General features: G+C 43.3%; 2 protein-coding genes and 1 long non-coding RNA gene across 8 annotated transcripts; 1 reads left to right on the forward strand and 2 right to left on the reverse strand.

Annotated features, from left to right (window-relative positions):
• Window positions 1-13,531: 13,531 nt before the first annotated feature.
• LOC125323541 lies at window positions 13,532-57,555 on the reverse strand. Its single transcript, XR_007202552.1, has 3 exons — window positions 57,105-57,555; window positions 56,619-56,737; window positions 13,532-13,844 (listed from the first exon to the last, which is right to left on the reverse strand). It is a non-coding gene; the product is annotated as an uncharacterized LOC125323541 (long non-coding RNA).
• A 5,440-nt stretch (window positions 57,556-62,995) lies between these two features.
• SUPT7L (SPT7 like, STAGA complex subunit gamma) lies at window positions 62,996-80,813 on the reverse strand. 3 transcript variants are annotated; one of them, XM_048296124.1, is made up of 5 exons: window positions 80,757-80,813; window positions 79,655-80,315; window positions 72,516-72,840; window positions 70,823-71,060; window positions 62,996-67,911 (listed from the first exon to the last, which is right to left on the reverse strand). In XM_048296124.1, the coding sequence occupies exons 2-5, from the start codon at window positions 80,065-80,067 to the stop codon at window positions 67,649-67,651; spliced, it is 1,239 nt and encodes a 412-aa protein (XP_048152081.1). In that variant the 5' UTR covers window positions 80,068-80,315; window positions 80,757-80,813; the 3' UTR covers window positions 62,996-67,648. The 3 variants fall into 3 exon arrangements, with proteins under 3 accessions (XP_048152081.1, XP_048152080.1, XP_048152079.1); XM_048296123.1 differs by lacking the exon at window positions 80,757-80,813 and adding an exon at window positions 80,538-80,604; XM_048296122.1 differs by lacking the exon at window positions 80,757-80,813 and having other exon boundaries at window positions 79,655-80,497.
• On the forward strand, window positions 80,807-104,344 carry LOC125322424 (solute carrier family 4 member 1 adaptor protein). Of its 4 annotated transcripts, none has more exons than XM_048296119.1 (14): window positions 80,807-81,325; window positions 81,991-82,174; window positions 82,880-83,002; window positions 83,851-83,911; window positions 84,777-84,916; window positions 85,042-85,202; window positions 85,766-85,835; window positions 89,527-89,716; window positions 90,536-90,647; window positions 91,222-91,465; window positions 92,228-92,302; window positions 93,329-93,399; window positions 95,558-95,630; window positions 99,860-104,344. In XM_048296119.1, the coding sequence occupies exons 1-14, from the start codon at window positions 80,822-80,824 to the stop codon at window positions 99,868-99,870; spliced, it is 2,019 nt and encodes a 672-aa protein (XP_048152076.1). In that variant the 5' UTR covers window positions 80,807-80,821; the 3' UTR covers window positions 99,871-104,344. The 4 variants fall into 4 exon arrangements, with proteins under 4 accessions (XP_048152076.1, XP_048152075.1, XP_048152078.1 ...); XM_048296118.1 differs by lacking the exon at window positions 99,860-104,344 and adding an exon at window positions 96,810-97,257; XM_048296121.1 differs by lacking the exon at window positions 93,329-93,399.
• The last annotated feature ends 17,552 nt before the right edge of the window (window positions 104,345-121,896 follow it).

Here is a 121,896-nt window from a genome sequence, read left to right on the forward strand (position 1 = left end):
GACAGAACCACCCTGGCTCAAATCAGGACACACCATCCCTGCACCTGCTGCCTCTGAAAGCAGCAGCAATTCCAGCGTGCATTTGACCAAGAGTAGCAGTGTCTGTTAGCCATCAGCTACTGAGCTCATGCCTCGATCTCCACAATCCCATTTTGTCTCAGTTCCAGCATGGCTCTGCTGGAATAGTAACCAACCACGTCACCTGAAGCAGGAGGAACTTTAGAGCATTTATCTTCCTCTGACATCTGAAATAAAACAGGCCCAAAGGCATATATTAATGAATGTCCTCACTGCATCTGTCTGGAAATGCTTCAGTGCAATCGGCTTTTCAGTGGAAAACACTGGTTTGATAAAACCATTACTCTGCTTGGGACAAGCTTGAATTCAGCAAAGTACTGGGCTGGAAACATTTTTGAAATCTGGAATTACAGAGTCTCGGAGATGAAGAGAAGGAAGGATGGAGAAGGCACAATTATCATCCTATTGGCTTCATGTGGCCAGCTCTATTCTGTGGATGAAAGTCTTTGCCCTGGGATACTGCTAGGCCTCATTGGGGGGACAGTGGCAGTGCTGATGATGGTATTAGAACATTCTGAAAAGAGAATTCAGCCTCCAGCTCTGCCAACACGCTCTTTGAGCATTAAATTCATGCACACACCAGGAAGGAGTTAGAGCAACATATTTACTCACAGACTCTTATTAAAAATGCCACACAGGGCTTAAATAACACATTTCTTTTGGCAATATTACCCCACAGCTGCAGCAAATCTGGTTTTCTACAGCATTCTAGGGCCAAATTCTGCAGTAGGTTGCACCCAGATGCATCTGCAGGGTGTTTCATTCAGCTCAAGCCAGTATTTACAGTGACACAAAGCAGAGCAGACTATGCCCTTAAGGTTCACCAGATATCCTTTCTCTCCCACAGTTTTTCTATTTAGCTTGTCAGTAACAGAGGAAAACAATAAAAGTCTCATATTGCTCCAGCCAGATGGTGATTCCATTTCCTCCTGTCTAGCTGGCTGCGTGGTGAGCTGAACTCGTGCCTGAATGAGTCTGTAGCTGTGTCTTTTCTTCTCTATCTTCTACCACGCTCCTTTCTGCCCTATGTACTCTGGTACAGACAAGTGGTTTTGAAGAGGGATTCTGGAAGCTGTAGGCACAGTGGGGCCAATCCTCTTCCCAGGGGCACGATTCGCTGGGAGCACAGGAGGATCATGACTTGACATCTAATATTTTTAAGTTTTCTCACTGAGATACCCAGCTGGGACAGATCTCTGCTTCTTTAGCTCCTTGATCTGGTCTGCCTGGAGGACCAACAGGAATTCCGGAAGGGAAAAAAGGGATGCTAGGGAGAGAAAACAAGATGCAGGTTGATCATTTTATCCACGTTGTCTGGGTACCATCAGAATACATTAACTCCTTCATTTATCACAGCACTATCATTAGAAATCTCAATTATTTGTGAATGCCACACAGGCAAAATGTTTAATTAGCTACTTTGTTGCATTTATCACTTCTCAGAAGCAAGGAAGGACTAGAGGCACCCATGCAGGGCCCCATTATTTTTTATAGAAATGTGTGGAGAGTGAGAGAATCTGTGATAAATGTCCCCATCATTGCACAGAGATAAAGGTCAGACACCCCCACAGCATTCATATATCTTATGGCTTTCATAGGTAGCACATGCCTGCCAACTGCAGCCTTCTGTGCTAGTGACAGGAGAACATTATGTGATGCCTCGGGACCAACGTGCAGAAACAGATCAGGCATTTTCCATCTCCCCTCAGGGGCTGATGCTGGTCCAGCATGACAGGATAAGTAAGTGGGGCTGGAAAGCAGTTCAGAAGTTACCATCAGAAACCTTTTACAGACAGGTTCTCTCAGCCTTTCAGGAAATCTGTCTGACACTGCAGGTGCCATTTTACTTTACATTATAAAAATCAGTTGTGCATGGGCTGGATGATATTAGGAGTGAAAAGAGCTGTGTTTCCCTTTTGCCTTGAAGTCACACAACCTACTGCTGTAAAGCCAGTAGCCATGGATGAGCCTGACCAACATTCCCATGTGACCCAGAACAGGCGCAGCAAGGAAGACAACACGCGGATGCCACACCAGCTCCTGCAGAGGCACAGCACCATGATGCACCATGATGAGAGACAGGTTTGCTTCAATTCCAGAGCCTTTCCCCTGCTTTCCATCCAGAGGCAGCAGGCATTGCAAGCAGAAGGGATTTGTCTAACCATTTATATTACACCTGTCTGTTGAGAATAAGACACAAGGTCACTTCTCATCATGGAAACACATGTCTCTGGCTGGACTGAAGTTATCATCTCATATAAATTACAGCCATTGAGTGACTTCAGATTATGACAGATTACCTCAGGGCGAGACCAGCTGGACTACAACCCACTTTGGGTAGATATTTGGCATTCAAGGCTCAGTGAGAAGCACAGGCAACATTCTTTCCAACACTTAAAATCAATCAGCATGCTCATTTTGGATCACCAGAGCTTCCTAGTGGTCTAATTGCATGAGTTCCCTGGAGTGCCACATCCAAGGCTAGCAGGTACCAAATAGTTGTTTGGATTCCCCCAGGGACCCAATTCATCAAGTGTCCTTCTCTCCAACATGCAGAGAGAGGAGAGAGGGACAGAGTTCATGTTCTATTTCTGAGACACTTCCCTACCAAGGGGGCCTTCCAAGTGTCAGACCCTTCCCCAGCACTGTTCATGCATTAATTCAAACTGGTTTTAATTAAAAAATGAATATGTCTAAGGTGATGGCATTAGAAATTCAGCTGTGGTTATTTAAGAACTGCTTAGGTTTTTCTTAAGCACTGGTCACCCACACACATCTCTGAGGTGTTTGTAAATGACTCACATTCATGTAGCACCCAAAGGCCTTTGTGGTGCCAGCAATCCTGTTTCCACTGAGGCACTGAAGTCTAACAGCCAGGGAAAGGATTTCTGCATAGCAATGATATGCCCTGCTCAGGATGCTGCTGGGTATCTGAGAAGACTTTCTACAATGTGCTTCGCTGCCAGTCGTCCTGGCTGGTTGCTTTTATAAAGTTCTGGCATTCATAAATCTGTGTAGTATCTTCATTTCAGGAGTGGCTTTCATAAAAGTTTGCAGAGAAGAAAGGAGAGAGCTGAGGTAGTTGAGCTGAGAACACACAAAAAATAAGAAGCATTTAACGATTGTTTCAGATGGAAAAATTAGTGCAAAGCATTACAAGAACATACACAGGGCAAAATGGGTTACATTTTGACTTATCAGTCATTCCTACATTTCTTTCTTTTTCACCCTTTTTAAACCACACACAGCCTCAGAGCAAAGCCATCAAAAGCATGTGATTTCTGTAACAATCATATTAAATGGAGGGAGATGTTCTGGCTCACAAACCCCAATTACTTCTAATATTAGACCGCCCATAAAACATACAGTCTCCCTTGCTTTCCCCAACCGATAAACATTATCAGACAGGGCTATAAATATAACTCATTAGTTTGTTGACACTCAATGGCTAATCTATATATGTAATGCCATCCTGCCATTATTGGCATTTTGTTAACGGCACAGTATCATTAAGCAGTAATGTTTTACTTCTATTAATATCATTTGGGCTGGTTCTTAATAACTATGCCAGAGCGACTGCAGCATCATCTGTAGGCTATAGATCAGCACACAATATATTCCTCACCATATTTTCGGCATCCTCCATGGGCAAAATTCTTCCAACTCCAGCTGTCGCTTTAGGAGACAAACCTACCCCAAAACTTGCCTCTTTGTTTCCCAAAACCCATGATGCCAAAATCCAAATGTAGTGACAGGTTACCTCTGTTCAGTGGCTTGGTGATGTGCTGTACCACAGTCAGATGCATGCAGGAAATAGCTGAATGGCTGGACACGGTGCCACTGTACAGAGGATTTTTCACTATCGCATGGGAACAGGGCAGGAGTTCACCATTTCTCCAAGGGTATCTTGGCTGCAACATTCTTAGTCTCTTGGTGGCCTCTGAAAAGTTTCATCAGTTTTTCCCTGACTCCTCTTTCCTGTTTGTCTCTTGGTGAATTCACATTTTCTTTTGAAATATCCCTCATTTAGGAAATCTGGGTTTTGCCCCATGTTGCGTTAATGCTCAACAAAAGTCAAAAAGGTGGGCTGGCAACATACTTTGCTCCTGTCACAAGTCAGATTGCAGAAGATCAACTTCTAAGTACAAGACACCTTCCTCTCTTTAAGTGGTCCAACCCTTTATTTTCTTTGCTCCAATCCCATTATTTGTCAGCTCGGTCAGGGTAAATTTGGAGATTGCTGCAAAGGCCTGAGGAAAGTATACTTGATTGTGAATCCTCCACTAAATGCAGGAGCTGATGAAACATCCACCTGGGTTTGAACTTTCAGGAGCAAATCATAGAATCATAGAATCATAAAATCATAAAACGGTTTGGGTTGGAAGGGACACTTCGCACTAGACCTGTTTGCTCAAAGTTCCATCCAAATTTACCAAGAGGCTACTTACTGCAGCCCCTGGCCTCAGGCTCATCTGTGCCCAAGTGCTGTGCCAGGGCTGTGCAGGAGCTGGGATCAGGGACAGCACAGCCAGGAAGCCCACTCTGCTGCAAACAGAGCAGTCATTTGAGATCCTTTCTCAATGTCCAGCAGGAATATCAAATAAAAGGCTGAGAGCAAAAGAGAATCACCCCCACAGTAACCCTGCAAATTATGGGAACACAGATTAAATGCAATTGCCTGCTAACCATCAGCTCTTTAATTACATGTGCTGGGTAGGGTACAAAATGCTGATATCAGTTATCACACTGAGCCCAGTGAGTAATTCCTGACCTATACCAGCCTAAATTGAACAAATTTCAGGCTTATTTTGCTTTTTTCCCTGGGGAAGAAACAGGCACCAAAAAGGAACAAATGCTTTTTTGGGCACATGAGCTTGATCAGAAAAGACTCCAGGCAGCATCTTCTCACAATGCCCATCCCTAGCCAAGTGGGGGAGAGAGAGAGAACCAAGCACTGACCACCTGACAGTGCCTGTGGGTGCTGTGGGTTTAACATCTCAGGCCCCAGCTCCAGGGATGATACTTTACTATCTCTGCCTGTCTCATGGTGACTGTTAAACCCACCAGCTCTAATGACTTTGTCAAATCTAACACATAACTGCAGTTACTGCAGCCAGTAATTACATAGTGTTCTCCAGTAATTCCCTCGCAGCAGTTCTGTAGAGGAGTAGGTTTGCATAGTATTTGTGCTCAGCAGCTGAAAAAGACATTATCCAGTCATTTAGGTCTACTTTTTCTCAATGCTGTGTGTGTGGGAGATTATAAAATAGCTTTTGTTTTTTAAAAAAGCTTCTTTTTAATCAAAATGTCATAGCTTTGTATGCCAAGCTGAAGGAATAACTCTTCGGCTCAAGCTGTAGAAAGTTGTGCTTTGGGATTTGCTTTAAAGCCCTTTGCTCTGCAAGACAGAATGGGATGCCATAAAGAAATAATTTTCTGTGCCTGAAAGCCAGATATTCTATCTGACATGAAGCAAAAACTGCAAGAATTAAATAAAATGGCCAAAAAGCAGAGATGGTATTTTCAAAATTGGTGGCTTTTCCCACAGGAAAACATAATCCTGATGGAGACAGACCATACACAACAACAGGTTCAGTGAAGTCTAGAGTGCATCAGAAGACCCTAAAACAGTCCAGTCTGTCTATGGAAAAAAAAGATTGCCTGAAGTTGGAGGGGGTATTGTCATACAGCTCCAGCCACTGAACCTGCACAGGCTTCCTGTGAGAGCAGGGAGTGTTCTGGAGGTTTCTTCTCCAGTCTAAGACGGTCTACTCTTACTTGCCCCTCTTCCTCTGAAACAGGTCTGAAAACCTCTCTCTATAGGCAGAACAGCTGATCCTGATTATGGGAAGATCAGACATTTCTCTTCTCTGCTTTATCTCTTCAGAGCCTTTTATAAACATTAAGCAGGGAAATGAAGTGGCCAAACTAGCCAACAAAAAGAGCAGTCATTATCTTTGCAGGTGTCCAAGGTGGCACAGCCCTGAAATGATTGAATGGTTAATGACATTTCTGGACTCAGTGGTTTTCTTCTCACCAATGCAAAAGCAAATGGCTTTATAGCACCCAAACACTCATTTGCATGATGCAGAGGACTTAGGAGCTCCTTTTCCTTCAGCTGGCATTGCTGCCATCTGATTGGCACACCACATCATTTATTTACTTTACTGATAGAACTTCATTAGGTATAATTGCTGAAGCATCTTAAATAATTCTAAATACAGGAATTGATTTGGGGATTAAATGGAATATGATAATTGTGTAATTGAACAAAGTAGCTGGAGTCCTCACCCAGCTAAGTGGATTTCGTGATTGTGGCTGATTGCATCAGAATATAAATCAGTCTGATTTGCATGGCTGACATCAGCTCCCCTCCTCCTCTCTAGAGCTGGCTTTAAGTAGGTCACATCCTGCAGATCAGAGAAAGGGAGCAGAGAGCTTGGAGAGAAACCCCTTGGATTTGGTGCTAGATGATGGATCACTCCATGGTCTCTGCTCAGGGGAAACTATGTTCCTCTTGAGGGTGGGTGCTTTTCCTAGGGGTTTTGGGTGTTCTGTCACCAGCCAGGAGCTGTTCAAGTCCTGATTGGTTCTGGGGGAATTTCTGATGCTGCTTCTTTAATTCTTAAATCCCCCAGTAGTTTTGGCCATGGTTTCCTGGGAGATCTCTCTCAAGATAACCCTATCAAGGGTAATTTTCAGCAGAAGTGATGAAATTTAAGCAACTTCACCCCAAGGGAAATTGAGCAGTTATTTAAACACTTGGTGAAAGAATCTCTGTCTCTAGGATGTGCTTCTAGCCCCAGCTGAATTAATCCTCAGCTTGGATCTGTCACCCTCCTTGTTTTGTTGGAGGATTCCAATTTTCCAGTGGGAGTTGTCCAAAACAGCTGGCTGTGGCTGGAGGAGGGCTCTTCAGGAGGATTAGTTCTGTGGCCATACGCCAGTGTAATTAGGAAGGCTGGAAAGTGTGCAGTCCTTACAAGTAGCTCTACATGAGCTACAGGTGCCCTGTGGATTTTTTTTAAATTAAGAAAAAACATATGTGGTTCTAAAACGGGAGCTTTACATTGTCAACATCACGATTCTTATTTTATAAATAATAGCACATGCACATCAACATTTAGAAAAGCATCATTCACAAAAGTTTTCTTTTTCATTTCATCTGTGTGTTTGTGTGTGTCTATGTGTGCAATTTAAGCTCCAGCTATTGGTTCACTACCTTTTCGTGAGAGTTTATAACATTCCACATAAATGTTTATAACCACATTACTTCGTGACTGCGTTGGCTGTTAATTGTTTGTTAACATTATAAAATCAGTTATATCAGTTGTGTACCTGCATTAGAAGTACCATGAGGAATAGAATGTCACCTCTATAAATAAGTTGTTTCTAATATTGAGAATGGCACTAAATTCTACTAACATTATTAATTATGTGCATGTATATCACTTTGTTGCCAATGAAGCAAAACATTTAGAGAAAGATGGAAGTTTCTTGTGTTTGATCAATCAATCTGAACATATCATCACTCATTCCTAAGTCTTTTTGAAGGGAATATTGTCCTTCTTTCCCACCCAAAGTGGCCTGATTGACAGTGATTGCTCCAGTGCAATGAAAATGCTAATCAAAGGAAATGAAAAGAAGTCTGAGGCTTTGACATGCTCGTCTCTCCTTGAAACATTTCTGCTTCTCTTTGCATTCACACTTGTTTGCTGTCCTGCACATGCCAAAGTTGCACTAGCAGAATGAAGACACCCTCCTGAGAACACTAGACCTGGTTTCAAATTAAAGGAAGGACCTGTTGTCCTTCAGACTGAGGCGTCTTTCTCTACACAAGGAAGGATGTTAAGTTCCCTGGGCTGCTCCCTGGCATTTGAAGCTGGAAGTAGGCAAAAGTTCAAAAATATACTCCTGCAAAACTAATAAATTACAAAATTTCAATCAGGCTGAAAACAGGGAAGTGTGTATGTGTGTAAATTAGAAAAGAAAAAAAAATCCTTATTTTGGGGCATCTAATAGCTATTTCACTTTTTTAGGCTACACTGTATTTTCGACTTTGAAACAAAAAGAAGAGGAAATGATAGCTAATTGGAGATGTCCTGCTGAGCCAGAAGAAGGATTCGTATCAGCAGGGATTCTCACCATGTTTACCTCTGGCATGGGCACGGGTAACCTACCCATATTTACAGCATAAGCAGAGAATGAGCTTTGTGATAGGTACACAAAAAGAAAGTTGGAGTAGCTGAGGCCTCACCTTGCACTTCACAACCTGCTTACCTTCAGTGGGGATTTCTGTCAGCAAGGAGCATCAATTTACACTTAGTGAAGGCACCAGTCATTTGTTTCCAGACATCACTAAGCTTAGAAACCATTTTGAAATTTAGGGAAAGTTTCTTCCTGCTAGGCAGGCCACCTCTCAGTGCTTCTTAACATCTTGGAACATATATATATATATGCAATAGCCTGTAATGTTCCTATAGCACATTTTTATTCACATGCTGAATTCCACAGATAACCTTCTTGACTTGAAGTCTATCAAAACTAGTTTTTTTGATTATTTGTTTTGAGGGATAAAATTTAATGTCAAGAAGATCAGTATATTTAGTCCATATATTTTAGTATATTCACTGAAGGTACCATTTCTAGGTTGGTCAAGGATGAACATTTGGAAGGGAAGGCAGAACGGTAAATAAACGCAGAAACATACATCCATTGTCATATTTTCTGTGGTACCTACCCAATTAACTCCAAACATGATTTATTACCCATTTTATGTGTTGTGGGACACTGTAGAGCAGCTAGTATCACCTGTATCATACTTTCAACTCATACTGGTATGAGTGCTCACATAAAGGTATAGCAAAATAAGGTTTAAAGGCATTCCAGATTTCTCATGTCAGTCTGTGGTACACAGAACCATTGTGAGAAAAAGCTTAAGGACTGGTGAAGTTCAGCTGACTGTATACTGATGCTGATGTTATATCCAAGCCTTTGGTTACTGTAAATTCTGCAGTTTGAAAATAAAAGGACAACTACTCTGGCTTACTGACAGATCTCCATGATTCCACTGGATGAGGATGAATATTTGTATCTGAAGGGCCTAACTGACCATTTGCAATTTTTGCGACATTTTCTAGGCTAAGGACCTGGACCAAAATGAGGAGTTCAGTTTCATGCTGCATTTTCTTTAGAATATGCACCAAGAATAAGGGATGATGTTTAAAAAGGCTAAAAGACCAAATGGACTTTGTTATTGTTCTCTGCCTTCAAGTAAAACTTAAATCTAATTTCCACCTTCACTTAAAACATATTGGTGGTCAGATGTTTAATATGGGCAAACCTTAGAAGTCCCTTGATGGATTAAATGCCCTATATTTAAGGCTGTTGGACTTGAAGATCCAGCAAGAAATTAGCATTTTTAACCTTTTACTTTCAAAGCCTCAGCACTAAGTCACATAGCCAAAAGAGCATTAGCAAAATGAAGATCAGTGTAGGTCCCTTCCTATCTGCTCACAGGAGCAGTTCCTGTATAGCCCTGGTAAAGGCTTTGCTAATGCATTAGACACTAGAGGCAGTATAGAAGCTTTAATGATGGTTGAACTGTTGACACCAGCCTAAATGACCTAATGATAAAATAAAACAGAGTTTAAACACCCAAATCAGGAGGCAGGTAAAACACCAAGATGCAGGAAGATTGAAACTGCATACAGAAGGTTGTACTAACTTTTCTGAAAGACATAACTTGCTTTGGTCATTTAGGGAAAGAGCAAGAAATCGTGCAGCTTTCTGTTGATCCATGGGATGTAGCTTTGAGCTAACGCCTTAATGCAGCCATTCATGTGCTACATCTCAAAAAAGCAAGCATTCTCATACCATGCCAGCTGTCATTATCGAGGTCTGTGAGCCTACAGCATGCATTCAGATTAAGGCTTTAGCCAACTGGAGTTTAAAAGGCTGGTTTATGATCACAGTCAGGTTACTGATGCAACTAGAGTACTGAAAATAAATGGCTAAAGATGTATTGTTGCTCCACCTACAAAGATCCCTGGGCTACTTTGAAGGCAGCTGAGATGTGGGCACATCTCAGAAATACACAGCAACTCCTTTCATGCTTACATATTTCCAAGGCAGCCCCATGCCACTGTTTGAGCCATTTTTAGTCTGAGAAAATGTTGTAAACAATCTATTTACGGTTCTACAACAATGGGTATAACCTCTTATGCATGAAATGTGGTACAGCAGGTCCCAAGAGGTCACGGGACATTTCTAGGCACTGGACTTTGACAGTATCTCCCAGACACAATCACTGTTGGAGAGATACCTGCTTTTTCCAAACAGAGGTGGGCCTTATAGTTTTAAGAATTACTTTTGGTAATTCTTTGGTAAGGAGGTCTTGACAGTGAAGACACCACTCCCATCTTCAATGATGACCAAAAACCTCATGTTATATGCCCACTGCATATTCAAAGGAATTGTTTAACAATGTGTTTTCTCTGTGCACATAAAGACTCAGGCAGACATTGTCTATATGTAAATAAAGTGGACATTCATTCGTGGTATTGTCTTTTTGCTTGATGGTTTTATATCACTCATTTCGTGCCCTAAAGAATATTTGGAGGCTGCAGAACCTAGAATGGATGCCTCACTTTCGCCACTCAGTAGAAACATATCTCTAAATTCCAGCAGGGCCAAGAATTGGAAGTATGCAGATTGCCACTGGAGTAGCCTCAGTGAGAACACGCTCATTCTGCATCAATGTCTGTTCTCATTAAAACTCCCCTAAGTCTCAGGCTGAGAGGGGCTCTTAATGAGATGAGATTAGGTCTTAAGATTTTGTGACAACTCATTTTCTTGGCAAAGACAGCAACAAAAACCAAGAATGACACAGCCTTAATCTCTTTCTCTGACAACTTTAAGGCTGTAATGAGAGCAGACAACTGCAGAAAATTTTTCCCTTTGCTTCTGGAACTGGAGTAATGTGTCCCTGCTATGGAGCACTGGTAGCAAGCAAAAATGACAATAATATTAATGCCAAAACAGCCACTGGCTTAGGCCCCTCATGAAGAGTGCACTGGAGCTTCTTCATTATGTGCAGCCTCCAGCACAGGTTTAGTACTCAGTAAAGCTACAGTCCCTGCCTTCAACTGCCTTCAATTCCCAGCATCTCAGCTGATCCATGAATATCGTTCTGCCAGGAGTACTTGCCAGGTCAGAGAAGGAGCCACAAGAGGCTGCATCAGCAGAGCTACAATCCAATATTGCTTGCAGTATTGTGGCCTGTGAACATAAAATTAAGAGAGAGAGAGGCCTACAAAAAGCACACTGAAGTAGACAAGTTAATTATCTACAGCAGATGGTGCCACGCAGAATAATAAAAAGCCAAAGAACCCAAAACATTTGTTAAAATGTTCAGCAGACAGGCCAACATTCTTCCTGTGTGGAAAGAACTGTGCAGGTTAATGTCCTTATTTGGAAGCATACTTAGCCCTTGAAAAGAAGAGAGGATTCAAGAGGAAAGATTCAGTCTGGAAGGAGAAGGCTGAGATGATGTGTTGTAAGAGCACATGCACAAAGGGACTCACTGTAACAGAGCGCTTGCCTAGGATTTTTGCAGCGCACGTTTTGCAGAAGGCTTCTCCTTGGCAGATCTTCAGGGTAAGGCAGTTTGCACAGCTACACAAGCAAAAGGGACTCTACACACATATGCACAGATGAACACCTACTTATATATATTTAGATATATGTACACACATAGTATATAATAGATAATTCAATGTGACTTTCTGAAAGCCTTTTATGTAGAGTGCAGACATTTTTCCAAGCCATCCAAGGCAGCAAACAATGGGTCAAGCAGACCTCTGAAAATCAGGCAGCCTAACCTTTCTGTAGGCTGCACAAAGAGAACCTATAACGAGAGCCCTAGCACAGGATAATGAGGTACTTGTGCATGTTTACATGAAATCCTCCAAAATGTGAAGAATAACATGGGGAAAAAAACTTACTGAGTACCTTTGCCAGCAAAAGATACAGAAGAGACTATCCTCGAGGGCTGATCAGAGGCAAGGTGAAAATTCTCACCTTGAAAGAGGAGACAAGGTCATGCTTGGTAGAAGAGAGAAGGGGAGTACCATTGCTGCCCCGCCATTCTCTGGTGATTTCTGCTGTCTGGACCCTGCTTTTTTCTCTTGTTTTACACTCAGAGTTACACTTTTTTCAGGTTTGATCTTTGCTCTTGCTGTTTTTCAGGGCTGTGATCTGTGAGCAGGTTTTCTTGTACTTCTGATGATTTTAACTTATTATTATTGCCCATTTTCCCAGATCAGACTCTGGGTTTCACCCTGCACATATGTAGACGTGATGCCATGCTGAAGGAAAGCACAGAGGCAATAAAAACAGTGCATTCTATTAAGCCTGAAGTTGCTATCTCTCCAGCATTCATGGGAATTTAATTCATGTCAGATCCCAAAATACTGAAGGAAATAGTTCCCCAGCCTCCTCCACTTTTCTCTGCAAACATGTTCAGACTCCTGCATCATTTATTAGTACTATTTGCTGTTTGCTGATCCACATAGTTTTGGCCATGTGAATTTGGGTGATTGCTGAGGTTCACTTTGAGGTTTGGGGTCTTTCCATAGGAACTGGCAGAACAAGGATGCATTTGGACTGAAAGCTTCACCCAAAAGTAATCTAAGCTGGCCTCTGATTTACCTTCAGCCAGAGGACTTCTTCAGATTCACTGTTCTTTGCATAGAGTTCCCACTGAAAGTTAAAATGCCTGGCTAGATTTTCCAATCTACAATGAGGCAGAGCTTATCATACACCTTTTACAACATTCATTGTAATAAACCTACTTTATATTTCCAGTATAAACCAGACCAGTTTTAATTCCCAGTCCTTGACTCTTTTTGTCTTGTTGACTTTAAACCTGATTGAAGATGGATCAGACCACAGATCTTCATATGCTTCAGTCACCTTTATGGTCAGGATGAGAAATAGGCCTGTCTTCAGTGTGGTTTAGCTGTGTTCAGAGACAGACACCTGTGGGGACATTTGTACTGCAGAGTCTGTAAATTAAATTAATTCCATGATCAGACTACTAAAGCCAAACTTAAACTTCTTTTTAAAAATGTAACAGTTTAAGCTCCCAGAGGAGCTCATCTCTAATCATCCCATTAGCTCTTCTCAGAAAACTTTGCCATCTTTTATCCCTGGGTTATATTAATGTCATTCTTACAAAACACATTGATCACAGAATGCATGCTCTCAAATTTTATGCAGCCTGGTTCCTTTCCTTCTCAGCAACATAGACAGTTCACTAAGAGACAGCTTTTAAAGTTAAGGCGAACAGAAAATAGTATTGCTGTAGCAAAGTCAACTGTGGTGAGAGGTCTTGGCATGGATGAAGAAATAACATGGAAGCCAGCAAGGAACCTGAACCAGGCCCCATGTGCTCAGAGCAACTTACTGTTTTATTCTACATGATACATTCTGCATCAACAGATTTTTATTCAAAACAAATGAACAAACAAATAAAAAATCCAACAACACAAAAACAACCACCCAAAACACAATCAAACAAAAAAAAAACCTAAAGCAATAAGTGCTGATAAGGTTAGAAAGACAAAATCCTTCTCGCTTTTTGCAACAAGGCCACTAAGGAGACCACCTGTCCATAAAATATACATAATGGGAAAAGCAGGGTTCAGCTTTCCTTCCAACTCTCCTGCCTCCTCTTCTGTGCTCCTTTCAGCACCATGGTCCCACTGCAAACAAAAAGAATCAAGGTAGTGAAGATCAAAGGGAAACAGACAGACTTCAAATATTGAGTTTTGCAGAGATAACAAAATTATTCTTTCATTTAAAGAAGTAAAATGTCACATCACCGAAAGCACCATGCAGATGCCCCAGAGGCCCCCTCATCTGCTTCACTGGAAGAGCACAGGAAGAGCACTGGCCTCAGCAGCAGGGGTGAAGGATGGAGCATCAGCCATCTGGAGAGCTCCCCTGGGATCTAGCTGGTATCAGGTAATTATACAATGTAGCAGGTTTCCTCCACAAAGTATTTTACAAATACTCATTAATTAGCCCACATGGCTTCCTCTTTAGGGACAGAACTGGTTCTGTATCTGTATGTACAGAGGGGAGGAGCAGATGTAGATTAGATGATTTTCTCAAGACCTTCTGAGGAGTAGTAACAGGGCATATGTTTGCTACAGTCCTGCATTTGCTCATGTTTTAAAAGTGCCCTCAACACCACCTGTTATAATCCCTACCCTGTAATAAAAGGGACAGGCATGTTTTGCACTGCTGGCTCAGAAAACATTGTGGTTACCCCGAATCTGACTTTGCACTACAAGCAGAGCAACAGCAACAAACCTCCATGTGCACTAGCATACATTCTTTTAGTTAACAAAGCAGGAATAGTGCCACTTGCTTCACAGAGAAGTGAGCCTCATGTCCTAAAGACATCTCTTAATGTGTGTTATCATGTTGTTTCCACACAAGGAGCCCCACAGGTTGAAGTAACTGACCTGGCCAGCGTATCAGTAAGAATCCTCTGAGTGCCCTGGCTGGCAGAATGAGTCTCTATTTTGTTTATATTCTACTTAGCAGTAACAGAGAAGAGTCATTCACCAGTGAGAGTATCTCTGAGGAGGGAGCAAGACCTTGCAGGAACCTGGAAAGACATGAATTTGGGGCTTGAAAAGAAAACCTGTTAGCCTGAGGCCTTTGGAGGCAATTTAATGGCTGGAGATCAGAGTCTCTGGGAAGGCAAATCATATTGCACCAGCTCTTGTTAACTGACAATTTTTCTATGTGTATATGTAAGAATCCTATATTTGCATTAAAATGCAGCTTCCTCAGTGTCTTTACAAGAACACCTCTATTCACTGGCACATTTTAAGAGGAAGAACTTCGGACAACATTTGTGTTTGAAACTATAGAGGGAAATTTAAGTAAGAAGACAAATTTATTAATCTGCTTGCAGCTTAAAAATATCCTGAGTTATGTACAATATTAATAAAAAATGAAATTTTGCACTCACCTAGTCACAGCTTCATTTTGCTATCGCACTTATGAGATGGCAACACCAGTGCCACAGCAGTTTTTTCCTCCCTGAGTGTGGATACAAAAATGCTGCTAGCAAGGATTTTCTTGCTACTTTCTAAGCCCGTGAGTCTCTCACAGAAGAGGTAGCAGAGTTATGTAAACAGCCAAACACCTGCAGCCTTGAAAAGTCTTGTTTATAGTACAGTAGAAAAATATTTTGACAATGAATGTTTTAGGATTTTGGCCAATCACCCCAAGGGGTGGCTGATCCCTTGTCCAATTAGACTATGAAGAAAAAAGTCTATAAAAGAGTTTGAAAAATAATTAAATAAATCAATCTTGCTGCACAATTCCTGCCTGCTGGATCTTCTCTCCTCTTCCTCTACAGCTGCGGGACACAGTGATATACCCTAGGGCCTAGGGCCGTGGTAATACCTGAGAAGATCATCAAACTTTGCAACCACTCCTGAATCCTACAACCAGCCTGGGATAGCTTTTATTTGTGAACTCACCCTGTGCCTCCTTCAGTTCATAGCACTAGTGGGACTGTCACTCTGACAGCAGTGCACATGTAGCAGAGGTTCCCCCTCTTCCCCTTGCTCCTTTGAGAGCATCTTTGTGCCTACAACTCTCTTGTTCCCAAGGTTAACTTTAAAAACCCTTTTTTCTCAAGGCTTGTCCTGTGTATGCCACTACTGTTGTAGCTAGGGACTCCCTTTTTTATTAAACCTTAGTTTTCAAGTGAAATGTCACAGGCAATTTGCAGGGTAAAAGAAGCAGCAATATCATTATGATGTTTCCAGAACCGTGACTGTCCTCTCAATTGAACCCCCCCTTGCCCTGAATTGTGAACAGTGAGGTTGTATTGTACCTGAAAGAGAAGAAAAGGTATTTCACTGACACACAAGACAGTGTTGGCTCTGAAGCACTCAGACAAAATGACTGAGTGCCATTTTTTCTGTAATTCAGAATAAAGCACTGGGCCCTCATCCTCCCAAGATATTTTGAACTTACACAGCACTAATAGCCTATTGTTACTAGAAGTCTGATCTACTGAACTATCCATCAGATTAAATTGGTCAAAATATACAATAGAACTGGATTTATCTTTGCCATCCAGACTCCTATTTTTTTTGCACTGGTATTATTAAGGAAAGAAAAATCAGAATTTCTTTGTCTCCTTTGTTCAAACAGAGTTGCAATCTAGTAAATATCACAGATAGTATTTAGATGTAAATAGCACATATCTGTGCTTGAATTAAATTTTTAATTATATTGAGTTTTAAAGTCCATTTGAAATCTCTCCCCACACAACATCTTTTTCAGAGGCACCTGCAAATGTTACCTCAAGAAATGTCCTAAAAGAAATTTCAGACTCACTCAATTATTGCATGTACAAACAAAAATAGCAGTGTTTACCAGTCCAGTGATGAAAGACTAACTCATGCAGACACTGTTCAGGACTGTACTTCTAATCTTAAGAAGAAAACCTCACACTCAGATGTCTTCCAAGAATCTCGAATGACAAGGTCAGATAATAACATTCTACTCTGAAATATCAATGACACTGCAGAGAACTCCCCACTTACTCCACAAACATGCTATACACACAAGTCAGTGAAAGGCAGCTTTTCAGACAATAAATACCCTCAGCCTGCAGATGAATTGCATTCTGGTAATCCTTTCAAAGTCCTTGGAAGAAGGAAAGGCAGAGGTGCCCCTTGCTGGGATCTCTGAACTGCTTGAATAGCTGGAGTACCCCCTTCAATTAAGTGTGGGTCTGCTTCCCCTTTCCCTTACACCACTTTCATGCACCTGGTATTGAAATCACTGCAACAGTTAGTAAATTAAAATTTACATATTCAAGTTAATGCTTTGCTGCTTGTGGATCTTGACATGATATGCCTAAAACTTGAACAACCATTGCCTGGAGTTGTTTTCATTTTAAAATAATGTTTTACATTTTATTTTACATTTTCCATTCAATTTTGTTTTCACTTCAGCTGACAAGTATTTTTGCTTAATTTAATACCAAGAATACTAAGTGATCACTTGACGTCACTTCCCTCCCAAGTCTTCCTCTACTAGAAATAGTTGTTATTATCACACCTGTTTCAAAAATCTTTCTCCCAGTCACATGTACAGGTGGTCATAATTTCTCCACAAGCCACTGTTGTGTGAATGGACATCATCAAATAAATACAAACACACTGGCACAGGTTCCAGTGTTTGCCACTAAGTGAAATGGTTTATTCCCAGTCATAAAGAGTGCCAGCAAGGCTTCAGCTAAAACAATGACATCTTTATGGAGCTTGCTTTGTGCCATTTTAGCCTTGCACGGTTCATGCCCTCAATAAAATTACTCCTGGTTTACACCTATATAAGCTATAGTGGAATCAAGTGTAAAATGCTTGGATTGATGTTTATTGGGAAATCTTTGAAGTGTAAATCACTTGTACCTGTTTCTTCAGCCCTGATGCCACACTCGGGTTTTCTGCAATTAACTGCAAATGTTTGCACAAAAAGCTGCTACCTTAATACAACCTTTTGCAAAATCATAGCCAGAGTTTAACCTTGAAGTGTGCCACTTTTGAAAATATATAGGTGCTATTACTAGGTGAAAAGCCAGCTTTCATGAAATATCAGGTTTAATAACCACTGCTTGTAATAGAATTTCTTTGGTCATTGCAAAGTAGAGAAAAGACTGAGTGTAGTGAGGGCCAAGAATAGGTGTCTCGGCTGGCACAAATCAAATTATCATGCCTGAGTTTGGTTTGGAGATGAGCTAATTTGTATCTGAGGTGTTCTTCTTGGGTTATGTGAGCGTGGCTTGTTTTTTGTTGGTTCTGTTGGGGTTTTTGAGGTTTTTTCCTCACCCTGTAAGAAGGTAGAAGTTGCTACGTTTGCAATGCAAAAACAACTTTCATGGAGCTCCTGGGTTAAAAAGTGAAATGGAGACTTTGTGGTTAAGACTTGGACTGGTATCTCCTATTCCTTTTTGCTTTGCCTAATGTGCTTTTGCAGAGGAATTTAGCAGCCTAGCTTGGAAGAGCACCATGACCAAAGGCTGAATAAATCTTGAGGGTGCCAGTTTCAGGAGCACAACAAATTGTAAATCAAATACCCAAGAATCACAATTGTAAAAACAATTAATTGATTACTTGAATTGATGAATTGAATTAACTTATGAATTGATGATGGTCTTCTTTTGTCTCCCTTCTGAACTGTGAGAATTAGCACATGGCTATATCAGACTTTCCAGATTACTGCTGCCACCTGAGAATTTCAAACCTCAATTTTCATTTTATTTTATCTTTGCGGAGAACAAAGACTCTCATGTAATGGCTTGTCTACAGGAGCTCTGGAGCTGCAGCTTGGAGAGGCACCTTGCTGATCACAAGACTTTAAATAAGGTCACCAGTGAGCTCCAGGGAGCAATACAGTTCCCAGATGTGATGATTAACCTTGGCTGGACACCAGGTGCCCACCAAGCCCCTCCACCAGTCCCTTTTCTCTGCAGATCAAGGGGGAGAAAATAAGATGAAAAAACTCTTATGGGCCAAGATAAAAGCACTTTAATACAGCAACGGCGAGGGTCACACACAGAAGCAAAGGCAAATAAAAGATTTATTCTCTCCATCCCATCATCAGGCAATGTATAGCCACCTCCCAGTTTCTCTGAAAGATAAAAATTATAGAAAAAAAATCCCCCTCTCCTACTCCTTTCTCTTAGCCTTTATTAGTAAGCAGATATCAATACAGTATGGAATATTCCTCTGGTCAGTTTGGATAGCTGTTCTGGCTGCGTGCCCTCCCAGGATCTTGCCCACCCCCTGCTTACTGGTGAGGTGGGGGAATGCAGGAGAGAGAGTCTTGATCCTGTGCAAGCACTGCTCAGCAGCGGCCAAAACACTGCTTTTGTAGAAAACACCTTGCTAGGTACCAACACATAACATAGTACTTTGAGGGCTGCCATGGGGAAAATCAACTCTGTCCCAGCCAGACTCAATACACTGGACAACTATCATTAATTAATTAGAAACCAGGTGGTGAGTTCTAAGGGGTTTATTAATTTAAGCTAGAAATTAGAAATAAAAATGAAGAGTCAAAATAACTACAAATCCAGAAGAGGTGTTTCCATTAATCCTTTCAGTTCAATACTATAGAAGATTAATGAGTTCAGCTCAATCTGAGATAGGCATCCCGTACAAAGCCTTTCAAAATGTGTATTTCAGAGCTAGGCTGGAGAGAAACAGTTAACAGCAAAAGGGGAAAAACTTCAATTCAAACCAAAAGAAAAAAAAATTAGACCAATGCATCTTCAAATGCGCACCTGCATTTTCATGTGCATATTCAGTGATTAGCATTAAAATCACAGAAAGTGAATTCTCCTCCCCAGGACTCATCATCTTTGTGGATTATGTATACATGGAGGAAACTCTTGGGAAGTGTTCCCCAAAGTACATCCATAGAATCCTCCCTTTTCTCTGATTTCTTGGCCTTGGTCTGTTTTATCACCAAAAGGTGAAATTTATCTACACATAAGGGCTCCTTGAGAATTTTTTCAAGTAGTAATACTTTAAAGAAATGGCAGTTGACTTAAATATGTGTACGAAAATACAGTCTTTTCCTCCTTTACTTTAAATGCGTCCCAAACAGCTCACTGTGATTCATAAAGCAAAATGTTCTTTGTCCACAGTTCACCAGCTTTGTCAGATCTAGGATATAACACACAGCTTCTGCAAGACCCACTTGTTCAAGTGGGTTCACAAATTCAATGCAGCACAAAGAAATGAAACTTCATTTATGCTAGAGGTTCAAAAATTGGCAGTCATCACAAAAATTCATATATTATAGCAGTACAGTGGCACTCAGAGAACCTCAGCTAGACATGTGGCAAGCCACAGCTTGCCTCGCCACTTTCTTGAAGCCAGGGTAAGCTCAGCAGCCAGCTGTGGTGGTCAGGTTTGTCATAAATCCCAAAGGAGGCTCTGGATGCTCTTTCCAACCAAACTTCAAAACACTCTAGCTGGAAATGAGCAAACCTGACAATTCTATTGAGGTTCAAGGTCTTCCGTTTTGTGATCCTATCCATTAGTGACAGCACAGAGTTCCTCTTCCTCCTGCTTGTTCAGGCTGCCCATAGGGCAGCCAAGAGAGGTGACATTTTATAGGACACAAAGTCACTGTGCAAAACACTACATGATTCCAAAGGGCTTATGGTGGCTCCCTTGGAAAAAAATCTCACTGCAGCTTTGGTTTCCATGGTGGACATGTTTCCAAGAAACAAAAGATACATAGTGAGATTCATAGAATAAGAAGTAATTTACGTCTGAATCAGCTGAGACAAAGTGAAGATGGAGTAAACAGAAAGACAAAGCCGGGTATGTTTCAATGAAGTCAGGCGTTCACAAGAAGAACTTAGGTGACTTCAGGCAAAAAAATACCTGAGAGACCATCATACAAGAGGAAGATGATTTATTTGATACCATGCAGCAAACCTCTTGGCATCAAACCACACTGTATTTGTTCCCATAGACAATACAGTTTTTCATAAAGAAGTCAGATAAAGAGCCCTTGATTGCAATTCTACTCAAGGCTCCTGCCATGTACTATCTCCATCCTTACCTTTCATACTTATTCAAGATTTGGTCATGTACACTTCTTGCACCTGCCCCTTGTTCTTTTTTCCTCACCTCCATATGTTTTCTACGCAGCAGCTCTCTTCAAGGACAACTGTGCTCCTTCAGAGATACCTCGTGGAAGTCAGTGTTCCTACAGGAGCCAGCAGGATGGTCCTCTGAAAGACAATGTGACCAGAAAGTCCCACTGCTTGTGCCCTTTTCTTCCTTCAGTTTTTTGTTCTTCCTTCCATGTCTCCATCTCCATAACTAGAATTTCAGCTCCAATTGCTGTTATTACTGTGCAGAACTTAGAGTAGCTTCCAGCCTCTGATAATAATAGCAAATAATAACTGAGACACGCAAAGAGGACAGGAGAAAGAAAATAGAGTGATTCCAAAACTGTCCCCTGGGAGACAGACTTCTACTCTTCCTTTGGAAATATCTAACACCCATGGAAACCATTTAGCACACTGATCATAACACAGGCTAGACAGAGTCTGGCAACTTCTGTTTTAGCTGATGAACAGATAAGTGTGTTTGAAAAGCTCACTCACAAACACTTAATTGCTGAAGATGCCTGAATGTTTTCATCAAGATGCAGGACTCTGCCCCCATTCTCTAGCAAGGACTGAAAAGCAGAATGGGAATCACAAGTTTTCAGACTCTCCTTGCATTATAATATACTCTTCAGTGGATTCACCAGTTGACTGTCAGGTATTCTCTGAAATAAGTTAAACAAAAACTTTCTAAATCAATTCCACATATAATACATCAGCTTCAGGTACAATTTTACTTAGGGGTCACTGTATGTTTTCCTGTGTAAACTTCAAAAATATATCAATCTACCCCGGGATTTCTGGTCATTAGTGCAGTTTAATGAGCCTCTTCTTTATATAAAACCAACATAGTATGTTTTTGACAAATATTCAGCAACTGCCACTCAGAGAATAAGGAAGATGAAATGACAGACCCCTTGCCACATTCAGCTGCACTTAGAAAATTCCTGTTGAACTCTTATGTATTTTCTGTCTTTCCTATAATTTTTTTTTTGTTGTTCTTCTTTCCTTTCTCCTTCCAAGGTAGATGAAGCAGATCTAACAAATTCAGTAATTCAGTCCTTCACTGGCAAAAGAGTTTGCTCCCAGCAGAACACCCAGCCCTTAGAACCTAGATGCCCGTGATCCCAACTGTTACCCATCTTCTGCTGAAGGGAAGGATCTGTGAATAGGTGTTAGCAGAGTGGGTGTCTCTTCTCCCTCTACAGAAAATCACAAATTTGTTTGTTACGGAAGATTACTAATGATGACAACCTCCTGCTACTGTCAGACACTCCTTTAACTCAGGGGCAGAGGTCTACAGCTGTGCAACTGAAATGTTCCAAACCTTATTATAGTTCATACACAGTCATCTGTAGCTACATGATGGAAAACTTGTTTTGAGCAACTTTTTTTTTTAATTTAGGACACTGCACACATACATTCAGGCACACATGCACACCCACTTGCAAAGAACCTTCTTGTGGCTTCAAATTCAGCAAAAGCAAGCAAAATACATAAATTTTAGAATTGAAGATGCCTATGCAACGTTTTTGTGCAATTATAATATAGTCCCTGGCAGGCTAATTTAATTTGATTATTTTCAACTCCCTGAGGATTTTTACAAGATCTCTTATGCTCCTCTATTCTTGGGGTTTTTTAATCCTAGAGTCTTCTCTTTTTTTTTTTTCAAGTTGAAGGATTTGCAGAGAATGAAGACAGTGATTGTAAACACAAAAGAGACTGAAAATTGCAAAAGCAACTAAGTCATTATTCATGTGTTTCTTCAGATACATCATCTCGGGGTGTGGTTGGCAGAAGCACACAGAAAGCAGCTGCAGGCAACAGCGGTGGTGCTCTGTGAGCAGAGCTTGGCTCACACTACAGGGTGTTCTCAGAATCGCATACGGGCCTCTGAAACTCACAGCCTCTTTCGACTTTCTTATTCCCTCCAGTGAGTGGAAAACAGCACCCTGGTTCAATTCACCACGTCTTCTGAAGACAATTTCGAGGGGGAAGTGATAAGATACATCAGTAGCCAGCACCACAGAAAAAAACAAGTGGAAGTGATTCATGTCATCCTCAGAGCAGGGTTTGATTAGTTACCAGTAATAAGGAAAGGGGATGTGTCTTCATCAGTGATGGTAAAACAAAATATTGAGCAGCTGCTCATTAACGCTGTGTATCCTGAGCCCTGAAAGGAGGCATAAAACATATGAGATAATGTAATTAAAAACTATCAGAGCAGAGGTGCACAAAGCACAAGTTGCCTGGGCAGTGTTAATTTGGGCACTGATTCTGTTTTGAATGCCTGCTTTTGTGACCCTGTTAATAATCTCCAGCCACGGGTGTGATTGCACAGAGACAAATGTATGTGTGTGGCTTTTATCAACAAATGTAGTGGTAATACTGTCTTCATGAGGTTCCTAATGACAGGTGAATTATGAAAATAGCTAAGAAACTATTTCAAAGCTTCTGCCTCCAAATGGGACAATTATAATAATTTGTCAAATAAAACAGACCACAGAGTTTTACTTAAATGAATGTGATTATGTCCATTTCTGGTCGTGCCCTCATGCTTGACAAGGGACTTTGAGTTTTCATTGCAGCAGTTCAGACGGTTTCTGGTTTACCCAGTTCATACACTGCTTGGCCCCTTTCAAAGGGAAGCAGCAGAATCTTGTGAGACTGGAAGCCACAGGTTTAGACTTCAAAACCTTCACACACACTCTCCAGGACTGTCTTTTCCAAAGACAAAATTCAGCTCCCCTGCCTGCTGCTGCCTAACCAGACTACCATTTCTCCAGACATTAGCTTAAATCACAAAGCACTTCCTGCTGCAGTATGAGGCTCATACTGGTACCCCATCCCATCTGCACAATCCACACAATTTCTTCTTCTCCAGCTCACTGACTCCCATCTCAGACAGGAAGAAATGAAAGCTGTCTGAATGTCAAAGTGAATTTTACACGGCTGTAACACATAGCTGAGATCCATGATGCCTCTCAGGGTTGCTTCTCTAATTAGTTGGTGGAGAGATCAGAAGAAATGACTTGAAAGAGAGCACAACTGTGAGGTCAGGTAAGGGAGCATGTCAGGAAAGGAGGGAAGATGATGCAGGAAGAAATGCAAATAAGGGGTTTTTGAATGCCATGCTTCGGTTAATTGCTAAATACTCAATTGCAAGTCATTGGGCTGTTTTATTAGGTAAGGAATTCTAATTTGACATTAAAGGAGCCCCAAACTTTGATATAACAGGGAAAGTACATTCACAACTAGCAGGTAAAAGGTAAAAAGAAATCTCACCGCACAAAGTATCACGGGTTTGCCGTTATCCAGCTTGTACCCACAGATAGCCACTTTCTGAAGTGTTAAGGACTGGGTGTCCTAATTCCAGGCCTGCACTTCATGTAGCCATTTAAGTCAGGCAGCAAATTTACAGCTCAGAGCATCACCTGACTCACACTGTGCCCGGTTTCAAATCACTGCACAACTAAGCCATGCAACTAAGTCATTTCTCAAAGCCTAACTATCAAGCCCATTGGAAAATGAGAGTCTGAATGACTCATGTCTCTTGACTCTGCATTTCACAGCCACAGAAAGATTTTGGGTTTGCTTTGTGAGCACAGCCCATCTTTAAAGAAGTTAAAGCAAATATGTTGATGACAAAGCAGGTGAGAGAGGAATTGTGCTTTGGCAGCTGGTTTGCCAGGCCCAGAGTCTTCTTACCTGCACAGCTCCTGCTGCTGCTGCTTCTGCCATGAATTGAAGAAAAGGTCAGGTTCACACCCCATTTTTCAAGCCCCTTATCCCAGGTTCCTGTCTGTATGTTCTGGTTCTCTGGAGAAGTGTCAGTGTTACAAGTTGTATACCTCAGGGCTGAAAAGAGATTGCCTTTGTGGACAAACCATAGTATGACCTATGAAGTACGTCCCACATTTCCTGACTCACACCGACTTAAGCTGGCAACACCATAGGAGGCAGCAGCACCCAGCAGCTCTGTAGGACTGGTCACTGACATTTTAATGTATCTGGTATGCACCAGTAACGAGCCCTAGGAATGGGGGATGTTTAAAAACAAGGTTTAAAACCAAAACCACAATGTCAATAAAAAGCAACAGGAAAAACAGAAATAAGAATCAGTGCCAAGGAAGAAGGATCAGGGGTACCGGCTAAGTCAGCTTTCCCAACAGTGGAGCTACAATGTAAACATCTACTCTGAGATGTTAATTCCTCTGGGTTACACCAGTGCAAGAGACCTGAGGAACTAAAGGGTTGTTGGGACCCTCCTGCCACTCTGCAAGCAATGGCACATCTGGCTACTTCCAATATTTCACTGAAGTACACATTATCTCTCTGAGCCTCTCTTCCCCTGTCCTTGCTACAATGTGGGGAGCAGCTCACCAGGAACATGACAAGTGAGAAGTGACTCTCACTGAAATGCAACACAAAATGATGCCACGAAAGCCCAGCCCACAGATAATGAAAGCCCCTTGTGCTGACAGCCACTGCTGCAGAAGGAAATGTCGATGGGACTATTACTGCCAGCGATTTCACTGAGCTGATGGCAACCCTGGCCCTTGTGGTGCCTGCAGGCAATTTGTTTTCCTGGCTGCTGGAAAGCTGGAAAGTACCAAGAGACATTACAAAAATGATGCACGCCCTGACCCTCTCTCATCATCATTTGCTATGAGATGGCTCTCTCCTGAAGCCTGCGGCTGCCAGCAGCTGTGGCACAGCTCCTGCTGGCTCCATATGGGGACTCATGAGGTGGCATTTGGTGGGCACTGCCTCTGTTGGGCTGTCTCATGACTGAGCAAGGAGCTGGGGTGTTGCAGGCAACGAGGTTCACAGATCTCTGCTGTTTCCCTACTTCTCAGCTAACACAACTGTTCTTCAAACTCTGGGTACATTTGCAGTTACAAACAGTGAAACATCACTTCCAAACAGCAGTTTCTAGACACTTGCAGCAGAAGTAATAGCCACAGGAAACAAATTTCAGTTTCCCAGAGAAATTTCTTCAACATCAAGCTGGATACACATTCAGTTTGCACATGTTCAAGATATCCATGACAATATCTTTACAGATGATCAAGTTCAGACAGCTCAAGATCCAAGGGAATGCACAGTCCAGAAAACAGCTTCTGAAGCCTTGTTACTTTGACTACTGAAATCTTAAGGTACCTAGAAGCCAAAGCAGCTGAAGAAATGTTTGGTTAAACTTCACAGCTCCTAAAGGAAGTCTGAGTCCCACAAGCCCCTTTTAAAATGTTCCTTTTTTCCCTGATACATCGCAGATCTTGTACTCAGCTGCCAGATCTATGTCAATCCAGTCTTCCATGCTAAGTCAGCCTTCATCTCACTTACCGAGGAGAAATGCAATTCTGCTGGAATTACTTTTTAGTATTTTTGCTTATGGAAGCAGAACTCCAGCAGTATATGAACAGCAAATTTGCCTTGCAAACACTTCCTTCAGTTCTTCAGATGCCCTTCAGCCCATTTGTGACAATTACTGCTGTGTTCCAGTGCCATGTCCAGTGGCCATTACTACATTAACCTGTGTCTACACTGCACCCTCCCCAGTTCATGAGCTGGATTTCCTGATCTTGTTCCTTTTCTGTGATTGTGTTCCTTTTCTGTGTGGCCAAGGCAGCTTCTGAAATGACATCTCCAGAGAAAAGTATGTTGACCCTTCCCTTGACACTCCAGCATTATCCTACTCTTATCCTACTGTTATATTACATTCAGAGAGGACACAGGAGCATCCTTTCCCAGGAACTCAACCACATTTGCACATCCTAAGAACAATGATAAGCCACTCTAGATTTACACATCTAAGAACAATAATTCCCTAAGAGACAGCAGTTAGTCCTTTGCAAATGTGAAAATAATGAACTACAGGAGAAATTGAGCCAGATCAGGACTGTTTGCTCACATCCTTCCAGTCTCTCTGGCAATGGGCTCTGTCCTGCTGAACATGTCCCACAGCTTCCTCTGACAAGGTGAAAAAGAGTCCTTCAGGGATCCTACATAGCCCTTCTTGATCCTTTCCTCACAGGAAAGTTTTCTGCCTTGTCCCTGCAGCAATCTCTCGGTCGATACCATATCCCTCCACATAGATTTGTAAGCAGGCATTAAAACTTCTCTGGTGGAGATGAAGTGGACTTGCTGTTTCCCTATCAGGATCAGGAGCTGGAAGCTCCCCAGGATGGCACAGTCTTTTGTCATAAAACTGTCTCACTCATTTCACAGTAGATCCAGACACACCAAACACTATCTGTATTTATAGAGGACACCAGTATACCTTTAATGTCTGCTATAAAAGCCAGTTCTCTGCAGTTTTTTGGTTTTTTTCACTTATACATTGTCTGGGAAAGAACATGTTTGCCTTGAACGGGGTGCAGAAAACGGAAAAGTGTTGCATCATTTTCTCTTATTTATATTATTTTACTCAAAAAACAAAAGGTAAAAATAGGTGGCTTTTTGGTGGGACACCTTTTATTGGACCTTTATCAAATGTTAAGACTAATCTTTATGAAATTTTTTTTAAAACCTAGTCTACCACTCTTTGCTGATGATGGCCTCTTCACCTGGGAAAAGCAGGGCAGGGGAACAGGCATCCATATCAATCCACTCTGTGATTAAATACTTGAGTGTGACAGAATACAGAAACAGAAATTTGGCTGCTGTTTAATTGCCTCTGATAGTGGTGCCCACTGGGATGAGGAACACGTTAGTGAGTAATAGGTGAGAAAAGATTTATTAAATAAAAAATAATAACTGCAATATGTGCTGTGGGATACGACTCACAAAATTTGGACTTAAGCTGGAACCAGAGGAATGACCTCCTGTTCCAGTAAGAAACATTTGTTACCTTCCCATCAGGGAGAATTCTCTGCATGAATCATATTCAAGGCCACCTCTTGCTGGCCAAGCCCTGCCATGGCAATGTTCCCTGTACCACCTGGTGAAAGAATCCTGAGGATTTCTCTGGATCAGTCTGCACTGCAGTACTGTCCAAGACACAGCTCACTCTCTGACATCGAGGCAAAGAAGTGAGACTGACAACAGAGATTTCTATGTTTCTACACGTGAAAGGGGCCACGTATCTTTACAGCATAGCTGAAGCACAGCAGAATAGTGTAGCAGCTCCTCAGTAAGCAAGGCAAGGGTGTGTCTTCAAGCCTCAGAAGGAGGACATGTGCAAGCTCAGATACTCACCTCTCGACCTCCCTGCATCCAAGTGAGTCAGACCCCCACTGAATCTAACAGAAGCCTGTTATCAACATAACTTTGTTTTTCACTGACAGAACAGAGCATACCAACTAAATGTCCCTTTAAAAATGAATTAAAATATCACCAAAAAAATCAGGCCTCTGCTAGTGAGAGTTTGGCTTTCTCAGTGCTGATTTCAGTGCAACCTACATCAGAAAAGAAAAACCTCCCTCATCCAACAGCCTAAGGGCCAGTGCTACTGCACAAGCATTTTATTCTTCCTTGGGAACAAGATTGTCACACAAGCACAGCTTTCTCCTGGAAGCTCCCAGAGCTGTGAGGACATCAGTATTCAGCAAATAAACACACATCTATACGTACCAAATCTGCATTTATTCATGATGAAGCCAGGCTGCTGGCTATCCACATAATACAGCATTTATGCCCACGCAAACCACTGTCATATTGTTGGCACTTCTATGTAGTCTCAGATCCATGTTTAAATCTGTACAAAACCAGATAATCTGCTCCAAAGTAAAAACACAGAAAGTGAATGCAGCTTGGTGGTGAAGGAAAAAGAAGATTGCAGGAAAAAAATGAGCAGAAAAGAAATGTAAGTGTATTTGAATGCCTGTCGCATTCTTGTGGCCGTGTAGCATGAGAAAAAGGAAGAAATAACACCATCCCATTTACAGTGTCCAGCCATCTATGGTAATTTACACTGCCTGTCATCAATTTCCCTCCCCACCAATTTTCTCTTGATTAATTAAATACTGAATCAATCCCCATCAGACCTACATTAAAGTGTGACTGCTGTGCTCCCACCTTGGCAAGAGGGTTCCTGCAGTGATCTGGTTCTTTGTTTCAACACGAGCAGCCACGACCACATGCCTACAGCTACAGCTCAGTTTCTCAATTTCCCAGTGCCTAATTGATATGCAAGCTGTAAGTTTCTTTGGGAAAAGGGCATGGGATATTTTTATTTGCCATCAGAGATTTATGTTTGATATATCATTTCCACCAAGAGCTTTGGACTCTCCTGAGCCAGCAGCAGGTGCAAAAATGGCTATTCCTAGTCAGGCCAAAGATTAAATTTCTGCAGTGTTTTGTCTCCAATAACTGCCAGTAACTAACACTGAGGTGAACAGCATAAGAGGAGGATGAAAATAGAGTGACCCTTTCCCAATAACACTCCCCTACATTCTGGCAACCTGCTGTTCAGAAGTTTTCTGTGACGGTATCATTCTGCACTAAAAAATAGCCTGTGACAATTTCTTCTATAACTTTTTCTAACTGCATTTGATCCTTTGCACTGCAGTGCATGCAGTTCAGTGGCAGCTCAGACACACAGTGGTGGAGACAGCAGGAGGCTGTTTCTGTACTGGAGATTTTATTCTGCGTGAGCCTGGAGCAGTGCGTGACACATGCTATGCTGGCATTGGGCCTCTTGGAGAGGAGTGGATACCTGGAAACTGCTAAAACTTAAATTCAGGTGGAGTACCCAGACTGCAGACACATTCAATTAATTTCATTAGATAAGGGATCTCCCCCAGGCTAAAAGGCTTCAAAGTGGCAGAGGAGATAAATTATCCTTCCAATTCAGACTCATGGCCATCCACCACCTGGGAGCCTGCTTGGATTACTATTAATTTCCCCCCCCTCTGTAGCAGCAGAAAATACCTGTAAACAGATTCCAGAAGAGGGGACATTTCCAGAATACAAAATCCAAGCTTCCCCTTGATTGCTTTCAAACTTGACTCTTGCAACATCCTCAATTCCCCCCCTCCCTGACCAAGCCTGTCACGTTTTTCTTTATGTTTCTGAGGACTTGTTTAAAAAGACTGCCAGACATAATACTACCTCATCATTTCCTCCACGAGATGGATTACTTTTAGGGAGCCAGAGTACAGTGATTTTCACTGACCTTACAAAGAGACAGAGATAAATAGCCTTTAAGGGGAAAAGTTAGCATTCTGTCATAAGATGACATGAAAGAGCCTAGTAAAGCACAAATTGATTTGAAGTTAGGAGGACAGCATAGATGTGGAATGACAATCAATAGCTGTAGGAGAGAATTGTTCCATTTTTCAAGACACAGAAAAATTCACCTGTGTTGATGCACAAGCTATTTCTACACATATTTCTTCTCCAGATGGTTTAAGTTCAAAATATTGGGAAGTGGGGAAATCAAAAAAAGAGAAGGAGGTGTTTATTCATAAGTTTCATAAACTTCTTCCCATGTATTTCATGATGAGACTACTGCTGGTGGAAAATAGAGTGAAATTCTCATCCTGTTCTGGCTCATCGACATAAAGAGAACAGGCCAACCTACAATTAAGTGGTCTGACATATTTATACCTACTCCCAGCACTGCACAAGACAACAGAAGACAGTTCCTTGCAAGAGGGATGGGAAGAAAGGCCAGGAGATCAAATGAGGGCTATGTCCTTGGCCTCCATAGAGCTGCAACAACCCCAGAAAGTGCTGGAGCCCTGAAGGCAGCCCAAGACAGCAGCTGTGTTGTGCACAAAGCCACTGATACTGCACTGCAGAGGAGTCCTGCTCCCAGATAAGCAGACAACAAAACACAAAGCGTTGACATCAGGGTTCACACTGCAGTAGAAACCCCTGAGGGGCTGGCCAGGAATGGAATGCCCTGGTGCTGTTCATATGAAGCACTGTAGGGCAGAATTTGCTCTTCAACATCCTGAAAATTAGGCAGATAAAGAGGATAAAAGGGGGTCTGTATAGACGGAGTGCTCTGGATGCAACAGAGACGTTCCACCTTTTCTGCCTCTTGCTGGGTTAAATCCAAATACATTGGACTGTCCAGATGCTGGATGGACAGGGGTGGACACACACACACATACAGAGACTTCTGATACTTGCCTCAAGAGGTGTTTAAAGACTCCAGCCCACTTAGAGGCAGGGCTGCTGCACATTCTCTCCCTACCTGAGACAAACAAAACTAAAGCATCAACCATCCCTTTTTTCAGCACTGCTGACACCTGCCTGACCTGCTGGGCAGGAGCTGCCCCACGCTATAGAGCTGCAGGAGGTGAACAGGCCAGGCTGCCTCTGGGGGGGGGCTGAGCTACCCCTCTGGGAGGAGATTAGCTACATCACTACATTCCAAATTGTTCTGGCTGGCATTCCCCCTAATCCCATATGTCCCTTCCCCTCAAAGCTGCATGCATATGATCTCCAGGGAACCCTAAATGGAGATCAATTTTTCACTAACTGCATGCATGTCGTATCAATGTCTTTTGCATTACGATAGCACCACAAGAATTTTGTTTCATTTTTTAATCCTTTGAGCTAAACTGCTGCTGAGAAAGCAAGGCAGTTCCACCCTCCATTATCTGGTCAGCTCTGTGCCACTGCTTTAGACTGTGCCTGGTAGGAGGTCTAACACTTAAACCTATCGCAGAAACTGAATTATTTGGCTGTGGTCTAAAGTATAAAGACCAGGAAAGAAGAATGGGGAGCAGATCTGAAGTGAGGATGAATGACAAGAGGATACAGGAATCAGTTTCCCAAGTCACAGATGGACTCCTCTGGCAGCAGGCGAGAGTGCCACAGCACCAGAGATCAGCATCTTTCCCATCAGTCAACTTCACTCATGCTTCTGTTCCCAGGAAAGGTAGAGCCAGGCCTTTCCCTGACAGAGTCAGTGCCACTCTTGGCATAGTCCCCCCATGGGAGAAAGGGAGAGGTGACAGAGCAGTGGCTGCTGCATTCTGACAACAGATTTGTTGTCTCCATCGCTGCCTCCCCCGAGCACCCACGTACACTCACACATTTATACACACACGTGCTCAAAAGCCACGGAGAAGCTGCCATGCATTAATAACTCTATTAGTAATATGCAATAGAATTGTCAAAGCCACCCAACGCTGGCATATTAGGTAATTCTTCATCATTAACAAAACCTGCCAGTGGAACAGCTACCAGCAACCCACTGTTTAATTTTCAGACTGAGGAAGCTCAAAGCTCTCCGTGGGCTGCTCCTAGGGGAGGTTACCCTGTGGCCAGTATCTCTCAGGGGCTGGTATTTCTCAGAGGCAGAAAGTGTCATTGGCAAAGACAACAGCCAGCTGTTGTCAACCAAATCGGAGCTAATCACCAGACCCCAAAATGAGACTTTACTAACCTATGAAGAAGTTAAACCTGCAATAAAAATGAAAAAAATAATGAGCACTACATCTGTCTCCCCTGCCCCAGACAGGACAGAAGTATGACAGCACTGGGACACCTGCAGTGCCAGCGCAGCTACCTTGACTTCTCCATGCACTTACAGCCTGGAAAAGGAGGCAGGGAGCTCCTGGAAAAGGATCCATGTTCCCTAAAGTTATTGTTAATATTTCAAATATTTCAGCTGCAACTCAGAGTGATGGCCAGGGCCCCATCCTGCTCATTTCAGGAACAGCACCTCAGCCAATATGCTGGAGACCCAATCAGAACACTCAGCAACCAAAACCACCAACTGCTTCTGCCTCAGCTCATGCGAGCCCCAAGATTTTAATTTCTTCTTTTCTTAGTTCCTTGCTCTCAGATAAAGAGAATTGCTCATATTAATATGCACAGGAAAAATTAAACTCTGAATGAAAAGGGCAAAAATAAATATAAAAGACTTTTTGTAAATGCAGCTGATAGCATCACAGGGTCTGCAGGATCACAGCTTCTGGGGAAGCTGTGAAGAGAAGATAAAGAAAAAGAAGAGGGGTAAATTGTATTTTGCAGAGGGAAATCACTAAATTATATCATCAGCTAAATACTTTATATAAAGTCATTTTATAGAAAAATAGGCTCTTCTCCCCCCTCCCCCCCCCAAAAAAATGTCCTTTACTCTATGCTTGAAGAGTGTTATTTAAAAAGTCACCACCAACTACTGGACATTTTCCAGGACAGGAGAAGGAAGAATGAAAAACAAAAAGCAGCTGTTTTGTAACCAAAGCATTTTCAGTTTATTGGAAATCAATAAATTTCATGGCAGACACTAAAATTCTGGGGATTTTTACAACTATGTGGGAAGAACAGTCAACAGCTTTGACTCATATAATGTCTTTTAGCTACCTACAGGAACCACTTTTCCTCCCAGGACCATGCAGATGGATGCAGAAAAAGCACACTCCTGACCACTCACCTGCCCACACGTGGGTGATGGTGCCTTTCTCTGAGCTGGTAAGACAACCTGCTGGTTGGTAAGGTGAGAAAACCTAGTGGTGAGGAAAAGGAGGAGAAGCTGCTGCACGGAGGATGTGAAATGTCAGGTGAGGGAGGTGCAAGGGCAGACAGTGAGTGGCCTGCACTTGCTCAGGGAGTGCAAGCAGTAGCAAGGAAGAGTGGGAGCCCCTCGTAGGCAGAATGAAAACAGATGGAGGAGACAGAGGAGTGCACATAACCTGACTCTAAAGTGAAAAAAAGAAACAACAAACCAAAACCTTCCTTAAATGAAGCAAAGACAAGACTAAGGCTGACATCCATAAAAAATGCTACTGCACCCGTCTTCTCACCAAGGAGATCCTGACGCTTGGCTTTTTTGTGTTTATAAATTACCAGAGGCAGCAAAGGGGCAGAACTCTGGCTGGCAGAAAACAACAATATTCATCTGGTATTAGAAGCATTAGAAAAGGAGTAGAGCAGGAACAGACAGCATGCCAGACTGTTCAAGTGCTCAGGGGATTTGTTTCAAACAGTGAAGGAAGATGCTGGCAGAGCAAGCCGCTTTTCTAGGCTTGATTGCAATCAGTAGGTAGCTACTAGTTAAAAATCTCAGCTGGGAAGTCATTTGGGTGCAGTCATTCTGACATGCTGGCACTTCATGTTCTTTGAAAGTGAGGCAGAATTAGCAGGAGCCCAAAGAAAATACAAACTCTCCCTCCCAGGCTCCAACAGATTCAGCAACATGGCAGATAAAGTCTCCTAAGAACAGAATTTAAGCATAGAGGAGAGCAAAGAAATTTGCCATTACTGAGATAAACCATTTTAAAGCACAATGGCAACCTATCCTATTGTGATAGAAATATAGAAAGCTGAATTAAAGACCATTATAGCTGTGTCAAGTGCCCTTTAGGGACCTGAAAATCAAAAAGAAAATAGAGAAAATGTGAAAACTAGACCACAAAGCAAAGAACCAGCATAAAAATCAGAAATGCTAAAGCACAAATTTAATTACAATTAGTAATGGACCTAAAGCTGCAAGTACAAGGGTTAGGTTATCAGCAGAGGCAGAAAAAGAGAACATACAGGCTATTATTTAACAGGAAAAGAGGAGACGATGGCTGATATAGAGAAGGGTGAAGTAGCCTCATCCATCTCTGCTTAAGGCTCCATAACATACTTCAAAAATTAATTTGAACAAGGGGACAGAAATACAAGTCAGAAGGAAAAAATTCTTGAGATATGGTCAAATTATCGGTGTATTCTGAAATTCAGCCTCAAGGACTGAAGGAATCAGTTTTAAGAATATCTGATCTGTTCAGAAATCAACACTGAAATTCCTGCCTTGGAAGAGATCCCTGGAGACACAGGAAGGGCAAATATGATATCTATTTAAAATAAGGGGAAAAGGGAACATGGGAAAATGTTGACTAGTCAATCTTCCTGGAAAAACCCTAGCAGAGATTGCTACCTGATCTATACATAAAAACCCAAAGGAAAACCAGTTGACAAAGAACAGCTCAGCATAATGAATTTATCAAGTAAAAATAATTTCAGTTCTTCATTTCAACAAAAAAGACAAGTCTGCTGTTTATTCCAGAAAAATCTAATTTCATCTTTGACAAGGTAAGGAGACTAAGGAGAAAGTAGTTGAGATATATGCTGTAGCAAAGCACTCAATATTTTCCCACATGGCCATAGACAAACCAAGGAAATACAATCCAGCTTAGCAGTACTTTCAGCTGTTTGGACCCTTAGTATAACCAGATATAAACTGCCTTGGAAACACTGTCTGTCCTTACCATCAAACTTTCAATAGGAAAATATTCATAAGGAAGAATTCTTCTTTGCAGCACCTGCAGACCACCTGCTATGGCTTTGTGCTCATCAGCATTTCACAGGCGATGGAGTGGGAGTCACTGGCCTACATGAAATTGCCTGTCAGTGCAGCCAGGGAGAAAAAACAAAAACAAACAAATGAACAAAAAAACCCCACCAACAAACAAAACAAAACAAAAAACCAACAACAACAACACAAAACACACATAAAAACACAAAACAAAGCAAACAAACAGACAACAAAAAACCAAAATCAAAACAAACTAACTAACAAAAAGGCAACACCAAACAGTAAAGTGTCAGTGATTAACTGTCAGTCTGAAATCTCATCCGGTTCCCAAAAGAATCTGACCCAGTCCTGGATCTGTTCCAGCTCTTCCTCAGTAACTGAAACAACAGCAGAGAGCGTGCATTATAAAATCTGCTGATTACTCCAGCTTAAAAGCACATTGTAGAACAGTACCTGAATTCAAAGTAGTGTCAATAAATTGGAGAAATGGTCTGAAATCAACAAGCCACAAATCAATAAAGTCTTCAACAAAATATTAGCTCATAAAAAACAATGCAAATATTGAGACATCAGACAGGGAATAATTGAGAAGTTAGAAGCATGTATTTCAGGACAGAGGGAAATGCAAGCACAAGGGGAATTTGGTTTCATTTTGGCAACTCTTGCTCCTTGTTGCCTGCCAAAATCATGAGGAAATCTCTGTGCTGTCCCACTCCCATGAGGGCTGGGCTGGTGTCTGGGATCCAAGGCTATGCACCAGATGTGAAGATTGAAGCAGGTGAAAATGTGGAAGACAGCTGCAGAAAAGACAAAATCTAAGGAAGCATGCAGCAGAGGAGACTGTGAACAACACAGAATTTTCTGATCTGGAAAACCAGAAAGGTATTTTTCAGAAAAAGCTGCTAGAAACAGGTTTCAAGCGGAAATTGACCTTTGTTTCTCTTTTGGGTATTTTGTTGTTTAAAATATAAATTTTTAAAAACTACACACTCTTTCATCATATATGCTTTAGATCTTAATACACTCCTTAATTCACTCCTCTATTATTTTCTCTTTGCTCTATTGAGGAAAAAACATAGGATAATGAAAATGAAAAAAACAGGGGAACGAGAGAGAAAAAAGTCAAGAAGTTAGAATTAAAAACTTGTTATTTTGTCAATTTTCAAAGATGGCAGTTAAGTAATAAAAGATAAAACAAAAATAATTAATGTTATTTCCTATTTCTCAATTTAAAAATATATTAAATAAATGGGAATACTCCTATTATTTTCAATGAAAGCCTAACTAGATATTTTTCCCCAATCCCTCAGCTGCCTCAGGAACTGAGATTATCTCTCTCTGCCACTGAAGAAAAGTGCAAATACCATACATCCCTTTCTATGACACTCTTCTCACCTTCCTGCCAGTGAAAAGTGAGACTTTATCGGCAGTACCACAGGCATTTTTTTTTGTCATCCTGTATTGGTTTGGCCACCCTATTAGCAACGATATAGATCCTTGTCAGAACTAATGCATCATCTTTGATCATCCTCCTAGTTTACATTTCTCATGTCTTTTATTCACATCTCACCCTCATTATTATACGAATATCCAAGCTTTCATCTCCCAAAGGGCAGAGAGGGAATAACAGGGAAGCTGGAATGTAACAAGATTTGGCACTAAGCTTTGATTTATTGAATCAAAGGCCATGGGGAAGGAGCACAGAGAAAGGAAAGGGCAGGAGAGGAGTAATGCACAACAATAATTTGCAAAGATCTTAGGTGCCGGCGAAACCTTGATTGTTAATGACTGGCTGCTTTCTGCAGTGCTGATGGTGAAGAGAAATCCCTCCAGCCTCCTGGCCCCACAACTACTCCTGACACAGGGAGTCGGGCAAGCACCTGAGATGGAGCCCAGCCAGCAGCTCAAGAGCAGCCACCCTCCCCATGTGCAGACACAGAAACACCCTCTGGGACAGTGATCCTTGTTCAGGCTCAGCGAGGCTGGGCTATTGACTGCCTCTCTCTGCGGGTAAGAACACAGGCTCAGCTCACCTCTCTACTCAGCTGTGTAAAAAACTTCTGATCTCTTGGCTGTCCTGCCATGTCCCTCCTCTGCCTAACAAAGCAGCTCTTCTGGTGAGAGAGAGCAAGGTCAGCCAGAGGAGGGGGAGCCCTGGTGCACCCCAGCACCCACTGCACACCTACAGCAGAGCAGTGGGGCTGCGCAGGGGCTGCTCAGAGGGCAACAGAGAGGGGAGTTGGTCTCCATCATCCTCCCACTGCCCAGCAAGGTTGTGCTAGCCCTGAGCATGTGGAGGAAGTGTTTTTCACACAAGTCCATCCTCCAGAAGAGCACCAGAAGAACAGCAATGTCCAATGCCTCATCAAACCTCCTGCTCCTCTCTTGGTATGAGTTTCTGCTCCCCACAAAAGCTTAAATCCACTGTCTGTGGCTTCAGTCACCACTTCCACGGTTTTAAGGAGGAGAAAGCTGAGCCACAGCTGGAAATGCTGCCTGCTCCAGCTAAATGAAGGACACACTGCCCAGCAGTCAGGACAAAGGGGCAGCTACTGACAGCCCACTGTGGGGTCATGGAGGAAGACAGCTCAGTTGCTCCTCGTTGAGCAACTATCTGCCATGTAAAGATAATAAGCACTCCATCTGCAAGATCCCTCTAGCTGTTGACATCTGCAGATAAAAGAAGCCCTTTGCAAAAGACAGACAGACACATTTCCTAATTTAAAAATCAGTACCCAGGACACTGGAGGTCCAGGCAACCAGCCTGCACAGTCAAAGGTGGCAGAAGTCAGCACAAATTGATCAGAAGCTTTGACATCTTCCGTACAAATATGCTAACCATGTGCAGAACAGAAAGGTTAGGCAGAGCAGAGGAGAGACAGCTGTACCACTGCTTATGCCATCCCTGTTTACTGGATAAACAAAGGACTCCTGTAGACAAACAAATATTGTAAGTCTAGCATTTTTTCCACTGCCAGAACTGCCTGATTTAGAGATAAACACACAGATGAAAAGCATTTCTTAGGATAAGCTGGAATGTTTTGGCTTTTGGCACTGGAAATGATAGAGATTCGTATCAGTGGGGCTCCAGAGTACATTAATCCTTTATAAATGTTTTTTAAATAATACATGTGCCCTGAAAGAAGATGTGAGGATTGCCTTATTAAACTGAGATCTAAAATCTGAGATTTAAAGGTGTATTTGAAGAAAGGCATAATTTATTAAACTGCTGGCGGCACCTTCCAATCTCACAAAAAGCCCCCAGCACAAATGTCCCCTTCCTGCCCCGCTGGGTCATTCCCCAGCCCTGGCAAAGCCCACAGTACCCTGCTGAAGGATGAGGCAGGGAGCTGTGCAGTCCCGGGGCACTGTGATGCTCTTCCCATGACCACTGTAAGACCAGAGCAGGGCCACCAGCACAGGGAGCCCCTGCCAAGCCTCCTGCCCAAGAACTTGGTGCAAAGCCCAGGAGCAAGAGACAGCAAGCAGCAACCTGTGCAGACCTTGCCTCCCACCCTTGAAAGCTCATACATGATGCAGAGTATATTAGTATATAGTAAGAAATCCCTTTTGCCATGACTTCCTAGTGCATCAACTTTGGCTTCTGAACTTCTGAGCCAGCAAACTCTGTACATGCTGGTTTTAAGCACATGGACGATTTCCATGCTTAAGGCACAGCTCCTAGTAAGTGGTTTTCTCCATCAGGAGCCTGTTGACCTACCTTCAGAAGGAGAAACATGTCTGTCCAGAAGCAGAGTTCTCCAGACAGACCCTACCACCTATCCTGGGCCCCAGGTAGGTGCTGGGCTGGTCTCTTGTGGTTGACTCCAAAGCCACAGTTTGGCCAGCAAAGATAGCCCCGAGAATTTATCTAGATGTATATGCAGGATATATGGATCTCCTAGTCACCGTGAAGCCATACTGGTGATTCCCCTTCAGCTCTGGCACAACCAGCAGGAATACCAGCCTCCTATTCCTAGAGAAGATGCCCCTGGGCACAGGGTGCATTTGGGGATCTCCAAACACCTGGGCTTTAACTCACTGAACTACAGGAAGCATTGTTCCTGTTTTATCCTCCGGAGGAGATCAGAGCAATTAGCAACTCAGGCTCCTGCCATGAGGCCATGGCAGTGTGGGGAGCAGAGCATCAGAGACGTGGGCTGCTGACCCAAAATCCTCCTTCCTCCCCTTGGTCCTGCAGAGTCTGCCTGGCCTGGGGCTTGTTTGAGGCATCCTAGTTCACCTGCTCAGCAGCAACAGTTTTGACAATGTTTTTTATCAGGTGAACAATCTCATGTTCAGCAAAAGCATCAAAAAATAGAGACAGAAAAAAAGAAATTCCTGACATGGCTGAATTTGAGGTCTAACACCAAAGAGGTCTGCAGCAAATTGTAAATTTTCTTCACATAGTAGAGATCAATAAATGTAATTATTTGGACTTAAACCTCATGAATTCTGAAAAGCTTCTTGGATTTACTTGGAGAATAAGTGCTGTTTTATATGATGTCAAAGCTGATCAGAATAACAACACCTACAGCAAAGACCCTATCAGTGGGAATGAAACCTTACAGTGTCTCACTATGTTGTTGCTTTTCTTAAAGGAACATTACCAGGGTATGAATCAAGTTAAAAGAATTGATGTCCCCTCTCCAGAGCTATTAACAAAGCAAGCTGGGCTTGTAAACCTCTCATCATTCCAGTCTCCATATCTTATCTTAAACCTAACACATTCTTCAGATTTCATTTGTTTTCCTCAGTAACACTGGCTGTTCAGGCTTATGCTTTCTTTAGCTGAAGTTAGACTGCCTGTCAGAGATGGGGCTCAAATCCAAGCCCTATTTCCACAAATCTGCATTCTGGGATTTGAGAGAAAATAGGATTGGCATTCAAGACACACTCGATATCAGAAAATTAAAACATGAACAGCAAGCTAAGTCAGATGCAACATCCACATTGGTTTGGTCTTTTTCCAGAACCTTTACATTCACTGGTATGAATCAGGGGTAATTCCACTAAAGTCAAGGTGCTTCTCAGCTGGAAAACTGGCATTAGAAGAGAATTTCTCAGGCCCTAGGGTTGAATCACTTTCACTTTCCATTAATCCTCCCTGGTTTTCCAGCACTGCACATCATGGCTGTGTTGAGCTCACAGCAGTACAGGACTAAGTCTGAAACCAATTTGCTCCCAGCAGCAGCCTACCAACCCAGAAGTCTATGCATTTTAACCAAGGCTACATGCTGGAGCCAAAGTGCCATCCTTAGAGATCAGATCATTTAGACTGCGCTTGCCTTGGTAGCAGTAAACAGATTTTTAACCAGTTCAGATGGTGCCTGACCTTATCGAAGCAGAAAATACAGCTCAGTCTCTCCTGTGAGCCCTGTGGCTGAGCTGCCCCTTCCTGGCTGCCGAACCCACTTGTCCATCTCTGTGCACCACTCCTGGCCCCTGGCAACCACAACCTGCCTGAATACAATCCAACAGTCACTGTTAGGATGGTGGTGTAGATTGATGTATATTTCAGGTCAGAATTTTAAGCACTCCAGCAGAGGCAGATCCCAGATTGTGGCTTTTATTGTTCCTGCAAGACAAGCTTCAAGCCACACCATCTGCTGAGCTGTTCTTTCCCACTTAACTAAAACATCCAGAAAAGTGCATCTCAGCCCTTTGGCTAGAGCCCAAAGCAGCCGTCACTCCACATACCTGAAATCTGCATGTGCAGTGAAAGGGGCTGGTCAGTATATGCAGAGAGCTGTAATTATTCCAGCAAGTCTTTCTGTCAGAAACACAGCTAATCTTTGCTTCTGCCAATCTGGTTCAGAGCATTTCCCAAACTGCAATAAGCATCAAAGTTCACAAAACAACTTTTTTAAGTGGTAGAACATTGGCTTGATTTGCCAAGCTCACCCAGGCTGTCAGCAAAGACAGAACCAATAGGCAAAGAGCAAGTCACTGTGAGATGAGGAAAAAGGACAAAAATACCTGGAATTCCCCACACTTCAGGAATCAAGTTGGAAAACATCTTCAAAGCATTAATAAACTTCAAGGAGAAGTAAGCTAAGCAGTATCCTTCCTTTTCTTTTCCAGCCACTGCAGGACAGGCCACTTTGCAAGAATGCTACTAAAGGTGGACACATTGGGATGTGGATGATGCCACTTAGTGCCATGAGAGTTTTTATGGAGGCAGGTAGATAAACCAAGTAGGATCAAGTCAGGCAGAGGACAGGGAATTGATTTACTTTGTGCCAGAGCCTTTATCTACCCCAAGATGTCCAAAAGATATCAAGATAGTTGATGGTCACTCTAGCCTCCCTTCCTTGGGGCAGGACCTATCTGTGTACATGTGGTTCACTCCTTGGAGGCAGCTGAAACCTGAATGTCTCCTCTTGCCCTTGTCCCTTAGCACACTACAGCATGGACACTCTCATCACAGATAGGGACAGCCCCTCCACAGACAGACACCAGGATCGGGGATCTTAGGAAAAAAACCCTCCCAGATTCAAAAGAAATGTTAAAAGAAACTCAGAAAAGCCCAGTTTCTAAGCAGATAACCATTCTCCATAACTGACTCTGGTAAAACCATGCTGTGCCTGGTGTCTCTGCTGGTTGCACTAATTGCTCTTATAAGCCATCCGTTTATCACCTACAAGTCCATCCAATAAATCAAACAGCCTCTAAGGCCTGGTTACAAAATGCCCCCCAGGAAGCAGGAAAACAAGTAGGATAAGGGCTAAATTAGTAGAGAGGAAAAGGTTGATGATTTTGTTTGTTCTCAAAACAAAGCCAAAAAATGCCACAGGTGACCAAACAAGCAACCTCCATCCTTCTGCACAGCACCAATTTCACCACACTGATCATATTCCCTACAGACATGGGCAAATGTTCCCTTCAAATAGAGAAACTGGGAAAGATGATAGATAACATGACAGCCCAAAAGGAGTCATGGTCTGTCCATGGCAGCACCAGAGAAGATGCAGAGTAAGGGCCTAACTTCACTAGCTACAACTGAGCTGAGACAGGAGTCACGTTCAAGAGCTGACAAAACCAGCAAAAATGCCAACTGCTACCTGACATCAGGATGTCAGCTGATGTTTCATGTCAAAGGAATCAGCTTTCCAAAAACCTTCAAAATGATAGGAGGGAAAAACATTCCCCTTCTTCAGCCACAGTTCTTTGCTTCTGCATTTTGGAGGCTTTCTCTTTTTTCATCTCCAAACAAGCAAATTGAGTTTTTCAGCAAATAATGACAGAGGATTGTTGGGAGATAGATGTCAGAAGCATCTCTGTATGTATGTGTCACGCTCCTGTTTCTATTATTCTTCTTCTGTGTCTTCTGTTTCAACCTGTCTGTGTTATTGACAGATATTGCATTCTGTTCTGCGGAGATCATTACACTTGTAATTGGAAACCTCGAGAAATTTTTCTTCCCTCATCCCCTCGGAGGAAGAGCTGACAATAGAAACTTGGGTGTCAAATTGTCGTTTGGATTATGGGAAAGGAGGTATAGCTATAGAAACGACCTAGAATTTTTCACTTTCTCTTTCATCCTTCAAGTACAGTTAAGACTTGATAAAGAGGATGCATAAAAAACCCTGAGTAACTGGGACCAGGGTGAGCACAACGATGGTAGGTAGAGACAGATGCTCTCATCAAGTGCAGTGCAATTTTAAGTCCTGACTGCTTTTATATGCAGTTGATTTTCTCTTCCAGTACATTATGGGCCCATTCTGCTCCAAGCTTTGACTCACAAGGAGAAATGCGCTTCCATAAGGGAGTCTCTCCTTCCTGCCATGCTGAAACCACACTGACTGTATCAGCTTCAACATGCCACCCCACTCTGTGTTGTACTGCCTAGTATAAACTGAGATTTTCTTTTTTCATCTAGAAGCAATAATTGCCATTTTGTCCTGTGCCTCTGCAAAAACTGGCCAAAGTGACCTTGGCCAGAGACAGGGTCTCCTAGATGCTCTTGTTCTATCAATAGCTGTATTTCATCATCTCGAGAAATTGCAGTAAACATTCATAATAATGATGATATTTGATATTCCTTCTATTACTGGTTTCACCATCTTGTGTTACAAGGCCCTGAGGCTGTGAGCAGAAAAACACAGCAAGAGTGGAGCGTGGAGTAGATCCTAATGGAAAGGTCAGCCCAAGCAGAGGAATGGCAAATAAATTTTCCTGGGTAAAAAGAAGGAAAAGATGAAGTGGAAAGAATGGTATAGGAAAGGTTTCCACTTCTATTAAAAAAAAAAAAAAAAATTAAATTGGGGCTTGAACATCTTTTTGTGTGCAAACGCAACAAAAAATCCTCAAAAACTGAGACAAAAGAGCTTTCTGTCTATCTGTGGTACAGAAATATTTAAAGGTCTTTTTCTCTATATAGTTGAAAGGCTGGATAAGGATTGCATCGAAGAAAAGAGCAAAGCATTCTGCAATTATGGCATATTTTCTAAAAGGATAAATAAGAGTTTCAGCAAGAAATGAGAGGAGATGTGAGGAAGTCTCCCTTGTTTCACTAGTCAGGTTAGAAATTTTCTGCAGTACCTTTTATATTCATAATTTCTTTTTTAAAGTTCTGTCTGTTTAAAATATAACGAGCCCTGAGCTGGCCATTTTGTCCAGTCTCTTCAAAACAGTGTGAAGCTGAAGCTGTAAACTGTCATGCTGTATGTATTTATTACATGTTTACAGTAGCCTGCCATGCATGCTGAGCAGTTTCCAGACACTGAAGAAGAATGGAGCCACATCTCAAGATCTCATACTCTGAGAGAAGATGACAGAGGTTAAGAGAACAACAATATGCAATTTAGGTTTAAAGCTCATTTTACACTCAGGCAAATTTCTATCACTTTGGCAATGTAAAGAGGATACCACATAGTAAAAAGGGTGATTTATTATTATTTTATGGCTCCTTCATACATTCAAGATAAGAAAAAGAACCCTTCTATAACTAAAAATTGATCTCCAATGTACAGATCTGTTCAGTTCAGAGTAAACAACCCAGTAGTAATGTGCCTTTAAAAGGATTCTAAAAGTAGAAAGAGAAATGCTACCATACATCCAATGTTTCCAAATATCTTTGGCTTTTTCTGCCTTCAAGCATGCCCTGGGCAGACTTTCTATCTGTTTATCTGAGATTTCTCCTTTGCTGGCAAAGGTGAGACATTCCCTCTCTGCTCAGCAGCTGCAACACGTTGCTCTCCTTGGGATCAGCTCACTGAGAACTGAAGCCTCAGGCGGGGGAGTGATCTCCATCATCCACACAGCGTTCTGTGGGGTCCCATGTGGATGATAAACTCACTGTGAGGACAAATGCACCCTGACCCGAGCAGGCAGCATGCTGACTGCTTGTACACCCTGGCAGAGAAGTGGTGGACTCAGGGCAGCGCCCGGAGCCGGACAGAGGACACAGAAGTGCACCTGTGGCTGCTGGCAAGTCCACAAGGAGCCGGTTCATTTTCACACAGAAAACACTGGGCAGACACTTCTCTGTTCAATTACCTGTACATATCTGGTGATCAGGAGTTGGTCTTCTCCACGACTGACCCCCTCCCACCCTGTGTAACACCAGTCCCTCCAAAATTCTTCCCACATACGTTGCTCCATCCATCCCAGGACCAGACACACAGCACCAAGCCGTTCTCTACCCCTGCAAAGATGGCACTCACTTCACGGCTTAGGAAGCTGTGCAGAGCAAGGTTTATACTGATTTATGAGGCTGTCACGCTGCAGGCCAGATTCCCATCACCCAGTTTGTAAATCTGAGTAACCAAGCCCTATCTCAGAGCATTTTTCCAGCATATGCTGTTGTAGCAGATACAGTTGTCGGCACAGGATCCTTGACAAGGAACAAAATATTTTTATTGGGTTCTCTACTGCAGTGATTCATCTTTTTTTTCAGGTTTCATGTATTATTAATTGTTATTATTATTTTTTATAATTTGTTAAGCACTTATAGCATATTTCTCCACACACATGACTAAATTATGGTCCTGATCTTTGAGAGGCTGTATTTTCAGTAGACAGATTTTTCTCACAGACTACTATAAGCTCATCATAATTTCTGCAATATTTACAGTGTGTCTTAAAAGTCTACCACCTAGATCTTCAGCTTTCATTTTATTTTTGTGGGCCTTTTTTTTCCTTCTATTTGCAATCAGATGAAAGAGACTTAGAAATCTAACAGATCTTTAAGAAAAATGCCTGTAGTTTTTTCTTATTAATCATTTGATTTCCCAGACAATCCCATGAATTTTCAAGAATTTCAGAAGGCTCATGAAAAAAATGTGTGAAAGCAAGTAGTGGTAAAATCACACTCTTCAAGCACCACAGAAAGAAATACCCCATGTTTTATAATCATTATCATAATTCCTATACCATGGATTGTGCTACATGAGGGGATACAGGAGAAATGAGCTCTGATCTCTTCTGGAGATCATGCGTAGGGTAGTCTCTGATCTGGGGATCTGGGCTCGATATGGTTCCTGCCCACCCTCTCTTCCTGACCACAGTTTCTCAGGGCATGTGTTTGCTCTGTGTAATACAAAGCAAAAAAGATCCAATCTTGGAAGCAAGGTTTTACTTATGGCCTTCACAGTCCTTGCACGAAGCACTGCAGTTTTTGATTTAGACTCTCTTTTCAGATATAATGAATAAAATCACAGAATTTTTTGGGTTCAAAGTGACCTTAAAGATCATTTAATCTAATCCCTCCGCCATGGACAGGGACACCTTGCACTAGACCCGTGTCCTGGTTTTCAGCCTAGGACAGAATTCATTTTCTTGCATTAGCCATGAGAGGGTAGAACCTGGAGATGTGAGGGCATGTCCAGGTTGTTATTCTTTACTCCCTCACCTCACTGCTGGAGGGTGGAAGGAAGGGATTTCTGCTTCTGGAAAGAGGCGGACATGGCTTGCAGCAGGGGGAGAGCGTGGGCACGCAGAGGGTCTGTCCAACATTGGTTTTCATTGTCCCAGGCTTGGTGAACATTTTTGCATGTAAATCACCTTCTCTTTCGTATACTCTTGCCATTAGTATTGTTGCTGTTACCATTCCTTCCCTTATCTCACTGGTGTTTCCAGTAAATTGTTCTTGCCTCAGCTCAGAATCTTTCATTACTTCCTCAGGGAAAGGAGAGCAAGCAAGCTGTGTGTGATTTGGGAGAGTCTCACAGGGCAGGGGAGAGGGCATTAAATTAGAGAGTGCCATTCCTAAACCACAACAGCCAGGTTGCCCAAAGCCCCATCCATCCTTGTCTTCAACAATGCCAGGGATGGGGCACCTGCAACTTCTCTGGGCAGATCATTCCAGTGTCTCACTACTCTCACAGTAATGAATTTCTACCTTATATCTATCTCTCTCAACCTGCTGATCATGCTGGAATAGAAGAAATAATGTCCATGGCTACAGACAGGGCCAGCAAGTGCCGGGATCTGCTGTTCTAAAATGCCTGGAGCAGGAAAAGCAGCCTGCAGCAAGGAGTAAATGACAGGTGTGAAAGCTCAGGTCAAACAGTAGTATTGCAGCTGTTCCATGCATCACCTTTGAGAAGCAGGATCTCTTTTCAGCACTTGGAGGCAGGAGAATAGTTCAGAGACATCCACAGTGCCTGATTCTGCTGGCCAAACAGCCACCTTTCACTCTCCCAGCTGATAGCAATACTATATATGAGATAGGAGAGAGACTTGTGGTTATTTATTGTTTTAAAATGAACTAGGCATATTGATTATTTTTCCCCTTTTCTTTCTGAAAACACGATTAAGCTGGTATAACAAACAGCTCCACTAACGGACTGTGTCAGTAACTGATGGCCATCTTTGGCTGAAGTTAACTGCATCCTTCTCTACTTGTTTCACCCCAGTGTTCCTTGCTCTGGCAGTGGCCACATACTGACTCATGACATCCTTACAGACCCACCAGGCATTGTTGTCATCTCAAAGTGAGTGTCATCTTCCTGTTTCTACGGGGCCATGGTGCATGAAATGAGCAGATGTAGCTCCTTCATCTGGACCTGACTCCCTATCCCATTTAAACAGCACAGGGCAGTCACTGTCAGCCAGGGGCTCAAGACAATGCTTCATGCCTTTTCAGAATCTGTCTGCTGGGGAAGCACAGGAAGGTGACAGTCCCCACACTGCTACCTCTCCCCCTCCCACACAGAAAACATGACAGGAGTGGGAGATGCTGCTCACAAAGGTAAACTGGAAAGAGGATGACTGAGGACATCCAGTCATGCAGACAGTGTCTCAGCCACTGGCTCTCTGGGACCCATCTCAGAAAAAAAGCCCCTGTTTCATGAGTCCAGAGATGAGACTAAATAGAGTGAGAATGTCCCAGCAAGGCTCCTGCAAGCAAGGAGTGGCACTCTTTTTTGTGCCGTCAGATCCTTCCAGGACCACGTCCCCAGGCTTCCATCACCAAAGCATCACAGTGCCATGACTTTGAGCCTACCTTGGGTGTAGGAGCTGTCAGGCTCATGCCAGGCCACAGGATGCCTTCTGCACTTATAGCAGTACTAGCACAACAACAGCATTTGTTGTTGGACTGGCTTTGCACAGGGTCATGCACCACAGCTGCCTGAAGGTCTTCTGTTGGTCCATAGTAAGTTTGGTGGAATCAGCCACCTCTGTGAGCTGAGCCACAGGCTGGTGGGGCTGCTTGCACACTCCAGATTTGGCACGTGATTCGAAGCACCACTGAGTCGAGGGTCTGTTAGACAGGGGAGGGCCCCAGCTGAAAGCACCCACCCCCTGTGCTGTTTCAGAGGAATGAAAGAACCTTGTGCAGAGGGCTGAGAGCATCAGTCACCTCTCTGAAAGGATGGCAGAGAGCGACCTTGCATATAAATAACTGAAACGCACAACTCGGGACTTTCTGTCTCTGTCAGACAACCCTCAATAGACAGTTGTGAGAAATACAGCAGCCACACGGTAATAAAAAACAGGCTTACATTTGTCACCTCATTGAATCCAGGTATAAAATATGATGCATCTTTCTCCAGCAGACAATGTCCTCTGTATCATCTTCAGGCCAGGTTCAGCCCCCCTGAGGCTCCTGAAGGAAGGTACAGATTACATGCACATGCATGCACAGGGGAGCTTCCACAGGCACCTAAATGGTGAATTGACCACCTGCCTGTAGGGGAGACTCCTGCACAGAAGATTAAATAGCCACCACTTCTGTCTATTTCTTTCTACTGCCTCCAGTGAGAACCATGAAGGTATACTCAAAGGCAGAGGCTGGCTTATAAGTCTTCACCTGAAGTGTCTAATAAAGCATAACTCCTGTATTTTCAAACAAGCTGACTGTCATGCTACAGTGCCTTCTCGTCACAGTAACACCTCCGATACTTGCAGAGTACTGGTGTGAAAAAAACTATACTTGTACACAGTGACTGTGCATGGACAAGATACTACCAGGGAACTTGCAACTGTTGGTAATGCTGTGCTTTTCCAGGTATTTTTCTACCAAATTATGTGAGGAGTGGGACAGTTCTTCCAGAACTGCAGCAGGACTGCAGAGGCAGAGTCACAGGAGCACAACTCAATACCCCTACCCCACCCACCACTGTGGCTGCTCAAGAAAAACCTTAAAAATGCAAGTATTTTCCAATGAAGCACAGTTTCAGTCCCAAATTCATACATGATGCTCAGAAAGCATAGGTATTTCCCCCAGCTCACCACAAGAACCTTTCTCCTTCTGTCCTAGACTCTGTCAGCACTGGGGATGGCTGCAGTCATGCTTCCTGGATCGAGTTGCATGGATAGTTGAATTTCTTTACATCAGAGTGGTGTGTCTCCCTCAAATCATCTCTGGGTTATGGTTGAGAACCTCCTCTGTGTCTAAAGATGCTCTCATACAGTAGAGCTTCATTCTGTTACGTCAGTCTGATGTACGGCTCCTCTCAAAAAATACAGTGGAGATGTGAAAGTGGTTTGCAGGTGACTGGGTTGCACAGCCCACCTTGCAGTGGGCAACAGGGCTGCAAAACCTTAAGCTGAACTCTGAATTTGGCCAAAACAACTGTTATAGTATGTAATTGGGAGTTTTCTCTTTCTTTATCTTTGTTTGCTTATTTCAAAGGCAAAAAGAAGACAGAGAGAAAAAGCAATCTAGGAATCAACCCACTTCCACTCACAGTCAGGGAGAAGTCCTCCACATACTCCCAGCTTGAATGAAACCAAAGATTATCAGTTTCATCACATTTTCACAGAAAATATTTTTAATTCATTGACGATCTATTTTAACCATGTAGTTGGAAATGCAACTACAGAGAATAGATTAAGTGGTAAGACAGGACTTAAGACTCTCTTTAAACAAAGATCCAAGGCTGTCCAAGAGTACCTTGAGACTGATTGATTTCATTGCATTCAACACACATTTCCCACACCACCAGGACCCTGAAAGTCCCCAGTGCTGCCATGTCCTATGATGGGACCTGTGAGTTCTGTACCTGAGCCAGGCATCCTCCAAAGGCTCTGCTGGGGAAGGAGAGAAAAGCAGTGCTCCAGGGAAGAGGGGCATCAGCACAGGTCAAGGCCAGGAAGGAAGGTAGTGCCAGGCAGGTATTCCTAGAAATTGTTCTAAAAGTCCAGCTTTCCATCTGAGCAAATATTTGTGTTGGTACTAATCACAGCTGCCTTTCTCAAGTTCTGGTAATGCCTTCATTCATATTCCTGTGTAAAGTTCTGTTTGTAGTTAAGAGCCTCCACAGACTCCTCTGTACGTAGCACTGAAATGGGGTTACTTCATGCTCTGGCAGATAGATGGGATTGTAGTGTGTATATTTACATTTTTAAAAAAGATATTGCTAATGCATTTCAGTAATGATAATTTTAAAAAGTCTTTCTAGCCATTACAGTAATGGCTTTGAGCTAATTGCTTGCATTTGCGCTCAAATGTGGTTTTCCCCTCTCTGACTCATTTCCATTTTTATGGAAATCAGCTTGCTTGCTACACTTTTAACTCACAGCTCATGAGGACCAGCTGTTGTCTGACTTCCGAACTCAGGTAGGAACCTACTCCACTGATTGCAGTAGGACCACTTGCAGAGGAAGATGCTACTTAGCACAGGTAAAATTTCCAGAACCTGACTTACAGTCCGCAGGATGTGCTGGAAGATGCTGTGTGCTTTTTGTACCTGGTGAGTTACACCCTGAGGACTGCAGGCAAGCAGAGCCATCTCCCCTCGGAATTAGCTTTCTTGCAGTTCTGCCTATTGCCCAAAGGCATTAAAAAATAAATAAGAGAGCTCTTTCATGTCATGGGCTGAACATGCTGCTGCTCCAGAAAGACTTTACATTGTGGCAATCCCTGTCCCCTCAGCCTCCTTGCTGATCACTCGTACAATAATTTCCATGTTAATAGGCATCTGTTCTCCACGAGGGTCTATGCTGTACCTGGCACAAATCAAAAAGGAGGACCAAGGTTGCTTTAAATTCCTTTGAACTTCCTGTTTGACAAGTTATTGGAGCCACGGGTGAAGACAAAGGACTATGAGGTTGGAAATTTGCTTTGCCCAACCTAGAGATAAGAAAGCCCATTCTACAATGTATAAGCTGAGGCCATGGTCTGACAGGATCCACAACCGCTGACAGTCTTGCTCCAGCAACTACAGGATGGCTCCTTTTCTCTTGAGCACCAGAGAAGAGAAATGTGACTTAGACATGCATTTGGAGTGACCTTCAAGTATTTACTGAAGAACACAGTGACTGACTCTTGTCAAGGGTTGTTGCACATTTCACAGGAGAGCACAAAACCTGTCAGAAAGTGTCTGCTGCCTAAATGCTGCAATGCTCCCTCTGCTTGGAGCACACCCAGACTAGCTTAAAACAACTGAGAACCATGAGCAACAGACCCTGAACTCATGGGAAAAGAGCTCCAGCTCTGAAACATATTGGACACTGACTTGCAAATGAAAGGAAGGTATTCCACTGCCTTCCTGATGTTCACATGCTCTTTTTCCACATGTAATCTGGCCATGCAGAATCAGAGGGTAGGAAGGGAGAAGCACCTGAAAGAGGGATGTGTGCTGTGCCAGGGTCTTTTTTCTCCAGGGTGTTTGAGAGAATCAGTAACACCTGCTGAGCACCTTCATTTCATCTCTGCTCAGCACTGTGAAGTCCTAGTATCCAGTATGGGGAGGACAGATTTTCTTAAAATACCTGTTTGCGTTGCTGACAGACTCAAGTTTGGGCTTGGGTTCCCAGATCTAGATTACTGTACTGTACTCAGGTGCAACTCTCACAAGACTTCAGTCATTTTAGGGAAATTTCCCTAGGCACCTGTGTCAGAAGTGTAGGTTCTGGTCATCTTCCCTTTCCATTCAGCAGCTCAGCTGTTCTGAGGACCCACAATATATTCTCTCATTCCTCTTTATGCAGATCCATGTACTCAATTGTTGCAGTGGGGATACTGCAACACGCATATATCAAACCAGGAGTCCCGTGGAAAGGAAATATATATGGACAGACAGATTCTTGATAGCTGTTTCAGAGAGATGTTTATTTCTCCAGCCGCATGGCCGGGGCTCTGCTGAGGAACTGTTCCAGTCACGGGACCAAGGGTCCTTCTGCCCGCGCAGGGAACACAAACCAACCAATGGGAACAAGGCTGAGCAGGGGCAGGGAAACCCCGTGTCTGTGCCCTCAGGGCCCCTCTCCCAGGGCTACACGGCAGGGGAGGGACCCCAACACCTCACCCGTTTTATTTTAATAAAAGGAGAATGAAAACAACTGGATAAACATAACAAGAACAGTTTCAAGACAAAACAAGCCACCCTCCTGAGTCTTTAAATGTCCAAACAGATTCTGTGGAACATCTTAGGGCTGACAGAAGGGAGACAGAACTCTGAGCATGCTTTGTGGGGAAACTGAGGCAGGAGAGGGTTTAACTTCTTCCCTCCCCCTTTTTATCCCCCACTCGGCATTGGAAAGGGATTTTTGGGGAAACAATTGGCAAAAGCATGGTTTTGTGAGGGAAACCATGGGTGAAAAAACGGATTGGGAATACACTGGGGGTAATAGGACATAGGGTAAAAGGGAAAGGTGGGATTAGGAAAGGGAAACTGTAGGGAGGGCTTACAATGGAGATATTGTCTAACATGACTATGATTTTTTGCATATATACTGCCTTTTACAGGAACACCATCAGGCCCAGTGACCTGCGATGCTTGTAACCCTTTTCTCCCTAGAACAATTTTGAATTCCACGACTTCTCCATCTCCCAAGCTTGGGATGCATTTTTCAGGGTTATTCTTTTTAATAGCAGTTCTATGCACGAATATGTCCTGCTGGTTGTCACACCTTGTTATAAAACCATAATTTTGCTTAACATTATACCATTTTACTATCCCCAAGATCTTAGTTACTATGATCTTTTCCTTTTTCCGAGTGGCTGCTGTTTTCTGTCTCGCTGCGTCTTTGTTCTCTCTTTCGGTCGCTCCCGTGTTGGAATTGTCGGGGCTGCTAGTGCCTGCGCGCTCTTCCCGGGGTCGCGTTCGGGGCTGCGCGGGCCGGGCCGGGCCGCGCCGCTCAGTTCTCCGTGCGTCGCCTCCTCTGGTCGCAGCTTCGCTGCCGATGCCGGGCGCTGTACCCACGTCTCGGCCGGGCCCCCGAGCGACGACTCCCCCGCGCCCGGCTCCAGCGCACGTCTCGGCCAGGCGCGGCTCCGTTCCACCGCCATCGCCGCCAGCCGCCGCCCGCGCACCGCCCCTCTCGGCCGGGCGTTCACGGGGCTCGCTCCACTACGCGCTGCACGGGGCCATTCGGGCACCGCCGGGTCCCGCCGCTCCCCGCTCCGCCACCGACACTGCGGCTCGCGTGGCTCCGCCCGCACGCGGGAACTGCCTCGCTGCTGCTCGCAGAGCACTCGGTGCGCGTGGCCTGGGCCGCACGGTCCCTGCGCCAGGCTTCCCTTCGCCAGGACACAGCTGACATTGCTCAACAGTCTCAGTAATTAAATAATATTCACGAAAATATTCTTCCATCGGCATATATTTTGACTCCAGTATTAACTGTGTCCAAACGGTTTTCCAAAAGCCCTTGGTAAGAATTAAATCCCAAGAAACATAGAAAAAGTTCTTAAACAACCATGCCAGGAAGTGTTTCAGTTCTTTTTGAGCTTGAATCAAGCTAAAATTCACAAATCGTTGTTCAAGAATCAGTTTAAGATAAATGTCCATATGCGGCTCTGAGAGCCAAGAGTCTTCCCACGGTTCCTCCATAGTTTAGATATGGAATAGCAAAGCAAAACCAAGAAGAGGAATCCAGAGTTTCCAGGGTTTACTCACACAAATCAGTCGCTTAGGGATCGGGGATCGTTCTGCTCTCAATTCTCCACCATTTGTTGCAGTGGGGATCCTGCAACACGCATATATCAAACCAAGAGTCCCGTGGAAAGGAAATATATATGGACAGACAGATTCTTGATAGCTGTTTCAGAGATGTTTATTTCTCCAGCCGCATGGCCGGGGCTCTGCCGAGGAACTGTTCCAGTCACGGGACCAAGGGTCCTTCTGCCCGCGCAGGGAACACAAACCAACCAATGGGAACGAGGCTGAGCAGGGGCAGGGAAACCCCGTGTCTGTGCCCTCAGGGCCCCTCTGCCAGGGCTACACGGCAGGGGAGGGACCCCAACACTCAATGTTCTCCTCATCTCTTTGCATGTTATTTATCTGTTATTTTCCCCTTTTCACTCCAGACTTAGAAAACGCAATCCAGTCTTTCTTCAGGCAAAGGCATCCGTAGGTGTCCCCAGGAATTTTGTCCAAAGATTGTTGTGTCCACTTCAATGCTTGACCTAAATTATGTGTCTATACCCCTGAAAACTGAATGAAGTTACTTTATTATTTTGTCCTGCTGCATACATGTGGCTCTTTTTCCTCATTCATGAACCAGCTGAGGGAAAAATTAAATGAGTATCTTATAGATTTACATTCCCAACACAGAATTTGTTGCTTTATGTCCCTAAATCTATCTGTCAGCTTCTATTGCACATTAGGGCCCTTGCTGGAACAACGGTTCCACCATTCTTAAATTAGTTTTCCTTGTTGGTGTTTAAATGAAAAGAGACATCTAATTTGTGACTGAAAATGTTTGTCACTTCTTAGGGGGATCTAGACACACAAAATACAATTAACATCTCTGAAGAACATTGCATAGAGGTTCAGCAGCAGCTGACAGGGAAAATGAAAACAAATAAAATCAGTTGTTCTAATACCATAACTCGAGTGGCAAGTGTAATCTTCTCCCTTTATCTGAGGTCGGAATTGCTTTCCTGCAACAGCTTTCATTATGAAAATGCGGCACTTCTCAGCACCAGAATATTAAGACAACACATGCCCACAGGGGCCCAGATCATTTTAACAAGGAACAAACAATCCAGAATGCAGCTTTTATGGGTTTTTTTCTGAGCTAACACCTGCTTTGCAGGAAATGAACAATGGTAATGATAAGCATGACAACTCACACGTGTCTGTGCTGAGATGTGCGTCATCAGCATCTTTTTCTTCCTATCACCTCAAGAAGGGCCCAGTGGCCAATGTTACTTTTAGGACTGCCAGAACCTTTGCCCACTGGCTGAGGACAAGCTCTGTAATTCCTCAAGCTGTTGATATTATGGGGTGGCCCTGACATGCTCAGAAGACTGTAAGATTAGTCAGGCTACTGAAGGTCTCCCAGCCCCTTGAGAAATTTATTGAGGAGTGGATGGAAATTTACCCCAATTTTACCACTGTGGCTCAGGACTCCCAAGACATTTGCTTACAGTCACAGAGTGAATAAATGGCCCAGGCAGAATAGAAACAGAAGGTCTGATCCCTGCTTTGTGGCAGGTCTCACAAGGGTCCCCAGCTGTGTATATTTTCAGCATCAGGTTGGGAGTAGGAAGAGATGGACAAAGCAGGAAGATGCATATCTACCTGTAGTTTTCTACAAGTGATTATATCAGATACCTTTCTTAAGGCCTAACTGACATCACCATCCAGAAAAAAAAAAAAATCTTGTAACTATACTAATTCTTAAATCCAGTTTTATTTATTCTCTAAATGAGCAGTTATCAGCTGTGTCTGTGAAACTCATGCGCCAGAACTCCTCACAGTGGAACCTCCTACCCAGACCAGATTCGATATCTTGTGGCTGAACTCTGCCAAAGTTTACACAGTGGCATGTTTCCTACCTTACTGGGAAGACCCTGTGTTTTCTGCCACTGACTCTGACTCTCAGAAGAGCAGCTGCCCATGTTCTGGCTGGTGAAGGCAGAGTGATGCCTGGCTGGCACAGCCAGCCCTGGAGCCAGTGCAGTGCAGCCCTCTCAGGGAGAGATAAGCCACCTGTCTGGAAGCAACCCATGGACTAATCAAGGCTATGAGTTGAGCCACTCTGCTCCGTGAAATAACTTCAGAATAGTGAAATGTAACCTTGAGACTAAGATCCAACTGATATAACAGCTAGCGAAAATATTATTTAAAAATTATTTTAAAATATCTTTAATTTAAACAGGGATTTCCCAGATCTTGGAACTTAGTGCAAAACCAAAAAGTATTAGCTTCGAGAATCATATGACCTGCCTTCAGTTATTTGCCACTGTTGTTTCTCCAAAATTGTTCTTTATGTCTTGTCCTTGGCTTACTTCTACCCATTATTTTCACTACAGATTGGATGGTGGAAGAGAGATTATGCTTATTAAATTTGCTAGCACTAAGCTGTAAGGGACTACACATACAGTGGAGGACAAGGTCAGGACTCAGAATGACCTTAACAGGCTGTAAAAATGGTCTGGGGAAGGAACGTGTTAGAGAAAGGGTATGCGTGAGATCTTACACAGCTGAATAACCACCAGCACAAAAACAGTGTTGAAAGGTGTGGATTAGATAGGAGTTCACAGGAAATCAACAACACACCCTATGGTACCTTAACCTGCAGCAAGGGACATACAGGCTGCTCGTTAGAAAATACATTTAAAATGTAAGGGAAGCAGCTTGGTCATGTACCAAGACTCTATGGACTCTCCCATCACTCAAGGTCTTCAAGGAGAGATGTGGACAAATGTCATTCATTAATCATTTGTGTACCAGTGATCCTGAATGAGACAATGGACCACAGGGCCACCTCTTCCACCTCTGTGCTTCCAATGAACTCTGAGGCAGACCTATTGCAGGACAGCTCTGTTTCTGCACCAGGGATTCCAGATGGGGCACAGGAGATCGACTACCCAGTTCATCTAAGATCTGGAGATGGCCAGAGGCTTGACATCTGGAACAGCCAGGAGCACCATTAACCTTGTAACCACAACAGAATCTTTAATGTAGACCAAGACCAGTACATTTGCCAGTAACATCCGCAGAGAATCTAAGACTAGCTTGACCTAAGGATTATTTTTCCTCAGGCTTAGGACAGATTCACAGTTTCTGGTATGGCCAGTAAGATACTGTCATCACTTAGGTAGTGAGTTGCACAGGATTTGCAATGCTGTAAAGCCAAGATACTTGGAAAGAGTTCATTTCCAGAGCAAACTCATGTAACTGAGCAGCAAGCTGTGGCCTAGCTCTCCCTCTGCCTTCCCAGTCTCTAGAGCTTACAGGTCTCATAGAGACCTCTTACCTCGGGTCAGGTTATAAAAGGGGTCATGCTTTTAAGTTCTGGAAGTTCCCCAGATCAGTCCCTGGTGTTAGCTAGCATAGCAGTCATCCCAGTCACATTGCTGTTGCATTATTTTTGCTCTGTGGATAAAAAGAGGATTAAAGTCTTCAGAGCTGCCAATCCAGATTCTTTTTGTTGCAATCTGCTCATTTATGCAAACAAAACCTGCAAAGCTGGAAGGAGACTGACACATAAGATTTAGGGTGGAGTGTGGAATAGTGATGCTGCATTTTGCCAAATAGAAAATCTATGTGCATCTCACTGGGAAACCAAGCAGACACCTTAAAGAAGATGGAGGGGAGCAGAAAGGATGCCACAATTCACCCACACACACTTAAAGCAAAGGACAGGAAGACCCTCAGGACCTACAACTGACAAGAAAAAGAGAGAATGTAAATAGCTTTGACTGAGAACATGCATTGAAAACACACAAAAATGCTTCCGTACCTTCTTGTTACTTCTGTTTCCCTTAGGGATTCCACCGTAGTAGGTGGGATGGCAGCGGAAGTGACAGAGGACATAGAACACTGTCTTTCTGTTGGCAGAACTTTGTTTTTCCTCCTTCACTTTCCTTGGAACGAAATCATGATTCTTCCATTCTCCGCAGCCTGCTCCATTTCTCCTTCCTCAAAAGAAGATTTTCTGGTTATATAAAATAAATAATGGAACCCATTTCAGATGCAGGAGCTACAGATGTCAGTTCTGCCACTCCCCGTCTCCCTTTCTCTTGTTCTCATTAATAGGAGAAGCTCATCACTCCTTTCGGAAAAGGATAGAAAAATTTCTTTGCAAGACAAAGAATACATTTTTACTAGTCCTCAAAGAATTACTGCTTAAAATGTACAATCTGTTCAGGTTTACACACTGAATATCTACATGTAAAGCAGAATTTCCAGGACAATTCAGGATTTCTCAGAAGGGTTCTGAAAGGGAAATTTTAGTCAAAATATCTACTCTTGCATAAGCTTTGTTCAGCCTGGCAAAAAATTGCTAGCTTTGTCTAATCCATCATAAGATATGACACATCAGAAAGCATGACACAGCTTAAATGAAGGGTGGTATTTTGTAAAAGCATCTGACCTCATGCCAACACCCATCTGAATTCTCCGTCTGCTCACATCCCCATTTTGTCTCTCTTGTTTACCAGGAGCTGGAGCCTGCCCAGCACACTCGACTGCACACACAGGCATCCACTAGCAGAAAGATATGATGGAAAGCACACATTTACCAGTGGCTAGTATGCTTTAACTTCTGTGTGGGCAAACTCAGTCCTGACAGAAAATGGTGAGAGTGACAGCCTTGGCTTTTGAAAGCCTCTCTGTAGCAAGACCAGGCAGCATAATGTGAAAGCAGAGGTTGTTATATATTCACAGGTTATCCCAGTGCCATTCTGTGGGGAGACAGGCCTTTAGCCTCCATTCAGGCTTATCATGCTCCTCCGAGGGTACAGCCAGGGAGCCAATTAGCACTAACGATGGCAGAGGTGATTTAGTGATATGGACATTTGTGTATAAGCAAACGATGGGTGTTGTCAGATCAGTGGAATAAAATATCACTCCTGATGCAGCCCAGTCATGCCAGTTAGCTAGAGGCATCAGGTGTCCAGAGAAATGAACTGCAGATCCTGACCTAAATATAGCCTGATGAGCAGTTTTGGTTTGGTTTTTTTTTTTTTATTCAGCAAAGCATTGAGGTATACGCCTAATTCAAAGCACATCCATAGCCTGTTCTTCATACACTTAAAATCACAGATGTGCTCATCTGAATTGCTAGATGAAGGACTAGGAGCACTACGTGGTTATCCCAAGCACCCAAACCTCCTCTGGTCACACATCCCACAAGATGATGACAGAAGTAGCACAGGAACTACTCATAATCCTTAGGAACTGTAAATGATATGATGGCAACAGCACAGTCACATATATAACTGTTCTGTATATCCCTGCCTTGATAAATGCATATACAAATACTAATTCAGTAAATCCTAAATACATGCCTACATATATTGACCTCTCTATCTCTTCAGCTTTCCCTGTGTCAATTTGAATCACTCACATCTCATGGATGCAGGATTCCTGGCAGAGGGAGAGGGATGAATCAAGACTTGCAATTTTTAGCTTTTGGAGTTCCTAGAACAATTAGTTTCATCTTTGTCTCTTTTCTGCCTTTCCTTTCACTTTTAAATCCTTCACCCCTCTATGAATTTTCAGTATATGCTCCAAGAGCTCATATTTTCTGCCCATGTGAGGCTGCACACAGATTTTCTGTGGAGACTGTCACTTTCTCTTCTATCTGTGATTCCAAAAAGAAACCAGTTCTTTCACAGTCCCACACTGGCACTCACAGGTACATCTACTTGCAGCATGACTCTGCAAAATTACCTCTGTGCCTCACTAAAACACCCTAGAAACTCCCACAAACAGCACTGAAGTCTGAGTCTGTAGGTTCTGAAACTGATTACGACTGTGGAAGGCATCAGACTTGTGAAGAATTTATAAAATAGAATAAGCAGAGTCTCTGCATAAAGGTCCGTGGCCAGCCCACAATCAATCTCCTTTCTAGCCCACAATTTCAAGATCAGATATCTTTCATTCACACTTGTTTCAGGACCAGGACATCAGTTAGTACATTTTCTAGGATGATTCTGTATAATTAAACACCTTACAAGATAGGGATCTTAGAAGGTATCTTATTAGATGCTCTATAGCGAGAAGTACATTCATTCATTGTGGAAGTACATTTTGCACACAACCCAACAAGAACATAATTTATCAAAACTGAGTATGCAAACAGAGTGACAAAACACAAAGGAAAACAGAAATCACTGCCGAGATCTGTATAGCTCTGCCGATTTTTTGTGAAATGCTGATTTTTTTAAAGACTGGAAATGAGTGCAGAAAGGTGTCAGAGCTTTGAGCTAGAGGAGATGAATACATGAAGGACAGTGTCTCTTTAGTTATTTAATTTCTCTGCTTCCTTTGAAGTCATTGTGAAAGATTTGGTTATACTGAGATGTAGCTGGTTTGCTCACTTTTTCCCACAGAAAAATTCATTCAGTAGACAAAGAATCATATTTTATTTTATCCTACCTGCCTACATGTTTAAAAAGACACTGTATTATAGAGCATCTGTAGTTAATAGGGCTGTGACATCTCAGCCATATCAGACAAATTTAATTCAGATATCACAATATAAATGCAACTACTTTGCTTTCAATGTGACCATCAAAGAAGCTGGGAACTGGATGTGTGGTTTTGTTTCTTTAGGCCATAAGAGGAAGACCCAGGGTTTTTATATACTACAACTTTTTAGATTAGAATTGGTTCATGTAATTTGCATTAGGCATTCAGAGTTACCAGCAATTGGCTTCCTTGTTTCCTTTCTTTACTAGAGAAATCCAGGACTGCTCTACAATAGAAGAGTTTGTATCGACTCAAATAATAGCAAAATTATGGTATTACAAGAGTCAAGAGACTGACAAAGTGAAAAGATGGAGAGTGTCAAACTGGTCTGGTTACATTAATTTAAGTCTATTCACTGCTGGGCATTGCAGATGAAAAAGAATGGGTTTGCTAAACATTCAGCATCACTGTCTTCAAAGGAGCTGCTGCAGCAGCAGCAATGTCACATTCACCAAGCACACTAAATTTCCCCCGGCAAAATCAGGAACACCAAAAACCAACACTGTGGCTGCTCCATGAATGAAAAATTTAATGAAAGAAGGGAAAGAAAGGAAAAGGAAAAGGAAAAGGATCCAAAACCCACCAACAAGGGGGAAAAAAGGGCCTGCTTGTCTTGTTTGTATTAGTAATGGCAAATACTAGCATTTTTCCAGCCTTTCTCCAAATACTCTGAAATTGATACCCAGAAAGGCTAAGAAACTGTAGTTCACAAAATCTTTCATGGGGTTACCTTTTAACAAATGTCAGCTTTGGCACAGCAGGCAATACAGACCCCAGAGCACGTACCACGCTCAGCTCTGGCGCCGCAGAGACTTCCTGCCTCATCTTCTCCTGCTGTACAAGTTCTGCCTGTCCCCCTCCTTCAGCCTGAAGGCATCAGGGATGGAGGAGCTTTATCCCAGAGCCAGAATGCAGCACACCTTCCATGCTGGGAAGTTTGTCCAGCAGTAACAAGATAGAATAACTGAGACGAGCCATCAGCTTTTACAACTGTTATATTTACAACAAGTTCCAACTTCCTTTCCTCCACCAAGAGAAAGAAAATTCTGACGAAAAGTAAGATAAGTAATCTTATTGGATTTTTTTCAACTCAGGGAAAAAAGTTGCATCCTACGTCTGTTTGCAACTCAAGATGGGCAGCAACAATGTGCCACAAGAAGCTGGGCAGCGAGGGCACAGAAACGCTGTCAGGAGCTCAAGAGGAGAATGAGCAATGCAAGTCAAGGGAGGGATGAAACAAACCTGAGTGGCAAGGATGAGCAGAGGCAGCACGATGTTTGGATGGGCAGAAAGCTAACAGTGAGGCATACCTACAGGGACAGTTTGGGCTCAGAGGTGGCAGCCCAGATCTGAGGGAAAAGCACACAGTGAATGCCAGGGCCCTGACAGGCACCAGAAGCAAAGACCCCTCACAACACCCAAGCCTGTCATCCAGCTCACTGCTGCGGCCCCGCTGCCTACTGCAATGACAGCCTCCACACTTACTCAAGGAAGGGCACCTGCAGTCCAGGTGCACAAGTGATGCTGACACGACTCCTGAGCCGATTCCCAAGGGAAAGGGCTGATCCAGGAGCAGGGGCTGTTTCTGGCCTGCTGAACCTGAAGGGAAAGACCCATAAACTCTGCAAACCGCTGAGGATCACTGCAAAAAGGGGCGACGGCCCTGCCACAGATCCCGCAGCCCCATTCTCCCCACTGCAAGAGCGCTGGGTGCCAAGCCCACCCCTAAGGACATTTCATCCTAACTCATAATGAGCTCGGCTTCTCTCACGCAGCGTTTCCATAGCAACAAAACGGAGATTCTAATCTCTAACATAAAAGACGCAGCGAAAAATGACACGGTTTGGAGTTTGGGGTTTTTGCGGGGAGCGCAGAGGCTGCGGCTGCAGCGCAAGCGGCCGTCCCTGGGCTGCAGCTCCTCCCGGCCGGCAGCCCCCGCAGCGGCGAGCGGCCAGCACCACCCCGAGGCCACCGCAGCGGGCTCGGGGCGACACCCGGGAAACCCGAGGCTGCCACACAGGCATCCCAGGCTGCTGGAGCAGAGCGATCAGAGGGCTCAGGCTTCAACCTGGTGTTGGGAAATGGGAAGGGGGGATTGCTGTCCTCTGCCTCCAGGTCCTGGCAGGGAAGGGGAAATACAGCCCCGGACTGGGGACTGAGAAATCCATTCAGCAGTACAGGCTTGGGAGGACCAGCTGTGCAGGCGGACTGTGCTCAAGTACAAGGGTGATGGGAAGCACCGTGATTATTATTATTATTATTATTCTCTCTCTCCTGGCAAGCAGCACAGGCCACTATCCTAATTCAGGGTGTGCTATTTGCAATTGCCTAGCAGGGCTAGCAAGCATCAAACCTCTTTCCTCAGCCCTACCATGACAGAGCAGAGAGGAAAGCACACTGTGCTTCACTCACTGCAGTCTAAAGCAGTTCTCCAGAAAAAAAAAAAAAAAAAAAAAGCCGAATGTAAAATAGGTAGACCAGCACATAAAAGAGCAAAGCATACAGCTTGGAGCTGGGCTCCTAGGTAGTCTCTTAATATAAGCAGTAGAAGTATATATAAGCAGCTGCCCCAGAAACAGCACTTGCTTATGCTGGATGAATACCAATAGTAGCACTGTAGTTCTAATATCACCTCAGGGGCTCACTTGCACTGCCACCTGTGCAAAATAAGGCTTCCATTTTCCATGGCCACATCCTTGAATTACACTTCTTGTCTTCCTGGTTGTGATATTAACACTGATATATCATCCCAGTACCTTATTCAGGCCTGCAAAAGGTCTACTCCAGATCCCACGTAAGGGTAAAAAGAACCCCGAGACCAGCTTTTATGTTCACAGTCTCATTCTCCAAAACAAACCAAAGAATCCACACAACACCTTTAGGATTTTTATTTCTGAATAGTTTTATTTATTTTATTAGAAATTTCAAAGAAACTCTCTCCAGGAGAGCAAGAAAAAAAAACCCAACCCTGAAATATTTCCAAGTAATTTTGTTCCATATAAACACAAAGCAAAGTTACATATTTCACATGCATGTACAAAAACATCTTAAGTAAAACATCCTTCACACATAACATGTGCATTAGTCTCAGAACTGAGCACATAATCAGATTGGCCTCACCTACCCTACCTAATCTTATTTTCCTGTTTTCTTTTTAAATTGTAAATTTCTATGCAGAAAACATCTCTTTTTCTGCACAGCATTATGCATATTCAAATTAGCATGGATGGCCTTGGAATTAAATCACTAGGTAGTGTAGTCTGACATAAAGCTGTACACATATATTGTTACACAGCCATTTATACAGCGAACTTTACTGGATACCAGGCAAAACTCTTCAAAAGGAATAAAAAGGTATTGCTAGAGGGAAAAAGGAGTATGATACACAGCACTCTCTCAACTACAATCCCGTATGATTCCTATGCAAAACACTTCAAAAGCCAAGTAATTTACAGATCTTGCTCTCCAAATGGATATCAAAGTTCCTACCAATTTCAATCATGGCAAAATAAATCACTGTAAAACATCAATGCTACTGGATATGGACATGGTCAATACTCAATATTCCCATTTTTCATCCACCCACTTTTGGAAAGAGAAGGGAGAAAGATGAAAGAACTGTAAAAACTGCAGACTGGTGAAGCAGGTGGGTCAGCAGAGTGCTTTACCAGCCATCAGCAAGAAACAGCAACTGCGAGAGCAGAGCTTCATTCCAACCCACTGCATAATCTCACTGTGGTTTAAAATTTGGGGATTACATGGTCAATGAACAGACCTCACTAGTTGCCCAAGGCTGCATTAACACCTAGAAAAATCTTATTTGATTCATCAAAAGAGCATATTGTCTGTATCTGACTTTGTGAGCAAGATTTTAAATTTCACTATTTCATGCATGATGAACACCACTGCAAATCTAAGAACCATAAATGTTCAGAGGGGAAGGGCTCACCCAGAAGGTAAAGCTTCCACATGCATAAAAGGAAATGTCAAGCACACTAAGTCAGCTGCAACCCTTAGCACAGTGGGGGAACAGGAGGTACAGCTATTACTCTGCCATCATTTTTAAGTGTATAAGCAATGCTGATGGGTTTCTCACCTCTGCATAAACATGCATCCCAAAGAGAATCAATAACACTTCTCCCTTACACTGCAACAACACAGCTGACTCAAAGGACACTGAATATGCAGTGTATTTAAATACACTTGAAGTACTCAGGCTTGGCTTGTTGCAGAGTGTGTGTTACAGGGTGAAATGGGTGTGGAAAATGGATGTGAAATAAAATTCACAGAAGTTAAGACAGAACATCTGCACACGAACAATACAGAGAAAGCACTTAAGATGGACACTTAGGAGGTTTAACAAAAGCCCTGGAGAACACTAGATTTTCATTTTTAGCCCACTTGAAGTATTGCAAATGAGCAAGTGATGCTGGCAGCAGTCACTCTGTCATTTGGGTCCCAAAAATAGTGCAATGGACTTTGCGTAAGTGCCCTGGCTGCAACTTTACTACACCAGTTGGCAAAGCATCTACAGAGAAAGGCCCAATGACAGGTGTTCTCACACAGTGCCAAAGACACAAGGGGCAAATCAGGCTGAGCCTCAAGGCACCATCCTGGCACATTCTGTGTGTTGTAAAGAACCCTGGATCTGCTGGTGTAGCTCAGATGGGCAGCCTGCTCTTAGCCCTGTACAACCATTTGAACAGCAAGCTCTAGTAAATGTGCAGAAAAGAAAAAGCACTGACCCAGTAGGAGGAAGTCTCTGATTCCCACCCAGAAAGGGCTTAACTCACGTCACTTAATTCATACACTAACAGTGTGGATGTCTTCAGCTGAGGTAGTCAAGTTGAACTCACTTTATGGGCACACAAAGGAAAAACAGACATTTCTAAAAATGCCATTTAACCTGCTTTATACTTCTACCTCAAGGCCAAAAGGACAGTGACCTAAGAATGACTATTTCTCTTCAGCTGCAAGTGTGGCCCAAAGGAATACATTTAGATGCAGACATCTAAACTGAGTGAGAACCCCAAATGCCCTCCTTGTACTTGGGCAGTTGAACAGAAGAGTTGTGCTATACTTCTTTGTTATCAGCAGTTTTGCTTAAAACCTGTGTCATATAGGACATTTCAGTGACCATCTAAGCATTCTCCAGCCAGCAACAGTCCAACTGAAATGGAATAAAAGCTCACAACTCTCACAAAACTCTCTGAATGATTACTGTGCCTTTTTTTTTGCAGAGTAACTAAATCTCAAACACACTTCTGAACGGGAAATATTACTACTCTGGTTCTACAGCTGAAAAAATGGGGACATTCCAACTTGGCTAATGGTGACTCAGGAGGAATCAAAATGAAGATTTCCTGGTATGCTCTTCTACTACTGAATAGGCTTAAAATAGTGAGAATTTACCCCCCAGGAGAGACCTTTAAAACTGTGATGGACAATTTTAACTCTATTGTCCATGAAAGCCTATGGTCACGCATTCTTATTAGACATTGAGGAATTTTATGTTTGGATTCCACTTCTATAAAGTGGAAGAGAAATACAGTTAGGAAAAAAGAATTAAGGCCAGGCATGTTATACAGAAACAAAAATACTATGCCTGAAGCTCATTCTCTCAAAAGATAAACCTGCAATTGTAAAGATAAATGGGAGGTTTGGTAAATTTCCCTCAACCATCCCAAGGGGTTACAGGTATAAAGCCAGTTTAAGTGGCTGTTCCTTCTTGATTCATGTTCATTCTAGCTCTTTTGAGAGAGAGACACACTGAATCAAGTTAAAGACCGAGTTGATCAACTGAGGATTGTGCAGAACAAAAAAAATGCCATCAGTCAGCTGAGCCATAAAAGCAAGCAGCAAAATAGATTCTGTTTCAGACTAAGTTGTCAAGATAACAACCTTGAATACGAGTGCTCGGCCAGCCTGAAGTTGCTGCACTCAATCCAATGACAGCAAACGAAAAGTTTGCCTTGCCAGTACGGGCTCACACCAATAGGAAAAGCTGTTTCATTCTCTCCAGAAAAGCACATCAGCATCCCTGAACAGATGATCAAGTAATCAACTAGGGAGTAAGCTCTGCTGGTCTTGTTTCTAACAAGGAAGAACTGGTGGAGAACGTGAAGGTCTTGGCTGCAGAAGACATAGAATTGTGGCATTTATAATCCTGAGAAATGTGTACAAGACAGAGTCTTGTACCTTTAGGTCAACATATTTTGGTTTATTCAAGGAATCTCTGAACAGAATTTCACGAGGGACTGTCCTGGCTGCCCAAAAGAACTCAAGTGTGCTGCTTAATCTTCAAAGACAGCCCTGTCAAAGTAAAAAATCAGTCCTTTCTGACAAGCAGAAATTACAGCAGGCATGACAGAAGGCCAGCACAGATGATTGAGGAACTCCTGACTGATCACAAACCCAAACAGAAAGGTACACGGAAGTGGAAGTGAGGATGGGCTGGCCAGCAGAGATACAGAGAGACAGCCCCTGTAGGCAGAGACCATTAGGAAAGCCAAAGCTCAGCTGGAGTTGAAACTGTAAGAAATAAGAAGAAAGGCTTCTTTAAGTACACTGGAAGCAAAAGGAAGGTTAAAGAAAATGTGGTTTACTGTTTAACAATGTAGGCAATATGGTAACAAAGGATGATCTTTGTACTTTCAGGCTCATGTGTACAACACCTTTTTTGCCGGTTTTCACTGATAAGTTCTGCCTTAAGGCCTGCCAGGTCCTTGAGCCTTCTAGCAGCATGTAGGAATAAAGCATTGCCTACAGCACAGGAAGACTGAGTTAGTGAGAACTTAAGCCCATTGAAACCAACAGGCTGAACATAAAGGCACTGAGGGAGCTGGCTAATGGCACTGTGAGACCACTCTACAGCATCTTTGCTAGGTCATCAGCAGCAGCAGAAGCTATGGTTCTCCAACTAAAATACCCTGACCTATGACTCTCTTGCTGCCCACCACAGTCAGCAAGCAGGTAGCCAGCACACTGAGGGAAATTATTATTCCTCTTTATTCAGCAATTGTGAGATGGCGTTTGGAGGATGGCATCCACTTTTGTGCTCCCCCTAACAAGGGCACTGCAGCAATTTCAGTGGAAGGTCACAGAGCTGGTTTGAGAGCTGGAGCACAGGATGAGTATGGAGAGCTCAGGGAACATGGTTTCTCCACACTTAAGAAGAGAAAAGGCTAAAAAGATATCTCATTGTATATAATCCCTTAATAGTCATACTCTTCTCAGAGATGAACAATGACAGAACAAGAGGCAGTGAACACAAGCTGGAACATGGGAAATTCCAACTAGATACAACTATATTTTTGTTCTTACTGTGAGAGTTGTCAAATACAGGAAAATGTTGCCCAGAGAGATTTGGCATCACCATCCTTGTAGATACTCAAAACTCAAATGGACAAAGCCCTTAGCAACCTGCTCTAACTGGCTGAGCTCTTGAGCATGAGGCTGGAGTAGAAATGCCACAAGGTCCCTTTAAACCAAACTATTCAATGGTTCTGTAACTTGGAAAATCTCCTCACAACTACTTTTCACCAACATGTTCCTCATTAATTTGCCAAAGCAAGCTATGCCACCATCAAATGTAAAGGGTGATCTTCAGTCTCATGAATCAGAATGGAGTACAGAAGCCAGGAAAGAGGGGAGCTGAAGTGCACTACACAACAAACCTCTCACAGTAATTTTATGCAGGTCCCTCACACACGGGGGCCAGCCCTGTGTTGGAATCATCACAGTACTCTTCTAGTTGCTTTCAAGTGTCTGTTGCACACCATCAGGACTAAATAAAAAGACTGCTCCTTTTCACATCTTCTTCATCTTTTTTTTGCAGCGCTGGTTGAAGACAGGTGAGGATCCCATCAGGCTGTCAGCAGAATGAGAACCGTAGCTGCTCTCAGAGCCATTGGGGCTTTGTGGCATCCCAGCTTCACTCATGCCTGACATTGGTTCCTCAAAGACATCACTGCCTAGGACCCCGTGGCCATGTACATTAGCCTCCTCATTTTCCTGCGGCTCCATTTTCACCTGTGCCAAGTTCCAGAGTGGGGAAGCATTCACCTCAGCCCCTAGAGAAGGAAAAAGCACACAACAGTAACTGAGCAAAAAGATAAATCACGAACAGCACGCAGATATGAGGGACAGCAGCAAAGGTAAAGATAGAGCAAAAGCAAAGCCACAGGTTTACTATGCTGGGGGGAAACAAAACACACCAAGCACTGTGATCAATAAAAAACAGCTGTTGACTTGTTTAACAGCCCAGAAACTGCCACTCCAAAAAATATGATGGTGTCCTTTCAATGTTAGCCTCCATGTGATTTTCTCCATGAGAAACAACTTCACATCACTCTCCAGAAGGAGTGTCCCAGCAGCAATGAGTACACCAACAGCACACAGACTAGACCCTGCATAAGCAGGACTTCGAGGCAGTCCAGAAGTCATTACGAGGCCCTTGCAACTGTCAGACACACTGGGCTTCTGCAAGGGAGGCAAAGTGAGAGGGCAGAGGAGTAGGTAGATGAACAGTCCCAAATATCACTTTCAGCACTGAAATGCAGGGACATCAGAGCTGCAGTCAGCCACCTGCCTGCCTGCCTCCTTGCACTCAACACCCACAGGTCTCATCCCATCCTTCAGCAGAATGGAGAGAAATCCTTTTGGCTCAACCTCATAGCTGCCCTGCTGGGAAATAGCTCCCCCCACCTCACTTTTTTAGTAAAAAATTCTGGACTAGTGTGCAATCTGAGCACTAATTGAGGACTTTCTGAACAAGATTACGAAACCATATTCCTTGATACTAGCAAATGTTTTTCTCCCCAAGAGCAGTAATTACAGATCGCATTATTTCTGTTTATTTAAAGTTTTAAGAGAGACAAAAATCCTATTAAAAATACACTAATTGGTCTCCTTGCTGAGATGGGCATAAATAGCCCAGAACTGAACACACTGTGAAATCTCTCTCTTGTGAGGGGTTAAATCCACATGGAAAATAAAAAGAATTAAAACCAAAGCAAAACAAAAACCCAACGAACCAACCAAAAACCAAAAGCCATAAACAACAAAAAAGACCCACTAAAAACCAACAAACAAAATAGGAAACCAGTTTTAGAAAGTTTTCCAAACTTCATATATCAAAGAGCATGGCACAGTTTGAAAGCACAACCAAAGCTCTTGTACTGAGCCAAACCTACTACCATTCCCTATTATCAATATACTAGTAACAACAGTCCCTTATTAGTAAAAATTACAAAGAGAACAAATGTTCAAACATATCTGTGCCAAGAATTCTCCTTTATGAAGAAGTCAGGAATCTTTTCCAGATCAGCTTAGCCCAAACCAGAGTTTATGAGACCTTTATGATAACACAGCCTACATTAGCTCAGTTGCCTTAATGAAAGTCCTTCCTATGTTAATCGTAAGTAAATGTATCCCTCTCAACAACAATGGACACATCATTAAAATGCTATCGGTTCCAGAGTGACAGCTCCAGTCTACATAATAATCAAAGGTGCTCACTAAACTAAACTGTCTTTCCTTCATCAATTGCTCTTCACCGCTCAGCCTTATTCCTTTCAGCTCTGTCACCTGTCACTAAGAGTGTCACTAATGACTAGAAGTACTTAAGCATCAACACAGGATGTTTCATCTTCAAAGCCCTTTAACTTCAAAGTACTTTACAAATAAGCTAATCTTCATGTTATCCTGAGAGGCAGAGGAACAAGAAACAATATCGCCTCCATTTCTCCAACTGCAATGTCAGACATGCACAGAAACACAGGAAGAACATGAAAGGCTGTAATGAGAGCTCTGCCCTCAGACACTGAAGCCTCGATGCCCTCCCTGCAGGCCTCACACCTGCATTTTGAGATGGCGGTGTCCTAATTGCAGCAGCTTTTTCTCACTCCTTAGGATATTACACTCCCCAGACTGCCCAGGTCTACACTGGAACTTCTCAGAGATGAGATTTCCAAAGGCTCTTGTGAAGTGAAGAGGGATTTTCAGGGAGGAACAGAGCACTTGTATTCTTAATTAGAAAACATCAATTCTGTATCAGAGAAGCAAGAGGCATTTAATATACAGCTAGCACGCTAACCTCTGGGTCTCAAGTGGTAGATGCTAATACAAAGCTTTCCAGATGAATCACTCGCAACCCTGGATGGGCCAGAGGAGTCTGCTGTTCCTTCTCCCCCAAAACTGCAAACACTTCACATTTCAGAGGTGCTAATGGAAAACAGTATGAGCTTTTAGAAAAACATGAGATGGATTTATGTTTTTTAAAGCTCATCACAACGCAAAAAAATGAATGGACTCAGAGGTATACTCTAACCTCACTATGTATGCTACTTAGCTTAGGGTTAATAGGAGGACAGGCTTCATTGTTTTTTAACCAGATTTAAAGTGAAACAGTTACTATTGAAGGGACTTCCAGAATTCACACAGTTCTATACAAAATCAAAACTGTCTCTTTTCATTCCAGGAAGTTCAGCTTCACTAAACAGTGAAGAGAATGAAACTTCTATGTAGATATAGAGCAGGCACAGCAATAGCAGATTCTCCCATGCTTGCCACCAGTGTGCTTCAACGCCAACATCAAGGGATAGCACTTTGAGGAAAAGAGTGCAGTCTCCATAACCCCACTAATTCACTCACCATTTCACTTTCCATGGCCTCAGTCACGTACAGCAGGCTTTGGAGTAGAGATGCTAGGAGGGATTCCCAGGAGCCCATTTCACACAAGTCACTGATAAGCTTTCATAAAACAGTGACTGTCATTACCAGGGTAACTCCTGAATATGGAGGACAGCACCAAGTACCATTTGTATTTTCAGAACTCATTCAGTGCCTAAACTATGTAAGGAACATGGCTTTCAACTTTACAGGAATATGAATCTCTGGACACAAATCCAAAACTAACCAGAAGAAACAAGATCACATGGACCTGCTGAAGGGCTGTTTACAGGAGAAGCAAGAAACTCCTACCTGAAGTCTGTGGGGAAGCTTCTACTTCCAAGTTGGCAGAGAAGCGCTCACTTTGAGCTCCAAGTACTCCAACAGGCAAAGACTGGTCACCAGAAGCCAGATCTCCTTCCAGCTCTTCACTTATGGGGAAAGTAATATCACTAACAGGTTCCTCCTTAATCTTCACAGGTTTTGTGTCTTCTGCTGCCTTTTCCGGGTTCACAATCTTCTCATATTCTTCAGAGAGCTGCTTGCTAACCTGTCAAAGATCAGTGGGTGAAAAAGAGGCCAGAAAGGTGAGAGTGACTTCAGAGGCTCTGACGGTAATTACATTGCAGTGCACTCTGTTCCCAGAACATTATTAACATCTGACCTGAATGAACAAGTAAACAACTTACCAGCTACACAAGAGAGATTTTTTTCCCCTTTAAGTGCTTCTTCTGTCCTGTAACAAGGGACTTTAATAAGAGGTTTAATCCACTAAAATCTGACTGATAAATATGAGCACCTTTATTTTACAAACAGAGGTGATGAGGCCCAGAAATTTAAACAGAGCATGAAACAAAAGCAAAGTGTCTCAGTCTTACTCGCTGGTTTTACCTATAAGACTGCCCCCATCCTCCAGTAACAAATTCATCCCAGCATTAAAAATCAAGCACCTCAGATCTTCAACAGCCCTGTAGTCACCACTGGGCAGAGCCTGAGTACATTCTGTCAGATTCAGAGCAAAAAACACAGAAGTTTTCTGCAGTTAGAGAAGTGAAACCAATACAGGAATGAGATTTAGAACTACCCTGTACTTCCAGAAACTTAACAACAGTAAACAATTAAATTTAAAAATTTCAGATTTCATCTGCTTCTAACAAATGCTTGTTTATGCAACTAAATCCAAACAGCCAGTGAACTGTGGTCAGGAAAATCCCAAGACATTTTAACAGCAGAAGCAAGGAGGAAAAAGAATAGCAAAGCCAATTTACCCCTTCTAGATACACTTCCAAATAAAGGGGCTACTGTGGACTCCAGTCCTGCATAAAGAACAATTATTGTTAAGACAATGATCAGCTGCAGGATGAGAGTGAACTGCAGTAGCAGAATGATGCAGAAAACCCAGATTCCAAAAGGACACAACATCTGAACAAAAACATTTGAACAAAAAATGAACAGAGCGGGTATTTTGAGTAGGAATGTTTCTAACAAAGACAAATCTTTATGATGTTATTTTTATATAAGAAGAAGGTAGCACCTGTGTGACAGCTCAGATCAGCAAAATACTACACTATACTCCTAAAGCTTAAGGAAGTCACTCCTTGCTTGTGAACATAAGCCACTCTACAGCCTAGAAATTTGTATCTGCTTACATGTTTTCTGAAATGTTAACCAGCCAAATATCCCACTAAAGCAGAAAATTCAGTTCATCAGTCAGTTCTGATTTTACCTCTACTTGATAATTTTGTCTGGATAATTTAAGAGCTGGGGTACTCTTCTTAAACTCAGGTAAGCCATCAGTAAAGCATCCTTAGTCTCAGTAGGGACACAAAACAGGGGCTGTCTTCCAGTCAGAAAGTTCCTGTTCTCTTTCCCTTGGTGACTCCTCTCCACACCCAGGAGGTTTACCAGATTTCCCCTCAGTAAGACTCAGGACTTGCCACAGGAATAAGCAACTGTACTGGTGGTACATTTCTTGGTGCCGCCAGGTCCCTACCGCTCTTCTCACCTGAAGCATGTAGCTGTGATAATCCTTAATGCGGTGCTGCCAGAACTTCTGCAGTGAGAGCACACTGCCAATGCCCACTTCATGGAAGACCTGCTCCATGACGTCAGGGAAAGGGGTGTGCCCAAGCCGAGCTTCTCGATCCACAGCGAAGCGCAGCAGCTTGGTGAACTTGAGGCAGTACTCGTGGGCGATGTCCGTCAGGGTCTCCAGGACGCTCTCGTTGGCGCACTCAAAGCCCGTGTGTGCCAGGATGGTGGCCATTGACTGGTACAGAAGCTGCCGGCAGGAGGACCAACTCAGCTCTGTCACTGGCTCCCCTTTTCCTCTAAAAACCAGGAGAGACAAAAATAGCACACTTTCAAAAATCTGAAGGAGTGTATCAGTTGAAAAGGTACTGTCAATAATAAGGTGATGTACAAAGGGAGAGCAGAGGGTTTGGGGTTCTCCATGGCTTCTCTGTTACAAATGAACACTACCTAATAAGGGTTTATCTGCTTTTCCTTCCTCCCTCCCTCCAAATCAGGACTTCCAATTTTCATTTTCCCTTCTGATGCCACAAGATTCTTCAGGTGATTCACAAATGTGGGATGCAAATCTTCTTCACCCTTAAGCATCTCCCTTCCCACCCAAGAGCTTTTCTCCTGGAGATGTGAATTAAATGGGTCCTTGACACAAACAAAAAAAGGCATTTTAAATTACATGAATGCAAATCATTTCCCCTTTCAGTTAATTACATTGCTCTTCCTTATTATCTCTGATGTCTCAGGCCTAATAGAAACAAAGGCTTCTGGGATAGACAAGATTGGAATTTCTAAAGAAAAAGACACATATAAAAAAGCAAGAAATGGAATACACATACATTTCATAGAGGTACACTGTACCCAAAAGGACTGTTTCTCTGCCCTCATTTCCAGTAGTCACTATGCATGACACTGAAAGAAGTATCCCCATATGCAACCCAAGATGTGAACACCAGGCCCTAGGAGGAGGCCTGGAAAGTTCGGCCATAAAGCACCATTCCCTGGTCTTGGGTTTGAGACCTCCTTCCTCTGTTGCTAAGCAGGAAGGAGTGAGTACACAGGATGGAGGAGATGGAGAACAACTGACTTGAGCACTTCAATCATTCACTTATAGCCACACAACCAAATTTTTCATCAACAAGATGAAATTCCACAGAGGAAACGAGGAGTTAAGGCAAGGCCTCTGAGAGGTAAACATACATCTACCAGATTTCTCAAGTCACAATTAAGTGCATGTAATCTATTTGCCCATATCAGTAACATGGACTTCAAAAGCTGATATCAAAAAATCAAATTCCATTACTGCTAAGTATGATACTTATACACTTTTTTACACTCCATTCAGCACCAAGGGCAGAACTGAGCTAACAATTTCACTCTTCATTTGTCTCTGATCAATTTCTCCTAACATCTACATTCCACCCAGAGATTCTCCTTGCTGTTACCCTAGATTACCTGTGTATCACCACACACTCTTTCCAGTAAAAGGACCTGATTAAACAGTACACAGACAGTATTGATGGCTTGATAAAATTCTCACTACTGTCTCCAAAAAGTCATGAGGTACCCTTCAGTCTCACTGAAAAGCTAGGCCACAGAGCCTCAGCTTCCCCTGATCCTCAGAGCTGACACATAGAAAACTACTGAAACACAGCAGTAAAAAAGTGAAGAGGACTGAAAAGGAAGGTGAAACTTAGAGCTATCAGGATGAAAATCATTCATTTTTAAGAACACCGGCACAACACTTTCCTATTATTCAAATAAAAGGGGAATCACACTATATTAAGAGTGGGATATGATCATATTTCTAAGTAGATATTAAGAATACCATGTGAATCTCAGGTCACGCATTCATCCCAGTTATTAATTGATGGAAAATGACTAGCATCCCAATTTCTACTTAATTATGTAACTACTTTGCAAAGAATACAGCAGGCACCCTGACAAGATGAATTAAAAGATCATCAGTTTCTTTATAAACCAAGTGTCACCCATTTTTACATCTCCCTCACTCCCTCCTCCACCTCAGCAGCAGAATTCGGAAGTTCCCAAACAGCCATATCTCCCACACAACACCAGGACCAAGAGGTTACAACAGAAATAAACAACCACTGAAGAAAATCAACCAGAAAACAATCCTTAAAATTCATGTCTCTTCTTTTTTAGTACATATAAAGGACATACCTAGCTGTCCAGCAGCCATCAGTTGAGAGCATCTTACGCTACCAAAACTGAATGCCAGGCTACTATTAATACAGAGACGTTCACTAAAAATACTATGGGCAAACTTAAATTAGACATAGATTTCGGCAATCCCAAGCTGGATACTTAGCCACTTGCAAAGTAGAGCAAAACAACCACTCAGTAATGCATATCACTGCTCAGAAGCAGCAGAGAATATTATGTCTCTTTTAAACTCCTAGAGGAAAAGGAGCTAATTGTGAGCATTAAAATGAAGCAAGGTCACTATGCTGAAAGACATATAAACAACTTGAAATCTAATCAATTAAAGACAGAGAAAAGACATTTCAGGCACTGTACTCAAATCCAAATCTCCACTTCTTGCTCTTGGTAAGGCCAATTTTGTTTTGTTCTTATGTTTTCTTCTCTTGTTTTCCTGTTTCTCACAATAAACAATAGGTAAATACAGTTAAAAGCTAGAACAGAGAGCAAAAACTGAAATGTTGTTGTAGATGTTAATAGAAACCAACAAATAAGAAAATAATTTTTCTTCTCTTTTAAAAGAGAAGAAGGTACTTTTAAAAGAGAGTCTAGGTACTCTCTGGTAAGAACGTACATGAACAAAAACCGTCATATAGACACGTTTATGTTGAGAGCAGCTATCTAATGTCAAGCCTTCCCAAAAAGGACAAGCAAACTTCTTTTCCCTGATGATCATAGCTAAAGAGCCTCTGTCTTAGATTTCATCCAGATACTCAGCACCAAAAAAGCACCCATCCAGATATGATCATTATGCAGAATGCCACCCGCTGCAGCATTTAGTTCTTTTCCTGAAAGTCTCTCCACCCAGCAACCATCCAAAGCCAAACCTACTTAATATATTAGCAGGGTCATTATCTGCAAGTAAACACAAGTGCTTTAATCCCTGAAGTTTTGTCACCAGAGACTAACAGGACAGGCTGGGAATTAGGCCTGTGACATGGAGGCAATCTCCTCTACAGAATGTATGGTATGAAATTTATCACAAATACTGGCCAACTTGCACACTCTTCAATTTTGCATTTCTAACAGAGTGCTATGTATTTTATATATGGGTCACCAACACTAGACAATGTTCCAGAGAGAAATCTACCTGCCAAGCTACAAAGTCATTAGACCCAAAGGCCAGCCTTGTCTCACCACTACCCAAAACATGCAGAACTTCACAACAGAAGACATGAAAATAGTGTCCATTTACACCAACCAGACTTATTTTCTGATTTAGTCAGTTTTCAGAACTCACAAAAGGCCCATTTTCTGTGTCAGCCAGTTAAATGACAACAAGCCACCCCACAAAGGCAGCACAATCCAAGCTCCTTTCCTGTAAGCCTGTTTTTCTTACAGGGAAGGGAAGCTCATGGTTCCTTTCCTATGGAACTGTCTTCAGGGGACAGTGTCTGGGCTAAGTCAGCACAAGGATCAGCAGATGAGGTTCAACCAACTGCAGGAATGAAGTGCTCTGCTCCCTCCTAGGTGAGCATAAGCCAGCAGCAGATGGAGGGAGGGACTGTTTTTCCTACAAACAGGACAATTTATGAAACACTACACTGTGAAGCTGAATTTCTACCAAATGAGGTGCAACAAGGCTGCTTTAGAGCCATTTTTCCAAAGCAGTAAAATAAAGGAGAACATTGTAGAAACAAGATATACTAGTCAGAGAGAGCACCAAAGAACACAGCATACTAACTCAAACCAGAAAGTTATTTTCTTTCAGGAAAGAGCCTTTTTACTCTCATCCTGGGTAAGTCTCTTTTCACATACCTCTGCTTTGTCTACAGAAGGCTGCACAGGTATGAAAAGAAACTGCTCAACAGATAATGGCAAAAATAAATTGGGCTCCAGTGGCATAACCCAGACCAGTCAGTTTAGAAACAGGCTAAGCCAAAGCGCTTAGATCATCAGGAAAAGTGTCTTCTGCCCACTTTAATTATCACTTCTCCAAATCTTTCCCAACATTAAAACTGCTATCCCACTGACATGTGATCCTCTACCTCTGTACAAACATTTCTTCAGTACAGGTCCTTCTGCCAAGAACTGTCTTCCCATTGCAAGCTCCCAATTTTGTTTCCAGATTACCTTTCAATGCAATCCAATGTGGCCAGGAATGCAAATGACAGATAGACTGAGAAATCTGTTAAGAAACCAACCATGCACACACAAGAAGAGGCACAAGAGTAGGTCAGGCTTCTTTTGAAGATGGATCCATGCTAATCTGAGGAAGCTGAGCAGAGAAGATGGAAAAGCTAGCAGCTGTTATATGGTAAGTCTCCTGTTGAAACTGGTAATTTCAAGTCTACAATTCCTTACTCATTCTTCATCAATTACACTTTAAGCTTCTTTTCTATTTCTACACCAACCAAAACCAAATGTTAATCCCTTATTGTGACATCCAAGAACTGTAACATCATCAGGACCAGATGGTAATTCATCCAAGAACACTAAAAGAATGAAAGGATGAAATAGCTGAATAGCTGTGGTGAGTCACCTCTTGCTTTAAACTGCCCATGAGGACCAGAAGGCAGAAAATGTGAAAACATTTTCCTTTAGTACCTTCAGAAGAGATGTGAAAAACTGCAGGCTGGGAAGCATGAATATATTTTGGTGCATGAGAGAAATTCAAAGAACTAGAGGACACACAAGTAAATATGTTATGCTCAGAAAGAATCCAGAGAAGGTTTTTTTAACTGTAAAACCTGCTTCATGAACCTACCAGAGTCCTCCAAATCTATCAACAAGCAAGAAGGTCAGAGATCTCCACTGTGGAGTCCAGGTCTTTCCTGGGAGATCTGTGCCAGAATCAAGATATTTTTTATCATGTTTGTTTCAACATATTTATAAACAGTCTGGAAAACTTTAGGAGAGGAATAGTGTAGTGATTATAAAACCATTGTTAGTACAGACTTTGGGGGACTGATAAGACCAAATCAACTCAAAAATAGCCATAAATTAGGCTCTGCCTCTTCCTCATCATACGAGGAGGTAGGGGTTACACATAAAGGGCAGGGCAGAGCAGAGGAAAACCAAAATGAATTCGGGGATAACAAAATAAAAGACAAGGGGCCAGTGCGTCAAAGAATGAAAATGAATAACATGGAAATAGAAGAGGACATGCCTACATTAACTACACCTGTGATCAGATGCAGGCTGGCTGCTCTTATCTTCCTTTCTTCCTGTGTCTAAATGTACCTATACACTACTCCTCAGACCCAGGCCACTGACAAAAAAAAATGGAATTAAAATATTAATTTATCCAAATACTGTAATTCTGACAACCGTACTTCAGAAGGCAGCATAGAATTAAGCACTCCCATGTTTTATCAGAGGTAAGAATGTTCTTCCTTTAATTTGATTTTATACACTAAGAAGCATTGGTAAATCACAGAACTTCATTTTCGCTACTGAAACAGCAGCTATAGAACATCTGCTGTTCTTAATTTCATGCGTCTCAAAACAGTTAAGAACAAACACGCAACAACAAACTCAAAGCCTTCCTCCTGGAAAAGCATAAATGTGTTTGGGTTATCAAGGACACAATTAAATTCTAGAAATACTGCACCTTATTAAAAAGCCACTGTCAGCCACAAAACATTTCATTTCAAAACTGTCTCCAGTTTCCACAACGTAGTCCTTACACTCCCCCATGTGGCTGACCACTGAATAACATTTCTTTACCCGGACCCCAGAAACTCGGAAGGAACAACAAAAAGACCAAGCAGCCTTTCAAACACGGCCAGAGCCACAGAAAACTGAACTTCAAGCTGAAGCCACTGAGGAGGGCAGAACAGAACTCTTCTCAGTTCTACAAACCACAAGGCCACAGCACGGGAGTCACAGGCCATGACTACTCTCACACAACTGTATTCCCCTTCACCCCTCTCTGCTAATTACTTTGTTTCTTCTGAGAAGGATGATGGTGTTCCTCCAGAAACAGCACTAAAGAATCACTCTACTGTTCAGAGAGACTCTGTTACCAAATGCAACATCTTTCAGTAAAATGCATTTTATACAACCTCAGGCTATTAAATATCTCAGTGGCATTTAACTGATAAATGATATTCCATTGACGCACATTTACCCATTTTAAAAACTAAAATGTGTTATTCTCTCCCTCAAAATGCTCATTAGTGCACATAGTAGCAAGGATTAATCCCTTAATTTAAATGCATATAACCTACAAAGTATCGCAAGATCCTGCCAGGAATGCAACACCTCCTTGTGAATTTAGTGCCAGTCAGAGGGATAGACAGGCGATGGTGGCAGTATTACTTAATCAAAGGCTGGCAGCAGAGGTACAAGCAACACAAATTTTCTTTACATTTTCTCCAGCCCTTGGCTGGTGGAGCCAGTAGCCAAGACAAGAATTCCCTTCGTAAGACAAGTATTCACTTCCAGCTCTGACTGAAAGACCACCAAACTGGGTGGAATGTCATAGTCACTGTGTCACAGGTCCTTGGCCACTGAAATCGTACAAATACATTATCAAATCATCATTTCAGAACCTACAGCTGAACAGCCAAAACCTAGTCATGTGTTTTCTGGATTTTCAATTACAGAAACACAACTTTAGTTGTAAGTGACCTAAATAGAAGAGACTTCACATCCTGTAACTAAAACTGTCAGAATACCACTGACAAAACCATGCACACACATTTAGCATAGCACTAGCAAGACAGAAATCAGCACTACACATCCACATCTTACAGACAGGAAGCAAAAGCAAGCAACGTGCATGTTATTCACACAGGAAAACTCCAAGTATTTCCCTTCTGAAGCCTGTTTTAAACTTTACATACAACTGCTTGACCCTTCAGCCTAAGGGAATCAACATAACTACATATATATTTTAAAACACTCAGCTTTCCTTCAGCCAGGAACTAACCTAAAGAAATACCAACACACCTGTAGAAATCACTCTCTGGATCACTGTGCCTCAGCTGAAATGGCATTTTGGGGGTTTTGCTATCCAGAGGAAGCAGGTCATCAGGGAGAGGTGGAGAGGCCGGACAAGACGGCAGAGGTTCATTCTCTTCGGTTTTTATGCCCTCTGCTTGCTGCTGGTTTTGAGCCTGGGCCGCGGCGATGAGGCTGCGCAGCCGCCGGTTGTGCTGGATGAGCTGGATGGTGTGAATGGTGAGGCTGCAGGGCTCGGAGGGGATGTCCAGCATGGTGGTCGGACGGGGTTTGTTCGCAGACGGCTGGTGCAGTGGAGGATCCTGGACTTCCACAGTACGGAACTCACGCTGCAGCAGGTCAAAGGAGCTGCGGTTGGCCTGGTTGGAAGAAACCGGGATCTCGCCCCAATATCGCAGCATTTTTACATAGGTCTCCTGTCGTGCTCAGAGCCCAGAAGAAGGCTACCAAGTACTGTGGGTACTAAGGACCCTTGTTGCAGGCAAAAGCACTTTGGGCAGCAAGAGACACTGGAGCTGGGATGACGCTCCAACTAACTCAAGTTACGGCTGCCAAGCAGGCTGTCGCTCAGTGCCTCGCTGAGCAGCGCAGTATCCTCGACGGCACGAGGTTGCCACTCTCGCACTGAACAGATCGCATCGCGCTTTTCCTGAGGGGAGAGGGGGCAGAAACAAACGCACTCGTGAGACGGAAATTGTTTCTGTGTGTAACAAGGGCTGGTGCGGGCCCACCTGGGCCTCACTGAGCGGAACCCGCGGCGTGGAGAAATTCCGGGGGCCGCACTCGGTTCACCCGCCACTCGCCCTCTTTCCCTCCCCGGACCCGCGGCTGCCCCGCACCCCAAGCCCGTGGTTGCCCGCCCCCCGTGTACCCCTCCGCTCCGCTCCCCTCCCGGCCGCCCAGCCGGAACTGCGTCCCGGTCCGCCACCGAGAGCGGCTCCCCCGCCATCCGCTCTCCTTCAGCCCAGAGGAGGGAAGCGCCCGCCGCCGCAGCCTCCTCGCCCGCCGCTGCCGTCCTCCCTGACTCGCCCCTACACTGCCCCGGGCCGCGCTGGGCGGCGGCGGAGCGACCCCGGGAGCTGCGCCTTACCCCCGGCACTGCAGCGCCGCGGCGCTCGTTCCCGGAGGACTCCGTTTGGGGACGGACTCGCGAAGATGGCGGAGGCCGCGGAGGCCGAGCCCGCCGCCTTCAAGCGCCCGAGCCGCCCGCCGCCCGCCGCTCCCGGTGACCCGGGGCCCAGCCCGCCAGGATCCCCCCGCGCGGCCGCCGCCGCGCCGCGCTACGAGGAGCCGCCGTGGGGCAGCCGCCCGCCTGCCGGCTCCGGGTACGGGCTGGAGGTGCTGAAAGGCGGCGTGGTGCTGGGCTCGGTGCGGCTGGAGGACAGCAGCTGGTTCCTGGTGGGGCGGCTGCCCGGCTGCGCCCTGTCCCTGGAGCACCCGTCGGTGTCGCGGCACCACGCCGTGCTGCAGTACCGCGGCGCCGGCTGCTCCCCCGACGACCCCAGCGGCGCCGATGCTGCCGGGTTCTACGTGTACGACCTGGGCAGCACCCACGGCACCTTCCTCAACAAGGCGCGGGTGCCACCCCGCACCTACTGCCGGGTGCGGGTGGGCCACGGGCTGCGCTTCGGCGGCAGCTCCCGCCTCTTCCTCCTGCAGGTGGGTCGGGGCTCGGGGTCGGGCGGCTCCGGAGCGTGTGCGGGGATGGTAAAGGCTGGCCCGGATCAGGCTCAGGAATTTACCGACTCCATCGGGTGGTTGTTTTACTGGGTGAAAAGCTGTGGGTATCTGCTGCCGGCTCTGGAGCGAGGTGTGGGGTTGCGGGTTTCTGCTGATGCACAGTGAGTGTGAAAGGCATTTTTCTCCAACAGTGTGATGTGTTAGGAATGTCTTTCTGTCGCTATGATGCCCCACTAAAGTAAAGAAGTAGCATTTCTTTGTGAACAAGGGGAGCGCTTATTAGTAGGAACTTTGACAGCACATCGTGTGCTGTACACGCACTTCAGAAGCTGCTCATTCCTCAAATTCACCTGGGTAGTTCTGACCGGAATTTTTGCCTTCAGCCTTCAAATTACAGTTATATGTGAGATGGATCTGACTACAAGTACATAATAATGCTTATTTCTTCCTTCCCTGCTTTTGAAAATGCCGTTAAAGCTAATATATTTTGGAATGCAAACCATAACTAATGGTCTAATAATTCCACTTTTTGAAGAGCAGTGTAATGACGTGTTTATGTTATTATATGTAATTTGCATGTGTGTTGGAAATACTTGTTTGGGGGTTTTTAAAAACACTTCTGCTAATTTTCTGTTTGGACTTAGGGACCCAAAGAGGATCAGGAGTCTGAGTCAGAACTAACTGTGACTGAGCTGAAGGCCCTGCGCAAGCAGCAGCAAGCAAAATTAGAAAAGACAATGTTGGGAGAGGATTCTGATGAGGAAGATGAGAAAGAGGAGAGAAGTGAAAGGAGTCAGAATAGTGATATGAGCTGCTCGTGGGGAATGGGTAAGTGATGATGTATCTATTGACTGATATGCATTAGAAGATCTGTAAGCCAGTTTTCTCTGAATATTAGGGTTGATATTTCAACTGGCTGCCAAGAGTCACAATCCAGTCAAAATTTTTGGGTACAAATTAATCCTTTTGCTGTTAAAAAGAAAGGTATGTGACAAGCTAACATCTGGTGAGCTCGTTTTAAACAGGAGCTCCTTTTAAACAGGAGGAGGTCATTTGCCTATGCCTATAAAAGGCCATGAAACTTAGAGTTTAATTAATGCTGTTTGGTTTGTTCTTGTGATGATGTCCACACTTTTGCCCAAGAGGTGCAATTTAACTGCTTGAGACTTCTATGCAGGATGTCTTTACATTTAAACAGGAAACCCTCATATTAAAGCTAGATAAATTGTAATTAATGAGCTTTTTGCAACAAAATGAGTTGGTTTTTTCGAATGAAAATGTGTAAGCTCATAAACCTTTGAAAGTGCTGAAACCGACATGAATCTGAAAAACTATCATATGTTGGAATGACTAATAGCAAAAAAAGGGATCTTTTTGGATTGCGTACAGAAATAATAAAGTTAAGGGAAGTAATTTTAGTAATTTTGTGACAGCTGCTACTTCTTTCAAATGAATGCTTTGAATTGTTGAAATATACTGGTGTTCTCTTTCTGATGTTCCATGCGGTTTTTTTGCACTTTGTATGTCTTCTAGGTGAGGATGCTGAGGACGATGAGGTTGAAGAAAACCCTATTGCTATTGATTTTCAGGATGTTCAAGATGCCTTTTATGTGAAAGATCCTAGGAAGGCCCTACAGGGCTTTTTTGATAGAGAAGGTAATTTATTTCTTTTTTATTATTATTAAATGTGATTCTCTTCTACTTAGCAAACTGTTATTTTGTTGCTTATTTTTGCAGGGGGATTTAAGGTGTGATGTGGGAGCAAAACCTTTCTGTTACATTGTGGGTAACATTTTTTGTTTCATCAGGTTTTGGTGGGGATTTGTAGTGGTTTGCTTTGGTTTTTTTTATTAAAACCTGGCTCACCATTGTGTATCTGAGACTTAGTTACTAATTCCTAAACTGGGAATTGCAGTGAGTACGTTGTATTCCTCTGGACTGACACTCAGACTTCACCCATGCTTTGAAGCTATGTTGAAAAATTAAAACCCAATTTCCAGACTCTTTGCTTTGGAGATGGCTGTAATTGTGTATAATTGTAAAATGGGAAACTATTAAAAAACAAAAGGCAATAACTAAGTGATCTAAAGTTTCAGTGGTTGCTAGTGAAACTTAAAAAATAGTCACTTACTTGCTGAAGTGAAAAATCAATCTTCAAGACGAACAATATCTATGAATTCAGATTGTTGCTTCAGCGTCATTTACTTTAATACATACAGAGACAAGATTGTTTTTTTCTTTGAACTATGTGTTCCTAAACAGGCCACTTAGAGATTTTTTGATCTTAAAAAGCCTTGATTTTGAAAAAAAAACCCCAAATGAGCACACCAAATGAAGATCCCATGACTTAAAAAAAAAAAAAGTAAGGCAAAATCATGATATGTAACAAGAGCTTTTTATCCCTTTTGTTTACACGAAAGTTCCATGACATTCTTCTCTGCTGTAAAGATTATTCCTGCTTATTTCAAGTTTGGTTACTATGTCAACTTTCTTTTCTTCTGCAGGAGAAGAGTTAGAATATGAATATGATGATCGTGGACATAACAGCTGGCTATGCAGGATCAAGTATGTACATCTCCATTCCTTTGGTACATGGAAGTTGACTGTTGAATTTGCAAACAAAAGCTGAAGGAATTACTACTTGTGTCACACTTGGCAAGGAGGCCAGCTAGAATTAGACCTAAGCCCTGATACTGAGAAAAAAGTCCAAGGATCAGTGCCTAGTTCAGTGTCTGCACTCCTTTCTGTTCTGACAGGATTTGGTTTTCCTAAGGGATGAAAATTGGGAAAGCAAGAGTCTAGGTTTTTTCAACTCCCCTTGTTTAGAGCAATATGTGAAAAGCAATTGAAATACAAGAGAAGAAACTAGGAAACAATCTCTTTGAATTCCTATTGGGGAAGATCAAAAAAAACCCAAACTTAATTCTGTGTGCCTAATTTCAGTTCCTGTATGGTATAAGACAGTTTTTGATGGGTTCCTGATAGAGGCCACTAATGTCATTCTTTCATAAGGCAGGAGAAGGTGAGGTGGAAATTAAGTCAACAAGCCTCAACATGGTAATGATTGTACTGCTTAAAAGTCCTTTGCTTCAGCATGGAAACTATTTGTTACTCATGTTATATGGGTACAAGATACCTGTACTTAAAATTATTCAGGGACTGACATTTAACCTTTTAACTTTCTGTATTTCCAATGGAATAAATAGAAGAAAAATTATTGTTTGGACTAGTGAAACACAAATTTACTTGCATGACTAGGAAATCATGCTTGTGTTTTGATTGGTTCTGTATGAAATGAAAAGTGGAAATATTTAACACAAAAAAAGATTAAAATGAAATGGGAAGAACAATGCCATTGTAAAATACCTGAGTAGCATCCCTGAAAAGCTCCTTGTATGTGAGCTGTTCTCTGATCCTTCAAACTGAACAGGTTGCCTGTGGATGATGCATCAGGGAAGCAGCTGGTGGCAGAGGTTCTCCATTCAGGAAAAAAGAAGGAAGCAATGATACAGTGTGCACTGGAAGCTTGCAGGCTGCTCGATGCTCGAGGAGTACTGAGGCAAGAAGCAGGTGAATAACTGTGATCCTTCTAAATGCCCTAAATTAGGGATTTGAGATTGCTATCTTGAATTTGCTTTATTACTGAGTGGTATGCAAATCATTTTGTTTCTTGCCTTCTCCCATGCCTTTCTCAGTATCCCGAAAAAGGAAATCAAAGAACTGGGAAGATGAGGATTTTTACGACAGTGATGATGACACCTTCCTCGATCGAACTGGTGCTGTGGAAAAGAAACGACTGAACAGAATGAAGAAAGCTGGTAAAATAGAAGAAAAACCAGAGACTTACGACTCCCTGGTAAGAATAATTATTATGACATGTTGGGGTTACTCTCTCATGCCTGTATTATATTATGAATAAGAAGAAATTGTAGTGGATCATGGCAGTGGGTGAATGAAATGCCAGAACAGGATACTTTTAACTTAGTTTTAAATCATCGGAAAATAATTCCAAACTTTTAAGTCCACAGGACACATCCCAAAGAAATATCTCATTCTGCTTCAAAGAATAAGAATCCTGGATTGACAGGCATATGACAACTATTAAGTCCTACAAAGACAATAGGGTGTGAGGGATAGGAGGGGTTGGAGGGTACAGTGGTGGTGTAACACTGCTGCAGAAGAATTATGCATACTTTCATGTTTCAGGAACTGTTTAAATAATTCTCTATGTCAAGGAATGAATAAGTTTAGGAACTTATTGTTTAGGAACAATCTAGACTTCTAATTTTTTTCAGCCCAGAAAGTCCTGGTCAAAGCTTAGAAGTAGAAAAGTGGAAGTAATTTGATGGGATATTTGAATAACTGTTAAAATGAGATTTTAACAAGATAAAGTCTTCTAAGCATGTTGTTCTCTCATAGGTCACAAAGCTAAAAGAAGCAGAAAATGAGCTTTCCGAGATAACAGAGAAGCTGAAGGTTTCAGGGAAAGGTAAGGTGTGAAGTTTATTTGATCATAGTGCTTTCCATAAAGAAAAATACAGAGCTTAAAGTTATCTTAGGGATTTCTCTTTTCAAAGGTTTGTGATTTGAATTTTTTTTTTCAGTGTCCACTTTTCACAAAGGGATAGGAAGGTTTGCAGGTCACTGAGTTAGCTCGAGAGAATTCTTACAATCTTCATTCAATAGTTTATGTACTCTGTTTATAGTCACTTGCTAATGACTGCAGCTTTTTCCAAAGCAAGCAACATCTAAGTTAAAGTAAGGTGGCAAGTGTACAAGTTTCTGGAGTTCTAAGAGGGTGAGTATTATTACTGTTTATCTCCCCATATTGCTGAAAGTGACCCAGTTTGAGGAATGCTGTTTTTTCCACTCCTTAAAAAAACATTTATAAGGGAAGAGGAAAAAACTTTCAGAAAAGGTAATATATTTTCTTTCACTTCTCTAATTGTAAACACACTGTGAAATGGAAAAGCGGGAAGAGAGAAATGTGGAGACAAAGCAGTTGACACTTAACCCGTATGTTGAGTGTACATGCCAGTACATGAGGGTGCCATTCAGGTTCTAGGATTATGCCTTTGTTTCTAAAGGCAGAGCCTTTCCAGAGCAGTGATTGTATCTGTTGGTGAGTTAGGTTTAAAAGAAAACTGTACCAATAGCTGCATTTTGCTTTCTGTTACTGATGATGTCTTGTGGAGTAAAAGGAAGGCAGTAAGCAAATGTGTTTAGGCTGGGTCTTCACAGAAAAACCTTTTTAAAAGAGTTGGCATTAATAAAGGTTGCAGCATTAGTTTGTCAGAAGTTTCTGTCCAAGAAGCCTAGCAATGTGACAGCTGGGCTATCTTCTGTGCATTATATGGTTGTGTTTCATTCTAGTTATTCAGGTCCACACCAAAACTAATTTGTATCCACACTTTTGTTGGTGACTGATTATACCAGATCCCTGTTCAAAGAGCACTACCATTCCACCAGGCATTCTAACTGATGTTCGGTGTATTTGAAGCAATTGTTTTCAGCCTTATACTTTTGATAAGTAGTTGTCAATTGACTAGCAAAAGAAGCTAATGCTTAGACTGCCTGAGAGGTGTAATTCCAAGCTTTCCTATGTTCTGATACCTTTGTTTCTACTGATACTGTTTCTCAACAAGACTGTTGAATTATATTGTAGTAGAGGCTGGGTGAAGGGAGAGTCAGTCCAGTTTTATACTTCTGCTAATACCATGTAGTGCTGCAGGCCCCCTCCTCACCAAAACCTGGCCATGCAAACCCAATACACGTACTTTTGTAAGTTGCAGGTGGTTACACAACTAGTTCAGAGCTTTGAAATAAAGTGCATTCTTGGCACTTATTGAAGTACAGAGTCATTCAGTATTGGATGGGAATTCCCTAGAACTAGACCAGGATAAAACAAACATAGCAAATATTGCATCAATCATCTGCTTTGTTTGGGTGTTTTCTAGATCCTTGGGTTTTCTCTTATTTGAATGCTTTAGGTTAATCACAGATGTTGAGAAAGCCAGGAGCAGGGTTATTGACCATGGAACATTCTTACCAATGTCATGAGCTATCCAGCAAAGCTGCTGCATTACATACAGTTCTGAAACCTTAATGCACTTTTGTTTGCTCTAAATGATTATTTGGAGCCTAAGGACAAGAGTGTAGAGACACCAGTGAGTGAATGACAGGCTAAATTGCTACACCTCTTACCAAACACTTGGAGGAATTAAGTAGTTGTCTAAAAAAATCTCAGTCGAAATTCACAAATTGTTCCCTGGGGTTCTTCAGAACTAATTACTGATAGACTGACTTGGTATCTCTCATTCACTGATGCTGCTGAATGCAGATCAAATATATGGAGCTCTTCAGTCTCATCTTTGGTTGCCTGTTCAGGAAAAAATACCAATAAGCTTTTTGTCACTGGGATATGAAGTATAATAGACATGATTGATTCACCTCATACTAATGTCAGATTTTACTTCAATAGTGTAGAAAACTGCTGCAACAGATCAGGAATGCTGACTAACTCTGCAAGCTGAACTAGCTGGTATTAGGCCCTGTTGGTGGAATCGAGCAGAGAATCCCATTTGCAAGAAGGGGCGATCTGACTCCCTCAGCATCACTCTCTGACCGAAGCACTTACACGGCTGTGCCGTACAGCAGTGAGCTCTGAATTTAATTGTGGAGCTGTAATTGTTCTGAATAATATGACTACTCACTAAACCACATCTTTGTAATTTGATGTTTAAATCAAATTATCATTCTGCTCCGCTCCTGCGTGCAAGGAGGTTCAGACTGATTGTTAACAATACCTTTTCATTGTTGGTTTTTATCTTGGTTCGTATTAATAGTTGTTATGAAAAACAAGAGTATTTCTATCAGAATTTCTTTTATGACATGTTTTGTCATCATTTATGCTTGCATGGAGGTGGATACTACAACTGTTTCTTATCTTTTGAAGCCTATTAATTCTGTATATCTTTGAACAGTTACTGTTACGGCTTTCATGTCTTTTCAATTGGTAAACTCTGTTTTGTTTTACATCAGAACTATCCTTTTCAATTGAATCAATTTATGAGCATAAATCTTATTAGACTTTCCTCTAATTATTTAAGTCTTGTAAAAGTGCTCAAATATGTACTCTTTAGAATAACTTAGTCTGTTTTATTTTTGTGAATTTAAAATTTCAAGTGCTACTTAATTAACTCAAGCTGAACTGAAAATAACTCAGTGATCAAATAATTACGCTTGTGCATTTATACAAAAACACTTATAAGGCAGAAAATACATATTGGATTTGCCACTTTTCATTTAATATTAAAAGGCAGAAAACTATCTGTCAAAAGACTTGTTAAAATTCTGGCAAGAACATTCTTCTTTGTTTGCCTCCAGGTTATCTTTGAATACCATATAACAACTTCTGAAGCACTGTTCAAGCCAAAGAAAGGCATTTTTCTGGATCTTTTTGTTTGGTTATTTTAAATCCAGGTGTTAGAAGTCTGTATTTATTTTTCTTAGTCATTAGAGATTTAGTTTTACCTCCTGAGTTTTATTTTAATTAGTCAAATATGCAAAAAATTATTAATATTTTGAAATTAATTGGAGTAGGAAGACTGTCATTATTCTTTTTCAAGTTCAAAGCAGTTTTCTTGCAGAAAATCTAGTCACAACAAAGGTAAGTTCTGCGTGATTGGCCTAATGCGTTAAATTGGTTTTGTATGCACCTTTTCAGGGGTAGAAGGTGGCGTTGATTGATTTTGAACTTTGCAAATGTTATGACATAAATATTCCAGGAAAGTCAAAATTGGATTCCCTATGCAGTGGTGTAGGTTTTCTTGTGACTGAGATTATTTAACTTTGTGACTACAAAAAAACCCCTAAGCCACCTTTTCAGGGAGAGCAGATCTAGAAGTGAGATGTACAACCAGGAATAATGCTCACAAAGAAACATTCAATTTTAAAAGAGGCCTTGTTAGGTAAGTGAATTAAAGTTTCCTTTCAGGCTTTTGTTGGAGAAATGCTTTCATCTTTCCAGGCCTAACAACCTCCGTTATTTCACTATTCAACAGAAACTCACTGAGAGGATAGTTGTTCCTGTGTACCTTATTCTCTAAAGGCAGGACCTGATGGCTACAGTTCTTATCTCCCCACCATAACATTATGTCTCTCCCCTTTATCTTGCCTAGTCCAGTCCCATCCAGCAGCTCAAGATTCCTTGGATGAATTCATGACCGAAATAAAATCAGGAGGCACCTTAGATAGCGTGGCACGAAAGAAGCTTCACTTGCGGTCGTTTGAACTGAAGAAAGAGCAGCAGAGACTGAAAGGGTTAATAAAGCTTGTCAAGCCTGCAGAACTGCCTGAGCTGAAGCCCCAGTAAGTCTTGGTGAAAACATAAAACGATTCCTTTTCCCTTTATTGTTATCCATGGGCAGCTGTGCAAGCCCAGTAAATAGACAGCTTTCCAATCACAAAAGCAGGACAGCCTTCCAGACTACCTGGCTCATCTCTTTAAGGAACTGCTGTGCCTCTGGGCTATTGCAGCATCCATGGCTGAGGGGAATGCACAACACTGGAGTAAGACCAGCCCAAGCTGGCAGGATGACACGGGTAAGGGACTGGAAGCATAGTGTTAGCTTCTTTAACTTTTTTCCCAACCTGCATCCAAAAGGAACTGAAGAATTTTACAGGTATTATATACAACATGAAACCCACTTTCACTCTGTGAAATGTATTTGGAAGTCAAATGTAGTGGCTGTTCAACTACTGCCTAGCAGCACCACTGCAGTTTGAGAGAGTGTGTGCTGGGTTCATTATTTGCTAATGGCAGCTTGATTAGAGGTTAATTACTTAATTCGTTTAAATTGAGGTTTGGTCTCCAAGTGTGGTTTTATATATAAATATGTGTGTATGTATGCATGCAATTGAATTTAAGGGAGTCTGTGTGATACAGAGGGTTTTCTCCTTGTTTATTTTTTGCTTCCTGTTATGGCACATATCTGGATCCTACAACATATATGTAGGATGGAGGAGTCCTCTCTTGCAGCTTCCTCCTTGGATGGTGCAAGTGGAAGAGAAATAAAAAGATTTTTTGTATATCCACTTCTCATAGGCAGACTTTTTTTTCGCATTTGTCTACATAAGATTTGTTTGATACTTTGTATACTGTTTTCCTTTGTGTCTAATTTTTATTAGGGGTGGGAGTTACAGTCTGAATGCAGAGAACAAGCCTAAAAAGATGAACCTGCCTCTCTTCGGTGCAATGAAAGGGGGGAGCAAATTCAAACTGAAAACTGGAAGCCTAGGGGTAAGTTGGACTTTAAGTGTTGCAAGTCAGTGGCTGTTTGTGGGACACCTTCTCAGGCTGTGGAGGCTGTAGGTGGCAACTGTGTCTTCTCACACACATGGAAATAGCACGGAGATCCAGCCTGTGGCAGTGGGAGGTGCATGGACAACGAGCAGTGGTGTTGGAGCAGTTGCCATTCTGTGTCCTTGTACAGCCAGTTTCCTGGGGCACAGCTGTGGTCAAAAGGCAGTGGACAAATAGAGACAGTCTGGGGGCATCAGGTTGAACCAGTGCTCTACTTCAACAGCTGGTCCTTTTCTTGTTCTCTGTCTTGATAACCAGGATCACATCCACAATTCATTCAGTTTCCAGTGTCCCTCTTATGAAAAGACTGTACTTCTTGTTTATGGTCTGGATGTATTTTTTCATCTTCCATCTCTACGAATAACTTTTCCTTAAAACCTAACTATTTGTCATCCTGAGAGTGTTTCCTTACCAGCTGTCTCTGACTGTAGTGTGTGTGCTTTCTCCTGTAATGAGTATCTGTGACAGCTGCCTCTTTCTTGGCACTGATGCACAAGTCTTTGTCTTGCAGAAGTTGCCTGTTAAGCGTCCAGACATCCCTGAAAGCTTGTTAAAAACAAAAGATGATGGACCGGAGGAGGAGGAGGAGGAGGAGGAAGAGGAAGAAATGGAAGAGCAGCAAGAAGCAGATGCAGTAAACAGCAGAGTATCAAACCTGGAAATTAAAATGACAACAGAGAAAGAAACAGGAAAAGAAAGTCTTGCTCCTGATGGCTCTCCTTGCAATAACAAGAATCTAGAATCCCTTCAGGATGGTAAACTGTTGTTTCTGATTTTTTCAGTAATGAAGATGAGTCTGTTACTACTGATTTTTTAAGAGCTATATGAATCAGATGTTTGAGTCACAGGTTCTCCAGCCTGTTTCTTTTCCATAGTTTTTTTGCCATGAGTTCAGAGTCTGTGTGGCAGCAGCTGAGTATCACATGGTTCTAGCTGAAACTCTGCTTGGCAGTCAGTGTTTCATGCTTTTTGGTAAAATAGAGTAAATCTCCTGGATGTAAGAAAGTCCTATTTTGTTAAGCCCTGTTTCCATTAAATTGATTGTCCAAATGAAAACAACTGCAATGTTTTGTTGGCAGTAAAAGTGACATAATAAGAAAACAAATGTCTGTGCAAAGCTTCAGATCCATTTGTAAGGAGGTAAAACAATTTCAAAAGTGGTAATGGAAAGGTATCTTTGAGGTATCTCCAATCCCTCCTTTTCTGTATCAGCCTGATGCATTTGAAAACTGAGTAATGATGTTTCTCATTGAACAATATTTTTGATAACAGAAAGCTAGGTCTAGCTTCTTGGCTTAATGCTGGACAGGTTGCTGCTGAAAAGTGTTCTAACAGATCACAGAATTTTCTTTATTGTATTGCAGTGGACTTGGTGGATGAAATAATTGGGAAGACTTTTGAGTTCTCCCTGAGACAAATGTAGCAAAGAGTTCCCTTCTGCACTTGGTCTCAGGGATGCAATCTGCTCATTCAAGTTACTGCAGTGCCCACCGAGCTCTTTCTTTTTTCTGTTACAGGCGTTGATTTTCTGCCTGAGCCAAAGGTACTGAGGAATGAATCTCAGACAGGACCCTCACAAGAGAAATCCCAAGGTGAACAGTACAATACAGACCATTTTGTAGTACCATGTGGGTTTAGAAACTGACTAAAGGGCTTACTGTCTAATGTGGGTCAAAGGAAACTGGGCCTAATCTAGAGCCTAAAGAATCTAGGATTGAACTGAAAGATTGTGTTTTGCTTGGGAAGTGGTAAGTGTATGGTAAAGACAAGTCACTTCCACTACAGTTCTCCTTGCTTTTCATAGTCATTAATTGCTTTGAGATCCTTTGTTTTAAAAAAAACAGTGTGAGAACAAGAATTAATTTAGGAGAATATGATGATGCTTTTTACTCCCTTATTCTTTTGCACTAGCTCTTAACACTACAGGAGGACAGAACTTCCTTTTATAAAGTGACAAATGCTACATAACACATTAGGTAATAGTCTGCTAGTGACCTTGATGATGCCTCTGCATGTATGCACAAATATCAGAGCTTCAAAATGAAGAATGTTGGGTGTACATGGTGGAGATTTTTAAGACCTTTCTATTTTTTCATAACTCAGACTCCTAAGAATCTATCCTCATCATCTCACCCATACACTTAAGCCATGAGAGTATCAATATTTCAGAGACGAAGTGGAAGAAAACCAAAGAATTCTTCTCACCCATCAACTCTGAAGTTTGGTGTTTGTTTTGTTGGGGTTTTTTTAAAGCAAATTAGTCCTGCACATTTTTCCTACTCGTTCCTTTCTAAATCAATCACTGCAGGGATTACAGATAGTGTCTTTTAGAAAATAAACATCTGCCATTAACTAAAGTTAACATTACAGAATCACTAGTAGAGGATCTTACTAAACTGCATTCAGTTACATGACTGACAGTGTATTTAACATAAGTTAAATCTAGGAAAAACAGTAAGATGTGCAGCAATATTTTTCTTAAGTATGAATTGTGGTGCAGTGAGATGTCTTGGATTTCCTTATGGATGTATTAATTTTTATGTGAACTTCCTGTAAGTTCATTTCTGTAGAATTGGTCATTTGTGCTGTGTCATAAAACAAATCTGCTTTCTTCCCAGCATCCAAGGTAGTAAATAAGGAACCTGAAGAGACATCTGAGAAAGTTAAGAAAGTCCATAGCTCAAGCAAGGTCAGTTATGACACTATGACTCCTGCAGCTTGAGAGAAAATAATTTCTAGGCTTTTTTTTTAGTGAAATAGTAACAATTTGATGGACTCTAACTTGGTGATAATAGTGCTTCTCTGCTTGACTAAGACCCAAATGTAGAACTATATTCTGCTATTGAACACAGATTGTGGAGTCTTTGAAAAGGCAAAGCACAGCATTTCAGACATGCTAGAGGTTCTCTGTTCAATCACAAAAGTTTTTTTTTTTCACCTTTTCACTTGGCACTTACTAATTGCTGCTTCTCCGGTATCACAAGTGTTATAGCACATAGGTTCTCTCCAGGCTTTGAAATGTCAATGCAAAGTTTTCCTTGGAGAGTAGCCTGGGAAATACATATTGGCTTACACAGAACACTCTGTACTAAAGCTGCAGTTAGTCTGTATCAAACCTCATCCTTCTCTGTAAGATGGGAAAAGAGTCTAAGAGATTAATGTCTTTTGCAACCAAGTTGTCACTGAATTTGAGTGGATGTACCAGGTAATGTTTCTCCTGTGCATAAGATTTGTATTAAAATGTAAAGTATATGAGCTTTGCACATTTTGGGACTCAGTCAATTGTCTCCTTCCTGGAGCTGGGAAGGATCTTCTCTGACAGCCTAATGATTATTGTGAGGCTCTTCTCTTTAGAGGGCATCCCACCCTTCTGCTGACTGCCATCCCACCCTTCTGCTGACTCCAATCAGAGGAGATGACTCTACTTGGTGGACCATGAGTTCTGACCACTGGGGCAGTTTCTTTGTAGGGACCATCTAATTTTAGCCCTGCCGCACTTACTGAACCTCAGTTCCCTGCATCCTGTGTGTGCTGACTGCTGCCTTGTTAGTCCTGGCAGAGGACCCAGGGATTGGGTAGGCACAGTCCTCAGAACTGTCTTTTGTTGCTGGCCTTGCTAAAGATGCTAGAGAAATCAAGAGTATATTTATAGTGGTAAAGCTCAATTTTTACCACTTTTATGAATATGGGAGGACAAGGCAGTTTTTCATGCTGAGGCAGTCAAGTCAGCACCTCTCATCAGCAGAGAGTTTGCTCTAACACTGAGCATTCTCCAAATGCCAGATGTATTAGATGTATTCCTTCTCCCATCACAAATCACTTTTTCCACATGCTGTCTCTGCCTTTGGGCTCAGATCTTGCATGGAAAGTATCAACCAGAAGTCAGCTTTTTCTTTTTTTTGTAATATTTCAATAACTTTGAATCATGTAAAACTGGAAAAACAATTTTCAAGTGATTGTTCACAAGCCAGATTTAAAAGCTGTGCAACTCTGCAGTCTCATGTTTTGGAAAACATTAGTCTTCTAAAAAAGCTGTTTTAGATGTTAATTTGGGGAAGAAAAGTTTTTGAGGGAATGAAAATTTGCTTCAACTGCATAACTTGAGACTGTGTAATGATACTACAGAGTAATGCAAATCAGTGCTGAGTAACTTGGCGTTATTCTGAGCTTTTAAGTCTTGCACTCTACAGTTGTATGATTTTTTTACCTGTAGTTGTTGAAAACAGAAGTTGTTGAGAAAATGATGCTGATGTGGCAAAACTTAAAAATCTAGGGACAAACAGATACTGCTATGTCAACCACTGCATTGCAAGTGACCTGTTTTGGTTTGCTTTAACATTTCAAGATGCCAGTGAGACCTGAAAAAATTCTTTTCTTTTTGAAAACCAAGCTGTCCTTATATAACAGCTGAACTTTTATAAATTCCAGTTTGAAAGTCACCTTAAACCCTAAGTTTTCAGTGGCATTGTGCATTGAAATCAGTAAAGCACTTATTGAAAATCCTACTCTAAAGCCTTCCCCTGCATAAAGAAATCCTATGTCAAATGATACCACCAAACATTAGGTTTATACTGTCCTGAAGTGAACAGGTTCTGTTTTGAGGGGAAAATTGGGCTGGATGACCTCCAGAGGTCCCTGCTAACCAGCATTTCTGCTAGTCTGTGACTAATAGAAATGAACTGGGTCTGTTTGAGGGTTTGATGTTTCTTTTGTATTACTGTTTTCATCCCTGACTCTTGTAGAAATAACCCTCTCAGTATTTGTCTCTGAATTAATGAGAGGTTTAGTGGCTCTGACACATTGGTGGAGGAGTGCAGCACCTTAAAAAATCTTCACTCTCTTCGCAGGTCCAACAACCTTTTTTTTCCTCACAGTACCCAGATGATGACCCAGACTACTGCATATGGATTCCTCCTGCAGGTATCAACCATTTCCTTACTGGTTTTAGTCTCATAACTCAGGAATCTTCCTAATAAGTTGTCAGGATGTCCTTGTAAACCCTTGAGAAAAAGCTAATTCAGGAATACTTCACCCAGAACCTGACGTTTTGTGGCATATTATGCCCCATGTTTGTTGTATGGTCATGCAAGTCCTGCAGTGAAATACAGACCATATCTGTAGTAGCTTCATGGCAATGGAGAGATACACCTGAAGTTTGTTTTTCAGTTTTGTAACACCTCGGAGAGCTAACTGCATTCACACATGGTGGTATGATGATCTAGTTGAAAGACAAGCTCAAACCTTCCCTAGGGATAAATGCTCCAGCAATTTTAGTATTCTCAGTTTTCACTGAAGTCTGTGAAATCCAAAAATGCTTCTTTGCAGGTTTTTTGCAAAAACATTGGATACAAACACATTTGTTTTGGCGAAAAGTCTTGATAATGCTTTGGTGAAGGCACTGAATAATTGATGCACTCATCCAACATATGTTAAACTTGAATAATTTTTTTTTTTTTTTAGTTCCAGGGTGTTTTTAGCTAGGTGAAGTTACTCTTAAACAGGGTAATGAATGTTCAGTTCCTCTAAAATAGAAAACTCATTTTCATGCATTGAGGTTTTCAGAGTAAGTTCAAAGCTTAGCCTTCACTTCATAAATTCATTACTATAATTTTTGTAAGGCTGTTGCAAGGTTATAGAAATAAGAATAAATTTCACTGAAGAAAACTGTAATTTAGTGAATCATGCTTCAATGAAAAGACTGCACATCTCTGGCATATGAATCCACAGGAACAGAATACTGGATTCAGGTCTGATCTGGGATAGTTAAGCAATCTGTGTCCATAAGAGGGAGCTCTGTTTTCTATCTCTGCCTGCTAATAAATAGTAAAATGTTCCTTCTAAGCTGTCGTTATGAGGACTCCAGAAAAAAAACCCAAACAAAACAACCACAAAACCAGGAGTACCTGATGTAATCTTGAGACTTAGTAAAATTGAAATGAACTGTAAGTGTAAATCAAAAGACACATTGCAATATGCAGCCTTTTTATCCTCTGTGCTTGTATGCCTGGTGCTATCTAGAGACTATTTCATACAGGGATACACGTTTCTCTTAGATGAGGGGATAAAGGAATAATGCAACTCTTCCTCTTTGTCCATTAGGTCAAAGTGGTGATGGCAAGACTCATCTCAATGAAAAATATGGCTATTAAGCATCCAGTGCCCCAGAGTACATCTGAGGCTTGAAGGAACACTCTCTGCTTTGGTCTCTTTAACTACATGTGAAGTGAGGGATAAGAGACTTGGGTTTTCAAATGCTGTTTCAAATTCAAGGGCATCAGCAGCTGCTCTGGCTCTTAGCTCTCCATGTGTGTCCTCTGTTTGTCTTCCAGATACTTTTTTAAAGTAAAAGCCCACACATTCTTCTGCCTCTTCTTTCACTTTTAGCCTTGTTTGTTGTTTTTTTTTTGTTTGGCTTGAAACTGTAGGTTCATTTTTCCTTTTGTAAATAAAAGTAGACAAAAATGTTAAAAGAATACACATCTGTATACTTACAGGCTTGATAAAATTTATTCATGTTGGGTTTATGCAATTAAAATAAGAAACACTACGGTTTGTTTCTGTGGCTGCTGTTTGAAAATACTGTCATGGTAAACACCACTTAAAACTTGAGGGTACTTTTTTTTCCTTTCCTATGGAAAAAAGAAAAATTTCTGTTTTGCAAAGGAAATTGTTTTCATTTCTTCCTCGTGCAGCTGTTGGAATACCTGGTATGGAGTGGACAGGAAATGGTGAGTGTACAATGTTATAAAGGTCCAGCAATGCCAAAGAACTGAAGAGGCTGGCACTGCTTATCTTGAGTCAGGGAGTAACAGAAGAAACAGATGGAAGGATATCCTGGGAAAGCCTGTAATGAAGTGTGTTCTTCTCGTGTCGCAACATGAGCAAAGTGCCATCTTGGTGCAGTTCAAGGCATGCTTGCTCTTGGCTTATCACTAATATCGTTTTGAATGTCTGTGTGATTAGGCTATGAAATTCTTTGCCATCAAAAATTGTTCGAGACACAAATGAAGTTAGGTTCAAAGAGCAAACAGGCATCTTTATAGAGAGGTGACAAGTGGAAGCTTCTTGGAAGCTCCTAGTGTTTTCCCTGTACCCCAGGGTCCATTGGTGCAGACAGTTCCCCCCCCCCCCCCAGCAAGGGCAACCTCCTCATGGCAGTGTGAATGGAAGTAATCAAACAAGCAAAGGGCAAGTCCATGTTCCCCAACCTTCTGAGCCTGCACATAAAGTCCTCTTTGGGGTGGGGGGGAGTTGAAGAGACCAAGGGAGTGTGAGTAAGCTGGAGTGTGCCCCAGGGCTATGGAGTCCTGCAAGGAGGCCAGCAAGGGACTGCCAGGATCCTGGGAGCACTGCCCGACCTTCCTGTCCTTGCCCAGCCCCTCTGGGCTCGGACAGAAAAATGAATCTCTTCTGTTTGTTGCAGTTCAAGTCCAGCTTTGAATTTCTAAGCAGCACTTGGGACCTGTAGCCTCCAGCTCAGTAACACGGCCATCACTCATCAGCTCACCTAAATAAATAATCTTTGTCTGGGAGAATCCCCTGGGTGACTCAGGATTGTCCCAGAGCCTGTGCTGTGGTAAAGGCATGGTCATGCAGGATGTCTGAGGTTTTAAATGGCTGTAGGCACAACCATACAGGGGCAAGGAAAACTGTAGAAATTGCAGTCTTGCAAATCAAGGACACACATCCTTTGGTGTGCTTCCACCAGCCAGTGGCTGCATCCTCATAGACAAATCACAGGAGGGCACGTTAGAAGCTGGGGTGAAGGGATAACCATACAACTCCTTACTTAACAAGCTCAAGCTACAAAACAGCATCTTTCTGCCTGTAATCCTCAGCATATGTAGCAGGGTTTTGTCTGCATGTGCACACCAGGCTGGGCAGCCTAAAGCTTCCTGCTTCTGGCAGAGGCATATCTTTATGTAATGCAAGGAAAGGCCTCTCTATTCAAAATGCCAGACCTCATGGGTTTCACAGCTGTAGCCCTTCCCCAGAACCTTGTTCAGTTCCAGGGTATACCAGGCAACTGCAAGGGACTTCTATTCATCAGCAGCAGGCCTGCCAGGTTTCAGACAGGGAAAATAATAATTTTCCATTTATGCTCATGAGAAGCACTAGGGAAAAGAGCCCATGTAAGTACACCTTTATTTTTACCAGTCTAAAGTAGGTGGTCAGTGTATCTTTTCATCAGGGGCTGCTTTGTAGTACAGACAAATGGCATTGACCTGCTGCCAGAAAACACATCTCTGGGGATAAGGGCCTGGACAGTTTGGTCCTGGCTAAGACCATGAGCTCCCCATCTGTTTCTTTTCATAGCAGCTCACTTGTGCTCCCATCTGGATCTGATGGTAAACCCTGCTTTCGTTAGGCCATCCATCTTTCATTTGATTGTGTAAGATGAACACCCAAAGGTCGTCCCCACTGGATGGTTCCAGTCATTTTCATAGTGGCATTCAATAAAACCATGGAAAAAGCACCCATTATATTTGAAAGTTGTTGTCCTCCCATTGCTGATCACTTTGCCACCCCAGAAGCAGTTTCTCACTTGATGCCCAACAGCTGTGCAATGCATGACAGGTTTGAATATTCTCCTTTTGGGCCAGGTACGTATGTCATTTGTCAAATACCTTTTTCCTCCAATAAGAGCTATAAACCAGTACATGGACATGGGAGTAGAGGTCACCATATTACACAGAAAGGGATCTACAAAGCAATAAAGCTTCACCTTTTCATCACTTTCTTTCTCATCCACTGTGTGACAGGCCATCACCATAATCATCTCTCTGTATGATCTGCAGGCCTCCCTCCAAATTTTTACATCTTGCTGGCAATAGTAGCCCAGCTCTTCCTGCAAGTCAAAGATCTCCTGATGGTCTGTGTGCATGTCAAGAATTGCTTTTTTTTCCTTAGGCACCACACTGTGCACCCTCTAATAATCCCCTTGTGGAAGAGGGCCTATGTAACTCTGATTTTAAACAGTGCTGAAAAAATGGAGGAAATAACTTTTGTAGCCCTTGACACCCACAAGTTAGGGAAGACTGCTTAGTTTCATGACTAAAAAATGTAAAGAGTCTATGAAAATGAAAATTCTGCTTGCACATCAGTTTAACACCCTGGGTAGTTAATTGCAGACGTGTTTTTTCTTTCAGAAGCTGGCTGACAGCGGAGCAGCCATTATAGCCTCTGGCCTTAGAGAAGCGTAGCCCTGAAACTTGTGTCATTAAGCAGCTGACTAAAGTCCACGTGTCTCCTTAAGCTCTCATTCACCTTCAATTTTCCTTTGGACTCCTTCATCCCATGGGGCATCTGGCACTAACTCCACGGCAAAAATGTGCGGTTTCCTGCTGGTTTGCAAGGTCATTTTTTTCTAGATGACTTGGTGACTTTGGCCCAGCACTGCTGCATTTTCTCTCCATTTCTTCCGAAAGCACAGATTACAGCAAACAACCTCCAGATGGAGCTCACGATGCACAGACCTCACCCCACCTGATGTGTCCTCCGACCCAAGGAGGAATCCCGGCTGTACCCGGGTACCTGTGGTTATGGTGCCTGAAGGATGCTTCCTCTTACTTATCTAAGGAAAACTGAAGCTACATGTAACACTCCACTTTTTAGAACAGAAAGGAGTATTCATAAGATTCTCCAAGCATTCAAAGAAGCAGAACGCCTATTTGGTTAACCCAGTCAAACTGGGTTTACAGCACTAAAAATCTCCAGGACATAGAGAGATGTCATTAACGAGCTGCCCATCCTGTAGCAGCTCGCAGGCCTTGCTCCACCATTCCCAAAGTGATTGTTTAAAGCTGCTGTCTCCTGCACAGAGGGCACGATTAGCTCGTATTTTCTTTGGAACATGTGTTTACCTCATTATCATACTTACTTTCCACTGCTACAAAACTTCCAGTTCTGTATTCACCTAATAAATACTCCCAAATTTATGAGGCATCAATGCCCTAAGGCCCTTGAGCACCTAATGTTTGGGCAGCTGGCTGCGGTTCTATGCATAAAGAGTATATATTTTTGATACCTGTGTAGCATCACATTCTGCTGTTCTGAGGTACAGAATACACAGCATAGCTGTAGACTTGATATGGGGAGACATTTTTAGGTTAATTTTTTTACATTCTGAAAATGAAACGCTGTCTTAAGAGTTCTCAGTTTCATTTTCAGTGAAGTGAATGTGAGGTAAGACGCTAAAAATGTTCTTTAAGTCAAAGAAAATACCTATATATCAGCCTGATTTGCTTAATTATGCTTTTAAATTGTGGAAGTGTTTTGTTGATTGTGCAGCTGTGTGGATGTATATGCAGGTGTATGCACACTTTCAACCATGAATATATTACTTTGTTCCTCTGCTTTGACCTGTTAAACCACTTGAAACTCAAGTTTATTCTTTTGCTGGATGCAGCCTGCTGAAACTGCAGTCTTAGGGCATTTTAAGCAGCTCACCTGTTTATGCTGAGTACCTGTTTCTAATCCAGTTTCTTGTAACACCCAGAAATGAGATATGTAGGCTAAGCATGGCATATGATATGAATCCACCTGCAGGTGACTGCTCAAGGGAAATCTAATGGAGATTAGGCTCATGGAACAGCAGATCAAAACTCACCTGTGCTGGCCCAAGTGATGAGGGTGCTTGAACGATGATGAGGGTGCTCATTAGAAGGCTCACCAGCACCCCAAGACCCAAGGCAAAGAGGTTCTCTTGTTGTATGGATCATGTTTATACCCCTGCATACAATGATATACAAGGCTGAAGCCTTGACCTATGGCTGATAGGCAGTGTGTGCAGTACTTTGGCTTAAATGCAATGACAAAAATCGATGTTCATGTGAATCAAAACTCTTCATACACATGGAAGGTTTTAAGAGCTGGCATGTGTAATACAAGCAGAGCAGAGTTTGCTCCAAAAGGGCAGTTCCTAAAGGGAAAGATTTATCCAGTGACTTCTTAGAGTTTCTTCTGATCATTTTCTTTTCATGCAGAAGCCAGGGACTAGCAGATACCTCTTGAAGCCATCCCTTCACAATAGCTTTCCTGATTTAACTTGATCTTGTATCTTTCTCACACCAGACTGTTTGCTGCTACTGCTGCTTCTCTGTTCCGCTGTTGCTTTTCCTGTATATTGAATTCAGTTCAAGCTTAATTGTTTCCCATGGGACAGGACATCGTTGTGCTGAGCCTCTTTCTTTATTCCTCTTCATTCTCAAGCCCAACTCTACTTATCCATATGGCAAAACACCCCCTTCATACTTTTGTCCTGCTCTTGAGTTGCACAGGTGGTTCTGCTGGGAGTTGAACTTAACCAGAAACCAGCCTGAACCATTATTTTTTTCCATCCATCAAGCAGAAACTGAATCTGAATTTGTATTTCAAAGTTTTGAGAGGAGCCTCCAATCCCAGTGGAACCTGAAACAATTTTTTGGGTTTGTTTTCTTTTGGGAAAGTAGAGTGGGGCAGGGGGACACACACAGTTGTCTCCTAGCTGCTCCTTTTCTTTGGAATCTGTCACATCTTTCTTTCTGGGGGGTCCTTCTAGCACAGAACAAAGTGGACAGTATCTGTGGCTAAATCGGGTTTAGCTCCATCTTGTGCCCTTACCTCTGCCAGGAAGGGCTGGCTCCCACTGTGGCAGCTGTCCTGGGCAGGAGCTGTGTTTGCCATTCGGGCAGAACTGAGCAGGCTGCTGGGGTCTGAGCCAGCAGTATGAAGTGGCACAACACTAAACAGCTGCTGCCAAATTTCTCCCTTCTTCTTGTCCCTCATCAGAGAGGAGTCAGGGAAGAGTTGAGATTTGCTCTTATGAATTTCTTCAGGCAGGAAATGGCAGAGCTGTCAGCTTGTGATGGGGTGGGACGACACTTCTTTGCAAAAAGCCAGAGGATTATTTATCTGAAATCTCATAACTCACTCATTCATACCCTTATTCCCCAACCACAAATAATCACCCCACTCCCATTACACCTCTTCAAACAGCAATTCAGGCTGCTCCATGACAGCAAGGCAGTAACATTCTAATTGCTCTTACATGTGAGGGTAACTATAATGGGGTCTGTGGTGGAAAGATGATTTATTTTCCAGTGTTGAAAGCACAGCTGTAAGTACACAGACCTTCTCTGTGCTTTCTCCTGAAACAGCTCCCTTGGCTTCTCAGGTGTCTTGCTGCAAGACAGATGAAACTGTTTTCTCCCTCCAAATTAGCAGATTTGCCTGAGAACTGTCATCTGCTCTTGCAAAGCAGTCAGACAAGGAGACGTTGTGAAGCACTGATGCACTGCACATTCTCCTCAACTGCTCAAAACACACAGACAAGTATTAAACATTTTAGGCTCTGGCCCAAGCAGAATCAGCTACTACGATTGCACCCTGACCCACTCCCAATCTCTGACTTCCCTATGGCATTTACCTCTTCCTGCCCGACACATCCAGCAGTAAAATGTGTCCAATTTCACAGAAATGCAGCTGTACTCGGTGAGTAAAACCCTGATCTCTCTGAAAGACACTGACAGTACATTTAGGGCCTTTGTGAAGACCTTTGTTAGCCTGGTGCAACCAAATGTCTCCTCCCCCTGGAGATGGGGTTGGTGTTTGGAGTGGGAGGGAGAGAGGGGAGGATGACCGGATCTCTCTTGTGTAGAAAATGGCAGAATTTAAGCTATGCGTCAAATTACTACACAAAAGCTGTCTATATACTTAGATAGGCCCCTGAAAGCAAATGGGCAGGAGATACAATTTTATTATGCCCAAAAAATTACACTAGTTAGCTGTTGTGGCACTGGGGTAACTAAAATCCTCTTGGAATAAGCCCTGGTTGTTCTTCAAAGACAAATGTGATGTGGTCTTCTTAGGGTAAAGCATAATGGTGAGAGGTTACAGCTCTGACTGTATGATTGCTTCATGTTAAAAATGAGAACAGCATGAATAAAAAAACCTCTAACATCAATTAGGAAGAAAATTGGCTGGGAGCTCCACAGGTACAGATAGATTAATCTCCATTTACCTCTATCAGAAATAGATTCCATGCCTGTGAACACTAGTCATATATTTCTCTCTAATCATCCTTTCACAGGCTAGGTCACACCAGCTGTGGTGTGTTTGGGGACAGAACAACTATGAAATCCCAAGCAGCTTTCCCAGCAAGAAGATTATTTCACAATCAAGCAGCTTCATCATTTTTGCCTCTGTGCTGGGAGAGAGTTTGGCCTCATTCTTCTTAATGGCTCTAAGCCCAAGACATATGCAGCTATGCCCAAGCAAGTCCTTTGTCCAGCAGGATTTGATGATAGCTTATCTCCAGTCCTATAGTGCTGATCTGTGGTGGCTACATACAGAAAGAGAGGCAGAATATCTACAAACAATACTGAGTATCTAAAAACAATATTGTTATCTTGTCTTAAAATAATATAAAATCTCCAGCAAATTGGATTTCATTGTTGTATCCTGCCTCTTTATCTAGAAATTGTCAAAATGTGTCATGCATGACAGTAGCGTTAACCCAAACCAGTTGAACTCCTTTACTAATGGCTTGTCTTCCTTTCTAATAGCTGCAAAGACTTGCTTAATGTTCTGTTGTGCTTTTTAACAAGCATCCAGTGTCAATGGGACTTCATTAAAGAAGGTTTTATTTAACTGTAGTTCTTGCTCCAATTTGTGTTTTGTAATAATCATGCTTAAAGAGGAAAGAAATGTCATGTCCTAAGCCATGAGGGGGGCATGTGTCTAAATAATACAAAGGAACTGGAGCTGTGCAACAGCAGGAGAAGGAAGAAAATGCCAGATCCTCCCTACAGTCACTCAGAGTTTACTAGAAACAGGAATAGCTGCAATGGGCCAGAGCAAGACTCCACTTGCTTGTTATCCCTTGGATGCACAGAGGAAGGACAAAAGAAACCTTGTGTGTGTGTTTATATGTGTACACGTGTGGGTCTGCAGATGTATTCATACGTGTGTATGTCAGACTGTCCTCAGAGGTGCACAGTGGTAGGACAGAGGCAGCAGTCACAAGGTGCAGGAAAGAAAATTCCAATCAGGAAAATTTCTTCACATCTGGAAGGGCTCAGCACTTAACTGGACAAGGGCCTGAACAACCAGGTTAGGCTGTCTTTCCAGGGATTAAATATGATCACCTCCAGAGGGGTTTTCCAGCCTGAATGATTCTAATTCATACATATGTATATACATATGTGTATGCACATTCACACATAGACTTTTAAAATATATGAAGATACATATATATGCATGTATGTGGCACATTCCTTCTTCATATTCTGCATGGAAAACTGTAACTTAACCTGTTGCACTGTTAGCTAATCCTTTTAGGGAAAAGAGAGAAGATCTTTGGGACAGGACCCTCCAAACACATGTTCAGCAATGCTGTTCATGCAAATTACTCCTGAACTGAGTAGGGTTCCTGGCCTGGGCCATTCTCATGAGAAGGGGTACAAGACCTGTTTTAGAACTATAATCTAAAGTCAAACCAGAGAAATCATCCTGCAGAAGAGATTACCTGGCTACATGATCAGTTAAGCTACTGGATCTTTCCTTTTTGAGTCTGAGCAAGTGTTCAACCAATGGATAAGGGTGGATGCTGAGGAACTGGAAGGTCAGATACTGCGGAAAATGATGACCTTTCTTCTGTAAGGAATGATAGTGTGAAATGAGCACTGTGCATGAGGGAGTGAACGGGCTGCTGTCTCTTAAGCTCTGGTTTTAGTTCTTTCTTTGGATCTATTACCTTTTGCACAGAAACGTAGTTTATTTCCACATTCTGCTTCAGCCTAAAGCAATTTATAAGTCTGGTTCTTCCCCTTTTGAGTGTGTGGGAGGCTTTTATTTCAGAATCCTTCAAATAACCAGATTCAATTTCACCCTCATAAATTTGATCTCCTACACACATCCCCTTACTAAAAAAGCAAATATTTTTCCTAAAACCAGTTTGGCTTATTCCTAGGTTGACCTTTTGTCAACAAAACATGAAGATATTATCATGATTGGAAAAACTGCTCTCAGGCCTATAAACTGTCAAAAGGAAAAGGGGAGAGAGGAGGAAGGAAAGTCTGGGGCTTAGAAACCTCATTTTGGAAATGTCAATTGAGCAACTAAATAGCATGAATCATAAAAACAGTGAAAGAGGCAAAGAGACAATGTGTGAACAGTTATTGCAGTGAAAGAGCTGGTAAATCATTATATACTTAACAATCTGTCCATTAGGCTGGGAAACGATATTTCACTTAGTCCCGTGGCACAGCCAGGGGTTTTCCAAGAAGCAGGCTGGGTTCAACTGGCACAGCCTCCTCAGGCCAGGCACAGCAGGGGGATGACACTGGGCTGCCTTGCAGGAGTCGTCAGCTCGTGTACCACCATGAATGGCTTATGCCAGCTTTGCCAGGAGGGACACCAGGGATGCATGGGGTCCCTCCTCCAACCCAAGTGTGGCTGCCAGCCTGGTAGGGAATTTCCATGTGCCACAGGTGAGGGAGAAGCTTCTCCCAGGTTCCTGTCACCTTCCTTTGCCAGCAAAATTAAAGCTAATGGATGTTTGCTCTTCAGTCCCCCAACAGGAATTATCCTTGTCAGGAATGCAAGTCCTGCTGCCTCCTCCAGCAGCCTTCCAGAGGACCTCCAGACCTCTCCTACCTCTACTGGTCCCCAAAGATCCAACCATACAGGTTTGACCCATGCAGTGGCAGGATTCCCCAAAACAACCAAGGGCACAAGATGGTCTCTGTTTTTCCTTTCCTCATCCATGCCCAGGCAAGGGTGAAGTGAGGAGAGTGATTGGACACAACCTTTTCAAGCAAGCTGCTCCATAAACCTAAATAAAGACTTTTCCAGAAGCTGAGAAATGTTCTTCCCATGACTTTTAATGTAATTGAGAGGAAAGGCCTGGGGAAGCGCAGGAGAAATGGTTCAGTAAACTCCAGAGTGGCATAATCCCTGCTTGGGAAAGCTTGCTACTCATCATACAGGACCTCAGAAGCAGCAGGAAGGGATGACCTATCTCAGTGACCTTTCTTGGATGCGCTTTCCCAGCTGACTCAAGCCCCTCTCATCACAGCAGCATGGATTGGCAAGTATGTGCTGTTGGGGAACCAGAAAGGACCCACTACCAAAAGAAGTCCCTTTTCAAGGGATTGAGAGGCACTTGCATGCTGACAGAGTTTTCCTAATCAACCACTGACATCAACCTTCTGGATCAACCAGCAGCTGCTTCTCCTGTGATACTGACTGGGTAGGGAAAACCAAACACAAAGGCTTAGTGGATAGGACAGTCCAGTCCGGGCTATGACATCCCAGAGCAGTCTGGGTGTCACTCAGTTCAGGGAATCATCCTCTCCTGAGCTTTGCCTGCGAGTCATCCCCTCTCTTCTGGCAGCACAGGCTTGCATACATGAGGCATCGCTGGTCAAAGCACGGCAAGTGAAGGAGAAGAAATGTGATGAAATTCATTGTGGAGTCAGGTTAGGTCTGTTCCACTGACAGAAGTTTCTTCCTTGTAGCAAAGCACCACAAGGAAGAGGCAGCTGGGCAGCCGTGGGGTCAGGCAGGGCAGTGGCTGTTTGAGCTGAAGTTGCTCTGACCTGCTCCCATCTTTTCCTCTTTGCCTTAGACAAGCCGCATCCCAGACTAGCCCCTGTGTATCACCACCACCAGTCACGTCATCAACTTCAAAATAACACAGAAGAGTTGTTGAAGAACCAAATGGTGAGCGTACAATGCTGCACTAGAGGGTCAAGATATCACCAAAAGTACACTCAGGACTGGGTGCAGGGCAGATAGTGCCCATTATCGGCTGTGGTCAGTGAAGTGGCAGAGATCCGTCTCTGCTTTGGCGTTCCAGCTTGCCATGCTGGATGTTTCCCTGCTATCATAGAGGGTAGAGAGGATGGGGAGATGAGAACACAGTTCTTAACAGATTTAGGGAAATGCTGAAGCTGTAAATCAAGATCTTCAATGCATTTCATCTCCTTCCCTTTCAGTACTCAGCAAGAAAATAAATGCATACCCAGGAAATAAGGAACAGATGCACAGACGCATCTTGGGACACATAAATTAACACGGAAGTAAGCGGGCAGGCGAGAGTAGCAATAAAGGGTAATTAGACCACACAGGCACCACCAGTATGGGACTGTATCTCCAAATATTGCCAACACCCAGAAGGTCCACAGCAAAGTGAACTCCTCCATTTCTTGCGGTTACGGTCCAAGGCCAAGACGTTGACTATGACAACCTGATGCTTTGACAACTGGATGGGTAGTGATGCTCCCCAAGAATAAACAATCACCGAGGGAAATGAAATAGAGAGAATGTCCTGGTTCCCTCCTTCTGGGGCGAATTCCCTCTTCCCACAGAAACTAAGCTGTGAAACAAGAAAGAAATTATGGCAGGTATTGGAAAGCCACTGTAACCTGTAGCTGCTCTTGGGTTTGAGTGTGACCAGCACGGTCATATTCTACCCTGTATGCAGAAAGGTATTTTTTTTTCTACTGAATCTATTGAGTTTGAGATATTTTTCCCTTGTCCCCACTGCTCCATAAGCCCTTAGTCAGCAGTGTCCCAAAGCACCAGCCTGCAATGCTGTGCAGAACACAATCCTGCAGCACCCACAGAAATGAGTACAGCCTCAATGAACTCCTCAGAGGCCAGCAGCAGTCCTTAGGTCCCATGGAGTCTTGAATAGCAGAGCAGAGTTTGACTCTGAGCGCCTGGAATACCTCAGGACCATGTGCTTACCATGCTCCCATCCTGCTCTTCTGGTTTCTGCTTTGTAAACATTAGACTAGCATCTTGTGTGTGCTTTACTCAAAGGTCTGCCCAGCCTTTCCTGAATAAACTGAAGGCATCCTATGGCACAGTCACTACAGTGATTCGTACTTAGGCCCAGGTAAAAGTGAAGCTCAGCTATGAGTGCCTGTTTATTCCTTTACATTCCCCAGGTTTGATTGCATGCACTGGACTGCGAATGCAGGAAGGTTATGGTTTGTATTGCACTTTGCACATCTGCTGAGCACTGCTGGGTGCACAGCACAGTCCTGGCAAGGACTGTGCTGTGTCACAGCACAGAGAGATGGCCTAGGGACGCCTGAGGTGCTACCACTGTCAGGAAATGAGAAGAAACAGTGACACAAATACAGCAGTACCTGCACAGCAGCACATCTGCTGGAAGGGCAGCTCTGCTCATCAAGCACTGTGGGACAGCTGACTCTCAGGTCATCATAGCCCATCAGAGCTCTCAAAATGTCCTCACTGCTCTACTGGGCCATGCCAGTTTCCTCCATACTCAGCCATTCAGGCAGCTTGTTTCCCAACTTGCTCAAGGACTGAGATGGCATTTCTTTATCCAGAACCATCTGCACAGTTTCCCCAAGGTGCTGTTTGACATGGGATTTTGCCCAAGGCCTCACTTGCTCCAGATAAGTGCAAGCTGCTTTCCAGTGAGACCAAAGCATTTGCTTAATATTTAATTCCTATGTTCCCCAGATAGGGCAAAGATCAGGCTCTCGGAACAAAATATCTGTGCAAGACCTCCCTCCCAAATTACAAATGACAGAAGCATGATTTTTCTTTTATGCCTTCCCTCCAACCACAATAGATATTGGTCCTCCTTTGTCTGTCATTTACCTCCCCTGGACCCTGTTTTTTCAAGTCCTAGTGGCATTCTTTTCTCCTCTCCTCTCCTCTCCTCTCCTCTCCTCTCCTCTCCTCTCCTCTCCTCTCCTCTCCTCTCCTCTCCTCTCCTCTCCTCTCCTCTCCTCTCCTCTCCTCTTTTCTCCTGATGTACATTGCACAAATCATCTGCCCACACAGGCAGGAGATGGTGTTCATCAGGCCTCTAGAGTTATCATGCTCTTTCATGAGCTGCCTGGAGAACATTCTGGAAGGGCATTGTAGGCCATCCTTCAGTGGTCAAGCACTTTGGTAGGGTGTTGGTATGAAAGCCTTCGCAAGTCAACAGGAGAAGTTGGAAAGGAGCACCAAATCACAGAATGTCTGGGTTGGCAGGTATTAAATTTTCTGTTTCTCTTCTTTTTATCTTTCTCCGCCTCTGTTTCTTTTACTCAGAGTTCAGATTAAAACGCAGGAGACACGGAGCTTCTCTTCGGACTCAGATGTTTATTATTTCTTATCTATAGCACAGCTGCACGGAATGTGCCTCTAAGTTAACAAGGTGGAAATGGCCCCAGAGTTCTACCTGCCAAGGTCTTTTAAAGCCCAAATTACCCAATTATGGAATGCCAACTAATTTATTTTTACTTATAATCCAGTAACTAATCATTCATGTTCTGCACTGCGGGTTTTTTGAACCAATACCAGATCACCCAGGCTTGTGAAGAAGAAGGAAGAAGAAAGAAGAAGAACTGACCTACACCCGAAGTCCTCCATCTTGTTGCATGTATATTACTATATCCCAGAAACCTAAATTCTCTGAACCCAGGGTTACAACAGGCAGGGACCTTTAAAGGTCACCTATTCTGACCCCCTTGCAGTAAGCAGGGACATCTCCAACTAGCTCAGGCTGCTCCAGAGTCTGACTTGGTGCTGAGCACGATGGCCTGATGCTGGCCGTCTTCAGCACAGTGCAGTGTGCAGGCAGGAGGGATATGGTGCTTTCCATTGTCAGAAGAGCATTTTCCTCCATGTCCTCCAGCCTTTTTCTGGGGGAAATATTTTTTGTTTCCTTCATGTCTCCATATCAAAAGGACTATCTCCCCTCCTGCCAAACAGAACATCTTAACGCACACGCATTTTGTCTGAAAAGTCACTTCCCTGAGCAGCCTGCTCTGGTGAGTCTCCCTCTTTCATCACAGGGCAACAAGAACGGAAGAGACCTGGGCTGTATCTAGTCCTTTGCTGTCACAGGCAAAGGCCAAAACTAGGCCATAAAGTCCTCTGCAGAGACTCACCCGTAGCTCCATGGAACTGTTCTGGGGAATGTTTGGTTAGCAAGACTAATATTTATATTAAGCATGAATGAGAATCAAACATCAAGTGCAGGTTTCAGTTCTGGTTTGGCATTTCCTGAGCAAAATCCCAACAACATATGAAATCTTTTAAACCTTCAGGTTTGCATTTCACACTCTCTCTCATGTGAGTGTGTGCCTCCAACCAGGCTATCTCAGCATTCTGCAGTATGGCAATAACAAGCTTGCATTTAGCTGAAAGACCCTGCTCCCCTGTATCACCCACTGAGTGGGTCCCACAGTGCACGACAGGCTACGGAAAGGTTTCTAGAAATCACTTGGGGTCCTGCTGAGAAGCAGCCACCTCTGAACGTATTGCAGCACTCACTGAATGGCTTCCAACAATGTGAGAGCTTCATTTGTGAGACTCCTAAGGAAATTGCATCCAGTTGTCATTGCAAAAGAGGGAATTTAAGGCATGCACAATGTAATTATTCCCACTGGGAACTGCCAAAAACAACAGGGTGGCACCCCATTGCTGGGAGGGCGGAGGAGCGGGGGAGAAGCTGTAGAATATCTCCTGCTGTGTGTAGCCAGGACTTTGATGTCCTATCTCCTCTGAGCACGGCCCATCCCCACAGACTCTCAGGCCCTCCCAGTGCCACAGGAGAGCACCAACTGGGCTGGAGGCAGAGGCGAGCCCCGCCAAGAAGCCACAAGCTGTTTGGCTGCCTCTGTGGCAGTGGGGACCTGTACTCTGGCAGAAACAGATGCCTCAGGGTAAGGCCACCAGCATACGGTTTGGAAGGTCAAAATTTCATTTACAACATGTTACCAGCAGATCACCTAGATCCAAGTAGGCATTTAGGCACTGAGTTCTCAATTTAACAGGAAATTGGACGTCTAAACATTTTTGACGATCTGTATGTAAAATGAGACTAACAGCACCTCAGATGTTACGGAAGGTATTTCTGAGGTGACAGAAGCTCTGCCTGGTGAGGTGGGCAGCACTGGCAGACACAGATGGGCACTGCTCTCCTTCACCAGGTGCTCCCCAGCCAGGACTAGCACAGGAGGCTCTGTGCCACCACCGCTGCTGCCCTGCCACCCAGAGCACTTCCTGTCAGTGCTCACAAGCCACAAGGCCTCTGCCTCAGGTGGCTCGCTGCTTCTGCAGAGGTCTTGATGCAATGAGCCCAAGACAGCCATTGCTGGGTTGTCAGGCTGGAAAGGCCAGGGAAAGCACACATCTGTAAGCTGTCCCAAGCTTCCCCACCACCCTCTGGGCTCTGCAAAACATCTTCAATTGTCACCAGAGTTTGAAAAGACCCGGGAAGCAACACCTGGATCAAATCTAGGCTTCATTAATCTGTAAAATGTCCTTTTTTCTCTACCCAAGCTCTTCTCCTCCCAGTGTACAAAGCAAAACATAGCGAAGAGCTCTGGGGGAGGCTGGGCCTGGAAGAGGCTCAAAAGAACCTAATCTCGTACTTCTGTGTATGTTTTTGCTTTGTAAAGACTTTTGTATACGTTGTTGCTCCAGATGTCAGCAGCAGAAGAGAGCAGTCAAGCTGCAGCCAACAGAGCAGCCACAGGAGAGGGATGTCATGGACACACTGCCCAGCCAGGGGCCAAACCAGCAAAGGTGGCATCGCCCTCACTGTCCCCACGGCAGCAGCCAGCTCTGTTGGTATTCACAAGCCTATTCTCAGTGCTGACCCTGCTGGTTTGAAAGACAGCCTGGCCACTGTTGTTAAGGGCATCTATGTCTCATCTGCTCTCCCACAAGGAGGGGAGCTCAAGGGAAACCACTTGGTTGGGTCTGAGCAATGGCTGGAGCTGGATGTCATGGGCATGACATTGTCCTACCAGCTACCAAAATGAAGGAAGCGTAACACAAACAACCAGTTGTACAGTGAAATGGCCAAAGCCCACATTGATTAATCTCCAGCATCGGCTCTAGATTCCAGTAGTTGTTTTGATCTGTGTGTTAAATAACACCAGTGCCTTACTGAAAGTACATTTGCAGAGGTTTAACAGCAATTAAATGCATATGTATCTCTTGCATGGGAGCTGAGCTTCACTGAATATGGTTTCAATAATCAAGTGGTATTTTGTTTACATGCTGTAATTATGATATTAAAATCTGTACCTAAACCTCACTGGAGACAGATTTTTTAATGCATGGCAGCCTTTGCAATGGACAGCAGGATGCAGAGATAAAAGGTGACAAGATGGATGTGGGGTGAGCACTCATAAGATTACCCAACACCACAAACACAGCTGAGTGGGGTTCCTGGTATCCAGCAAGATGGGCACAGTTCTCAGCTCTTCAGCTGAAAACTACTGGATGGCTAGCTGGAATCCCTGAAAGATGGGCACCAGCAGGAGACCTATTTGGGATGCTCTGTCTCCCAGCAGAGTCATAAGATGGATGAAGTATTTATCCTTATAGCTGTGGCTGTAAGATTCAGCTAGGGCTCACACTTAGCAGGAAGATTATGCTCCATTCAAGTGATAGGATGTAGGATGCCAAATCTTAGCCCTTTAAATTTGTCTAGGCCTGCTAGGTAGGGCTCAGAATTGCATGGGGGAATTTACCATTTGGAGTAAAGCTTTCTGGAGAACCAGAACCACAAATCAAACACAAGGTACTCGATACCATCTTTGGCTCAAAAGCTTTCAGCACTTTCCCTCTCTGGATTTGTATCTCCCTCCTTGTGCTGTCTTCTCAACCTGCAGTGTAAACTTTTGGAGAAAGGCGCTCAGTTGATACCGAATGCTTGACCCAGAGCTTGCCTAACAAGCCATAGCCAGTGCCCCAGTGAGGACATATCCAGCACATTTAGCCCAGGAGATAATCAGTAAGAGGTGGTGAGAAGTATTTGAGATCTTATATTTTCCCTCAGTTGTGAATGTGGACAACCCTGCCCCATTCCATGGCAAAGTCAGATCATGATGGTGGGAACAAACCTCCATTTGCCCACTGGAACTGGGAGAAAGAGCTAAATGCAGGCAAGTAAAGGTGAAAAGAAGTTGTGTTTTCATGATTTTCATCTCTCCACCTCACAGCCCATGCTTTTCCCTGCCACCTCCCACCAGCACCCCAACTACACTGCAGAAAGGAGTGACTGGAGACTGCCTGGTTGGGATGTCCTCCTCCAGCCTCAGTCAAGGGATTTGGTGGGGAAGGTCAGTATGTAAGTAGTAAGTAAGGGCAGAAGCTCTAGACAAAGCCCCTGCATGGGCCCAGGCAGTGTAGGTGCATTCTGTGCCTGCCCACAGCACCATCACAGCTAGTGCCAGGTCAGATCCTGCCAGGGACGTGCCAACCTCGCCATGCCAGTAAGCTGGACACCACGGCCCAGGCTCTCTGGGCTGCGTTATATGACCAGCTGAGCAGGATCTAAATGACTGCTCTTCTCTTTAAAATCTGTGGCCACAAAGGAGAGTTAATTTCTTTGTCATGTGTTGAGTTGATGAATTTCCTCCAAGCAGAGGAGCTGCGGGAAGAGAAACAGTCAGGGGCTGAGATTAAACGGTACCTCCAGTCCTAAAAGCGAAGCAGATTTGCCTGTAGTGAGTTTTCCTTTCCAAAAGCTGCGCCTGGATAATCTCAGTTTCTACCTAAGAGATAGCAGAGCTGTCAGGACATACTGCATGCGGCCACACAAGAAAACACAGACGTGACCCCTTGGCTCTTAGGAACAAATGTAAGGGGGAGGGGAGGAAAGAACTAGCAGGGCAAAGAAAGCAACAAAACCCAAATTCATACAGCAAACAAATGTAAGAGCTTCTATTTTTACTCAGTAATCTACATGCCTGGCCACCTTCCTATTTCTTCCATTTTTAATCTACAACAAATATCTCTGAACTGTGCTGAGACAATAAATCTGGGGCCCTTTGAAGACCTTGGGCGGCAGTGCAACAACAATACACTTAATAAACTAAACATTTTAGAGATTCATTTTCCCTTTGATCTGCAGCATGGTACCCCCACTGCATGCATGTGCACACCCCGACGCACGTGCATGTCCTGCTGAACCCACCATGCCATGGGAGGTTGTTCCCCCACCACTGGTGGTGGACATGAGAGAGGTCATAGATGGCTGTAACACACAATGTGCACCCGCTCAGAGATGCACATGTGAGCAAAGCTCTTTTGGTAAAAGGACACCGTCGGAGCGGTGACCACTCCAACGCTGGTAAACAACAGAATTTAAGGTCACAGTGGCAGAATTAATTGTTCAATGGTAGGGGCAGGAAGTGGTTATAAGCAATAGGGTTTGTTTCTTTTTAAAGCACAGTGAGAGAAGAGGAAAGGAACTTTATTGCATGATATCTTCCTTGTACCCACAGGAACCTCAGCAGGGTCACATCCATGAGATCTGCTTTGCAGCCTTCAGCCCTGAACTAGCAGAGTTAGTGAGGGCAATAGCTATTTGTCATCCTTTGTGTAAGCCTGCACTGGACACTTCGCCTGTGGGGTTCACAGACAACTGTTGACAGTGGAAAAATAATGAGGCACTGATCACTTCACCACTCTAGTGGCTCTATAGCTGAGTCCACTATGGCCTCCCACAGCCATTGAGCTGAAAGGATGCAGAGTGTTTATGAACTGCATGTTACTCACCAGTGCAAGACCCACTTAATTCCCAAATACAGCTCCCCTGGGACAGCAAAATTGTTGTAGATTAGCGAGAAAATGGGATCTCTAAGCACAGCAATTTGGGGCAAGAAATTAAAAAATCACAGCTCAAAGAAAGAGAGTGAAATCTGGCTGTGAGAGGCGTGCGTGGCCCAGGCTCATATTTCCTGGTCACAGAAATGTGAAGGCCCTGTTTCATCAGCTCAGTCTCCAGGGTCAGTACTCACAGAGCTCTGTCACAACAGGCTAGGGAGATCAGTCCCATTGAGCCAGAAAAGAGGTGGTCACATGTGGAGACAACCTGGCCTCTTCTCGGAGGACTCTCAACCAAGGGCCAACCTGGATCAAACGTTTTTGACTTACATGAACTGGCACGATCATGGTAGGAGCGAGGAGATCCATGAACGTGTCACCGATGCTGCAAACAGATCAGCTACAGCATTTGCTGTGTGATGTGTATGTTGGAGATCCTGGGGAACAGACAGAAGGTTGCTGCCTGTCATTCTTACTCATTTTCTGGATAATCCAGCCACTTACTACCCTGCCATTGTGGAAGCATCAATTCAAACTCCAGAATACCAACTTCTACTGCTTTTTTGGATTCATTCCTGACATGTATGCCTAAAATGGTTGAGCTGTCACCAGGAGGTGTCCCCTCACTTAATTGATTCTGGGGAAGAGCTGCACCAGGCACATGCAGCTGTGGGGCCAGAAGAGCAGGGCAGTAGCTGCAGCATATTGAATCAACAGCATCCTCCAGCCCCTGCACTCCAGAAACCAAAGGGAGGACAAAACCCAATCGTTTGACACAAATTAATTTCCTGCAAAGACTTCAGAGTGAGTTAAAAGCACACGCAAGTGCACACACGCAGAGCCCAGACCCTGAAACCCGACCCGGTGCAAGCTGCAGTGAGTCAGCCGGACACGGAGGGAACCGGGAAGCTCTCCATCCCTGCAGGAGACGGATGCGAACTGTGCTGCCCCTCATCGGTTTGAGTCGGCAAGCGGAGGGAAGCGCCAGTGTTTGGACAGATGCAGGTCTGTGTCACAGGCAGAAGGGCTGAGGAAAGCGCTGATCCTCCGCTGCCCACTATGGATCCCCCCATAATAATTTTCCAGGCTCCTTTTAGCCATCTTAGAAGAGCTTGTTCTCCACCTGCCTCCCAGGCCCCTCTCACACTAGGTCTTCTAACCATGAGGATTGTCAAAGCCAAGCTTCAGGCAATTCTCCCAACCAAAATCAGAAGATCCTTCTTAAAAAGTAAGATTTCTTTTTAAAGGGTTGAGGTCTTCGGTTTGCTTTCTTGCTGTGAAGGCTACACGCAAGCTTTCCTCTCCCCTCAGGAGGCCTGTTGTCATTGCTTTGAGGACGTGAGAGATGAGAGCCACGTGTAAGCACAGCACTCCAGGAGCTGGAGCTTCAAGAGTATTCAAATGGCAGACCCCAAGGAGAGGGAGTAAATTTGTCTCTGGTGTCTCAGATCACACACAGGGGCTGGTTGTCCAGTGCCTGTGAGCGGGTGGGGGTGGCTGGGATGTTCCCCCAAACAATTCATTCTGCTTTCAGACAGTTCACATGGAGAATAAGTATGGGACTAAACACTGGTTACACGCTCTGTACAGCTTAGAATTTAGGGGTCAGAGGAGCTCAGAAATTAGGGCTGGAAAAGCCTACAGGAGGCTGTTGAGTCCATCATCAGTCCCAAGAGTGCATCAGCTATTGCTGCACTGCTTCTGACATGTTTTCCCAACCTCTCCTTTGAGATACATCCACCAATGGATTTCCACCACTCTTCCATCCATTAGCAGGGGTGACCTAGGACATGTTTAATTTAGGCAGGGAACAGAGAAAGTAAACCCTGGGGTGACTTTACTTTCCAGGATGAGAGAAGAGAAGAAAGTCAAACAGAAGTAAGGAGATGGATGGGAAAGCTGAGAGGAGCTACAAAAAACTGCCAAGATTTTGAATTTTGTCTCCTTCCACCCTCCAAGAGCTAAACAAACCCCAATCCTCCTCTCACTACATCTGGGGGCTCGAAAGGCTTCCAGCTGGTTGACAAAAGAAGAGTCAGAGCCATGTCAGCACCGCATGAGGTCACATCACCCCGGGAGGTGATGCATGAGACCGTGACTGTAAACCCCCGTCTTCGTCACAAGCCAGCGCTGACCCCAGGAGTAAGGTCGTGTTGGGGAAGACACGTCCCCAGTAAGTGGCACTGCTCTCTGCCATCCAAACAGCCTCTTGAGGTTGTCAGGTGTTGGTGGTGCCCATGCCAGGGCCTCAGTGCTGCAGCAGCTCCCCGGCAGTTGGCTCATTGCAGTGCAAGGTTCCAAGCCTGTTACAGCCCCGTAATAGCAGAGCAGCTCCACTCAGTACAATTCAACATTACCACTGCTGTTGATCTTGGCGTATTATTTATCCATCTTCCGAGCCATAAATTTCCCTCCTCGACTCCGTGACTTGCTTTATAACCGCGCTCTTTGCGCTGAGACTGCAAAGCCCTGGGGACAAGACCTTTGCCTCCGCACTTTCTATTTAGGGCCATGCAGCTTTATGACACTAACAGAAAGAGTAACTTCCCAGATGACTTTGCAGCCATCCCAGAAGTTTCTTGAAATGCTACTTTTTTGGCTACTCAGAAGGTCACCGATAAGAGCAGGGATAAGTCTCAAGCCCAAGCTGCTGTCTCATGGGGAGGAGGAGATCCTGGTAGCTCACTTGCAAATATGACCTTCAACAAAGCATGAACTCTTTCCCGTGTTCTCCCAGATGGATCAGCATGACATTCCCCCCCAGAGTCTCATTACTTGGCCTCTGTCTCCCAAGTTTGAAGCCTTTAAGGAGGTGAGTAGCCCCACCACATTATCACTGGAGGCTCAGCTGCCTGTACAATCTCTGCACCAAGCTCTGGGAGCTCAAGGGAGACCAAGGTTTGCACTGCACACGTTGGTGTTTGACTCTCAGAGAGGCTGGAGCTCGCCAGCCTCCTGGCTTGTGCATCAGGACCAGCATCAGTTGACTCATGCTCCAATCCCCATCCCAAAGTCGGTTGTCCCCACCAGCCTTCTTGCTCTGGGCCTCTGCAAGGGTCACTTTTCATTGGGGTGAGAGAACCTCAACAATGCTTTCCATCCCTGCCTGCCTTAGCTTGGAGGGGTCCCTTGAGCACGCCATGAAAGGAGAGGCACATCTGGGCTGGATTACGGGGTGGTGCAGTGGCTTTTATAGCTACAGATTCCTGCATATGTTTCTGAGCAGGACATATATGCTCATAGATCAGAATGCAGAGAGCCCCCAGGGTTGAGGACCCTCATTTTTTATATAAGTCATTCCAGGTTGTCCCCTCTTTGGAGGGCTCAGCTATGGACACCTTGCAGGCTGGGGTCAGTTGGAGGAGATGCTCTGGCCGATGCTGTGGCTGATGCTTTCCCACTGGGCACAGAGAATTGCTTTCTTTTGAGAACAGAGGCCAAACAGAGGGAATCATTTATACCATTGAGAAGTGGGTGTAACACTGCAATTTACTGGCATATTGCAGCCACAGAGGCAGTGACTTCGCATGGATAAGGAGAGCTCTGAAGAAAACAAGGGAGGAGGCAATGAGGCTGAGAGTAAATCCACAGAGATCAATAATGTTACATTAGATTTACGCCAGTTAGTAAACCAAAGGTTGTGGTCTGCGCTCCGCAGCACTGGTTTATCACAGCTCCAGATTTTATGCCACGGTCACTGCAAGCAAGATCTGTTCCCTGAGGTTTTAGAAATAACCTCTTTCTCTCAAAACCCTTTTCTTTAGCTGTCTGTGGGTTCAGAGAAAGAGACAATGATGTGTGGATGGAAAAACAATAAAAAAAAGAACTAAATTAAAATTAAAACGCAGCAAGCTCCAAAGAATTTACAGATGTCTCTCCTCTCCTTCCCCCCCTGCTTCCCCATGGTCAGCTGTAAATATTTATCTGGCAGGCTGCAGTGAAAGGCATGGCCCAAAACACTTAATCACAATTCCAGCATGGCTGCCCTCCAGAGCACCCCAACCTTGGGGGACGGTGTTTTTTTCTGCAGCATTGCTAGAGGAAGGTACTTCTGTCCTTACGAAGGCAAACAAGCACCTTCAAAAGCAATTCATAACATCTCCAACATGGGCTGCTGGGTCCTTTGTCTTCTTCTTTGGATTTTTTTTCTTTTTAAAGGGCCTGATTTTCTTTTTTAACCTGAGTGGCAAAGATGGGCAAGCCCTGCCACCCCACTGTCAGCAGCAGCCTGGTGCTGATTGACAGGCAGAAGTGGAGTTGAAGTTGGACTGGATCAGTGAGGAGGTTTGGGAAATATTCCCCAGAATCAAAGGAATCCTATTTCTGTAATTCACCTCAAACTGTTCCACAAGTATTGATCAGACCTGACCCTATCTCCCCTATGAAGAGTGGCTGTTTCCAGGGTGGAGCCTTGGCAGCTTCCATGGGTCACTCAGCAGAAATTTGGGACAAGTGGAAGCACTGCTAGAGGCTGGCAATTTTAGGGGCTTTGCTTTTGAGGATGCCCAGTAAGAAATACTGTTGGCACAGGGATTGCTGTGCAGCAATAGGTACCTTCAAAATCAGGAGCAAAGACCATGGGAGCAGGGACTTGCAAGCCTCACTCCCTGGTTTTCATTTTCGTGGCGAGTCTGGCCTTCTGACGGATCTCCCTGCAAGGATACTGGGAAGAATTTCCCTGCCTTCAGTTGCACTGTTCCTCCCCACACACAACCATTACACAGGGCTCTAAACCCTGTATATTTCTATTTTTCTATCTCCTGATGGTTCACTCTCCTGTTTGATATGGACGAGCTTGGAGAGGAGAAAGGACCATTACACACAAGGCTGTGGCTCCTGTGGAACACACCCTCAGGGCGTCCCTCTAAGTTTGCTCCAGCCTCACAGACAGAGGCTGGAGCACATAAAGAGGCAGCCAACGTTCACTTTGTGTCCCAGCTTCCAGCCTCCCCGGCCAATGCGTGGCAGAGTCTTCCTTGGGAGAAGAAATTAAATGTCCCACCAAAAGCTTGGTTGCTACTTCACCATCGTGATTATTGCCTCCGTTTCCAGCTGAAACACGAATGTATTTTGTTTTTACAGTTCTTTGCTATTTTCTGCAGGGAGTGGCACACTTTGGCCAAGCAGAGCCATACGTGACATCATATTTTCTTATTGGCCTTTATTGCACTGCAATTGCCTCACCAGTTATTGCCACTTATTGCCGAGTAGCTCGTTTTCACCACCTGATTATTTATCAGCCTGCCTTTCTGCCTTCCTGGGCATTGAGATTCACCTCACTTTCTCCCTCCTCCTTGCCAATGTTTCCAGTGTAAATGATGCTTTGTCAGCACATCTGCAAACATGTAGATTTCCTTGAAAAGGCAAGTCCACTATTTGTTCATTTAGAGCAGTAACCACACAGATAAAGTATAAGTAACCACACAGATAAATTGGTCTGAGGTTAATCTATTATCCTGTCAGGGGCCATAGCAATTTTTAACAGACTCAGAGCCTACAGAACTTTTAAAGCCCCCTCCCTGTAAATATAAATATATGATAATCTCAGTTTCCTCCAAGAAATAAACTCCCTCTCTGCTGTAATTATTGTGACCTTGCCATTGCAATGCAAAGGGTACCTGAAAGTGCAGCCCAGCTAAACCCAAAAGTTTTCAAAACCCAGAGTGACCAGAGTTCAAATCGCACAGTTTTTTAATCTATTTTTAAAGCCAGGGCTGTGAGATTTGAGGCCTTCTTTGATATTTTGAAATCTCTAGGGCTGCTAATACTGTAGCAGTTAACTGTGTGCACTGACACCAACTGCAGCACCATCGGGGGCTGTGGGATGCTCTGGGAACAGCATGTCCTCCTACGGCAGGCTTTTCCAAAGGGCACTGTTTGCGTTGACCAAAATGGACTGCTGACTTTTTATTACACATAGGGTACTGTACCATGGGAGATTTCCAGTCTCCCTAGTGCTGCCAATGTCTGAGCCCATCCCATTGGCTACCCAGCATCACATCCCGAAGTGCCAGGCCCACCTTTTCCCCTTGCAGTGTAATAAACGGCAAGGCGCAGGGGGCACGTGGGGAGAGGCTGCTTTTATGGCAGGGTGCCTGGGGCCCTGGACAAGACAGAGTGAAGGTGAGGGGTGGCTTTGCATTATCACCCCTGAGGACAGCCCCAGTAGTGCCAGGCACTGCCTTGGCAGAGGATGGGACAGAGCTTTGCTTTGTGTGCCCATGCAATCGGGACCTGCTCATGCTCCATGGGGTTAACACAGTATTGAGATTACCCAGCTGTAATTCTCATCATCTGTCAGTAGCTGGTCCTCATGTCCAGCAGTCAGGCACTCAGGTTGGCTGGTTCATCCATCAGTCCCCTGTCCATTGGGACAGCCAGGTACTGCTGCCTTCATCCTGCTGAGGCAGACCATGGCAGGGTGGGGAGGGCATGTGGGCAGAGAAATATTCTCCATACTGCAACTGCTGCCAGGCTGACAGCAGTGGCCAGAGCCAGGTTTTCCCACGGTTCCTTCACCTTCCCGTCAGTGCTGAGGGTGAGGTGCCAGCCTAGCCGCGGCTGCTGGCAGGCTCTCAAGGGGTGGGGAAGTGGAAGGGGCTGC

The sequence above is a fragment of the Corvus hawaiiensis genome, chromosome 3, assembly GCF_020740725.1.
Source record: "Corvus hawaiiensis isolate bCorHaw1 chromosome 3, bCorHaw1.pri.cur, whole genome shotgun sequence".
Taxonomy (NCBI): Eukaryota; Metazoa; Chordata; class Aves; order Passeriformes; family Corvidae; genus Corvus; species Corvus hawaiiensis.

What these genes read in the sequence shown, in the direction of transcription:
- SUPT7L (XM_048296124.1), bottom strand. Translation starts at nt 80,067, where the DNA reads ATGCTGCGATATTGGGGCGAGATCCCGGTTTCTTCCAACCAGGCCAAC. An exon ending in CCAGAGAGTGATTTCTACAG is followed by an intron (nt 72,841 to 79,654) that starts GTGTGTTGGTAT and finishes CCTGGTTTTTAG; the next exon opens with AGGAAAAGGGGAGCCAGTGA. An exon ending in AGCTTCCCCACAGACTTCAG is followed by an intron (nt 67,912 to 70,822) that starts GTAGGAGTTTCT and finishes TTCCTTCTCTAG; the next exon opens with GGGCTGAGGTGAATGCTTCC.
- LOC125322424 (XM_048296118.1), top strand. Translation starts at nt 80,822, where the DNA reads ATGGCGGAGGCCGCGGAGGCCGAGCCCGCCGCCTTCAAGCGCCCGAGC. An exon ending in AGTACTGAGGCAAGAAGCAG is followed by an intron (nt 84,917 to 85,041) that starts GTGAATAACTGT and finishes TGCCTTTCTCAG; the next exon opens with TATCCCGAAAAAGGAAATCA. An exon ending in TGAAAACTGGAAGCCTAGGG is followed by an intron (nt 90,648 to 91,221) that starts GTAAGTTGGACT and finishes TTTGTCTTGCAG; the next exon opens with AAGTTGCCTGTTAAGCGTCC.